Genomic DNA, 141,081 nt, shown 5'->3' with positions numbered 1-141,081 from the left:
GTATCTGGCACATATTTCCTGATGAATCTCACCCCCATCCCACTATTTCCTCAGGTTCGACCTTCACTCTGAGCACTCCCAGTGCCCCAGGCCCCTTGGTATTCACAGCCCTGAGTCCAGACTCTCTGCAGATGAGCTGGGAGCGACCCCGCCGGCCCAATGGGGACATTCTGGGTTACCTGGTGACCTGTGAGATGGCCCAAGGAGGTAGCCGCCCGTGGCCCAGGGGGCCCGATCCTTGGGGCCCTCAGTCTATGAGAAAAAAGAGAGGGACCCTAGGACGTGGGAATGGGGTTGGGAAAGTTAGAGAGGAGACACCTGCACCATGAAGGAGGTCCTGACTGCGCTCTTGACCCCTATCTCCCTTCAGGTCCGTCCACTACCTTCCAGGTAGAAGGTGACAGCCTGGAGAACCGGCTGACGGTGCCAGGTCTGAGTGAGAACATTCCTTACAAATTTAAGGTTCAGGCCAAGACAACACAGGGCTTTGGGCCAGAGCGTGAGGGCATCATCACCATCGAGTCCCAAGACGGAGGTAGGACAAGGGCGCTCCAGTTTTGCCTTTCTCTTCTCTCTGTGGAGTCCTGACCTCCTCACATCCCCGTGATGTCCCTGTCCCAGGTCCCTTTCCGAAGCTGGGCGGACGCCTGGGCCTTCAGCAGGAGCCGGCCCAGCACCAGTTTCCTAGAGAGTACAGCAGCATCACCACAACCCACTCCAGCATCACCAAACCCTTCTTAGCAGGTGAGCCGGGGGGAAGCCTGCAACAGCGCAGGGATGAAGGGAGCCCCAGCTCCAGAGAGCCTCCTCTAACAGACCCATCATGCTTATCCCCTGCAGATGGGCTGGCCTTGGAGACCCAGCACCTCGAAGCTGGGGGCTCCCTCACTCGGCGGCACGTGACCCAGGAATTTGTGAGTCGGACCCTGTCGTCGAGCTCTAGCGGAACCTTGACCAAGCAGGTGGAACGCCAGTTCTTCCAGACCTGAGCCCCTGGCGCCAGCTCAGACCAGCCCACCTTCCCCAACCACCTTTTTTCTTCCCCTAATTCAGTGTCTGTTGCTTCCTGGAAGGGGTGAGGGAATCCTCCCTCTGGGCCAGCCCATCGTGCCCCAGGGAGTGCAGACTCCTTGGGGGCTGGGGAGGGGAGGAGAATGAGCTAGTCATGCTATGCCAGGGGCCCGGCCTGTCCTCTAGCTGTAACCAAAGAGCTGGGGCAGGTCAGAGCATGCAGGAGGCCGCTCTTCTTTGTCTTGCCACTTAATAAATGTTTTTGCAACAACTGGCTCTTCCATCTTCATGCGTCCGGGCCCCCTGGGAGCAAAGGGGCCTCTCCTGTCCCTGAAGCTGCTTTCCTAACACACAACACTCAAAAGCTGCCACAACCTATTTGTGATTTAATGGCTTATACAGACGGCTTCCCCTGGCCACCGGCCGCCGCCATCCAAGGGAGCCTCAAGCACGAGGTGTCCAGCGAGTTCTCTCCACCATGACCTTTCACAAAGGCTGTACCTTGGCCCCATCGGCTGCTTTGGAGAGGTAGAAGGTGGCGGTCCCTTTGTAGTGTTCCTGTGGAAGAGAAGGGGCCTGAGCACAAGGCCCAGGGCCCCCTTGTCCCCGTGCCTCGGGATGGGGACTACTCACCTGAATGTGCTGCATGGTTCTGCTCGCCGCCTCTGCCTCCAGGAGGGTCACCGTACAGCCGCCGAAGCCGCCTCCAGTCATCCGACTGCCATAAACCCCAGGTACCGAGAGGGCCAGCGTCACCAACTGATTCAGCTCTGGGCAGCTCACCTCAAAGTCATCCCTGGACAAGGCACACGGTTCTGTGAGGTGTGGGGCAGCGGCCACAGGAGCCCAGGCTCGGGGAGCCCCCAGGCCTACCTAAGGGAGTTGTGGCTTTCTACCATGAGCTGCCCAAAGGCTTTGTAGTTACTAGAACTCAGAGCAGCTGCCGCCTCGGATGTGCGCCGGATCTCATTCACAACATGCCGGGCCCTTCGGTATTCCTCCTTGGTCAGCAGCTCCTTCCCAGCTAAGAAGAAACTGTTATCAGCAATGACATGCTAAGGGGAAGGCTGGGTACCCTGAGGGAGAAGAGTGTGGTCACAGAATAAAAAAGATAACCCAGCCTATGGCGGAGTGTTATCAGTCTGGAAGGTCTAAGAATTACCTTTTTTAAAATAAACCCCTGTCTTCTTTTGGAATCAGGACCTTGTATTGGTTCCAGAGCAGAAGAAGAGCAAGGGCTAGGCAATGGGGGTCAAGTGACTTGCCCGGGGTCACCCAGATGGGAAGTGTCTGAGGCCAGATTTAAGCTAGGACTCTAAGCCTAGAGAATTGCCTTTTTTTGATAGTAAGAGACAGTCAGGCAGGAGATAAACTGAAGATTGCTAGATAGTCCCTCTCCTTCCCTCCCTCCCTCTCTCCCACCCCTCCCATATCTATCTCTCCCCTTCCTCTAGCTCCCTCTCTTACACACACAATGTCCGGAGTGCTACTTATTGCCCCACTCATTTCCAAGACAGTATTCACCAGTCCCTTACCCTCTAGACTCTTCATGTCTAACTCCCGCAAGCTCTTCTTGCCCAGTGCCTTGGCGGCTGCTTCACACTGACGTCGCCGGACAGGGTACTCCGTGGAACCCAGTGAGTGTCGGACGTTGGAGTTGGTAATGAGCACAGCTAACCCTGGGTCTGACAGGGGCACAAGGCACGTCTCTAGGTTCCTGGGGAGAGAGAAGAACAAGGGTCCTCATCTCATGCCATTTAATGGGTGCCATCCACCCCCAGAGGCCCAGGAAGGAAAAGCCACCCTTATGATGCCCTTTCTGGGCTGGGTGAGAACACCAGCATGAGAAGGAGCAAGGAGACCAGGAATAGAGCAGAGAAGAGGAACAAAGTCCCTGACCTGCAATCAATGAGCAGTGCGTGGCCATTCTGCCCAAATAGTGCGATGATCTGGTCCATGATGCCACAGGGCACCCCTGCAAAGCTGTTCTCTGCCCGCTGACACACCTGGGCACGCACGGTTGCTGACCCTGAGTCTATGGTACATAGGGGGGGTGTAGTGGGAGGACTGGGGCAAGGAAGGAGGTTGCCCTTGGGGCCCTGTTTAGTGTTGGGCCAAGGTGGAAGGGTAGTGTAAAGGGTATAAGGGGAAGAGTTAGCCCCAAGGGGGTGGGGGCAAGGAAGGATTCCCAACCCAGAGCAGGGAGGATGGGGCCTGGACAAGTTACCTGGGCAAAGCTGCTGCAAGAAGGTATAAGTTGCCACTTCCAGGGACGCAGAACTGGACAGTCCACCCCCCAGAGGCACTGAGTTGGCCACCACTACATTGAAGCCTGGGATGGAACCAGTGGCTAGGAAAAAAATTAGGGAGCAGAGAAATGAGGTCCTGGGTCAAAGAGGTCAAAGGTGAGACCTACTTAAGTAGTAGTAGTGGCTGGCCTGTAAAAGGTCTGCTGTGGTCTACATCCCTAGAGATTAGAGGGACCTGGTATCTGGGAAGGTTGCCCCCACCCTGCCAAGATATCAATTCCTCCCAATCAATCATCTTATCCAGAACTTCCTGGAGAATATGGAAGTTGTCCAGGGGAACTCCTCTCCTCCTTCCTCCCAACCACATACCTGGATAATATTTTATCACCCCCTTTATATAGTTGGCCCAACATGGCATCCCAGGTTCCAAAGGCTGCTCTGCAGTGGGCACTGGGAACTCTACCCGCCTTGGCTCATCAGCATGCTCTGAGGTTGTTACAAGACAGATGAGGCCATCTGACCGTGGAATTCCTACTAGCACTGTTACCAGCTCCAGAGCCTGATGACAAAGGAAGAATATAAAGGTCTTACCCTGAGGTATCCATCAGGACCTTCTCCAACACATAAAAATGAGAAGAGGCAAGGACAGACAATCTCCAGAGGCCAGGCCTTGGGACTCCCCTTCCCTCCCAACTATTCTAGGTTCCCTGGACTCTGAAATGGGAGCCGATCTCTATAGCTACCTGGGTAGTGGGGGGGTCCCAGAAAAACTGTTAGCACAAACTGGCAGTGGGGGCTCTAACACCTCCCCACCCCCCTCCCCCATGGTCTTCAGGGATGAGGCCAACTACTACAATAAACACAGGTCTGGACTCTGCCCCATGAAGCTCCCAGCACCAAGTAGAGGAGAAGAGGTCACAGAGAGAACACAGCAGCAAAGGGGCCCAGAATTCTTAAATGGGAAAAGTAATCAAGAGATGGACTCTCTAACCCTGAACCTCCCCACCTACCTATTTAAACAGCAATGAGATAGCAGAATGACCTTGGATTGCAGAGATTTCCTAGGTTGTGCCATAACTACATCTGGGACTCAGATAAAAGTGAGGAAACATATATACTAGAAGCTCTCTCTGGTCCCTTTCAAACTTAATTTTTTTTTTACCTGTCCTTATTCAGGTAAGAGACAGAAGCCCCCAGAAAGGTTCTCTCAAGTCCCTTTGGGCTTTCAATTTTCATAGTTATAGAATAAACTATAACTATAGTAGTACATCTAGGGCGTCCGCCCAGCGGCAGAGGGGGTTTCACCCTACCCTCTCCGAAATGAGCCGCGGGATTTTGAAAACTGCTACCGGTTAAGACCTTGAGCAGGCAACCCAGTGGAATGCACCCGGGGCAGCCACGAACACCCTTTCTCCCAGCAGATTTCTATTTCCCCAGCGACTCTTCCTTCTTCCTTCCCACTAACAAGGGGAAAAGCCAAGACCGTAAACCCGCTCTACTACTTGCCCATCTGGCTTTCACCCTGCAACTCCAGGATGTAGGAGAAATTCACTCCTGCCACGCACAAGGAGCAAGAGTTCCCTTGCACGAAGAGTGCACGCATTCCCTCGCACGATGAACTCATTCCTTCGTACAAGGAGCAAGTGTTGCCCAGCGAAGGAGGGCTCTCCCTCGCACGAGGAGCGTTTTCCCTTGCTACAGTAAAACGGACGCGTCAGTTTCCCTTAAAAATCTTTAAGCGAGGGGCGGGGAGGTCTGTGAAGTTCTACCCTCCCAGCCCCGGGCTTCGGGTCCCTTACCATAGGCAGCACCAGGCCCTCGTTGTAGTCCGTGTGCTCCCCGATTAGGTTGACTCGGCCGGGCGCAGACACAGCCACTGTGGGATCGGACCCGAACTCCTTCTGGAAGACATTCCGAGCCTCCTTCAACAGCTCATCGATTTCTGGTACCCGGGAAGCAGACATAGCGCTTGCCGTCCGCCCTCCGCCAAGATCTAGAGTGAGGGTAGAGCCAAGGCCTCCCTAATCGTGCCAGTATATGCTGCGGGGCGGAGCTTCAAGTTGGCCGGTCTCAATCCAGCACGAGCCGGCCCAGCTCCGGACGTGTCAACCCCTCCGGAAATGTTCCAACGTCCGAACACTTCCAATATTGCACCAGGCAGGCGCCTCACGCTCCTCCCTCTAATCGAATTCCGCTTTGAGTCTCCCAGGGGGGCATCGGGCGGACGTGCGTGCGGTCGTGTGCGTGCATGCGCGCGTGGAACTGGGCTGCAGCGAAGCAGGATGGGCTCCTGCCATCGTAGCTTATATCTAGAACTAGAAGGGACCGTCTAGTCCAATTCCTTCACTTTACAGAGGAAGAAACTGAAGCCCAGAGAAGTTAAAGCCCGGAGCTTGCCGCCGAGGCTGCCTTTGCTAACGTTGGATGGCGGCGGAGGCGGGATTGTCTAGCGTCCTCTGCCGGGAGGTGGCTGGGTAAAGAAGCCAGCGACGGGCTGCATGAGTGAGAGGGAACTGATGCTGGACTCCCCGAAAGAAAGGCAGGAGAGTGGGCTTTGCTTCCCCGGGGACGTGCAAAATGCCCTTAACGAATAAAATCAATACAGTTAAAGATACGAAGGACAGTTGTCAATAGAGATGGGAGGCATCTCTAATAAGAGTCTGGATAGCCCTAATATACAGTGTTCCAAAAGCCTTCCCATATAATAAGTATATAAGATTCACTGTATGTCCGTTATATACAGAGGATCCCAAAAGCCTTCCTATACACTAACACAAATATAAAAGGTATGCTATCAGGAATAGGCTGTCCTAAAAGTCTCAGTGCAATTTTAAGCTTAAAACTTTATTTTTTAAAAATTAAAACTGTATATTAACACAAGTATAAAAGATGCAGTGCATAACAAAAGATGTGCTGCAAATCCCTAATATACAGGGTGGCCCAAAATGCTTAGTGCAATTTTAAACTCAAAGCTGCACTAAGACTTTTGGAATATTGTGTTTATATATGTATATGTATATATATGCATACATGTGTATATCTACATGTATCTATAAATATAAACACATACAGGTGTTTATATATAGATATATTGTTTTTATGAGTTATAGAAACTATATAGAAATATACAAGATAAATAGGAACAATATAGATAAAAATAGATATAGGTAACTGTATATAGGATCATACATTCCCATAAGTATGTATGGGAACTATATATAGGATATATTTAAGAATACAAAATCTCTCTATATGTGATATATTATTAACTATTATCAATATTAAATACAAAAACCAAGAGGGTCCCAGCCTTTAAGGAGCATTTTAATGGGAAAAATCTCACAAAGGGAGTGTGACCAGAGAGTGAACCTTGATCAAAAAGTTACAGTTATTGTTGGAATTGGATGCAGATCAAAGCATTGTTTTTCACTTTAATTTATGGAGGTTTGGGGGAGAGGGGTTGGTTTTCTATGAGTATTCTCCTATGACAATGATCAATATGGAAGTATGTTTTGCTTGATAATACATGTATCAAATTCCTTACCATCTCTGAGATGAGGTGACAATTTGGATCTTATTATTTTGGAAAACATATATTTAAAATTGCTATTATATATAATTGGGAAAATAAAATATTTTAATTAAAAATTAATTAATGTTTAAAACAAGCATACACCCAATAATTGTTTGAAGTCTCATATGGAGGTGGTTTGTGGTGCCCCAAAATGATCATAACAGTAACATCAAAAATCACTGTTCACAGGGGGCAGCTGGGTGGTTCAGTGGATTGAGAACCAGACCTAGAGATGGGAAGTCCTAGGTTCAAATTTGACCTCAGATACTTCCTAGCTGTGTGACCATGAGCAAGTCACTTGACCCCCACTGTCTAGCCCTTACCTCTCTTCTGCCTTGGAACCAATACACAGTATTGATTCTAAGACAGAAGGTAAGGGTTTAAAAAAAAAAATCACTGATCACAGATCACCAAAACAGATATAATAATAATGAAGTTAGAAATATTGTGAAAATCACCAAAATATGACATAGACACCATATGAGCACATACTGTTGGAAAAATAGAACCAATAGACTTGCTTGACGCAGGATTGCCCCAAACTTTCAACTTGTAAAAAAACAATTTCCATAAAGTACAATAAAGTAAAATGTGATTTTTTTTTAAAAAAAAAAGATACAGTTATGCTTCTCCATTGGTGTCAGTTCAATGTCCCTGAACAATCTGCAGGGATCTAAAAAACACTATCCACAAGCAGAAGATAAACTGTGGGAGTAAAAATACCGATGAAAAGCAACTGTTTGACTACAGGGGTGGAGGGGATATGACTGAGGAGAGACTCTAAACGAACACTCTAATGCAGATACCATCAACATGGAAATGGGTTCGAATCAAGGACACATGTGATACCCAGTGGAATCACGCGTCAGCTATGGGGGGTTGGGGGGGAGGAAAAGAAAATGATCTTTGTTTCCAATGAATAATGTTTGGAAATGACCAAATAAAACAGTGTTAAAAAAAAGTTACAGTTATACTAAATAGAGAAAAAGAGAAGTAGATTGAGTCACTCCATCCAGGAACAATGACAATGTTGATTTTTTTTCATTTTATTTTTATTTTCAGTTCCATGTTCTCTCTGCCTCTACTCCTTCCCACACCCATTGAGAAGATAAAAAATATAATATCCACTGTACATATGAAGTCATACAAAACATTAAAATAGTAGAGTTTTCATCATAGTTCATAGTTCCAGAACTGGGACTGGGAGGGAAGGAACAAGATTTATTAAGTTCCTACTATGTGCCAGGCAATGTGCTAAGTGCTTCACAGATAGCTCTATTAGAACAGGTATCTCTATTGAGCTACTTGGCTCAGTGGATTCAGAGCCAGGTCTAGAGACAGGAAGTCCTGGGTTCAAATCAGACCTCAGACACTTCCTAACTGGGTGACCCTGGGCAAGTCACTTAACCCCCATTGCATAGCCCTTACCACTCTTTTGCCTTGGAAACAATACACAGTATTGATTCTGAGATAGGAGATAAGAGTATTTTAATATGGGTCTGTCTACCGATCTATTGTCAACTGGGTTCTCTGCAAGTTTCAAGTTTGCCCCTAACCCTTGAGAATTCACCCTGAAGGAAGTACCAGGCACACATGTTTTGGACTGAACAATAGACCTTGAAGTGTTTGGTGACCCCAGCTTGGGTGGGATTAGTCGACAAAATCAAATGTGAAGTACCCTTATTTGTCTTAGTAGCTTTTCCCATAGTATTAAAGTCCTTTTCCCAAGAAGTCCGGCTCTAGGTTGGACCTTTTCCTTTTGTATTCATTGTAAACTGCTCCCGGATGCCCCAGCTGCTGGCCTCGTTGCCTCTCTAGGCAAGCTTGCTGTACCAAGTTCTCCAGAGGGCATAAAAGTCTGTTTGGAGAATGTCCTGGTGGGTTGCATTCTCCCAGAGATACTGTTCCCAGAGTCCCAGAGTCCCAATTTAAATGCTGGTCTTCTGATTCCAGAGCCAGTTCTTAATTGAGTGCACCACTCAGCTGTTGAAAAGAGGGGGAGGAAGTGAGGAGCAAACAGAAGAGAAAGAAGTAAAGTGAGGCATAGCTGGGACTTTTCTGAAATAAGCTGGGAGAGAGAGTCAAGAGAACTAGGTCCCAGGACAGTATATGGCCAGAAAATAGGGAGGTAATGGTGGAGTTGCTTGTCAGCTACATGAGTGGGGAGGGAGACAACATGAGTCATGTAACCCTGGAAAACTTATGTTTAAATTTGTCACTGGAATAAAACAAAGAAAATTTAAAAAAAGAAAATAGGGAAGTAAGAATTGACCAGATTCTCTGCCTTTCTCTGCAGCAAAAAACTAGCTTTTTTTGTTTTGTTTTGTTTTAAGCCCTTACCTTCTGTCTTTTGACTCCAAGGCAGGAGAGTGGTAAGGGCTAGGCAATGGAGGTCAAGTGACTTGCCCAGGGTCACACAGCTGGGAAGTGTCCGAGGTCAGATTTGAACCCAGGACCTCCTGTTTCTAGGCCTAGCTCTCAATCCACTGAGCCACCCAGCTCCCCCCCCTTTTTTTTAAAAGAAAATATTAGGTCTAGGGAGACCCTGCCCCAGGTCCTCAGACATATCCCCCAATAAGCTTTGGGGAAAATCTTTCCCCACCATAAGTGGCCAATAATGTAGAAAGGCTCTAAATGAACACAGTGTCAATTGGCTTTAGCTTCAGGTTCCTCTGCTTCCCTGCCAATGGAGCACCATCTCTCTTTCCCTGGGTACTAGATCCGGGCTTGCCCCGGCTCCCTCTGAGGGGTAGACCCTCTGAGAGTATCACCTGCTTTGAAATTTCTGTTGGGTGTAACTCATTCCAAAGGACTGATGCTACTCCTTGACAGAGAGGGAATGATTCAAGATAGAAAATAAGACACAACATTTTCATACATAGCCAGTGTGGGTGTTATTAATCTGGAAAAGCACAGAACCACCAAAGCAGTTACAAAGAACATGTCTTTAATCGGGACAATGCTTTCATGGCCACCACACAGTCATGCACCAACTTAGCAACACTCACTAAGCTAGGAAGAGAATATAGGAATTTTAGGGAATTTTTAGGGAATTTAGGAAAGGAAGGACAACCCAATGACTTACATGGAGGCTAGGGAAAGGGAATTCTAGGAGAGCCTGCCTAGATTTAATGAGAGAAATTTGGAAGACAAAAAGGGTACTTTAGATTTGACTATATCTGATAATCCTATCCAGGGCGAGATCTGTGATCTGTGGGTACTTGAAGGTTTACTGTTCAGCCTGGGTGATCCAGGAGTAGGTAAGAGTTTCCTAAAACAAGTTTGTCCGTATTTATTTTGCTAGTTTCTGCACATTTGAAAATAATTTCATTTCATTTCCCCCAATTACATATAAAAACAATTTCCAACATCTTATTTTTTCCAGTAATTTTTAATTTTTTTAGTTACATGCAGTAACAATTTCTGACAATTGTTTTTTTGACATTTTAGAATTCAGATTTTCTCCCTCCTTCCCCCTCCCCACTCTCCCTGAGGCAGTGATATAATCTGATATAAGTTATATCTGCATATCTGGTTATTTCTGGTAAGCAGTCTCATGGCTTTTACATAGATTATGCCTATTCCTTGAAAGCACTTGGTTTTCTTTCTCTTTTTTCTCTGTGAGGTAGAAGAGTTAGGGAAACAAGAAAAAAAGAGAAAGAAAAATAAGAGAGTTGTTGAGGCATCTTTTAAAAAATGAACAGAAATATACAAAAATACTGGTAGTGACTCTTTTGTGTTGGCAGACTGTAGTGATGCCTATCAGTTGGGGAATGACTAGGCAAATTATGGTTTATAGATGTGTAATGAAATACTAAAATGTTGTAAGAAATAAAGGGGGAACCACTAGAGGAACCTGGGAAGACTGTATGAAATGATACAGAGTGGAGTAAGCAGAACGGGGAGAACAATTTTTAAAAGGAGAAGTTTTAAATTCTAATCAATGCAATCATCAATTGTGATTCTAGAGTAAGAATGATGTCCACTACCTGGGACTAAATATGCAGAATGAAATACCTGTTCTTTGGGTTTAGACCTACATCAGAATTTTTTTTGTCTGTCTATGAGTATTTATCACAAGGGCTTTATTTAGTTTGGTTTTGGGGTGTTTTGTAATGAGAGGGGTATATGTGTTGGAAATAAATACTTGGCAATTTTTTTAAGGGTGTAATTTTTTTAAATGCTTGGAAAATAAGGAAGGTCAGAAAGAAGCACAGACATGCAGGACAGCTTTGAAAATTATCAATTGAATGTATGTGCTTAAAAAGAAAAGCAAACTATATAAAATAAAGGCTGGTAGTTTCATGTAGAATGACTTATTTTCTTTGATGATTGCCAAATTCATAATAAAGAATAAACAAAGATAAGAGCAAGTGACTCAGAACACAGTTTTGCCAGTATTTGCTTGAAGGGAGCCCAGTGGCTAGAGCACCAGGCCTAGAGTTGGGAGGACCTGGATTCAAATATAACCTCAGATACTTCCTATCTGTGTGACCCTGAGCAAGTCACTTAACTCCAATTGCCTAGTGCTTGCTGCTGTTCTGTCTCAGAACTGATACTAAGACAGAAGGTAAGGGTTATTAAATTTATTATTAAAATATATAGTAATATATTATAATAATATTAAATATATTATCAACGTGGAATCTAGAAACCCCCAATTTGTAGCCTAGTAAGATCCAATGAACCTAAGTTTTAGGACCAGCTTGTAACTTGGAGACCCCAAAGCTTGTCCTTGTTCCCTGTTCCTGTGAGAATCCACCCTGAAGGGAATCTCAGACAGCAGTTTCAAACTGAATAATGGACCCTAAAGTAAAGGATAATCCCAGTTAGGTGGGGCTAAGCAAATGCTAAGACAGTCTTCCCCATGGAATCAGAGACCCTTTCCCAAGAAGACCTACTCCTAGGCAGGGACCACCCTTTTAGTGTCCATTGTAAGTAGCCCCTTCTCTTACCCCCTAGCTTCTGGCTATGATTCCTTTCCCTAACTGGATTGGTTGTGAGAGGGGAGCTAGGTGTCCCTGTGAGCAGGGAGGTCAGGAAGACTCCTCTTCCTTAGGGGGCAGCTGGGTAGCTCAGTGGATTGAGAGCCAGGCCTAGAAATGGGAGGTCCTGGGTTCAAAAGTAGACTCAGACATTTCCTAGCTGTGTGACCCTGGGCAAGTCACTTAACCCTCATTGCTTAGTCCTTACCATACCACTCCTATGCCTTGGAAACCAATACACAGTATTGATTCTAAGATGGGAGGTTAGGGTTTTTTTTTTAAACATTATTTTATTTGATCATTTCCAAACATTATTCATTGGAAACAAAGATCATTTTCTTTTCCTCCCCCAGTCCCCCTCCCACCACCTCTCCCATAGCCAACGCACAATTCCATGGGATTTCACATGTGTTCTTGATTCAAACCCATTTCCATGTTGTTGGTATTTGCATTAGAGTGTTCATTTAGAGTCTCTCCTCAGTCATTTCCTCTCAGCCCCTGTAGTCAAGCACTTGCTTTTCTTCGGTGTTTTTACTCCCACAGTTTATCCTCTGCTTGTGGATAGTGTTTTTTAGATCCCTGCAAGTTGGAGGTAAGGGTTTTTAATGAATGAAGAAACAAAAAAATAAATAAATAAATAAATACCAGGAAGCTATATGGCTTAGTAGATAGAGATCCTGGTCCAGGGTTGGGAAGTCCTGGATTCAAATTTGACCTCAGATATTTCTTAACTGTGTGACACTGAGCAAGTCACTTAACTCCAGTTGCCTAGCCTTATAGCTCTTTTGCCTTGGAACTGATACTATTCATTCTAAGACAAAAAGTAAGGTTTTATTTTTATTTTTTTAAACCCTTGCCTTCTATCTTGGAGTCAATACTGTGTATTGGCTCCAAGGCAGAAGAGTGGTAAGGGCTAGGCAATGGGGGTTAAGTGACTTGCCCAGGGTCACACAGCTAGGAAGTGTCTGAGGTCAGATTTGAACCCAGGACCTCCCATCTCTAGGCCTGGCTCTCAATCCACTGAGCTACCCAGCTGTTCCCTGTAAGGTTTTTTTAAAGCATGGTGAGAATTTATTTTTCATATACTGTATTAATTACCCCATACTAGGGAGAATTACTGTGTATGCCTGTGACTGGAATCTGGGTTAGCGATACAACCTAATCTGATGTTTTTTGCATTTTTTTTTTGTCCTTGGGAATCCCAAGAAATATCTTCCTTTTGAACAAAATTTGGAATAGATGAAGGGGAGAAGTTTCCTTTTCCTGTGGATATGGCCTGCCTACCTACAAGGATGGTGAAGGGTGGATAGGTTGAGGGATCATCTCTTAATTAGTCATCACCAATTTGAGATGTTTTAGGATGGTCAAGAGAAAGGCTGAATAAGGAGCTCCTAAAAATCTATTAAGCATCCTGACCCAGCTTGAGTTGTCCCAATCCCAAGAGATCCATGGCGACCTTTATCACTTTATTGCTTACAATGGTGGCCTTGAGGGAGGCCAAACTGGCCAGCCTTGAAAATACAGGAAAACCTTAACAAGCTGGCTGGCCTTGGAAATTAGGAAGACCCCAATAAACATGCCAAAGCCCAGCTGCAGTAGCTACCAGATAAAGGCCAGGAAGACCCCAATAACATAAGATTGTCAAGGTCCCAAGAATAGTATGTAACCGATAAGGGCTGAGGGGAGCCAAGCATGCCGGCAACGTTCCAAGCATCGTATGTAGCAGATAAGGGGCTGGAAGAGGGGGCCATACATGCTGGAGAGGACTTAAGGCCCAGTCTCTCAGAAGCAACTTGGAACTCTAATGGCAGAAGTCCCCACTGAGGCGTATCAGTTGAATAAATGGCCTTTCCCTGCCTGTTTGCATTGCCCCCATGGTCTTCCATGGTGGTGGGTGAAATCCCGGACCTTAACAGCCTAACCAATGAACTTGATGTAATCTTACCCCAAAAATTGGTCTCCTGAGATAATATTAATTATAACATAGGAATTATTATCAGGTACATAGTCATTTACATGTTGTCTTTACCATTAAATTGGGAGGTCCTTGAGGAGGAGGACTGTCATTGTTTTTCTTTTTCTTTTTTTATATTCCCAGCCTGGTACATTATAAGCTTAATGAATACTTGTTGAGGGGGCAGCTGGGTGGCTCAGTAGATAGAGAGCCAGGCCTAGAGAGGGGAGGTCCTCGTTTCGAATCTGACCTCAGCCACTTCCTAGCTGTGTGACCCTGGGCTTTACCCCCATTGCCTAGCCCTAACCACTCTTCTGCCTTAGAATCAATACAGGTGGAAGGTAAGGGTTTTTAAAAAAAATAAATATTAAAAAAATATTTGTTGATTAACTATATGTATAATAAATAAAAAGAATAAAAAAGAAAAATGTTCATCAAAACTAATTAAGCTCAATGCTTTATATAGTGCCCTACACCCATAGTCCACTGCCTCTACAAAGAAAGGAGGGCGATCGGAAGGAAATAGTTCTTAGATACTATCATTTTACAAATGAAGAAGAAAGGTCAGAGGGGGAAAGTGCTTTTTACAATTCACTTACTTGGTGATTTTGGCCACATAGTAAGTAGCAGCTCCTGCAATGCCCTCTGACTCTACCAAACTCCATTACTTTTGCCAATAGTCAATGTTCCCCAACTGCCCAACAACATTGCATTCTCTTGTTGGGTCATTTCAGCCAAGTCATTCATCACTCCTCGTGACCTCTTTTGGGGTTTTCTTTTTCAGCTCATTTTACAGTTGAGGAACTCAGACAAGCGGAGTTAAGCAACCTGCCCAAGTGTGTCCCACAAGTCCTAAGTGTCTGAGACTGGATTTGAACTCTTGATGAGTCTTCCCAGTCTCAAACCCAGTGCTCTTGTCTACTTGCGCCACCTAGCTGCCTTTTTCCATTCCCCTACTCCAAGGACGTTCTACCTACCCAGGAAATAGATTTCAGCCACGTAGTTTGTGAGGGGATGAAGTTATAGGCTCTGGTCGCCAGATGGTGCTCCAGTTATCCATGAGTAACCAACCTCTCAACCAAGCTGGGTGTGGCTACTTCCAGCTGGCACCCAATTTCAACAGAGGTCCCCTGGTCTAATTCATGGAGCTGCTGCTGCCTCCTTGGACTCTTGGACTGGCTCCTTGTCCCTAAATATGTATACAAATATTGCAAAAAATCCTTTTCCTTCTCCTGCTTTCGGTTTCCTCCTTTGTAAAATGGGTAAGAACTAGTTCCCATGCATGGCCCTTCCTTCTTGGTGGAAGCAGAGGATTGTGGAACTCTGCATCTCATGCTGTTTGTTTTGTTTTGATGCACTTTTCTTTTTTGAATTTTCTATTTAAAAGTTTGGTCCTCTGGGAAAGGAGAAGGGGGTTGTATCGGGAAATACAGACCAATTCCCAAGAGTAAACAGTCAAACAATATGTATTGTTTTTCAAAAGAACTAAAAAATGACAAATGACCCCATGAAAGCTGGTCCCAAATCACTACAAATGAAAATAGCTCTGAGGTGTCACATGACTTCATGCCAACTGGCATGAATGAGAGATAATGGGGTGGAGGAGGCATATGGTAGCAGTTTTATCTAAGCCTGGGGTTGGACAAGGCAAGCTGAGGGTATACAGGCATCGAAAATCAATTTCCCAGAGAAGTCACCACTTCCTTTGGACACCGCTAGGTGGAGCCTGACCAAACCTTTCTCCAGTTTTCCTTTTCTAGACTGGACTTCCAGAGACTCATCTTTGTCTTTTCTTCCTGATGAAAACATTGAAGGGCATACCCAGCCCTACCCAAAGCCCATTTCTTTATCTTTTCTACACCGCGCCTGGAGCCCAGAGACCGAACCTCCCAGGAGCCTATCTTTCTCCCATTTCTAGATGTACAGTGTTCCTTGACCTTTGATTTCATTTGGACAGAATGTTTTAGTTTTTAAAGCTACTCCCACTGGCCTCATTCTTAAGTAACTTTGCCAAGGGGAGGGAATCTTATTTTAATCTTTGAACTTCCTCCTAATTTCTTGAACAGCTAGAGTAAGGGATTTTGTGGAAGTTTCTGTTCTATTGGGTTCACTGGCCTCAGTCTACACTACTGTGATGGGGCTGAAAGAGGTTTGAACTTAAGAGGATCCAAATTCTGCCTCTCACTACCTGTGTGATCCCGAAGAATGTCACTTTACCCTTCTTAGCCTCAGTTTCTCCATTTGTAAAATAAAGGGATTGAACTAACTAGCGTCTGGGATGCCTTCTATTTTTAAAATTATTTATTTTTTTCCCCAGATTATATATTGATCTAATTTTCTTTTTTTCTTAATTTTTAAACATTTGTCCTTGGTTCCATGATTCAGGTTGTCTCCCTCCTCTCTTCCCTCCCCCCTCCTGGAGCTGACAAGCGATTGCATTGGGTTATACATGTGTTATCACACAAAACCCATTTCCATATTATTCATTTTTGTGATAATCTTTTAAAAACAAAACCCCAAATCCTACACCCATACAAACAAGTGATAAATCATATGTTTTTCTTCTTTGTTTCTGAAATTCCCACAGTTCTTTCTCTTGATGTGGATAGCATTCTTTCTCTTTGGTTCCTTCCAACTCAAGATATGCTTCTGTGATCTCGTGACTCAGCTGTAACATTTTGTGATTCCTGCTTTCTTTCAAGTCCTATGGAGTCTTTTCTTTTCTTTTTTTTTTAAGTTAATTTATGTAGTCAATTTAGAACATTATTCCTTGGTTACAGGAATTATAATATTTCTGTCCCTCCCCTCCCCTCCCCCTTCCCACAGCTGACAAGCAATTTCATTGGGTATTACATGTGTATGGAGTCTTTTCTAGATGGGAAGGGGATGTGGTAGCCGATTCCAGAACTTATCCCCTGAACTTATTGGTTGTCATTTTTTTGGTGGTGTCTGACTTTTCATGAGCCCCATTTAGGATTCTCATAGCGAAGATACTGGAGTGGTTGACCATTTCCTTCTCCAGCTCATTTGAAAGGCAGGGAAACTGAGGCAAGCAGTGAAATGACTTGTCCAGAGTCACCCAGCTAGTAAGTGATTCAGGAACTGAGGAAGAGTACTCTTCCTGATTCTAGGTCCTGCACTCTATCCAGCTGCCCCAACAACTTTGGGAGATAGGGGTTATTATCTCCATTTCACTACCTGCACCACCTAGCTGCTCTACCTCATGGCCAGGTATTAGCTTCCTGGTTGGTCTTCCTGTCTCATGTCCCTTTTTAAAACAGTCTGTCTGTCAAGCAACCACCAAAATGATCTATCTAGAGCAGGAGTCCCCAAACTTTTTACCCAGGGGGCCAATTCACTGTCCCTCAGACCTTCGGAGGGCTGAACTATAAAAAAAAGCTATGAACAAATTGTATATGGCTGTCTGGGATAGCAGAGGCTGCAGCACTGGCTGTGATGGGCCTGTCACACTTGCACAGACCCATCACTGCCACCACTATACCGGGCAGCTGTATACACAGTGCGGAATCCCCTTCCTCAGTTCACCATGCTGATATCTTCCATTGTGCAGCCACATAATCCTTCGCATGGCACCTTGTTCTCCTTCAGCTACTCTCAGAACAAGGCACCACACAAAGGATTATGTCACCAGAAGTAGTACTATACGTAAGCGATGCTGAGCTTTGCGGCGTCCTGTGCTTCTTTCACTGACCACCAGTGAAAGAGATGAGATGCCCCTTCTGGAATTGTGGTGGGGGTTGGATAAATGGCCTCAGGGGGAATCATGTGGCCCCCAGGCCATAGTTTGGGGACCCCTGATGTAGAGTACATGAATGTCCATGTTACTCCCTTATGCAAGAAACTCTAGAGGTTCCTGGGTTTGTATCCCAAAGAGATAATAAGGAAAAAAGACTTGTACAAAAATATTTATAGCCACACTCTTTGTGGTGGCAAAAAATTGGAAAATGAGGGATATCCCCCAATTGGGGAATGGCTGAACAAATTGTGGTATGTGTTGGTGATGGAATACTATTGTGCTCAAAGGAATAATAAACTGGAGGAATTCCATGGGAACTGGAACAACCTCCAGGAATTGATGCAGAATGAAAGGAGCACAGCTAGGAAAACATTATACACAGAGACTGATCCACTGTGGTACAATCAAATGTCATGGATTTCTCTACTAGCAGCAATGCAATGATCCAGGACAATTCTGAGAGACTTATGAGAATGAACACTATCCACATCCAGAGAAAGAACTGTGGGAGCAGAAACACAGAAGAAAAACAACTTCTTGATCATATTGGTTGATGGTGATATGATTGGGGATGTAGACTCTAAATGATCACTTTACTGCAAATATTAATAATATGGAAATAGGTCTTGATCAATGACACATGTAAAACCCAGTGGATTTGCTCATTGGTTATGGCAGAGTGGTGAGAGAAGGTAAGGGAAAGAACATGATTAATGTAATCATGGAAAAATATTCTAAATTAATTAAATAAATTAATAAACTTAATTCAAGGTCCTAGGGATATTCCTGGGAGATATGGGTATCTTTTGTCTAATGTTGTAGGTGTAAGAGCTTAAAAATCTTAATAGGTAATGAAAAAATGCTTGTTGATTGACTCACTGACTGCCTAAAGCATATCATGCCTTGCAAAACCTCAATTTCTGGATCATTCTCTATTTGCTTCTTCTGTACTATTTTTTTTTATCACTAATTTACATGGAATTGAATTGTTTTTATTTGCAGTGATTTGAGATGTATTTTCATGTCGTAATTCTTTTGGAAATTGTTCCTACCAGGCCTGTAGATAGGAGGTCCTGGGTTCAAATGTGGATTCAGATACTTCCCAGCTGTGTGACCCTGGGCAAGTCACTTAACCCCCATTTGCCTAGCCCTTACCTCTCTTCTGCTTTAGAACCTATACACAATATTGATTCTAAGATGAAAGGTGAGGGTTTGGTTGTTTTAACTCTAAGAAGAGCAGTAAAGGCTAGACAATGGGGAGGAGGTAGTTAAATGATTTGCCCAGGGTCACACAGCTAGAAAGTGTCTGAGGTCATATTTGAACCCAGGACCTCTAGTCTCTGAGCCTGACTCTCAATCCACTTAGCCACCTAGCTGTCCCTGGAACTGAATTTTTTTAAAAACAAATATTAAGGGGGCATCTAGGTGACTCACTGGATAGAAAGGCAGGCCTAGAGATGGGAGGTTCTAGGTTTCAATCTGGCTTCAAGCACTTAGTTGTATGACCCTGAGCAAGTCATTTAACTGCCATTGCCTAGCCCTTACCTTACTCTTCTGCCTTGGAACCAGTACATAGTATTGTTTCTAAGACAGAAGGTAAGGGTTTTAAAAAACAAATGGTAAAAATGTCTTTATATGTAATTGGAAAAAATAAAATATTAAAAATTGCTTCTATCACTTGACTTTTGGAGATTGACTTCTTTTGTTTTTTTAAATCACTTGTTTCCCAATATATCTCTTCCCTTCCCTTCCTACAGTTTTACCACTAGTAACTAGTACCCCAGTTCTATCTAACCAATTAATATATGGCTTTTACAAAGAGATGTTTACTCAAAAAATATAGCAATAAGAGGCAGGTAGGTGGCTCAGGGGATAGAGCATCTGATCTGGAGCCAAGAGGACCTGGGTTCAAATCTATCCTCAATCACTTCCTAGCTGTGTGACCCTGGGCAAGTCACTTATTTCCATTTGCTTAGATCTTGCCCTTCTGTCTTAGATTTTGTTACTTACTAAGACAAAAAGTATGAGTCATAAAAAATAAGTATTAAAAAGAACATAGTATTAACAAAAAAATGCAAAGATCCCTTCCCCACCATCAACACCTTGGAGGAATACTCTACTCTCCTTTATACCATCAGAAAGTAGGCTGAGCTTAGGACAGCTTCTACTTAATATTGATCCCACCAAGTTCAGGTCAAATACAGTATCACTGCAGATAATTGTTGGTCTCATCTACCAGGCATAGGATTTTTACCCAATAATAAAAATGAGGCCATTTCTCTGAGAAAAAATAGCATTGTTTATTAATGGGGAACACAATTCCCATGAACAAAGAATGGATTCCTTTAACCAACCTCCTTCTGCCAAAAAAGATCTTACTTATAACGGGAATTGTGTCTTTCTTTCTTTTTTTTTAATTCATTTGGAATATTTTTCCATGGTTACAAGATTCATGTTCTTTCCCTCCCCTCTCCCAGAGCCAATAATCAATTCCACTGGGTTGGACAAATGTCATTGTTCAAAACCTATTTCCATATTATTCATATTTGTAATAGTGTTTTTCTAAAGCCAAAACCCCAGTCACACATCCATCAAACCACGTATGTGTCTTCTTTCTGACCTGCCTGGCAGCTCAACCTTAGGACCTCCCCTGACAGTCCCCATTGGTTGCTATTTCAATTGGGCTTAGAGACTTCAAGTCCTCCTTTATTACTTCCTCTCAAGAGAGCTGTGAACTTGCTGTGATCTTACTGGGAAAAGGAACACAAGCTTTCACCAGCCACCACTGTCACAATTCAATATTAATTTTCCACCTAAGATAGATGGTCCTGGGCCAGGTTCCAAAGGCAAATCCCCAATCCTGGGGGAACCAGGCTAAGCTGACTATAAATCCTAACACTAAATCTACCCCTAGACTCCCAAACTCCAACATGGTGTATTCTCTCAACTTTCTAAAACTCATATGGTCATAGCCTGATCAATCTCCTTCATCTAAATTTTTTTTAAAAACCATCTTACCTTCTATCTTAGAATGGATACAATTATAGTTCCAAGGTGGAAGAGTGGTGAGGACTAGGCCATGGGAGTTAAGCGTCCCTGGTCATCTAGCTAGGAAGTGTCTGAGGCAAGATTTGAACCCAGGTTCTCCCAACTCCAGACTTGGCTCTCTATCCACTGAATCACCTAGCTGCCCTTCCTTCACCTACATTATTTATTTATTTATTTATTTTTTGTTTAGAATTTTTTTCCACGGTTACAGGATTCATGATTTTTCCCTCCCCTCTTTCCTCCTCCCTCCCAAAGCTGACAAGCAGTTCCACTGGGTTATACGTGTATCATTGTTCAAAACTTATTTCCGTGTTATTCATTTTTGCAGTAGAACTTCACCTACATTTTTAAAAAGAACCAACACCAAGTTGGTAAAGAACAAAGTCCCGTATTCGCAAGGCCGGAGGGAGAGGGCCCAAGGCATTGTCTCTCAGTGGATGCCATCAGTGAAAGCATCCTATCAAGAGCAGAGGTCTGACCAGGAACCAAGAGAGATGGAGGCTGGCCATTTTTTTTTATGGTACCTCCATCCCCCAATTCCAATCCTCCCGCTGCACTTGATCAAAGAGGCTTCTGTCCTCCATGTGTCCTCCATGTAAATGGACTAGAACCAGTTATAAAATGTCTACGCATGCTCCAAAGTCTCTCTGAGACCCTTCAATTCTACCTCATCCTGATTCTCCTGGAAGTGGGCTCCCACAATGCTCTTCTACTTGGAGAACGGCATGAGCCAAGCATGCTTACCTGCTACAATTGTGCTCCTGAAGCCTGGGCTTATTAGCCGGTGCTGTTTCGGTTGTTTGCTCATTGTCTTCCCCTTGGTATGTGAGCTTTTCCTTGTATCACCAAAATGGCTAGCAGTGTCGTTTCATCCAACTCTTCTTGGACCTCATTTGGAGTTTTCTTGGCAAAGATACTGGAGGGGCTAGCCATTTCCTTCTCCTGCTCATTTGACGGATGAGGAAACTGAGGCAAACAGGGTTAAATGACTTGCCCAAGGTAACACAGCTAGTAAATGTCTGGAGTCAGATTCAACCTGAGGAAAATGAGTCTTTCTGATTCCAGGCCTGTGCCCCATAGCACATGCTTGGTGACTGAAGACATTCTAGAGCAGACCTGAGACAGATTGAGTGAATTTGGTCTCCAGATAGATTCACCTAGGACTCAGCTTTGGGCCTTTGAGCAAGGAGTATATAAAAATGCCTTTCTCTCCTTGTGGGCTGCATTTTTACTGAATATGTTTTTATTAAAGAATTACACATCTTAATTCTTTGGCTTCCAGGGTACCAAACTTACCAGATGTGGTAGTAAGTAGCAGAACTGGGACTCCACCTGAGATCCTCAAACTCCATATCCAATTATCTTTTCTTCCTTTTTTTTTTTAGTCTCTTGATATACATGTGTGTATCTTTTAAATTTAGAACATTTTTCCATGGTTACATGATTCATGACCCCCTCCTGGCACTGACAAGCAGTTCCACTGGGTTTTACATGTATCATTGTTCAAAACCTAATTCCATGTTATTCACATTCGCAGTAGAATGATCTTTTAACATCAAAACCCTAATTATATCCTCATTGAATCACGTGATTGATCCTATGTTTTTCTTCTGTGTTTCTATTCCCACAGTTCTTTCTCTGGATGTGGAGAGTGTTCTTTCTTATAAGTTCCAACAGTCTTTTCACAACATCTCACTGTTGTGGTACCAGTAAATAACATGTCTGCCTTCCTAGCGTTACTAGATGACCATCCACAAAAGGCCATGGAGTCTAGCCTCTTTAAGTACCTCATTCCTGCAAAATTAGTGCCTTCTTCCACGATTCCTGCCTTTTAGGTTTGCCTCTATCAATTGCCTTGGCAAGACTTTCATGAAGATGCTAACATGTCCCAATAGATAAGTGGCTGGTCAAAGGATAGGAGCAAATCATTTTCTAAAGAATTGCAAACTACAAATGATCAGAATGCAGATCAAATAACTCTGTGGTTTCATTTCACCCTGTGAAAATTGGCAAAGGTAAAAAAAAGATTTTTAAAAGTGGGAATAAGTTATATTAAAGGGGTTATTTGTGAATATAATGTGATGACTGGCACAAACCAGTAGGTGGGCAGGTAATAACCCCTAGGTTCACAGAGGGATTTTGCACGTCATAAGATCTTTTTCACAGAAAAAAAAATTAGCAAAGAATTAGAAATTAAGGGGGTGTCCTTCGATTGGGGAATGACTGAACAAATTATGGTAAATGATGGTGATGGAATACTATTGTGCTATAAGAAATGATGAGCAGGATGATTTCAGAAAGAGCTGCACAGACCTTCATGAACTGATGCAGTGAAAGGAGCAGAACCAGGAGAGCATTTGTACACAGTAACTGCAATATTGTAGAACTGATGAAGAAATTCAGTCTGAAGATTTGACCGTCACTGTCAGGCTGCCTGATGCAGCTCAAGGTCTAACTGTTATTCCAGACTGATTTGAGATGTTTGTTATTCACTCCCTGGCTCCAGCCAGTCAAGAACAGAGATAGAGAGAAGCTTCTGACAGCCTCCCCCTTTCCCTATTTGCTCCCTGTCCCGGACAGCCAGGTGCATTATGGGCCATGCCAAATCAAGAAAACAAGTGATGTTATGTACCCAATACTATATGATGCCTATACCACCAATGCTTGAGGCCCAGGGTGGGAGATGTGATCTCCCTCTGGGTATTCCTGTATTAAAGATCTTTTTTTCTTTCCTCATTCTGAGTGCCCTTTGAGTTTCCTGGGCCAGCCTGGTGATTTTCTATACTAGAAGGATGAAAAACTTAACTACTCTCAGCAATACAATGATCCAGGACAATTCTGAGGATCTTATGACAAAGAACACTTTCCACATCCAGAGAAAGAAGTATTGAAAAGTGGCAATGCAGAAATCAAAGCACATGATTTTTTACTTGTTTATTTGGTTTTATGTTTTGGGGTTTGGTTTTATAGGATTATTCACTTACAAAAATGAATAATGTGTGAACCTTAAAAATTCCCAGACTCTACTTCATAAGATTGAATTAAGACCATTCCCCATTTGGGCAGCGAACTCTACTTAGATCAGAAATGTGAGACCTCTACTCTACCAGTACTTAAGCCTGCTTTAGGGGAGAAAACTCCCTGCTGAACAAGGAAAAGTACTTAAACCCCTACAAAACACTCTCCACACAACTAAAACTAGACTTGAACAATTGGAAAAACATTCACTGCTCATGGATAGGACGAGCCAATATAATAAAAATGACCATCCTACCCAAACTTATTCATCTATTTAGTGCCATACCCATTGAACTACCAAAATATTTCTTTATTGATTTAGAAAAAACCATAACAAAATTCATTTGGAATAACAAAAGATCAAGGATATCCAGGGAAATAATGAAAAAAAAACACATATGATGGGGGCCTTGCAGTCCCAGAACTTAAACTATATTGCCAAGCAGCAGTCATCAAAACAATTTGGTACTGGCTAAGAAACAGAAAGGAAGATCAGTGGAATAGACTGGGGGAAAGCGACCTCAGCAAGACAGTATACGATAAACCCAAAGATCCCAGCTTTTGGGACAAAAATCCACTATTCGATAAAAACTGCTGGGAAAATTGGAAGACAGTGTGGGAGAGACTAGGAATAGATCAACACCTCACACCCTACACCAAGATAAATTCAAAATGGGTGAATGACTTAAACATAAAGAAGGAAACCATAAGTAAATTGGGTAAACACAGAATAGTCATGTCAGACCTTTGGGAGGGGAAAGGCTTTAAAACCAAGCAAGACATAGAAAAAATCACAAAATGTAAAATAAATAATTTCGACTACATCAAATTAAAAAGCTTTTGTACAAACAAAACCAATGTAACTAAAATCAGAAGGAAAACAACAAATTGGGAAAAAAATCTTCATAGAAACCTCTGACAAAGGTTTAATTACTCAAATTTATAAAGTGCTAAATCAATTGTACAAAAAAACAAGCCATTCTCCAATTGATAAATGGGCAAGGGACATGGATAGGCAGTTCTCAGATAAAGAAATCAAAACTATTAATAAGCACATGAAGAAGTGTTCTAAATCTCTTATAATCAGAGAGATGCAAATCAAAACAACTCTGAGGTATCACCTCACACCTAGCAGATTGGCTAACATAACAGCAAAGGAAAGTAATGAATGCTGGAGGGGATGTGGCAAAGTAGGGACATTAATTCATTGCTGGTGGAGTTGTGAACTGATCCAACCATTCTGGAGGGCAATTTGGAACTATGCCCAAAGGGCGACAAAAGAATATCTACCCTTTGACCCAGCCATAGCACTGCTGGGTCTGTACCCCAAAGAGATAATGGACACAAAGACTTGTACAAAAATATTCATAGCTGCGCTCTTTGTGGTGGCCCAAAACTGGAAAACGAGGGGATGCCCTTCAATTGGGGAATGGCTGAGCAAATTGTGGTATATGTTGGTGATGGAGTACTATTGTGCTAAAAGGAATAATAAAGTGGAGAAGTTCCATGGAGACTGGAACAACCTCCAGGAAGTGATGCAGAGCGAGAGGAGCAGAACCAGGAGAACATTGTACACAGAGACTAATACACTGTGGTATAATCGAACGTAATGGACTTCTCCATTAGTGGCGGTGTAATGTCCCTGAACAATCTGCAGGGATCTAGGAGAAAAAACACTATGCATAAGCAAAGGATAAACTATGGGAGTGGAAACACTGAGGAAAAGCAACTGCCTGACTACAGCGGTTGAGGGGACATGACAGAGGAGAGACTCTAAATGAAACTCTAATGCAAATATTGACAACATAGAAATGGATTCAAATCAAGAACACATGTGACACCCAGGGGACTTACGCGTCGGCTATGGGGGGTGGGGGAGGAAAAGAAAATGATCTATGTCTTTAATGAATAATGCTTGGAAATGATCAAATAAAATATTATTTAAAAAAAAAAGTACTTAAACCCATACTTAAGCCATGCCTATTTTTAGAATTAATACAAAGGGGTGCTAAGTACCTATAAAAGTCAGGCAACTTGTGAATTTACAAGGAACAAAGAGCTGAGAAACTTACTCAGAGCTTTCCTGGTGGGAATTACTCAAAAGTTCACACCTTCTTAGGTGTGAACTAAGAATGGTCTGTCCTTTGAAGAAAAAAGTCTACTGTGATTGGTAGATGGAAGGACTTAGGGGAGGTGACATAGGAGAAAATGCCCTTTAAAAGGAGACAAAAAGCTCTCTCTGAAAACAGTCCGCTAGGAAAGGCTGCCTTGAAGGGTCTCTCCGGGACATTTCAGATTGAGGATTGAGCTGGTGGAGTCAGCTGAGATGAAGCTGGCCTGGTGTCACTAGAATCCTTGCTTGGACAGATCTTGTGGTGAGTGATTAAGGACTGACTGATCTTTTCTCTTAGGGCTTAGGTCTGGGTTGGCTAGGGCTGGCCTGGGCTGGCCTATCCTTTTCTCATTATTCCCCTTTTTCTCTCTTTCTTTAATTCCTCATTGTATTATTAATTAAATTCTCTATAAAACCCAGTTAACTTGGGTATATTCATAATTGGGAATATTTCCCTGGTGACTACCTTATATTTGATTTAAAACAAGACACTGTAGTGAAAACATATTTTCTGCGGTCACAATTTACTCATCTACTCTTTTATCTACTACAATTTATATCTTCCACTATTTTAATCACTACAGTTTATGCCACAACTCTTTTAACTGCTACATATGGAAATATGTTTTACGTGATAATACATGCATAATCCAGATCAAATTGCTTACCATCTCTGAGGGGGTGAGGGAAAGGAAGGAAAGAGATGATTTGGATCTAATAACTTCAGAAAATGAATGTTGAAAAGTGTTAGATATAATTGGGAAAATAAAATATCTTTTTTAAAAAGAAGAAAAGGAAAGAAGAGGAGAGAAAAGGAAAGAAGAGAAGAGAAAAGGAAAGGAAAGGAAAGAAGAGAAAAGAAAAGGAAAGGAAAGAAGAGAAGAGAAAAGAAAAGAAAAGGAAAGAAGAGAAAAGAAAAGAAAAGGAGAGAAGAGGAAAGGAAAGGAAAGGAAAGAAAAGGAGAGAAGAGGAAAGAAAAGGAAAGAAGAGAAAAGAAAAGGAAAGGAAAGAAGAGAAGAGAAGAGAAAAGGAAAGGAAAGAAAAGAAAGGAAAAGAAAAGAAAAGGTCTCTGACCCACCTGGGTCTTCCCTGTTTCCCTCTACACTCTGTTTATAGTGTATTCCCTTCCAAATGCCATCCCACTCCCCACTCCCCTATGCTGGGTAGTAAGGAGATGGGCAATTATGACTTTGGGGCAAAACAAGAAGGCTACAGGATGTTAGAGGGGCTGGGGCCTTTGGAGAGCCAGCACTTAGAGGAATAAAGCAAGTAGAAAGGAAATATATTGTCCCTGTGGGGAGCAACCTGAAGTCCCTTAGTGCTCTGGTATGGAGTATTTCTTAGGAGAAGAAGTCCAAGACCTCTCTCATATAGGTCCCTCCCTAAGATGCTGGTGATAATCAATATAGACTTCTCCATAAAGCTACAAGAATCTTACTGAATGGCTGTCTGCTTCAGTTTCCTCAACTATAAAATGAGGATTATAATATCGCCTACCTCCCAGAGTGGTTGTGAGGACCAAATGAGTGCCTGGTGCTTAATAAATGTTTATTCTCCTCCTTCTGAGTAAATGCAGAAGGGACTATGGGGCACAGAGGTAGAGAAAGGGATGTGGAAGCACATTTGGCTCCCATCGTGCAAGGATGAGACCTCTTCCATTCACTTTATTGCCTCCATGAGAGCAGACAAATATGTGTCTGTGCAATTGACATGGGGTACTGAGTGGAGTGTTAGACCTGGAGTCAGGAAAACCTCACTTCAGATCCTGATTCAAATATTTACTAGATTTATGACCCTGGCCAAGTCACTTAACCTCAGTTTTCTCACCTGTAAAGTGAGGAAGTGGATTCAGTGGCCAATAAAATCCCTTCCAACTCCTTAATTCCTAGTTCACTCTGTTGCTAGATTGATTGATTTATTGATTGGGGGGGTCTACATGTTGTCTCTCAGATAGATCATAAACTCTTTAAAGGTAGAATTCTTTGTTTGGGTGGTCCTCCCATTGCCTAGTACAGTGTAAACACTTAATAAATGATTCTCTTGAAATGAATTTGTCAGTGCAAAATGAAAGTTGTAAATGATCCTTGATAATGATTGAGGTAATGACAGGTTCAGAAGCAGCCACATGTATATTCTGGAGGGTGAATGTGAATCAGAGATGCTTTTGTCCCTCTGAAGCATCTTGGAGAAGCACTAATATAGCCAGAATATGTCTTTTTTTTTTAAGATATTTTATTTTAACAATTACATATAATAACAATTTTCCACTTAAGTTTTCTGAAATTATAAGATCCAAATGATCTCCCTACCTTTCTTATCTCTCCCTTCCCTGAAATGGTAAGCAATTTATCTGGGTAAAACACATATTATCATGCAAAACCAGTTTCTATGTTGAGAATATTTATATTCTCAAAAAAAAATCAAAACCCCCAATTAAAAATCCAAATAAACTAAAATGAAAAATAGTATTCTTTGATGTTTATTCCGACTCCAACAGTTCTTTCTCTCAATGTGGAGAGCATTCTTTGTCATAAGTCCTTCAGAATTGTCCTGGATCATTGTATTGCTGCTAGTAGCAAAGTCTGTCATAGTTCACCATTCCATAATATTTCTGCTACTATGCACAATGTTCTCCTGGGTCTGCTTATTTCATTCTGCATCAGTTCACTTGGTCTTTCCAGCTCTTTCTGAAGTCATCTTGTCCATCATTTTTTACAGCTCAATAGTATTCCATCACCAGTCATTCCCCAATTGATGGACTTCCCCTCAATTCCCAAATCTTTGCCACCACAAAAAAGGCTGCTATAAATGTTTTTGTACAAATAGATCCTTTTCCCAGAATGTCTAAAGCCAGCATGACCCTTCCTGACTCACCAAACTCCTACTCTCTTACCCAGATCCAGAGACCTCTGTTGAATAAGAAGGGATTCTGATGATAGTCGAATGAACAAACAAACAAATAAATGAGTTGAAGGGTTTGGACAAATACTTTTGGATTTCTCTTCCTAAAATTCTGTGCTCAGGACAACTGTGTGAGGCAGACATTTAAATGTAGAACCATTTGAAAGTTAAGTGGTTGTATAGTGCTCTTATGTTTATAAATAAATTCCTCTATAATCAATGAATCAATAAGCATTGATTACATACTTACTAAGTACTAAGACACTGGGAGTACACAGATAAAAGTGGAACTCTGCCCTTAAGTAGTTTACACTTTGTCTGGGAGCTGACATATAGACCCCATCCCAATCAATCAATCAACAGAGTAAATTTGGGATTAGGGGATTTTCTTATAACTCATTATATATAATCTATAGTCATTAATCAATAGGAAAGGCACATAGGACTTTTGATCAATTGATGAAAGTCAGATGATGCCTTTAATGATGGAAGTGAGATCTTGTGATTGGCTAAGAAGACCAAGACAGGCCTTTTGGTCTACATGCAAAAAGTCAGTCAAGTCAATAAGTGTTTTTTTTTTAATCCTTTCCTCCTGTCTTAGAATCAATATTAAATATTGGTTCCAAGGCAGAAGAGTGGTAAGGATTAGGCAATGGGGGTTAAGTGACTTGCCCAGGGTCACACAACTAGGAAGTGTGTGAGGCCAGAGTTGAATGTAGGATCTCCCATCTCCAGACATGATGCTCTATATCCACTGTGCAACCTAGCTGTCCCTCAGACCTATGTTTTTTTTTTAAATTCATTTATTTAATTAATTAATTTAGAATATTTTTCCATGGTTATATGATTCATGTTCTCCCACCCCCCCTCCCATAGCCAATGCACAATTCCACTGGGTTTTACATGTGCCTTTGGTCAAAGCCTATTTCCATATTATTGATATTTGTACTAGGGTGATCATTTAGAGTCTACATCCCCAATCATATCCTCATTGAACCATGTGATGAAGCAGTTGTTTTTCTTCTGTGTTTCCACTCCTACAGTTCTTTCTCTGGATTTGGGTAGCGTTCTTTCTCATAAGTCCCTCCAAATCAAACCTTTTAAGAAAGTTTCTTACCTCTTACCTTTTTTTTTGTATTTACAAAGGGATGTTTGCTTTACAGCTATTTCAAGAATCAAAATATAAAAATTTTCTCCAATATGCCAGGAATTTTATCTCCCATATATCATCTCATTCTTATGTAGGGAAGAAAGAAAGGAGAAATTGGGCTCAAAATTTAGCTCAGTTCCTACACAGGACTCTAAGATTAGTTGCTATAGGATTAGTCCCAACAAGTTCATGTCCAAAGGGTGGCATCGTTGTTGGCTACATCCTTCCCATTGGAGTGGGAAGAGATTTGAGACAAGCAGACCCACTATCAGCTATTGCAGTGACCCCCTACTGGCTATTGCAATAGCATAAGCATGAAGTGATAAGCGTCTACACCAGAGTGGAGGCACTATCAGAGGAAAAGAAAGTATATTTCAGAGATGTTGCAAAGATGTCAACAAGGTTTAGCATCAGATTGGATACTGGAGACGTAGTAAGGAATCAAGGATAACAGGTTGGGAAGCTAGGGGACTGGAAGGAAAAATTAATTCAACAGTGCAATAATTTCACCAATGGGCCAGTCAATGGGTGGATGACTTATCAGCTTGGGAGTTTCTTGAAAAGGCACTTACCAGAGGGAAGGAGGAGCAGTAATACCAAAGAAAGGATTACACCCCTACTTCCTCCTTGTTCCCTTCAAAAACAAAACAAAACAATAACATCTGGTGGCAGCTGGGTGGCTGAGTGCATTGAGAGCCAGGCCTAGAAATGGGAGGTCCTGGATTCAAATCTGGCCTCAGGTCCTTCTTGGCTGCATGACCCTGGGAAAGTCACTTGACCCCTATTGCCTAGCCCTAACCAATCTTCTGCCTTGGAACCAACACACAGAATTGATTCTAAGGTGAAAGGTAAGGGTTTTTTAAAACAAACAAAAATAACCCACATTGATCTTGTTATTGGATAAAACAGACCAATAGGAGACAATGCACCCAGAGGAAAAGTCAAGGACAAAAACACATATCTGAGACTTAGACAGAATACAGAAAGATAATTACTTGAGAGAACAAGAACCTTCAGTAAGACCCGTCTTCGTCATGGCCACCATCATCATTGCTAGCATTTCTATATTGCTTTAAGGTTTGCAAAGCACTTTACAAATATTTCTTTTTATCCTCACAATAAGTAGAGACTAATTATCCCCATTTTACAAAGGAGGAAACTGAGGCAAGTGGAGGTTTAAGTGACTTTTCCAGGGTCACACAACTTGTAACTATCTGATGCTGGATTTGAACTCAAATTCCAGTGTTTTTTCCACTGCTCTGTTTGACACGTGGCAAAGAGAATGCTGGCTATGGTCTCTAGCTTAGAACCTGGCAGAAAGCTACAGCTAAGAGTAATTTTATTAGGATTCCACAATGGAAAAATGTCTACCAGTGCTTGGACTTGCAAAGTATTCCTTTGTTTCACGTGTCCCCTCTATGCCTGCCTCAGGACCTTTGTACTTTAAGTCTGAGCCTTCTCTCTCAGGGACCTTGTGTGAACAAGAGGAAAATGCACTCCTGATCTGGGGTGAATGTTTTTGCACCAACTGTTCTTCTACCATCTCAGTAAATACCCTTTCCAAAAATGGAATTGCTGTTTGCTGACAGGCTGGAGTTCACGTGAAAGCTACCGGTGGGGCTCCCAGCAGCTCAGCCCATCAGGGTTATCCTTAGACCTCAAGGGAAGAGCAGGAGCTGGGGAAGTGACCCCAGAGGGGGCATTACGCAAGGACATGCAAAATCAAAACAAGGTGGTTTGGGTTTGGGGGAAGCACTAGCAGCTGAGACAGAGTTTCATATGAGTAGGTGGCACTTGAGCCCAGCCTTGAGGGAACCGAGGGATTCTAAGATACTGAGGTGAGGAAAGGGGCAGCCAGTGCAAAGTTAGAAGAAGAGTATGTATAAGGAAAAGCAAGAATAATGCTAGGAAGGTAGGATGGGGCTAGCTTGGGAATAAGCTTAAATGCCAAACAAGCTTGGAAGTATCTTGAGGGGCTGGACCAATAGTGGGAAATGTACCCAATAAACATCAAGGAGGCTTATATTTTGTCTTAAGCATAATAGGGAGCCATTGGAGTTTAGTGAGTAAGGAAGTGACGTGGTCAGACCTATGCTTTAGGAAAATTATGATCACCGCACATTTATAACCTAGTGGGATTGCTTGTCAACTCCAAGAGTGGGGAGGAAAGGGGGGAGAGAGACAGCATGAATCATGAAACTTTGGAAAATGTGTGTAAATTTGTTATTGGGATAAAATGAAGATAAAATAAATTTTAAAAAAAAGGAAAATCACTATCCCGGATGAGTAGAGAATGAACTGGAGTGGGGACAGCCTGGAGACAAGGACACCAATTAGAAGGTTATTATAATATTACAAGAGGTAAAAAGAACCTAAATTAGGGTGGTGGTTATGTGAGTAGAGAGTTGTTGCTGAGTCATTTTTCAGCCATGTCCAACTCCTAGTGACCTCATTTAGGGTTTTCTTTTTTTTTTTTAGACTCCTACCTTCTGTCTTAGAATCCATATTAAGTTCCAGGGCAAAAGAGTGGTAAAGGCTTTTGGGGTTAAGTGACTTGCCCAGGGTCATACAACTTGGAAGTACCTGACACCAACTTCAAAACCAGGTCCTTCCAAGTCTAGGCCTTGTGCTCTATCCACTGTGATACTTTGCTACCTCTTCTAAATCACTATTGGTTCCAAGGCACAAGAGCTGTAAGAGCTAAGCCAGGGGTCCCCAAACGTTTTACACAGGGGGCCAGTTCACTGTCCCTCAGACCTTTGGAGGGCCAGACTATAAAAAAACTATGAACAAATCTGTATACAGCCATCTGGGATAGTGGAGGCTGCAGCGCTGCAGGCTGTGATGGGCCTGTCACACCTTGCACAGACCCATCACTGCCACCACTATACCGGGCAGCAGTATACACAGTGCGGAATCCCCTTCCTCAGTTCACCATGCTGATGTCTTCCATTGTGCAGCCACATAATCCTTTGCATGGCGCCTTGTTCTTGTTCAGTTACTCTCAGAACAAGGCGCCACGCAAAGGATTATGTCACCAGAAGTAGTACTGTACGTAAGTGATGCCATGCTTTGAGGCACCGTCACACACAGTACTCCAGGAGTATTCACTGACCCCCAATGAAAGAGGTGCCCCTTCTGGAAGTGCAGTAGAGGCAAGATAAATGGCTGGGGGGGGGGGACATGTAGTCCACAGCATGTAGTTTGGGGACCCCTAGGCTAATCAATGAGGATTAAGTGACTTGCCCAGGTCACAGTTAGGAAGTGTCTGAGGCCAGATTTGAACCCAGGTCCTCCTGACTCCAGGCCTGGCACTCTATCCACTGTGTTACCTAGTTACTCTAATTTGGGATTTTCTTGACAAAAATACTAAAATGATTTGGCACTTTCTTCTCCAGTTCATCTTTACAGTTAAGGAAACTGAGGCAAACAACATTAAATGACTTGTCTATGATCATACAGCTAGTGTCTGAATCCAGATATGAACTCTGGAAGATGAGTCTATCTCTATCCACTTTGCCACCTAGCTGATGTCAGATAATTTTAGGGTTGCAACTTTAAATCTAGATTTAAATGGTCACCAAATAAAATACCCAAGTCAGTCTGGAAACTTATGGTAATTTAATTAATATAGAGCAGTGGTTCTCAACCTTTCTGATGCTGTGACCCCACAATACAGTTCCTTATGTTGCAGTGACCCCAAACCAAAATATTATTTTGGTGGCTACTTCAAAACTGTAATTTTGCTACAGTTATGATTCGGAATGTAAATACCTGATATGCATTATGTATTCTCATTGCTACAAATTGGAAATAGGTTTTGATCAATGATACATGTAAAACCCTGTGGAATTGTGCATCAGCTACAGGAACGGGGTGGGAAGGAGGGGAGGGAAAGAACATGATTCATGTAAACATGAAAAAATACTCTAAATTAATTAAATAAAAAATTTCAATTTAAATCTGGTCACAGACTCTTCATAGCTGTATGACCCTGGGCAAGTCACTTAACATTTACCCATCTCTATAATGAGGGAAATAATAATAACCCTGACCTCATAGAGTTGTGAGAATAAAATGAGGCAATGCTTGAAAGCACTTTGGAAACCTTAAAGTGCTTCATTTTGTTGTTGTTTAGTTGTTTTCAGTTGTGTCCAACTGTTCATGACCCCATTTGAGATTTTCTTGGCAAAGATATTGAATTTGGTTTGCCATTTATTTTTCCAGCTCATTTTACAGAAAAGGAAACTGAGGCAAACAAGGTTAAGTGACTTGCCAAGGGCCACAAAGTCAGGAAGTATCTGAGGTCAGATTTGAACTCAGGAAGATGTCTTAAGGAAAAAAAAAATTTATAAATGCTAGCTATTATCAAGGTTGAAAACTTTGGTCTGAAGACCCCACCCACCACTTCCTATTAATAGGTTCTGGATGGGACAGTGTTCCACCCCTGGCTACCCTACCTGAACACACTATGGAAGAAGGTGCCCACCTTTAAACTCCATCAGGGCAAATAACAGTGTTAACTGAGGAGGAAGGTATCTTTATTTATTGGACCTTTATTGGAGTGAAATAGAACTGGAGATATTTCAGTAAATACAGCAATGCATCACGAGGGAGAGAGAACCACACTTCTGGATGTGGGACCCCTCTAGGACAAATGGCAGCCTAAGGTCATCATTTTGGGGCCCTGAAACCCGACTGTAGCACAAGGTGAGCAAAAGGAGCACAACTTCCTGGTTCTCCGCAGACTAGGGTTTGGGGAGAAAGGTTTGGCTTTCCCTAGAGGCTTGGGTTTCCTTTCTCCCTCTCCAGGCTTCTGTGTTTCCGGAAGTTTCTGGGCCAGACCAATGTCAAGTAAGTAAAAGGAGACAGAGGAGAGGGCATGACTGACAATGCCCAAGAGTTTGCATAGTACCCCTGGTCTCTAGTATGGAAGCAGGATTCTGTATCGGGTTATCACACTTATCTTTCAAAAACACTGGCTGCCCCAGGTGAGGCTGATTCTCTAATTTCTCCTCTCTTCTTTCTTTCTCCTTCCCTCTGTCCTCTTCTTTCCTAACTCCCTCACCTCCTATTCTTGATTCTCTTTGTTCAGTTGATTCATGTCCAACACTTCCTCTCCATTTGGGATTTTCTTGGCAAGGATAATAAATGGTTTATTTCTTTCTCCAGTTCATTTTTTTTAAACCCTTACCTTGTGTCTTAGGATCAATACTGTCTATTAGTTCGAAGGTAGAAGGCAGTAAAGGGCTAAGCAATGGGATCAAGTGACTTGCCCAGGGTCACAGTTAGGAAATGTATGGGGTCAAATTCAATCTCAGGATCTCCTGGTCCCTAGGCCTGGCTCTCAATTCACTGAGCCACCTAGCTGCCCCTTTTAGCTCATTTTACAGATGAGGTAACAGGCCAATAGGGTTTAGTGACTTGTCCAGGGTCACACAAATCTGTCTGAAGTCATATTTGAACTCAGGAAGAGTTTTCATGACTTCAAGCTTGGCATTCTAGCCACTGAACTACCTAAGCTGCCCCTCTTCTTCATCACTTTCCATCCTTTCTCTTTTTTCTATTTCTATTCCTCTTCTCTTCCCATCCCTCTTTTTGCAACCTTCTTCCCAATCCCTTTACTTCAACTTTCCTTAGTTGACCTCTCAGCCCATGTCAATGGGAAAGGTACCTGAGAACAGGCACCTCTCTGAGGGATCCTAGACTCATTTACTATGGAACTCGATATGCTAAATGCAGGCTATAAACTACCTTCCTAGAACAGAGGCCACTCTTGTTCCCCGTGGCTCTACAGCCTGTTCCAAATAACAATGTAGGAAAGGGCAAATGTGGTAGAGTGTCAGCATGAAGCAGACATTTGGTATGAATTTCCCCTGCCATGGCGCAGAGCAGGGCTACAGCATCCTGAGTGAACTGGTAACACTTCTCAGAAGGAAAGCATTCCATTTGGCAGAATGTGGATGATCCAGGCAAAACCCTGCAGCAAATGTTTTCATTCTGTTTACTGGAAGGTATTCTTTCTGAAGTGAATATGCTCACTTGATCTCTCAGGGGACTTGGCAAGTTGTCCAGTGTGGACCAACTAGGAGTTGCCTTAATTCATTCCCAGACTGAGCAGTTCCCCACGGAGTGCAAAAGCCCATGCTTTCCAGTAGCACCCTAGTTAAGGTGGCCGCTCTCAATGTAGTACATATGCGACGCAAAGCTTTGGCCAGCAATGGACATGGGGAAATATTGGTATGGGGATTCTTTTGCCCGTTTGAGTGCACAGTAGGAATTCAGTACCTACTAGTTATAGAACCAAAGGGGTGTGTGGTAGGCCAGGTTCATGATAGTGGGACCGTGTCCTTTAAAGCTTAACTGGTGTTGGAAAATGGGAGTACAAAAACCCTTTCTGATCAAAATTGGGATAACGAAATCTCAGAAATGTATTTTTCAAGACGGTATATTTGGCGTAACATTTCCCAAAGTGTTCTGGATGTGAAAACAGGGATTCTATGGGGAAAATTTGATATGAAATTATGTAAAATAGCAATTAAATGCCTTGCCAAAGCACTTCCAACTGGCCCAGCAACTAACGTATGCTAAGCCCATAACCCCGACTCCTTTGACTGGCACTTATGGATTCTGTTGGGTCCAAACGTTCCTATGGGCAAATAACTTTGGTAAATACGGCCATGGTGGAATTTTTGCCTGAAAACCTGGATACTTGGGTTCACACTTCATCACCGTTTGGTTCCCTGAATGAGTTTGAGTCTAAACCAGATGTCCTCTTTTAAGGTGATTTGAGGATAAAAGATATAAAAGCTATTCTAAAGAAATCTTCCACCAAATTACCAAGTTGTTTAAAATAAGAATCTTTGAAGATAACAGATCAAGTAACTCTTCTAAATTGGGAAGTCCTGTGCTGTTTATAAAGATTGGGAAGGGAGATAAACTGAGATTGTGCTAATAGAAAGGCTACACAAAAAAATACAGCATTTTCAAAATGAAACCTTTATACTTCTGTAGTTTAGTAGGAAAGAGTGCTGTAGAAAATATCTTGTCCAGAACATTAAGTCCCACATTCCTCTTACACAGGCTCAAAGGTTGCTGAAGCAGATTTGTTCACTTAACAAAGTCTTCCCATAGGATAATAGCAAAGTGTCATCATAAGAGAATGCTGAGGGTAAAATCCTGACTTTTGTGGCCTATGGTTTTTATTCTTCTATAATTTCAGCTCTAGATGCATCAATTGTGAATTTTCTGCAATATATTTTCAATTCCACTGCTTGTGCCTCACCTTAACCCAGAGAAGTTTCTAATTATTTTAATAACTGTCCCCTAACAATTGAGGGAGTTAAAAGAACTGTGGGGATATAATATAGACTCTAAGCCATCACCCTAATGCAAATATTAATATGGAAATAGGTCTTGATCAATGACAAGAGTAAAATCCAGTGAAATTGTCTGTTTGGCTACAGGAGGGAGATGGGGGGAAACATGAATCATGTAACCATGGGAAAATAAAATTGTTCCTTACATATTTCTTAAATTCCAATTTCCATTACCCTTCCGGCAGCTAGATGGCAAAATGGATAGTTAGAGCCTAGTAAGATAAGAGTTCAAAAATATTGTGATACTTACTAGCTGTGTGACCCTGGGCAAATCTCATTTGTCAGTTTCCTCAACTATAAAAGGATTATAAAATACCTGCCACCTTTCAAGATTGTAATGAGAATCAAATGAGATACTTGTAAAGTTTAGTGTAGCAAAGCATCAATTATAGTTGGCACAAGTGCTTGTTTCTTTCCTTGTCTAGAAATTAATGGTCAACTTACAGATAGCAATTTTTGTATTCCTTAGCCTCGCCTTACCCAAATTAACGCCACACTGTCATGAATAAAGTATAAAATAAAGTATAAAACTGATTTACAGATTTCATAGAATTTAAGAAGCTTGGTTACTTAAGTAGGTATCGAATTTGAGCCTAACTGAAAATGTCTTGTTTAAGTAGTTGCTGATAGCAAGAATGGGCTTGAGGATACATTGGGACAAGAATTAAGAGAAAACAACAACAAAAAAAATAGCTCCAATATAACGAACTGTTCCATTTTAACTCAGGCATTATCCTTTTGTTTTACCTTTAGTATATTAATCCATTTACAATAAGATGAAAAACATTTGAACATTGCACAATTCAGTGTTAATGTGAATGAAGTATGTGGAAAAAAATTATCAAGATCTGTTGGGAGATCAAGTTCCATCCTCTGAATCTAATTTGATAAGACTAAAAAGAATGTTCACTCTTTAAAGTTATTAAAAACAAAAGCTTCAGTTTGACTTTGTAACCATAAAAAACCTCTGACAAATCGGTGCAGATGAAAAACTTAAAAGGTGAAATACCGTGTGCCTTGCACCTAGGAAAAAACCAATCCCCATTTAAAAATCTAGTTTAAATTAGCAAATGTGTTAAAATTTCTGAACAGGCTCAAAAATCTTTAATCCTTCTATTGGTAGCTTGTCTCCAATATAATACAGGAAAACCATCAAACATATGCAGAAAATTAAAGTCCAGTCATGGCACACTTTAAAACAGAAAAGATCTATCACTTTGATAGATACCTTTGCACATACTGCCAACTCCTTTTAAAACATTTCCAATTTGTCTTAAAAAGTCATCTCCAAATCACCTCAATGGACTCTTTTAATACAGCCCATTAACAAACAGTACATTCAAAAATAGAAAACTCAACTAAATCAAATCTAGGATTTATGAAAATTTGATTGATATGGGGAATTCAGCCAAGTAAGTTCCCCTTCACCAAGGCAGATAGATGTTCTATAATTTAGCCTTGAAAATTGCCTGTGGCACTAAGTCAAATGACTTGCCTAGGGTCTCCTCCCTGTCAGTGGTGGGACTTAATCCAGGAGAGAAGCCTACTCTCCATCAACCCTACTGGGGTTGGAATTAAGTTTTTATACAACATCAAATTTAGTTTTTTGACACCAGTTGGGATAAACGATAAACAAGTTTATTTGTAAATTATTTTAGTCAACATACATAATTGACCTAAAAACTTCAATAGAAGGATAAAGTTTAAAACCACTTTCAAGTTCCTCTAAGTGATTTTTTTCTTAGATGGTCATACCAGATGGACTCTAAACCCCACAACCATCGAAATATTTCCATGAAAAGTTTGAAAATGTATTGCCCTCCCCATCCCCAGGCAAGTTACTCTAAGGGTTTTATAATACACACTTCACCCGGCGGATCATTTTCTATCTCCTCTATCCCTTGCATCCAAATCTAGCAAACTTAACTGATTCAGTTTTCCTTTGGTTAAAAGGAAAGAAACCAAATTAAGACCAACCATATATCACTATTAACAACTGCTCTAGATAAGACAATCTGCCAAGTATCAGGGAGAGGATGCTGGTGGAAAAGTTTGTAGTTTAAAAAGAGCCCTTATAAATAAAATCCTAGGTTACTGTTTTGCACTATTCAGCTAGAAGGTTGCTTAACATGTGGTAGAATGAGGACTTATGCAAGGTACAATGCTGAGTAGAATCATACTACTCTGATGTACAAGAACAAGTGAAGTTTAGCTAGGAGAAAGCCAACTAGACTTTTAATTACATCTCAATGACAAGACTCCCCACAGGTGAATGTAAAACATTTAATTTAAAAACGTTGACACTACAATATATAAAATAGCTATTATAAATGCACATAGTGTATTCTATAGCTGCCAGGTTTATGGTTTTTTTTTCTTTTTTTTTTAGGAAACTGTAAGTTACACTGTGGTTAAGACTTGTATATTATCACCCTCTGAAAAGCCCACATTCTATCACAGTGATGTATGGTCAGACTTAACAGCCCCAATTGTTAAACACTTGGATCAAGTCATAACCAGTTTTATTGCAAAAGGACCCTGTACACATTTATATCAATTCTAGTACCTTACGAATTTAGCTACCCAACAAGTCATTAACATACAGAAACATGCATCATGAGAAGCAAGAAATATCACCCATCCCTTCTGCATATTAGCAACTTGTCACTCCTGAGCAACAATGCTCACTCACATCACTGAGGTCTGTGAACAGTCACTTTTCGCATTCATCCTGAGTGAAAGATGGAATGACGTAAGTACAAATGCAACATATTATAAACAATTTCTTACAAAAAAGGTCACAAATTAAAACCAAAGTATTTTACAGAATTTACTACAAAACACCATAAAACTGCCTTCACTTAAGCTCTTTCTCCCCGTATCCTGCGAGCCAACTGGATGTCTTTGGGCATGATAGTGACTCTCTTGGCATGGATGGCACACAGATTAGTATCTTCAAAGAGACCCACCAAATATGCTTCACTAGCCTCCTGTTAAAAACAAAAACACACCACACTATTAGACTCCTTTTAAATCAAATAAATGTTACCCTTCTCCCCTGCTATTCCCCCTCTCATATCAAAAGGTTTGTTTGGTTTTTACCTGAAGGGCTCCAATAGCTGCACTCTGGAACCTCAAGTCTGTTTTGAAGTCCTGGGCAATCTCCCTGACCAACCGCTGGAAAGGAAGTTTCCTGATCAAAAGCTCTGTTGACTTCTGGTAACGGCGAATCTCACGAAGGGCCACAGTACCAGGCCTGGAAGGGGAAAAAAAAAACCCAAACCCAAGTTCAAATTCGTTCCAATAACTATCAAAAGTTGTGCGTTTTAAAATTCGAATAAAGGCACAATTACCCCATTACTCTTCTCCTAGGAGCCGCCACTCCCGCCCGCCGCCGCCCCCGCCACTCTCCCCCACCTCCCATAGTGACTAAACCTAATTTCAAAGAAAGCAAAACAGAAACAAAAACAACTCGTACCGGTAACGGTGAGGCTTCTTGACCCCACCAGTAGAGGGGGCGCTTTTCCTGGCAGCCTTTGTAGCCAGCTGTTTGCGTGGAGCTTTCCCACCAGTGGACTTACGAGCAGTCTGCTTTGTACGGGCCATCTTGTCTTACCTAAAGAGAAACAAAGTCTCGACTTTACGACCTCGAAAAAAGCCGACGTCTCATTTTCTCTCCCTCCCCTAAAGAGGCTGGCCCTGAGGCTCTCGGGGGCCTCCTCGATGATCTCCCGACATCTCAGGCGGATGGCAGCAGATGGCCGGGCGGGGGCCCGTCGCCGCCTTTTCCTCCTCCCCCTCCCCCAATGACTCAGGCTGCCAGCAGAGGCGGCCTCCCCTGGAGGGCGGGGAGGAGTCACTTCCCCTCCTCGACAGGCGGAGGCCCGGCTGCCCGCGACAACTCGATGCCGGGGCCTCGGAACCACCGGCCGGGAGAAAAAACCGAAGCGCGATGCTGAGAGAAAAGAAGCCGGGAGGATCAAGCCGCTTATTCCGCGATGTCCCAAGACAACCGCCGAACCAATCTGCCCAGCGCTGGCCACTCTGACAAACTGCGGCAATCGGAGGCGCCAGAGGCCGCGATCAATACTTAAACCCAGGAAGAAGCGGACACCCACCGAACGAACAGTCGATATTTCCTCCACTGGATTCACTGCTGATGCCGCTGCTTCTATCCGCTCGGCGTTGCCGTTGACACCGCCTCGCTCCGAGTAACTAAAGTCCGGGAACACTCCCGCTCCGCTCAACGACCAAACCGCTCTGCGCTCGACACCTCCCCTCGACACCTGGTTTTTTATACCCACGCCTCACGCTGCGTCTCTGCGTCATAGGCATCTTATTTGCATACACCTACGACTCTTTCCATTGGCCAGCGCGTTCGCCGACGCGCTGACATCCCCCGACACAAAGGCCGTGCTCTAGCCCTGCTTTCGGATTGGTGAAAATATAGGCCATTGATTGGCTGTTAAAGTAGCATGGTGATTGGATGCTTGGGGAGAAGAAAGGACGAATCAGAATTTTTCCTCACCTAGCCACTCTGATTGGCCAAAATAGAGCTATGTTTGGATCCTTCCCTTTGTTGCAAAGCTCTACAATAGAAAGTCAATGCAAATGAATTGTATTTGTGGCCGAGACTCTTCTCGGCGAGGGCCTAAGCGTATTTACCTTGAGCTAATGTACTGTAGGCTTCTCAGTGCATTTGCAGAAGAGACTCGCCAAATGACTAAACCCAACCGTTGCTTTAAAAAATCAACACACAAATGTGGCTTGGTGTAAAATTACATTTGTATATGGGAATGTTTCCTCCGTTGAAAAAATGGATTTCACAAATGGTGGCAGATTCTAGTTACAGAGTGGGATAAATGTTACTGAATATTCTGTACACAGATAGTCATTTATAACCAAACATGAGGTGGGAAGAGGGGGACAAAAAAGAAACAGTGGCAATTGGTGACACTGGCAAATGGGTTACTTTGTATAGCTTATTTTTAGAGCAATGGCTGTCAAAATGAGATTTTAGTAAAAAAATGAAAGGAGATTCATATTTCCTCAATTATGTCATAGTTGAATACAAGGCCAGAGGGGGTGGGGGAATCATCATATAGTACATGAGTGTCCATGTGGAGTTGAATGAAAGATAGCTAAGCCAACCAGATAAGGACCCGGGTGTTTGTTTATTGTTACTTCCTGTCAGTGACTACTGAGGAAACCCGAAAACACACCTCACCCAACCTGCTTTGTCTCTGCCTTCCTTACCAGAGCCTCAGAGATGAGGTTCTCCCCTCTAGCCTCCAGCCCCGGACTTGAACCTCAGGGGTCAAGGACCAGTTCCTCCCACACCAGGTCTTCCCAGACTCCCATGAGTACAATTAGAATTGAACATCTCTGCAGATGATTCCTCTTTCTATATATTCAGTCCTAGTCTCTCTTCTGAGCTCCAGTCTTGCCTTACCTTTTGGGCATCTCAAAAACTCACCCTGTCTGAAGCAGACCCCATTCTTTTTTTACTCCCAAACTGTAAACTTTCCCAATTACAATCCAAGTTGCCATTATTCTCCCAGCCATGCCGGCTGGCAACAGTAGTGCTATCTTGGACTCCTCACTCAGCACCATCTCATATATCCAATCTGTTGCCAAGTCTAGTTATTTCTACCTTCACAACATCTCTTGTATATCTTCTTCTTTCCCCTCACCTAGATATCCTCTTAGAACAAGCTCCTCATCCTCTTGCCTAGACCTCTATTGTCGTCGTTCAGTTGTGTCCTACTCTATGTTGTCCATGAGGTCTTCTTGCCAGATACTGGAGTTTGCTGTTTCCTTTTCCAGTGGGTCTCCATTTTCCAGAAGAGAAACTGAGGCAAAAAGGTGTTAAGTGACATTAGTCACATAGCTAGTTTCTGAGGTCGTGAACTCAGATCTTCCTGACTTTGAGCCCTGTACTCTAGCCTCTGCATTGCCCAGCTACCCTCCCCCCCCCCCAGACCTCACCCAACCTACCTTGTCTCTGCCTTTCAGTACCTGAGCCTAAGAGATGAGGTTCTCTCCTCCAGGATCCATTCCAGGACTTGAACCTCAGGTACCAGGTTACTAGTTGTAGTTCCTCCAACACCAGGTCTTGTAATTAAACCCCTTAACTCAGGTCTCTCCTCATTTCAATTCATCCTCCAAATAAATGCTTGTTGTAAAAAGTCTGACCATGTTGCCTCCCTACTCAATAAACTCCAGTGGTTCTAGGTTCAAATAAAAAGTCCTCTGTTGTTTAAAATTATCCACAAAGATTTAGCAATTCTGATCAAGTACAACGATAAACCACAAATCCAGAGGAGTCTTGTTATAAAATGCTATCTACCTCCAGATAAAGAACTGAGAGAATCAATATGCAGATTGAAACATATTTTTTCCTTCAATTTTTTTCTCCAAGAATATGGCTAATGCAGAAATATGTTTTGCATTATGTATTTGTAAAATGGATATTGTAGTTCTTGATTTCTCAGTAGGAGTGGGAGGGGTGAAAAGAAGGTGAGAATGTGAAATTGAAAATAAAAATAAAACTTGACTTTTTTAAAAAGCTATTTATAAGACCCCTTTCTATCTTTCAAATCTCTTTACACTTTACTCTCCCCTCCACCACCACTCCCAAGTATATCCTACTGGCATATTTCTCTAATATCTATCTCCAATCTTATGTCTTTGAGCTGGATGATCCCCATGCCTTGATGGTAGATTTAGCCTTTCTTATGTGAATTTTAGAACTAATCCACCCTACTCAAACCATACTTTAGAAGATTTGATTTAGCTATTTTCTGATTTGTAACAATGAAGATACTTGGTCTAACAGAATCAGGTCTTGGGAACTCCACATTGCTCCACCCTACTTAGTTTAACAAGTTCAGGAATGTCTGCACCCATATTCAAGGATTAAGTATCTAAGAAGATGGCCTTCAACAGATATGTACAGAAACAGCTGACAGACCCCTGGGCTGTCCTAAGTCAAGCTAAGCTATCATTGGTACAGATGAGACACAGGAAAGTGACGTAAAACCATCTATATAGGGCATATCACTTCCTCTCTTCACCTTCTTTCCCCGGAGAGGCGGCTCTGGCTGGCAGCGTGCTAAGCATTCTGACATCTTGGCGTGGTGGCAGCTATTTGTCTTGGTTTTGGTGGTGAGTTTGCCCTTGAGCTGATTCAGGTTCAGGCATCTTGGCTGAGCCCTCTCGGAGTTCTCCAAAATTTACCTTGCTAGAGCCTCTGGTCTTCCTCCTGGCACAAGCCAGGCAGGAGGAATCCTACACCCTTTCCTTCTTCCTTCTTCTTAATTTCTTTCCACTATATTAATTAAATCACCATAAATTTCCAGCTGACTTGGGTTTTTTTTTTAGTTGGGATATCCATGGTGACCAATAATTAATATAGTTAGGTCACAATGCTAAAATTATCCTTTACACTTAGATTCCCAGGTACTACTTACTAAGTACAGTACTTTGCACTTGTTAAGCTAAAAGTAATAAATGTTTGTTGACTGACCAATGGATTTTTGAAGCTTATGATAAGATTCAGACAGTTAGAGGACCTCATTTACTAGAATGGAATGGCCATAGGAGATAGTCTCAATCTCTCTTCTTCCTTAGTACCTCCTTAGTACTATACTTGAAAATTCCCTAGTTATTGAGAAATGACATAAACTCTTAGCCATTCACAGCAGTCTTAAGCGTGAGAGCCCCAGTCAAATAATGCCATATCCCCAACCTATGGCTAGCAAATTACTTCATTCTTTCCCAAACCCAGTGACACTAAATCTCTTTTGTTGTTGTTGTTCAGTGTCCAATTCTTTGTGACCCCTTTTGGGATTTTCTTGGCACAGATAACTAGAATGGTTTACCATTTCCTTTGCCAGTTCACTTTATGGATGAGGAAACTGAGGCAAGCAGAGTTAAGTGACTTGCCCAGGGTCATGCAGCTAATAAGTGTCTAAGGCCAGATTTGAACTAAAAAATTCTTTCTGATTCCAGGCCTGGCACTCTATTCACTGGTCCACCTAGCTGCTAAATCTCTGGGTACTGCATAAGTGAAAACAATCCTTCTCCCTGTCACCACTTGCCATTTTCTCATCCCCATTTGCCTCAGCCTTGCTGCTCTAATGTTTCAATCCAATACTTCCATTGTGCTCTATGGAACCCCCATTCCATTATTAACAAACTTCCTTTCATCTTAAACTTCTTCTCATACTCCTTTTATCTTCTGACATGCATTAAAACTTGGCTCCCCCCCCCCCCCAAAAAAAAGATACTGCATTTTCTGGCCTTCTTTTCTAGGACCAGAAACTGACATCTTCCTTCATGACCATAGAGCATCACTTCAGGAGGAATACTAGTCATAGAATCATTAGAGCTAGAACAGTTGTCAAAGGTCATCAGATCCAGCCCCCTCGTTTTATAGACATGGAAACTGAAATTTAAAGATGTTAAGGTTACCTGACTAGCCCAAGTTCACATAGCTAGAAAGTATCAGTGGTGGGATTTGAGTCCAGGTCTTCTTGACTCCAAGTTCAGTACTCTTTCCATTGTTATACTTGCCTCTCATCTTCTACTCTTCTGTTGTACTTCTCTGGACTTCCAACTTGTACTTTCAGTTCAGGGGTCCCTGAGGAATGACTATTCTATATTGAAGATAATTCCTAAAACCATAGCTCAGGAACCACCTTCGCCCCAACCCCAACTCCTCTTAACTGAGCTCACTGCCAGAGTAGGACCAACTTCTTTTTTTTTTACTTCCACAGTCCAAGCAAAATAAAATCCTATATCAGCCATGTTAAAAAATGTGTTTCATTCTATATAACTTCTCCATCACTTCTCTGTAATGGAGTCGGTGGCATTCTTCATTATTGGTACCAAGGAATCAGAGTTAATTAGTGGGTTGATCTTCAGTTTTTCATAATGTTGTAGTATAAATTGTTCCTGTTCTGCTCACTTCAGTCAGTATTAGTCCATACCTAGGTTTTCCTGAAGCCATTACCCTTCATTACTTCTTACAGCATAATGTATTCCATTATATTCATATTCCATAATTTGTTTAACTAATTCCTCCAATTGTGGGACAACTAGGTGGCACAATGGATAAAGCTTTGAACCTGGAGACAGGAGGACTTGAATTCAAATTTGGCCTAAGACACTTCCTAGCTGTGCAACCTTGGACAAGTCATTTAGCCCTATTTGCCTCAGCTTCTTTCTCAATAAAATGAGCCAGAGAATGAAATGGCAAATCATTCCAGTGTCTTTGCTAAGAAAACTCCATGATCACATAGCTAGAAAGTATCAGTGACCCCATTTGAGGTCAGAAAGGGGCAGACACAACTGAAAAACTACTGACTTCTCCAATTGATGAGTACTCTGATTAGCTTCCAATTCTTTGTCACTAGGAAAAGAGCTATAAATATTTTCTGTATATCGGAGACCTTTGTCCTCTTTCTCTGATCTCCTTTGCTTTTTAATATAGACCCAAGAGCTGATACTCTTAGCTAATCACTAGAAGTTCTTTGGTGTCAAACACATTCATGGTCATGTCCATCAGGTTGATTGGAGAACATCTACACACTTTGTAATCAGGCTATAGGAAAAGTCTTTAACACCTCCTTTACCCTCTCCAAGAATACTTCACACTCTTTCTTGCTGTAGTCTCTTAGCAACCATTCCTCTTTTGATGAGTGAGCTCTGTACAGATGTCACCCTATCCAGATCCCCGAGTACAATAATTCCTCGGGTTATTGTCTCTCCTTTCTCAAGGAGTTCAGTATCCAGTTCAGCCTTCCTCTCCAAACCAATCCTGGCAGCCATGCTAGAGGATGCTAACATACTCTATTCTCAGATTTACAGTTCATTCATTTCTTTAACACCCTAATCGAAACACCTTTGAGAGTCCACTTTGGTCAGCCCCCAAGTTGTTCTGCTCTTATTTTCAAGGATTCTGAAATATCTCTCTATGCATCCGTAACTTCCTGCTCTGCAAGCTCTTCTGCTGCCTGGTTTCTCCTAAACCTATTCTTCATCCTCCATGCCTCAATATTCTCCCAGGCCATAGCCTTGCCTCTGGCTTCATTTTTCTCCTTTCCAACCCTCTAGTTCAGCAGCTACACTTTCTGCTCCTCTCTCTTTGAGGCTCATGTTTTGTCACACCCTAACCCTGGATCAACCTCTGCTTCTATGTAGACACTTACTTTCAGGACACAGATGCATTCTGGCTAGGACACTTCCCACTGAGGATGTAGCCTGCCTCCCAGCCACTTTTGCAGAGGGGGAGGGGAGAGATGTTTTAGCCTCCAAATAGAGGGAATGTCAGTAGACTTCAAAAGGAGGCAACTTCTGCTCTCCTTCTTTTCTGAATGTGGGGCTTGACTCTAACAGCTTCCCCTTGGGCTTTCTTTGATGGGGTTGGGGAGGATTTCTTCACTTCCTCTCCCTGGCAGCTCTAGCCCCAAGAGTATGTGGTTGTCTAGGCCAGCTGAAGACCAGCTTTCAAGGCCTTAGCAGCTTCTTCTTTTATTGTATTTTTTTCCTGAGCACAAGTGACTCACTGACTATACATACAGTGACCTTGAACGATGGCCCTTTCTAGCCTGATGGATCTCTCAGAAGTCTGGAAGGGGAAGAGGTAGAGGAAATGCTCATGGTAGTTACTACAACTCTTCAAAGAAGAAAAGATGGCTATTACCAGGATGATGGGCCCAATTATCCCCTAGCCAGAATCAGAGACAAATGAGAAAAAGTCTGATCCTGCCTCCTTCAGAATTCTTCAGGCTCTGCCTAGGTATTGTGGATCTATATAACTCCTGGTAGAAGAAAATACTCCAGTTCTGGTCATCAGGTCTGTTTCCTGTTACAAGTTGTTTCCCCCAGAAAGTAGCTTTTTTAATGAAATGGGAGTCTTTTTTTTATCTTCGTATACCCAATGTCTACCATAATGCTTAGCACATTAGACAATATGTCCTTAAATGCTTATTAACAAATGAAGAAGAAAAAAAGTTAGTGATCCTTCCCTGTGTCTAAATAAATATCTTGAACGAATTATGATATGTCCTTAAGAATGAGGCTTATGGTACAAAATGTAGAAATGTGATTAACAGTTATTTCCCTACAGGCAGCCAGTAAATGAAACTGAAACATAGAACCACTGAATGTTCTAATCTATAGTTCTTGTTCTGGGGCTTCCCAGTGCCAAATAAAAATATTGAAATAAATGGGATAATGAGTAAAATCAAGTATGAACTAGTATTAAGGTAGAGTTATGGTACAGTCATAGGAATATTTCAGTCTTTACTTTGACACATAAAAAGTCTTATAACAATGTGGTAGAAACATATTGCTGCCATTATCAGTTTCTCCCTTTGTAATGTCCATTCTCCTCTGCTCTTTGAAGCTTACTTACACATATATTTTATAATACATGTTTAATTACTAAAGACCCTCAAACAATATACCTGGAACTGTCATGTAATAGTGATAGGGACTGAACTTGGGATTTCATTAATAAGAAGAGCTCCAAGATGAGGAACCTTCCCCAGCCAACTCTGGTGAGAACCTTCTTTGCATATTACATGGTCTTAAAGTTTGCCTAGAGTACTGAGAGATAGGTTAATTGACTTGTCAAGGATCATAAAGCCAATATGGGTCAGAGGCAGGCCTTGAACTCCTATATTCCTGGCTCCAAAGCCAGTTCTCTATCTATTACACTATTACACTGCCCCCTACTATGTAATAAAAATCAGTGTTGTCATAAACAAAGCTTCAGTTTCAAAACAACTGTGGACATTTCTCCTTTATCCACAGCCAGACCTATAGAGGAGGAAAAGCTTATTTGCTTAGTTTCAGTGTTTATATAAGACAAGATAGATCTTGGTTTTGTATGTGTGAGATTCTTTGGTAAAACACTTTGGGATAAAATTGGAGAAATACCTTGGCAATCCCTTTTCATGTGGATAAGAAACTGGTGTTGGACTGGACTTTTTGAGTTAAAGGTCTCTTTTGTGTCTAAGGCTTCTTTTAGATGATTTAATTATGCTGTTATCCTCATACCTTTAATGGTAAAAAAAATCTCCAGTCATTTCCCCTCTTCCTCCCTACCTCCATTTTTGCTAGTCACTAGAAAGGAATGAACAAATTCTGAGACCAATTAAAAAATAATTATTACCAGGTATTGTATATAAAGGAAATAATTTGAGGCAGAGTACCACCCTTATCAATACAGTAACAATCAATCATTCAGTTTTTTAAAAATATATTCTTAAAAGGAGAAAAACAAGAGAAGATGAATAGGAAATGAGGCAGGTAACTGATGTGATTATACTTCTTGGCAGAAAGGTGATAGACTAGAGGTGTAGAATGAGATATAGTTTCAGAAATGTTCAGTGTATAAATTTGTTTTGCTTGATCCCACTATTTTGTTACAAGGGAGATTCTATTTGGAGGAGAGGATAGGAAACTGATGGAAAGTTGGGGATATTGAGAATGATGCAACAAAAAGGAAAGGAAGATTAATAAAATTAACAGAATGCATAGAAGAGAACCCGAGGAAATTCAGAATGGTATACAAATAAGCTGGGTGCTTTTGTTATAGTGTTAAATTTAACATGCACTTTAAAAAATAAAATATACTCAACCAAGTATGTTTTTAATATACACTTTTAAGAAAATCAGACTCCATAATGGAAGTTCAATTTCTTTTTTTCTGTTCTTTGAATACTGAGATATTCAAGTTTCTTGATGAGTGCTAAATTCATAATAAAAAAGAAAAAAAATAATGAAAATATCTAGAAAATATCAATTCCAATAGATTCATTTAAACAGCTTTGGCAATGTATAATATGTAGTCAATCTTATTTCATATCGAATAGAATGGTCTCCTGCTATTCCTTCTGCCAACAAAACGACTAGATTAGGAACTTTGGACCACTACATAGACAAATTAAATTTAGATTTGGAAGGGCCTTTCCTAGTTCAATCAATCTCTCATCTTTATAGGTAAAGTAATATAAATACTGTGGGTTTAAAAATAATGGAAGTAAAGATTCAAGTTAAATCTTGTTCTTGGGGCAGCTGGATAGCTGAGAGTCAGGCCTAGAGATGGATATACAAAAATAAAAAGAGGTTCAAATCTGATCTCAGACACTTCCTGGCTGTGTGACCCTGGGCAAGTCACTTAAACCCCATTGCCCAGCCCTTACCATTCTTCTGTCTTAGAATCAATATTGATTCTAAGACATGAGAGAAGAGTTGTGTAAACAAAAATATACTGTTCTTTTGGAATATACCATTCTCAAATGGTCTAGTTAGTAGTAAATAAGGTAATGATGCAAAATGTCAAAGTTTCTCAATTGTGCAGGCAAGTGGTTTGGCTTCTGTTCTGCTTTGGGTACCTTCAGTAAAAAGTAATATAAAGCCTATGGATTTAGGTTGGGTTAGAAGCAAAAGCATGCATCATTTAAGACACTACCAATTTTTTGTTTCCAAAAACTTATGAAGGATATTTCTTCCCTTAATGACAATCATTATATATTCAATGTAAAAAACCTAAATGTAGAACACATCTAATAAAAAAAAAGGCAAAAATAAGCTTTTCAGTACTCAATAAGAGTACAATTGTAAAATCTTCAAGATGGAAAACAAGTTAGGTGTCAATTATTAAAAACTATCTGTAATACTTTTTTAAGATCATAAATAGGCTTAATCTGGGCATAAATCATAACAAAATTAAGAACTTCAAGCCTTCTCTTTATTAAAGATATTTTAGTAATCAGCAAGAGTCATAAAGAGAATCATAAAGACTAGCCTGAAGGAAGAATACGTTTCTTTTGGCTCCTACTCTACTGGAGTCATTTTGGGTAAGCCAGGTGAAGAAAGGAGGGGTAATCATGCCTTTATAAGACTGATGTTGAAACATGCCTTCCTCTTCTCAGCAGAGATGATGAACAAGCAAGGAATGAGGTATATACATTTTCAGATCTCATCACTTGTTACAACGGAGAAAGCTCTATGAAGAGAATCAGGGTAAAGCAACAAGGCTTTAAAAAAAAAAAGGTATCAATGAAACATTAAGGTGAAAAAAGCTTAAATGAAACAACTATTCAGAAGAGACTTCGGACCAAGATGGTACTTTACAGATGACTAATGTTTTCAGGACAATGGTGGAGGATAGAAAGAAAAAAAATACTTTTTATTTAATCATGTACAGTACAATATTAAATGCCACAATTTCATCCCTTCAATTCTCTGCCTAGTCTCTATTACACGTAGAGTGCTCAGGAATATAGGGGATCTATTACATTGTCCTTTCCCAGGTATTTTCAGTTATGACCACGCTTTGAGGCTGTTCTGTTTCGGGAGGTCTCTGGTTCTGATGGAAGAGTTCTCTCTAGAGCTTCAAACGCACAAGCAGGAATACGAGACCAGTCTGGACTACAGTCCCCAGAACCCACCATGGGCACCTCAGCATCCGGGGCAGTCGCCGCACGGAATCCCTGGGAGTTGTGGTCCTTTTCTTCGTTGGCAATCCCCATTCGCGCTAGGATTAGGCAGGAGTAACCAACCACAACTCCCAGCAGCCCGTCTAGCTTCACGGGGGTGCTTCACGTTCTCATGGCGCTACGCAGGCGCACTAGGTTCTCGGCGCGGACCGCGCAGACTGAATAATAAAAGGGGAGCGGCGAAGAGGGAGGAAGACAGGACCATGTCGAAGGGCCCCGGGCCTGGCGGCTCCGCGGCTTCCTCGGCGCCCCCGGCCGCCACCGCCCAGGTGCTGCAGGCGCAGCCCGAGAAACCGCAGCACTACACGTACGTAGAGCCCCCCCGCCGCGCGCGCACGCTTGACGTCAGCGGCTAGCGTGAGTCACGCGCGCAGGGAGAGCGCGAGGCGGCCTCTACCCAACCCTCCTCTTCTCCTTCTCCCCCCCTCCCCCTCATCCTCTGGCCGGGCCTAGACCGGTTCCAACCTGATGGGGCCAGTCCCAACCGCCTCCAACTGCCACCAACCGCCAGCCGGGCCAGAGGGCGGGAAAGTTGGGTGCAGTCCCCGCGGGGTTGGCCGAGTGCGGGATGCGGTGACACACATATAACTTGAACTTGGCCTGGCCATCGAAGCCTAATCGGCCTCAAGCCCTGCATCCGCCCTCCCCCAATCCTGGGTCTCGATTTATGTGCAAAACGACACCCAGAGGTGCGCTGAGGGTGCCGTGGTCCTTAGCAGCCAGTGAGCCCCTTAGAAGTGGTCAGGAGAGCCTAGGTCTAGCTGCATGTGGCATGCCCTGGCCCCGTCAGCAAGTGGTATATTTGCATAAGCAAACAAACCCTCGTGGACCAGCTCCCCCACTCCTCCTCCAGTTCACAGTGACACAAAGTGGGGCCTTTAGATGGCACCCACACTCACGTGAAGCACAAACAGGTCGCTCACAACAGGGAACCCAAAACACAGTATTTCTCTGGCTACTACCACCACAGCATGAGCTGCCAAGACACTGGGGGCCATCCCAAGCATCTAGGGATCCCATACTGTGACATCTACACTGAAGTGGCAATGCACTTAGATAGTGTGAAAGATGGGAAACCTCAGGGAAGGAGTGTTGGGAAAGAAAGGTCAGAATTCTAGAAGCGTCCAGGAAGATTTAGTGTCAAGTAAAGGATGTTCTACATTTTTCCCCAACCCTAAGTTTGTGGTGGTTGTCCCAAAGCCATCCATCCCTGACCTGAGTTTTGCCTATTTAAGTGGAGTATCCAAAACTGGACTCTAGGCTTGCTGGAAATTCTGGTGCCTTTGGAACTGAGCCTTCAGCTGCAGAGCAGGGGCATGCTGCAGAATAAGGGCAGGAAGCAAGCACCTTTTGGAATGACAGGAATCAAATTGTAGGCAGGAGGGACTCTTGACTCATGCCTGAATTCCAGAGATGAGGCCTGTTGGAAATATGTCTCAGGGACCAAGGGAAACTGTTAGGCCCTGTGTTGATTTCTTTGTTGGGAAATTCTGTGCTTTGGTCTGAAGCTCTTGATGGCGTTTTGATTACAGGGCCAGACTTGTGTTAAATTGGAGCCATTGTGAATATGAGCCCTGCCACCTTTGTTTACCCTCTCTTTCTAACTGGAGGCCTGTCTTTATCATCTTTGATTCTCTCCAGTGGGAGTGGTAGTGGCTTTACCTTTGATGATTCCAGAAAATAGTACTCAAATGAGCGATAACCAGCAATCTTACTAGATTTTTTTGCTTTGGAAACATGCAAAATGCATACCATTAGAACTTTTGAAAATGATCTATGGTTGCTTGGATTTAGTTTTGCAATGGAATCCCCAGAAAATATTCTGGGAAGTTTGAGGGATCACAATCTTTGTTTCTCATATTGAAATTGGAGTGTTTTATGACCCTTTTGTTATTAACAAGACTTCTAAAATCATTAGGGAAGAGAGTTGCTTTTGGAGTTATCTACCGAAACAAGTAATCAACTGTTATAAATCACTCTAAGTGTAAATACATGAGTGCCCTGAATTGCTGCTCATGACTAATTGGATCAGTTTGTCTTTTTGCTGTTTATTTTAAAGCCTGTGTGTCCAAATCAGTAATTGAAAGCAGATGATCAATTGTCTTTGAAAACAGAGCATCCTGTGCTTTGGTGGTATGTCCTTAAGTCAACCAGAGAAGATAGGACAGACCATCCCTGGTTAGTATTTGGAAGTCATGGATGCATTTATCCCAGTGATTGTTTGCAAAAGTCTACCTTCAGAAATCAGAGGAGTGAACTCAGAAGGTGTGATAATTTTCAAGTCCAGATTTAGATTTTCAATCCTTACCTTCCCTGTCCTGTGAAACTGGGAATGGGAAAACATCATCATTTGTGGGTGTCTGTGTAATGTGTGAGGGGAAAGAGAAAACTAAGAATGTCAGAAGTTTTGATGTACATACAGCATTTACATTTCAAACTGGAGATGGCTTTTACTTCTTTCCTCATATCACGGATTTCAGATTCGTTTCCTTTGAAGTGATGCAATCCTCTCTTTTGGTCTGGGGTAAGGAAGAGCTTACTATAAAATTAGCTCTTACTCTTCCAAAGTGTAGAGAACACCAATGACATGTATCCAAAGAAGCAAAATTGTCTAAGGTTGATTTTTTTTCCTTGCTGCTGGAGTTTGTCCATTTTGGGGCTTATGGTATAAGCTCTTTTCATAAACTTAGCTAAATAGGTTCAATTACAACCAGATAGTTTGGAGAATATTGGCTTTCTTTGTTTTTAATAAGAATTCATTCCTGTTTTTGAGGAAGTTTTTTATGTAACATCTACACATAACTCATAAAGTTGGGGAAATAGTTCATAAAAGAATAAATCATTAGAGTTATCTCTGAAATTTTTCAATGTTCAACTTTAAGTACTTTTCTCAGTGTTCATTAATTTTCAAGAACAACAACAACAACAACAATAATACTCTTTCACAATCAGGAACTGTGGCCCCACCACCTAATTTGCTAGGTTGGTTATAAAGTTGGTCTTTTTATTGGGCAAGTGCAGACAGGTCTATAAAACAGTTTCAGCTCATTCAAAACATCCATATTCTGGTGGCACGATATATTAGAGGATTGGAGTATGAGTAAGATGAAAATGTGAAAGTAGTTGAAATTTTTTTTATTTTGATATTGTAATTGCTTTGTGGTAGTTGTTGTTTTTTAATTTGGAAGGCCATAAAAGGTAGCCCTTTTGAAATATATAAGTTTCTGGCCTTTTTATGTATCATCTTGGCATTCAAAAGTGGTAAAAACTACTTCACGATGTGTTATTTCATGTATTTTTAATGCAGAGTGCATTTCATTTTTATAAGGTCTAGCCCAAGTTAGACTGATTGTGCTCTTGAATTGCAGAGGAAAATGAAATCTAGTTCAATGTGATTTTTGGCTATTAGATATATTTTCATATGGGACCCAGAAAAAATGATTTCAACAGTTTCATCTAGTCAGACTCCCATTTTTATTAAACAATGTCACCTAGGTACTTTTTAATGAGGATAGTGTAGCAATAATTCTGTAGATGGATGCTTTGAATCAGATTTGCTGGCATGTGTACATTACATTTATGTCATGAACTCTGCTTAATTGCATCTGATCATGTTTCAGAAAATTCAGTTTTCTTGGGAAATATATTTTAAAATATTATTGCAAGCTACAGCAGTATTCAAAGTTCATCCTCTGATGAACAACTTGCTGCATACTGAATAACTTGTCATCTTAGAACCAATACTTAACCACCTCAGTGATGATGAGTCAAGTTGCTAATAAAGAATTATGGAGGTCAGTCACTGGTTTGAAAGCAACTTCTTTCCATGATATAAATTAAAAATTCAGTGTGATCTTTAGGCAGGTACCCACAGTCCTTATTAATAGGAGTTAAATGCCCACATTGAGGAAAAATAGGCTCTTAAGAATAGTACTTATCTGCTATAATCTAAATTAATGATTAAAGTCAAGATTTGCTTAATGGTTAAGTTTTTTTGTTTTAATCCAGCTATGTTAGATACTAAAGAAGGCTTCCCCACAATCCATATGCATCTGCTTTGACTGATGGTTTCTATCAACCTTCAAAAGACTGTGACTTATTGGTGAGGGCAGCTGGACAACTCTCAGAACAACTTAGAGAAATCCACCATGGGCACACTCTATAAAGGAGCTCCTTCTCTGGAAAGTAGCGCCCCAGATAAGTGCACAAAAGCAAGACACCCTCGTGGACCTACTTCCTCCCGCTTTCAACACCCTGATGCCTGAAGGTGAGGTCTCCTTCCTGTGTGTCTTAGAAGCCATGAGCACACTTTGAGAATTAAAGCTGTAGGGAGAGCGTGGGTGAGCCACAGTTGCAGTCTTTCTGTCTAGCTAGGGTCTTAGGTAAAGATTGCTTTTCTTGTCAGGAGAGAGCCTAGATCTGATGATGGTTAATGTAAGGATATATTTGAAGATACATAAAACTCTGAACTATGGACTAGTCCAAAGATGAGTCATTTCCCTGAACAGATCATTTGTCTTTTGAAATTGTAGCCTTACATAGTTACAGACAATTCTTTAAAATTTTTTCCTTTTAAGACATTGAGTTAATTTTGTGTATGTAGTAACCATCAGGTAAAGATTGATCTCTGCCCAAATATTATGGGTTCAGCCCCCATGTGGGCCGTTTAGCTTTGCCACTATTACAGAAGATACCTCTAACCCCCAGCCAGTCATTTTTAAAGTATCTGCCCTTGGTTTTAGGATAAACGAGGGAAAATCTGAACATTCTATTGGTGGTTTAGTAGCATCTTTATATCAGAACAACAAATACTAGTAGCTCATTTGTGTCCTTTCTCCACCTTTAGTCCTTTTGCCAACAGCCCCCACCCTTTCCTAGAAAAACACTTCCCTTGTTTTGTGTGTGATGTTCTAGGGTTATATAAAATGTCCATTTATAACAAGACCAAGAACAGCAGATGTGTATTTGAAATCTAAATTGTCTCTGGTCCTTTCTCTTAAGAGAGAGAAATCTGGTCTTTTCCCCTATGTTTTTTGGAAAATGAATCATGCTTACTTGCTTGGGTTGGAGGGGGGAGTTTGCACTCCTATTGAATACTCAGCAGACTCCATTTTTCAATTGTTTTTTAAAGACACATTTGGGTACTTCATTAAGGATGTGTATTATTTGTTTAAGATGAAGTCAGTGGCTATAGTATTTTAAGTTAAAAAAAAGCTAATCAGAACCATTGAATAACTGTCTCTAAACTTCCTCAATTTCACCCCTTTTTTCTTTGCCAGTTTATAGAGTTTGACAGCAGTGTCAAGAGCTGATGAGGAGGAGAAGATGGAAAGGAGTCTAGCATCTTAAAAATCTCATAGCATTCTCTGTAATGTGACCCTTTTCCAGTTGGTGTCTCGATTTATTTAAGAGATAAAGAAGATACTGAGGCCTGTGAGACCTGTCATCAAGTCAGATCTGAGCTCACTGAAATGTTTTCCTTCCTTCTTTGCTTCCCTTCCCTTGTTCTTCATCTTAGTTTGGATTACTTTATAAAAACAAAAACCAGTTATTTTCATTAGTAGCTTAAATGACTCATATGATCAGCATAAATTGTTAAAAAATGATTCTTAAAGAGTGGAAGCCAAGGGGGGTGGGGAAGGATCATGTTTATATCTTGCTATTGGCTTATATCAGCAGGCTTAAGGAGAGATGGTTAGATAGGATGAGTTTGATAGACTCCTTTGGTATAATTTAATGATTTGAGGGTTTTGTAAAGCTTTTTCTAAATCTGGCTAAAAATACATTTACTTTTATTACCACCAGGTGCTAACAAGTGCCAGGTGTGGTATCTGTTACTTAACAACTTTCAGTATTTCAGGATTGGTGTGAACCAGGTACACAGAGATGATGTAAACAAGACTAAATATTTATATGTTTAGACAAAAGTAAATTACGTATTTGTAAGCTAATAATGCTTAGTAATTAGCATGTGAATTGAATATTAAATGCTCAGTCAAGCATATTATGCAAAATAATACTTAAAATGTTTCTAATCTCATCCACAAGAAAAGATCTTTTAGTGTACAGGGATACTTAATTCTAGCCTGTCCTAATCAGAACTCCAGAGAGCCTCCAGAATGGCACTGATGCTCACCAACCACTCTTTGCTTTTCAGTTTGTAATTGAGAGTTTATTAACGTAAGTAGGGTAATCTTTTTCTTTTTCATCTATAATCAGGCTCTAACCCAGAACTGTCCAATCTCTAATTTTGTTGTAATTACCTTTATACCTTTCTCCCTTGAAACTTGTCTTCTGAGCAACCTCAGAGTATTATTGTTATTGGAATGTCACACCAAAACAATTCCTTAGGCTAATGTTCCCCATTAAGTGAATTCCTTAGAAGTATAGTCCCTCAAAAACTGTCATATTCAAGTTGGAGCTATTTCCTTTGTTTATGTGCACACTTATATTAACTGGCCTTGTAATTCCCTTTCTCCCCATAGTGTCGATCAGATTTGCTAACTATATTTGAGAAGATGGAAACAGATTTTAAGTTACTGGGACAAATATATCTTTTCCTTTAACAAAAGCATATTAAATTTATGTAACAAAGTATCTAACATAATGAAATATACACAAAATTGGAATTTTGTCATGTCTCACATGGGCTGAAATAGTTCTGGCAAACCAGTTTTTCCTTAGAGATTTCAGAAAAAGAAAACAGCTCATCAGTTTGAATCAAGTTGCTAATGATTTGTAAGTTTGAGGTGAATAGATAAACAATTTTCATACTCTTGATATGTTCTCCATTGTCACAGATGTTGTAAAATCCTACTGTCAATAAGGTACTACAATAAAAAGTGGATTTAGCTTTAGGAACTGCCAATTGGTGTGTGCATTTCACTACTCCTCTAGTCTTAGGGTCAGAGCAGCCCATGGGTGTCATTTGGCTATGCTAATATTAAGTTTATGAAGTACCCAAGAAAGGAGAAGGACCACCTGCCTATGTCTCCCTCTCTGGGTCAGTTTGCTTACTTAGGGTGGCAGAACAGCTATTCTTTGAATTCCCAGAGCAGTTTTTATGCTTCTAAGAAAGCTCTCTCTGGTCCAAAACACATGCTATATTCCATCTTCAAATCTCATGCTCAAAGAATGCTCTTAAGATCATCTATGCCAATAAATTCACTAGATACACACTAGACCAAATAACCCTGAGTCCATCTTGGCTCCTGATCAAGCAAGCTGACCTCTGGGCTCTATCTAGTCTGGGCTCTGCCACTAATTAGCTATGCATCTTGAAACAAGCCATTTCACCTCTTGGGGTTTAAGAGTCAGACTATATGATATCTAAGGTCCTTTCCAGTTCTAATGTTATATTTATTGTCCTAAGTCTCTACAGCCTATTATAAGGCATCAAATTAGAATGGTTTACCTAAATAATATGTCTCCCTTCTTGGCTCAGAGATCCTTTCACTGGAATACTTATTTGCCACTGTTTAGCATTCTAAATTGAATTAGTGAGTTAAGAATTGGTTCTTGGCTCATTTTAGTGGATCATAAATTATTTTCTCTATATGTACACACATATATATGTGAACTTATAAAGTATATACATGGATTGTGAATCTAGTACTGATAGCTAGAGAAAATTAGGGGAATGTTCTTTCTTAGTTACTCAAAAGTGAGGAATAATTTCCAGCATCTTTGTTCCCAGCCACCATCTTCTTTCTTTTTATTGGTTCTTTAAAAATAATTAATTAGTTACATTAAAGTTCCCAGGTATTTCCCTTCCTCCTATGCCTTCCTACTCTAAAGAAGGCATCATTTGACAAAAAGTAACAAAAATCCTATTATTATATCAGTAGATTCAACAATATTTTGAGACAAAAGGCTATTTAGCCATAATGCAAAGACAGTAAGAATAGTGAATTCTGATTTTGAGTTCATGTGTTGTGTTTTTTTTTCCCCAGGGTATTTTCAGAAGTAAACATTTCAGAGTTATTGGATATTAAGGGGTCCATGAGAATACTTTGGTTTCCTAAGTTATTTTCAGGAGGGGATTTCGATGTAGAAAGAAGGATCATTGAATAAAATGAATATTCAATAATAAACATTCTGGGCTATGAATAATGCCAATATACTATCTTCTATTAATAATAGTTATCTACTTGCTTTCTTTCCTTTGTTACTAATTACAGGATCATGTCATCACAAATTCAATAAAGAATATTTGCAAATAGGGCCATCTCTTAAGATTCTGGTTTAATCATAGAGTACATACTTTAATAAAGAAATCCAGCTTTTATAAGAATAATACTAATAAGGCTGGATAATTGTTTAATAGGGACAAGTGTTTTGCAGATTATTTTATCTCATCCCATATACTTGTGCTTTCCATTTGGAGTCTTGCTTCTTTCAAAACACTTATATAATACTATAAGCAGTAACCTCTGGCCAGCTGTGACAAAAGCAATTTTCCAGCTACTCTGGAAAATAAGGATGTGCTTTCTCATATCTAATTGGTTGCTCTGATGGTTTCATTCTCTGTCCATGTTCCTGGTTATGAATTCTTTAGTTATTGATGGGTTTCAGAAAATGGTAAATGTAAATGCAAGTCCCTCTCAAACTTTCCTTTTACATTTGAGCTCCACATATTACTTTTTTGCTTTGCATGCTAGAGTTCACCAGGCCAAACTGACCTCCCAGTAGTCCTTCTTGTGTTATGCCAGCTCTACAAAGACCACATACTTGTCTCTGATAGTTGACTCTTAAAAAAATCACTTCACATTTCACCACTATTACAATTATTGATATATCTTTAAAACTTTTTAAAGGGTGCTTTGCTTTAGATATGATCATTGACAACTTTATGATTGTCAAAGTATTGCAAAAGGATTTGCTGGTGTATTTAAGAATTGTACTTAATTTTCATATTTGTAAGGTGAGATACCTCTCTTTGTCTTTAAAGGACAAGGTTATTTTTTAGCAACACTTCTAGGATAAGCTCCCTGTTAAGTTTTCAGCAATACACCTAAATTATTTTTGGAATGAGCCCAAACAGAGGAAAGGATGTAGTGCACCTAATGATCTTACATATAGCTCTAGGAGTAATTACTAAGGAGAAGCAAAACCAGAGAGAAATGGTACTTTTTGTTGGCTTCCCATTGTGGATACCAAAGCTGAAGCAGTTGCACCTCAATATTAAATAGGACATATAAAGGTGGGAATAGATAATGACAGTTAGGCATGCAATTTAATTATTTTTTATTTGAAAAATTTTATTTAATTCATTTAGAATATTTTTCCATGGTTATAAAATTCATGTTCTTTCCCTCTTCTCCCCCCACCCCCTCCCATAGCTGATGTACAATTCCACTGGGTTCTGGGTTCTACATGTGAATTAGGTACAGTTAGAAGAATTACTTTAATCACTATGAAAGTAGCACTTAGAAAGAAAAATTTCAGTTAAAAATTTTTTACTAAAGGACAATGTGTGTGTGTGTGTGTGTGTGTGTGTTATTTATGTGCACCCCTGGAGAAAATTAACATTAAAAAACTTTACTCCTTTTTCTATTAGGTCAGTAGTTTACATCACTGATTATAAAGGACTTTAAACTTTAGGAGGCAAATTAAACTGAAAAAAACCCTAAGTATCTACTATATGTTTGAGCTCTCAAGATAGCTGGCTGTTTCCGCACTTATAAACAAATTTAATTGAACAAATTTTGAGTCCCTCATAGAGTATTCTCCTAGATGCTGGAGATAAAAAGTTTAGATAAGAAATATTTCTTGCCTTCACAGAGTATAAAGTTGGCAACAGTTAACTCTAAGTCACAATATTCCATTATAATTATTAGGAAGATGGAAAGCATTATGTAAGGTCTGAGGGAAAGGTGTCACTGAGCAGTGGGATCAGGGACAGCTGTAGGAGTGACTTTTGGGTTGAATTGTAAAGTATGGATTTAATAGGTATAGTGAAGAAGGATGTTCCCAGACATTAAAACAGTAAGTAAAGACAGTGTCTGGAAAATACAGGGTGTTAGGAGCCTAGAATAGTCTCTTTTGTTTGAGATGTGCCATAGGGCAGTGGTCTCCAAAGTAGGAGTATCCTTTGGAGTGGCTAAAGAGACACAGAGAGTGGTTCTGGTGTCCCTCCTGCCCTTGTTAACGCCTGCTTTGGCCTATGCTGGATAGTCACATAATGTCTTCCTAGTCCAAGACCCTCCCCACCTACCAGCTATGCTGGACTGTATTGAAGAGTCTTTATTAAGCAGATAGGTGGCAGTTTTCCCCAGCCACCTTGGCCCTTTCCTCTGCTTGTTGGATAGTTTGAACCAAAAAGATGTTTTTATCAGTATCATTCTCCCTCGGGCTATGATCTTTTCTTTTCTTTTTTTTTTAAACCCTTACCTTCCGTCTTGGAGTCAATACTGTGTATTGGCTCCAAGGCAGAAGAGTGGTAAGGGTAGGCAATGGGGGTCAAGTGACTTGCCCAGGGTCACACAGCTGGGAAGTGTCTGAGGCCAGATTTGAACCTAGGACCTCCCGTCTCTAGGGCTAGCTCTCAATTCACTGAGCTACCCAGCTGCCCCCTATGATCTTTTCTTGTACCTGTATAAGTTGTACAATTTTAAGTACAGTTATACTAGTAGTATATACTGATGTATAATTGCATTGTTTTCAATGTTTTGTGTTTCTGAGAAAACTCCCAGGCAATTTTTCCTTGACTCCCACCATGCCTGTCCAAAGCTCTTTTCCCTCTTCTGTTTAGTTCCACAACTCCGTTGTCCCAGGAGAACAAGAGAGACTGGAGCTATTTGGGGAAAAGCTGCAGCAAGGAGAACCCAGGGGAGCAGCCACAGCAGCTTTTGAGAGGCAGCAAATAATGCTGCCTGTAAGCTTGGGACTCAAGTAGCCAAACACAAAATGCTCAGGTCTGCAGCTTCACTAACTCCCTTCCCCTTCCTCCATCCCAATGGAGAGCACAGAAACAAATGAAGAGAACCATCCACTCACTGGATGGTTCTGGACCCACTTGGGCATCTTGATATCTTGCCTTGCCAGTGCCTCTTTCTCCTCCTTGGAAAAGCTGCATTCTGTCTGGATCTAGGATCTGACCTCCACAGACTGTCCCCTCCTTAACTCCTTAATGTAGAAAATGGAAATTTATTAGCCAATTTTCAACAGAAACCTTTGCATATTTGGTTACATTGCTCTCACTAAGAAATGTTTTATTTTTTAGTGAGAGCAAAAAAGGTTTTTGTACCGTTAATAAAATGAAAGTTTTTAAAGGTTTCATCTATCTCATCTTTTACAATTTCTAATTTTCCATATATTTTCTAATGTACAAAATAGTAAAACAGTAGTATATGTATATAATTTATAAATATACATATATGGGTTCATACTCAAATGTTTTCTTTTTACCATTGGGATATGTGATCCAAAAAGTTTGGAGACCAATGCTCTAGAGCACATATAGAGAGAAACAGTGAAGCCTGAAAAGGTAGAGATGCCAGTTTGGGGAGGATTTTGAATGCCAGAAATCAAATTTTATTCAGAAGTAATAGGGAAGCATTGAAGGTTTTTCAGTAGAATTATATGACTAGATCTATGCACAAAGACGGAGAGATAGGGGAACAGGTGAGCATACACTAACATCTACCCTACAACTTACAGTCCTTTTCTAACAAGCTATTATTGTTCAAACTTTTAAAATTCCTCTACTCTTCAGCAAATGCCCATTTTCCTGTACCCCAGACCCCAAGTGCAACCACATAGGATTCTGGCACAGCTAGCAAAATAGAGATTTGAGGATCTTTTTCATCCCTAAGACTATGATTCTGTAATTTAAAGGCTAATTGACAGCATAAATACAACCCAATCATCACGGTTAATTAACACTATATTAATGAACTAGGCGACTCCCTTGATTTAACTTGCATTTGAGTGTCATTCAAGTTACCCCATTGGTGCATATTAGAAAGGAAAACCCAACACTTCATACCTATTGAGATCTCTTTGGAATGATGATTATTAACTTGGAAATATCTGACTTTCAATTTGAAGCTAGATTTAGGGGAAGCCAGATGTGGAAAAAGTGGAAAACAAGTGAACAATTTTGGGCTGAAAGGTGTGGAAAACTGCTTTGTTTTGGCTTGAAAGTTAGCTATTGGCAGAAAAGCACTATTTCTCTTCCCACCATAATGTTCTCATTAGTAATAATTTGGATCTACACCTTGCTCTCTCACCTTGTCTATCTTTTCCCACCTCTTTTGAGTGGAAGTCTTTCCCACATTGGCCATCAGTCATGTTGTACTCCAGCCTTGCCATGTCAGTAAGGGTTTGTCAACATAATACTACTGTATTAAAACTCTGGGTCACAGTGGCCTTTGCTGGGGAGCATTGATATTCCCCAGAAATAATCATGTATGGAGGACTGGGGAGAGGGAAAAGGAAGACTGCCTTCCAGAGGTGGTTTCCAGGTCTCTCTCTGCTCTAATAATTTTTTTTTTTGCAGTTGTTTGAATTAGTAAATGGATATCATCTATGTCTTCTCAAGACCAGGGGTTTAGGGCCTTTGGAATAGAAAATTTGGAGTTGAAAAAAATTAGGGCCTTTGGAATAGAAACATTATTGAATACTTAATGTCTTTTGTTGAAATCCACCTTGGGGGTTTGCTGCAGTTCCTGTAAAGATTTGTTTTCTAAAGTGGATTTTAGTGTTTCCCAGTAGAGAATTTCATGTTGATATCTTAAAATAAACAGCCACCCCTGGTTGATAAAGAAATTGATTATCCAGAATGAATTATCAAGGCCTTTTCCTTCTCTGTTTGGGGGTGGGGGTGGGGGAGAGATTCCCTTTATGCATCCCCCACCCCCATATACATGCACAAAATCAACTGGGAGAGAGAGGAAAGAAAGCAACCCAGCTAATTTATTTCCTAAAGTCCTTAGTGAAAGGTGTATTTGTAGTTTTAAATTAAAATTTTCTCTCTGAATAGAGATAGAAAAGATTTGGCAATCTTGTATCTCTTGGTCTGGAGGAGACATCTGGAACTTCTCTGAATATCCCAATTGAATTCAACAAATATTCATTTAACCCTGTTATGTGCAAGATACTGCTAGACTCTAGGGATACAAAGACAAAACAATTTGTGCCCTTGGGTTATAGGAGATTTACATAAATAAGAATTATACTGGGTATTTGATGAAGGAGAAAAACATTGAATAAATGGGAAGGGGATCGTGGAAGCAGAAGGGGAGGTAGCAGCTGAACTAAACCTGGAAAACAAGATTCTGAGAGGCAGAGGTGAGGAGGGAGTATATTACAGCTATATGAAGACATACCTGGAGATAGGATTAGGAGTGGATCATTAGTCCAATTTGGCTGGAGTTCTTGAAGGGCAATAGATGTATGAAATAAAATTATAGAAGTATGTAAAAGTTAAATTGTGGAGAGCCTTAAGTCTTGAGCTGAGGTGTATTTTATCTTAGAGGCAATGGTAAACCATAAAAAAGTCTTTGACCAAGGGAGCAGCTGGATCAGATTGTTGTATAGGCAGATTAGAAAAGAGAGAGCCTAGCAGCTGGGAGTCTACTTTGAAGTTTATTGCAATAGTCTAGGCTGATGGGGATTTGAAGTGTGTGGTCTAAGACCTCTGAATGAAAAGAAGGGGAAAGATTCAAGAGATGGTTCAGAGGTAGAGTAGACTAGATTTGGCAACTGTTAAAGCTTGGAAAAATAAAGGCGAGGGGGCAACTGGGTAGCTCAGTGGATTGAGAGTCAGGCCCAGAGATGGGAGGTCCTGGATTCAAATCTAGATTGAGATACTTCCTACCTGTGTGACCCCCGGGCAAATCACTTAACCCCCATTGCCTAGCCCTTACCATTCTTCTGCCTTAGAACCAATGCCCAGTATTGATTCTAAGACAGAAGGTAAAATTTTTAAAAATAAATAAATTAAATAATATAAAATAAAGGCAAGGAGATGGCATAGTGGATTGAGAGCCAGGCCTAGAGGTGCAAGATCCTAGATTCCAATATGGTCTCAGAATCTTCCTAGCTGTGTGATACTGGGCAAGTTACCTAACCCCCATTGCCTAACCCTTACCTCTGACTAGAGAAACAAAAAAGCTTTCTGTCTTGGAACCGATATTGATTCTAAGATGAAAGGAAAGCACTTTAAAAAATAACTTTTTTTAAAAAGGAGAAAGAGCTTGTACATTGGGGTGACCAGGAAGATAGGGTTGTCCTTAACTGAAATAAAGAAGTTTGGAGTAAAGTGGACTTCAAAAATGGATCAGTACTGTTTTGGAATTTTTGAATATGAGATATGCTGACAGGTCAACTAGGAGATGTCCAGTAGACAATTGATAAGTACTTCAGAAGTCTGGTTATATAGAATTAGGGGACTGATAAGGAGCAGTCAAATAGATAGAGAACCAGAAGAAAACAGGGTCAAGAAAGTGAAGATAGGAGAGAGGCTTCAGGAGGATTGGGTTTCACCAGTGCTGTAAGCTACAGAAAGGGTAGTGAGACTGGAGAGTGTGAAAAAACCATTGAATAGAGTAGTTCAAGAAATTTAATTCATTTAAATTTATCTAGCATGTTAGATACTATGCTAGGCAATTAAAGTACAAAGATAAACCAAGGAGTCCCTGCCCTCAAGGAACTTAAATTCTATTAGAATATGTCCACTAGTTAGGATATTAGAGAAGGGATTCCTATTTAGATCCAGGTTGGACTACTATGTAATGTGTGAAGGGCTTTTTCAGATACATTTCAGAGGTAGACTAGGACACCAGAGTCATAAGACTGGGGTTATGTGATCAGGCAAATTTTTTAATGTCTATAAGCCTCGTCTGTAAAATTGGTCTAATTTTAATTACTTATCTCAGATTTGTTATTAGGATTAAAATGAAAATATATTGATATTCTATAAATATAAACTATTGAAGTATAATGTACTGTAGATGATAGGAGTAATAGTTGAAGTATCCTTTGAAAAATTAACTGAGTTGTTTTTAGAGTGTTGCATTTATGGGGAATTTAATTAAAAGGTTTATTAAAATCATAGGAATTAAAGAAGAAAGGAATCATATCTTATTATGGCATGGAAGTGACCCTCAAAGGCTATGCCAACAGAAGACAAATGTTGACTGGCTTTTCCTCCTTCCTGGAGAAGGAACAATTTCAACATACTTTCTCCCCCTTTTTTAAAACATTTAATTTTTTTCCAACTATCAAAAATCTATTTTCTTTCTCTCCTTTCTTCTGTTCCACCTTCACATGAGGGGAGAGAGAACAAAGTAAAATCCTTGTAACAAATATACATAGTTGAGCAAAACAAATTTATGCATTGGCCATTTCCAAAAAATATATATTTGTCTGCATCCTGAGTCTGTCACCTCTTTGGGTAGTATGTTTCATCATGGATCCTCTGGAATCATGGTTGGTCTTTGTGTTGATTATAGTTCTTTCAAAATTGTTGGTCTTAATTGTCTTTTTGTTACAGAAATTGCTCTTTTGGTTCTGCTCACTTCACTTTCTTGTAGCATAATAGCATGAAAATAACATATTTATATACCATAATTTGTCAGCCATTTCACAATAGATGGGTAACCCCTCAGTTTTCAGTTCTTTGCCTCCACAAATGTACAATATAGGCCATTTTCCTCTTTATTTGACTGCTTTGGGAAGTGCATTGGACCAACAGGTATACACAATTCAGCAAACTTTTCTGATTTAAATCCACATTTTGAAACTTTAAAAAACAAGTGGCAAATAAAGTGGCGGTAGTCAGCAAAGATGATCATTTTCTAGGTGTAGAGCTGTGAAAAGGAGGAGGAAATTTAGCATAATATTCAATTCAGCTCAGTTCAACAGCATTTATTGAGTCCCTACTGTATGCCAAGCACTGGGGATGAAAAGAAAAAATGGAATACTCTTTGCTCTCAAGGAGTTTAATTTTGGGATAAAAGCAGTATTTGCACAGATATATACAGAGTAAATTCAAATGCTATTTGAAGTAAATAATTTCAGGGGTAGGGTTGGGGAGAATACTTGGGAAGGTCCAGAAAGGTGGTGGCACCTAACCTGTGATTTGAAAAGAAAGAAATGGTTAAGGAAAAAGTGCATTCCAGGCATTGGGGACTAGCCTGTGAAAATTCACCAGAAATGGAATATCGTATAAAGAGATTGGCAAGAATTTGGCTGGAATGTAGAGTTTACAAAGGCAAGTAATATAATATTAGTTTGGAAAGATAGGTTAGAGTCAGATTGTGAATTCCAAAAAGAGGAGTTTTATATTTAGTCTCTAGATAAAAAAGACCCATTGGAGTAACTTGAGCAAGGGAGTGACATGGTCACAATTGCACTTTAGGAATATAAATTTTGCAGCCCTGTAATACAGACAATGATTTGGAGAAAGGTTGAGACCAAAGTTGGGGAGACCAACTTAGAGACTTCCAATAGTCCTAGAGAGAAGTGATGAAGGCTTGAGCTAAGGCAGTGGCTATTTGAGTGGAGAAGAGGTTATGGATATATATGAAAGCTGTTTGGAACTAGAATAAATAGAACTTGTCAACTATTATACAGAGGATGAGTAGGAGAGTTTAAGAGTCAAGAATGATTCTTAGAGCCTGCAAAGATAGTGTTGTCAACACAGAAGTTAGGAAAAGGCAGAGAAGATAATGAGTTAGAGATACCCATATGACATCTAGGTGGAATGTTTAGCAGGTGGTTGGTGATGTGGGATTACAGATCAGAAGAGAGTTTGATATCATCTGTATAGAGATGATATGGAAACCATGGGGCCTGGTATGTGTGTGTGTGGTAAAGAGAAAGGTAGGAACAGGTTCAAAACACCTCTAGGCATGGCAAGGGTGGGACATGAGCTGTGATCCAGCCACAGAAACTGAAGAGGAGTGATCAGATAGGTAGGAAGCAGAAATATGTTTAGTAGTAGGGTCACTATCCACACTACCAAACACTTGCAGAATGGTCAAGAAGAGTGAGGCCTGAGAAAAGGCCATCGTATTTAACATTTGAGATTATTGGTGATCCTGAGAGAAGTTTTTGTTGAATAGAGGATTGGAATCCAAATTGCTAGGGTTTGAGAAGTGGACTATGGTGGAGGGAGGCAGGATAAAAAGAGAGGAAGGAAGAGTACAAGAGATACTGCCCGGGTAGAATCAACAGTAAGCAGCTGATTGGATGGGAGGGATGATGAAGATAGAAAAATCAAAGACTGAGATTTTGAACCTGGAATCCTGAGTGAGAGGAAGAGTATGTTATTAATAGTAGTAATGAAGTTGGGAGACAGGACAGGTTTTAGAAGGAAGCTTTAATTGAGTTTTGAACATAATTTAATTTGAGATTCAAGTGGGATATCCAGTTTACTAAGCAAGGATTGGTTGGAGGATGCATAGCATGGAGATAAGAAAGCAGTTAGGAATCTAGGAATGGAATTCTGGTCAGAATATGTATATATTTGGGAATCATCTGCATGTAGGTGATAGTTGAAGCCTTGGGAGCAGATGAAATTTGGTCCTGGAGATGTATGTTAATGAGAGGTCAATCAAAAAGGAGGAGAAACGAGATAAAAGCATCTGTAAAATGAAAGAATGAGAGTATGAAAATGGAGGGTATAGTCAGTGGTATCATATGTTATAGAAGGACTGAGAAAAGACTTCAGAATTTATTCATTAAGACTTTGGGAAGATTAGTTCAGTAGAATGATAGGGGAACTACTTTACAAAGAGTAGTGAAGAAATGGAGACACTGAGTATTGTCATGATTAAAATAGTGGGAGTTATAAACTGTGGCAGATAAAAGAGTGTTGGGCTTAAATTGTGACTGCAGAAATATGGTTTCAAGACAGTGTCTTGTTTTAAATAAAAATATAAGGTGGTTGCCAGGGAAAAATTCCCAAATATGAAATATACCCAAGTCAACTGGGTTTTATAGAGATTTTAATTAATACAAATGAGGAATTAAAGAGAGAGAGAGAGAGAGAGAGAGAGAGAGAGAGAGAGAGAGAGAGAGAGAGAGAGAGAGAGAGAGAGAGAGAAAGGAATAATGAGAAAAAAGGCTAGGCCAGCCTTAAGAGAGAGAGAGATCAGTCAGTCTTCAATCCACTCACCACAAGATTTGTCCCAAGCAAAATTCTAGCGTTCAGAGAGACACCAGTTCAGCTTTGCCATCTCCAGAGAGAGATTCTCCTGACAGTCCCCGAGAGAGTCCTCAGAGGGAGTTCCAGCAAGATTCCCCTGCTCTCAGCTTCTGATCTCCTTTTAAAGGGAATTTTCTCCTATGTCACCTCCCCTAAGTTCTCACATCTACCAATCACAGTAGACGTTTTCCAAAGGACAGACCATTCTTAATTCACACCTAAGTAGGCTTAAACTTTTGATTAAGTTCACACCTGAAAAAAACCTCTGAGTAAGGTCTCACCTCTTTGCTCCTTGTAAATTCACAAGTTGCCTGACCTTTATAGGTACTTAGCACCCTTTTGTATTAGATCTAAAAATAGGCACAGCTTAAGAACTTTTGCCTTACTATAAGTATGGGTTTAAGTATTTTTCATTGTTCAGCAAGGAGTTTCTTCCCCTAAAGCATGCTTAAGTAGGGGTGGAGTAGAGGTCTCATATTCCTGATCTAAGTCCCTTCATTTGTTTAAATGAGGAATGGTCTTAAACAAATCTTATGAAGTAGGGTTTTTTAAGGTTCACAGTATAGATGACGAAAATTCATCAGTATAGAGAAGAGATTTAGCTAGAGGGATTAACAGGGTCAGAGGAGGCATCTTTAAGGTTGAGTAGAGCTGAATATTTTTGTAGGTACAGGGGAAGGAATCAGAGAGGGAAAGACTGAAGATAGGGGAGGTAGGACAGAATTATTGATAGAATAAGATCCCAGATGATGAGAAAAAGATTGGGAGGGTGGGCACAAGTGGAGGGATTAGTCTCAGTGAGAGGCTAGGCTACCTCATGCTCAAGATTAGAAGAAAAATGAGAGGATCTAGGAGAACAGAGAATTTTTAAGGTGTGGATGAGGGGAGGACAGGAATGGTCTCAGGCCCTTATGTAAGGAGATCCGGTTTCCTGCTAGGCAGAGAGATAGGATGAGGGATTGGAGTTCCAGGGGATCATTTCAGTATCTAGGAGCTGGCAATGGAATAGTCTTCTCAGTGCTTTCACTGCTTTACAAGAACAAGAATCACTGATTGTAGTAGCATATTCAATTCTACCCATGTGCAACTCAGAACCTATGATTCATCTGGGTGGAGAACTCCCAGTGTGGAAACTTTTTCCAGTGATGCAGATGGGCAACTGGTCTTCAAGAGTTGCTGATGGTGGGACAGTGAGGTAGCACAGTGGATAGAGTGCCAGGTCTGATGTTGGGAGGACCTGGATTGAAATCTGACTTTGGACACTTCTTAGCTGTGTGACCCTGGGCAAATCACTTAACCCCAGTTGCCTAGTTTTGTTCTTTTTAATCTTAATATTGATCCTAAAACAGAAGGTTAAAAAAAAAAAAGAATTGCTGATGGGGTTAAATGACTTGTGCCCAAGTCTTCTGACAGTAAGGCTAATCCTCTGTCAGTGACATTGAGCTGCTTCTCACCTTCTGCATAGGAGACACTTCATAAATGTGGCTTAAATGGAATTTGCTCTAGAATTTCAGATATATATAATATATATTTCTGACTTCTTTGTATCAGGGTCTGATCCTTATAGAGCCTAGCCCTAAGGAAGCACAGTTTAATGGCACACAGGATAGGAACAGATATGCTGAAAACACCTCAGATAAGTCATTTTTCTCTGCCTCAATTTCCTCAACTGTAAAATGAGGAGTTTGAACTCAGTGGACTTCATTTTCCTTACAGCTATGACAAACGCAAGAGTATATAGTAAAAAAAAGTTTGATTCTAGAAAATATTTCAGTCTTGTGCAGTTTGTGTAGCTTCTTTAAGTACCAAGTTATTTAAGGCCAGACGTAGATATTCCTGAAACTAGTATTCATTGTCTCCAACCTTGGCATTTAATTCCTCATTCACAAAACTTGACCCATATCTTCCTCTTGGTACTTGTAGGATGAAGAATTTAAAAAATGCTTTCTAGTAAGAAAGTCATGAAACACAGTTTTGGAAAGATACTAACAAGCTAGAGTTCATTCAGAAGGAAGCAACCAGGTTGATCAGGTTCCTTGAAAGTATCCTAAGTGAATATTAGTTGGATGAATTAAAGATTTTTAGTCTAGAAAAGACTTGAGTGAGAGAAACTTGAATATTTGAAAGTTGGTACCTAGAAGATAGGCTGGACTTGCTCTATTTGGCCCCAGAGGACAATATGAAGAGAAAGATATTTAAGCTAGATGTAAAGAAGAAATTAATAATTAGGACTGATCAAAAATGAAATGGGCTTTTCCAGGAGATGACTTCATTGTAGCAGGGTCTGGTTGGATTAGGTGACCTCCAGAATTTGTTCCAACTCTGACATTTGATTGTGATTTTATGATGTCAAAAAGTCCCAAGCTTCAAACTTGGGGGGTCTTGCCACATTGGACCCTGATAGACCCCATTAGGGGCTGATTTCCAGCTTCATCTTGAGGCCCTATGGTAATCAAAATAAAGAGGGCATAGTTGTTTTATTCCACTTCATCTTCTGAAGCTGACTTTCATGTTCCTGAAGGTCTCTTTTCCCATAAAGCTGATGAGAAGAGAGTCAATGGCATGGAAAGTACAGTGGAAGGAGCTATGAAGTAGAAAACAACAGAGATGGAATCTAGTCCCAGATCTTCCCTTAACCACCAGTAGGATCCTGGGCACATGGGCTTCAGTTTCCTTATCCATAAAGAGAAGGGGTTAGACCTGGTGATCTCTAAGCTCTCCAGCAGCAAGAAGACTCGATGTTCCATGAAACCTTTCTCTCCCTGGGGCTTTCAGGAGAATCTAATGTTCTCCTAAGTCTTGGAAAGGAGAAAGGAAACAAGAGCTTTTGACAGTTATCTTCATTAAAAGCTTTTCCCATACTCTATTAAACAATATATGGCACTGTGCTAAGAGAATTCTTCTAGGAAGCCTTTCCCTCTAGAGCTCAGTAGAAGCCCTGCTGATGACACATTGCAAGCTATACGGTCAGCAAAGTAAAGGCACTAAACATTGACAGACTAGAAGATGTTTGAGGAAGAGTGTGGGAGAAGATAACATCAGAGAGCGAGTGTGTCATCTCTAGGGTGAGGAGCTGAGACAGGAGCAAGCTGCAATGCTTCCTCATTTAGCTGGAGCAATGGGAAGTGGGGCATGTGTCCAGATGAAATGTGGGAGGAGACCAAAAAAAAAAGGCTAGTGGAGAGTGTTGGGAACATCCAGGCATCTAGACAGGTGTGCATGAGATGGAGGCCAGCGGGAAGGTAAGCAGTCAGACATGAGGCTTTCCTCCTACAGGCCCCTTCCTGGATAATTACCTGTTTTTTATATCTCTTCAGGGAGTTAGGGAGTCCTGCCAGGAAAGTCTGTAATTAACAGCAGTTAGCAGCCCAAAGGATGAGCATAGACTCTGTGGTCACACAGCTCCACATAGTCTTTGTGGAGACCAGAAACAGTTTCCCCTTCAGAAGGCCTTGATTGTGTTTTCCTTTGCCTAAAAAAGTCAAGAGCAGATCTAAGCATCCTTTCTTCCAGTCCTAGGGTCCCAGGAGCTGATACTAGGACTGAAAGAAGGGCGGGGGTTGATAGAAGCCTTTGAAATAAGCAGAGTTAAGCATCTCAAAGGACCATATTCAGGCATTATCTTAACATGCTCATAAATTGATCTTTGAAACATTAATGAGGCCAAGCAGCTCACCCTCACTCTCCGTTCAGATGCAGGGAAATCAGGTAAGAGTCTACCTCTTTCACTCCATAGAAATTCTTGGATGCCAGGCTTAGAATCCAGGGCTCCTGGGCTCTTGGCTCCTAGGCCCTTTTGTAATCCTAATATCCTTTTGGACCCTAGAATTCATTTCTCTAGGTGAGATATTAGCAGCTTTAAATCACCCCTTTGCTACTTCATGTCAGGGAAGATTGATAGTCAGGGTCATGGGCCTACTCAAAGTCAGTTTAGCAGATCTGCATCTGCTGCTGGGAATGCTAACCCTTGGCTCCTGGGACAGCAAAGGGAGAAAGCATCATCAGGAAGACCTGAGTTCATCTTGCCTCAGATACTTACAGTTGTGTGTCCCTGGGCAAGTCGCTTACCTTCTTACTCAGCCTATTCCATCATGTGTAAAACAGGGAGAACGAATCTACCTCAAAGGGTTATTGTGAGAATCAAATGAGATATGTATAAAGCACTTTGCAAAATCTTTAATCACTGTGTTATTGTTACTATAATTATTATTCTCCTTTGACCTGAACAGAGGATATATTCTGTGTTCCTCCTGTCTCAGGGCCTAGAGATTCTGGCTAGAAGTCTGAGACAAAGGTCTGGACAGGTCTCCAGTCCCTTCTTGTGTCCCAGCAGGGCTGAAGCCAGAGGTTGAAAACGTCCAGGAGTTTGATGCTTGATTTCTAAATGTAAAGTGGAGCTTAACTCGGGGACAGAAAGACAGGGCGTAAGAGGCTAAAACCTGTGGGTCTCCATCCCCAAAACTCTCTTCCCTTCCCCCACCTCTTGTATGCCCTTTCTCTAGGTACCTAAAGGAATTTCGCACAGAACAGTGTCCACTCTTTGTGCAACACAAATGTACCCAGCACCGGCCCTACACCTGCTTCCACTGGCACTTTGTTAACCAGCGTCGTCGTAGGTCCATCCGCCGCCGAGATGGCACCTTCAACTATAGCCCTGACATCTATTGTACCAAATATGATGAAACCACAGGCCTCTGCCCAGAGGGAGATGAGTAAGTGCCCTGTACAACTTTGGGAAATGGCTCACAGAGGAGACAAATTTTAACTAGGGATCTCATGTTCAGATGTTCTCAAAGCCATCCAGGCATATCCTTGTTGATAGCAGGCCAAAGGAAAGCTCATGGGAGTATTGCTGCTGCTTCCTACTGGGAAAAGTGCCCACAGTGCAGGTTACTTCACAGGGCCCTGGGCACATGTCCTATTTCTTTGGCTCCCCTTCCCCCAGTATGTTTCTAGAATCTTGCCATAGCCCCTACGCCAAGGTAGTAGACCTGCTGAACCAGATAAACTCAATGAGACCTGCTGAGCAGTCTGAAAGGCATCATCATCATCATCATCACCATCATTCCAAAGCAATTATTGCAGTTTTGATGGTGTGTGTGGTAAGGGACTGGGGGCCATAGAAGAGACACATTTTACTCCTGCCGCCAGAAAACTTAAATTTGGAAACTGACACTAATTCAGATAGTCATGTAAAGAACAAAACAGATGGTCTAATAGAAACCACGAACCAGCATAAAATTAGGCAAGAACTTTGTTGTACTCCCTTTCTATCTTTTGATTTTCAATTCTTTTGCAAAACTCAGGAAGCAAGGCAGCAATATCATCAAGTAAGGGAATGGAAAATGCTGATTTGTGAGAAAGAGCCCTGGGCTGAGGAAGTCCTAGATGTTAGTCTAATTTCTACCACATTCTGTTGTGGAATCATAGGGGAAAAAACACTAGGCTAAAGGGACTGGTAGAGATAGATCAGAGGCTGGTAAAAGTAGGTGACAGCTTTTCCTTGGTTTTCAGGTGCCCATTCCTACACAGAACCACAGGAGACACTGAGCGACGGTACCACCTACGCTACTACAAAACTGGAATCTGCATCCATGAGACCGATTCTAAAGGAAATTGCACCAAAAACGGCCTGCATTGCGCCTTTGCTCATGGGCCTCATGACCTCCGCTCTCCTGTCTATGACATCAGGTGGGCTAGGCACAGGTCCAGCTGAATTGGGCAAGGAGAGGTGGGCAGGGAGGAAGGGACTGTGGAAGGAGCTGGGTACCTTCCTGCAGTGGAGGGCAAGGAAGAGTTAGAAGGAGGAAGGTAGACCTCATCTAGTATTCCTCTGTGGTGACCACATTCTCATCTGTCTTTGCAACATCACATGCTCAACACACCTCTGTGTTCTCTTCCAAGGGAGCTCCAGGCCATGGAGGCCTTGCAGAACGGTCAGACTGCGTCTGAGGGGAGTATCGAGGGTCAGTCAGCTGTGGCCGCCAGCCATGCCATGATAGAGAAAATCCTCAGTGAGGAGCCGCGGTGGCAAGGTGAGAGCCTGAGGAGCCACAGTGTGGCTGTGTCTCTCCATGGCCAGATGGTCCCCTCCCTCCCTCCCTAGTGTGAACTTTTCCCCAGTGCATGACCTGTCCACAGCCCTTTCTGAAACATTTCCCGCCTCCTCCCCTCTCTGCCAGGGCACACCCCTTTCCATTGTTAAAGATACTTGGGACACACCTCCAGGGACCCTGCATCTCAGTTGGTCTGATGACTGCATTCTGACAAACACATCTGGCCGTGTCCAGCTGCCATAGTTACAGATGTTTACATGTTCTCTTGTGTGTTTCCTTGTGTCTTGTCTCCTTCTTTAAGATCTGAACTCCTCAAAGGCAGGAGCTGTGTTCCCTCACCAGGGTGGCCTGACTTCAGAGGACAGTGAGACATTTGTCCAGGGGCCTGCCCTTCTCACATGAATCCCAGGGAGTAGGAGCCCCAGCAGGCCAGTCTCCTGGGGACCGGCTAGGCCTCTAGGGAAGCTGTCCCGCCCTTTGCACCTATTGCAGCTATTAGTATGAGACTCTTGCCCCAGTCCCTGTGGTTGACCGAGCCCCGCCCTCTGTTCCTTTGCAGACACAACCTATGTCTTAGGGAATTACAAGACTGAGCAGTGCAAGAAGCCTCCTCGGCTCTGTCGCCAGGGATACGCCTGCCCGTACTACCATAACAGCAAAGACAGACGGCGGAGCCCCAGGAAACATAAATACAGGTCTCACCATCTAGGGAGAAGCCCAGCAGGGGTTGGCTAAGCTGAGCTGTGAGACTGCAGCTGTCTCTTCTGTGGGAGGGTGGGGGCCTTGGGGAGCGCCAAGTCGAGGGCAGACCATCAGGGACCAAGTGCAGGAGGAATGACTATGGGGAAAGGCTACCAATAACCGGGAGACCTCTTTGGGGAGGAACTTTCAGCTAGACAGACCACAAGAGGTCAAGGCTGGGGTTGGACGCAGAAGGCAAGATATCTTTGGGGAAAGTGGTGGTAGGGCATGGGGGCCATGACTACAGAATACAGACTGCCCTGAGGGAAATGGCTCAACTACAGGAATAGTGCAAGTACCATCTTTATCTGTACCTAGGACCTCCATGGGCCTCCTTTACTGTCTCTTCTAGACTTCTCTACCTTCCTAGGCCCAGAGTACAATTAACCTGGAGAACATTTCCTATCTCTTTGCAATTAACTTTATCTTTCTTGGTGATGGTGTTACCATGTGTCACCAAAATGAGGGATTCTGTTTTCAAAGGCTTATTTTCCTGTTGTCTGATTTTTAAAGTCACTCTAAAGGAAACCATCCCTGATAGGAAGGGATCAGTAGTAGCAACTTTCTCTAGTTTTCCCTATCAGGAATTTTCACCTTTATATCAATTCCAACCTCCCTTCTTTCTGATCTCGCCTTGGTTATCCTGATCCAAGTATGAATAAACTCTCTTTTCACTTTAGTTTCACCAAACCACAGTTGGGATTTTTTGAAAGGAACATTATTCCTTTGTGACTGGGTAACAGTAAATACAGGTTGGCCACAGATTGTCTTAACTGGTATAGTTTATAGACTAGGTCCTATTCCTATTTCTCCCATCATGAACTGAGGAATCCTGATCAAAGAAGATACTTCTCTGTTTGGTCCCAGAGATTCTGTCTCTGAACTTCAGGCCAACTTGCACTAAACACGAAGTTACCATCTGTCCTGGAATTCATATCTCATGTCTAGCCTGTTTCCTTTTGTCTGGGCCAGTTCATCTGAAGGATATTTATTCACTAGCCAGCTGTTCTAATCTGGGATGAATTTCAAAATCTTGTCCTTGCTCTCTTCATAGTAGAATGGCCTCCTTGAGGGGGCACCCTCATTCTTGGAGCCTGTTCATATGATTTATTTCAGTGCTTAAGCCCTTATGGGTCAACCCCACCTCTACTATCTTCTCTAATTCCTTGATCCTTTGTATAATTGAGGACACTCCCACACCTTGAGCTCCATTGTTGGACCCGTCTTTTTTGCACTTAAATGACTAACTGCCTCTTTTCCCAGCTTTTCTCTGCTGATTTGCTCAGTAATTCTGCAGCAGTGTTCTTCCCGAAAGCATTTTGTGATTTTTCAATATCCAAATTTTCTTAAGCATACAATAAGAATAACACACATTTTCCACCAATAACAAGAGCAAAAAGGTAGTTCTGACACTCATACATAGTTATTTTCAGGCACAAAGTCTGTGGGCTATGGTTCCTTTGCATGACTCCTTTTAAAGGTGAGGCAAAGGGGCCAAACTGTGGGTGAGTTTCTTAGGCATCATACCCTTTCCTCTTTGTTACCACTGCTCACATGAACACATGCATGTATACACACATCACACACACACACATACCCCACCTCCCCCCCAAAGAGAGGCCCTTTGACCTTTCTGTTTCCTTCTCATTGACCCAGGTCCTCCCCTTGCCCAAGTGTGAAACATGGAGATGAGTGGGGTGACCCCGGCAAATGTGAAAATGGAGATGCCTGTCAGTATTGTCACACTCGAACAGAGCAGCAATTTCATCCAGAGGTATGAGGGCAACACATCTTCCTCCCTTTCCCCTGCCCAAGGCCATCCTCTCTGGTTAAGGGAGGGTTCTGTGGGATCTCAATGTCCCTCAAGCTATATCTCTCTCCCAGAGTTAAAGGCACCAAGTTCATCCTGGTTTTCATCATCATCATAATTAGAATTCCAAAATCTTTAATGCACTTTTGATGGTATATGACAAGGGCCTGGGTACCATACAGAGAGACTGCTCCTGCCTTTACATTCTGAGCCTGACATACTGACTCGGGTAGGCAGATTAATAAAGGGCCTTTAGAGAGTAGAATATAAATTATGAACCAACATAAAATTAGGCAGCAAAAGATATGCACTTCACAGGGAAGGGCATTTTGGCATGGGCTGGAGTTTCCATGATTTTTTTCTCAGACTTGAATTATCCAGAAGGATTATCTGTCCTGAACAAATGACTAACTAAATTCATTTCAACCATTTATTTGATCTGTGTAGAAAAAGTAGTTATCCTTCTGTATAAGATAGGTAAAAGTGTACTGGATAATCTCCACTCAATTGGATACAGAATTCACTGGGTCCCATGGGAGCTATAATGAATGGATAGGATAGGTGTTTCCTGGGCAGAGTTATAAAAGGTCACGGGCTCCTTTCTGTTCTTTTCTTACCAGTGCCCTCCCCAAAGACCTAGATATGAAATTTGCCTTTCAACAAAGCTGAGAAGGATAAAGGATAGTTAATGCTTTGTGTTACAGAACTGGAATTTTAAGAAAAATGTGACTTGCTGAAGTCATGGGCTGGATTTGATTAGATACAATTTAATAAGGGTAAATGTACAGCCATATACTGGAGCTCAAATTTGGGGAAGGCCTGGCCAAACAAAAGTTCATATGAAAGAGGCCTATAGGATTCAGTGACTCACAAACTTGATATGAGCACTGACATTGACAGCCAGAAAAGTGATTATAGTCTTAGCCTTAACGAATAAAAGGGTCACATCCAGCTCAAAGTTGTGGTCTCTATAGTCAGACACATCTAGAATATTGTGTTTGGTCCTGGGTAGCATATTTTAGGAGGGACATTGACAGGTTGCCCAGAGAAAGTGGTCATATTGGTGAAGAGATTTAGAAACCACCATTATAGAATTTGAGTATCTTGTAATGGGACTAAAGGAACAGGCCTGAAGTAGAGAAGGATGGACTTTTAGCCTTGAGCAACAAGGAGGGGAGCATGGTAACTACCTTCAGATATTTAGAGGATAGAGATATTTTGCTTGGGTCCAGAGGGCAAAACTAGTTGGGGTTTTTAGAGGAACAGACTTAGGTCTGATATTAGGAAGTATACTAGTATTGTCTAAAGTATACCAGAACTGTCTAAAAGGTCAGTAGCCTATTCTGTGGGCTAAAGAGTTCCCTGGGATCCATGATCCATGACCCCTTGTCACGAATACTACTATAGGTTCTAGCTGGAATCCATTATCTCTGAGGTCCTTCCTGACTACAAAATGTGATGATTTGGCTTCCTACCTTAGAGGAGTTTGTTCCATCAGAATGATTGAGCCAAGGCCAAGTTTTGGGAATAGACAGGTTAGCAGCCATTCTGTCACTAAATCCAGAAGAGGAACCAAGGAGCCAGTCTTTTGGACCAACCTTTTCCGAGGAGACCCCCACTCCCAAAGCATGCTGCCCTGAGTAGAGTGTTTCAGATAGTGAGGATGATATCATCTGGGCTGCTTCTTTCCTAAACTGTATTTATAAGAAGTGGAGGTTGTAATATTTGGTGGTAGAGGCCTTTAGGAGGTACAAGCAGAGATGGAAGGGATAAGGTTGAGGGAAGAGAAAGACAGTGATGCCCAAGTTTAGTGAGGCAAGGTTTGCCCAGAAGGATTGTCCCCTGGCCTAATTCCTTTCTCTGAGAGACAAGAGTGGGCAGAATATGTGACCTGTCTCCTCCCTCCTCCATCCACTGTTTCTCTCTCTGTGTCTCTGTCTCTTTCTGTCTCTCTCTCCCCTCTACCCCAGAACCCCTAACTGCTTCCATTTTGCCTTTTTCTAGATCTACAAGTCCACCAAGTGTAATGACATGCAGCAGTCAGGCAGCTGTCCCCGAGGTCCTTTCTGCGCCTTCGCCCATGTTGAACGTATGCCAGAGCCATGTTTCTCCTGACTTGTTAGCCATTGGTGGTTAGGGTGGTTTCCCCCCTCCAAAGAAGGTTTTACATCCTGACCATGCAAAGCCATTGGACCACTGTCCTGGGGCTTGGCCTGCCGATTCTACCCCAACTGGAGAAATTTAAGCAATTGGAAACTTCTCCAGGATCCAGGCTTCCTTCTCTGTCAGAGCCAAGAGCATGGTAAAGGGCAGTTCTATAAGGAGAAGGGAAAACTCCACAGAGACTAACTCTCCCCAACTGTCCAGCTCTAAGTGTGAGGATTGGGTAGGAATGTATTCCTCTGGTCACAGATTGAGGTTCTATCATCCTTAGGGGTGATCTCATCCCACTGTGGAGGGCCTCTGGGTGTGTAGGGAGGTCTGGGTAACAATTCTGTCCTTCATGTCTCTTACAGAGCCCCCCCTTGGTGATGACTTTCAGTCTTCTTCAGCCGTACCCAGTCCCACGCAGACTGGCACCGTGATGTACATGCCATCAGCAGCAGGGGATTCGGTGCCTGTGAGCCCCTCCAGCCCTCATGCCCCAGACCTTAGCAATGTATGTACCATGGCCCTGAATAGGCTTAGTGGAGGGATTGGGGTCAGGGAGAGCAGAAGGGATACTGGAGCCCCATGGCAATTAAAAAATAGAACTAAAATTTCACCTTCCCTAGAGGGGCCTAAAGGGGAGAGAGGAGAAAGGATGGAAGAGGCTTTGCTATGATATACACTTAACCAGATGCTATTGGCAGCTACTCCTACCCCCAAGCCAGTGTGCTTTTATTTTGATGAGATGGTTCATTCCACTGCACCCGAGTGATGACACAAAGCTTTTTTGGTAAAGCCAACAAGTCTCCACTAAGAATCCTTGCCACTCATCCCTTAGTAAACAGAGCCAGAGCCTTCAAAATGGGGCAAGAAAAGGAAATAGTCTATCATTCCACCCTAGATGGGCAGAAGGTCTGTGATGTGGAAACCTGAGGAAGGCATAGGCTGTGTCCTGCCAGTGAGGGGGCAAGAGCTCTGGGCAGAGGAAGAACCTACCCAACCGAATAGCCTCAAATACCCATATGGCTCCCTCTACCTAAGCAGGGATCCCTTGCCCTAGAGTCATGGTCATGCCCATCTGACCTTTTCCCTTACCCTTCTCATCTTTTCTCCACAGATTCTTTGTAGGAACAGCAGCCTGGGTAGTCCGTCTAACCTCTGTGGCTCTCCCCCGGGCACTATCCGGAAGCCACAGAACCTAGAAGGTATCAGCTTCCCTGGGGAAACAAATCCAGCACCTGGTAGCTACAAGAAGGCACCTGGCTTTGAGAGGGAGGACCAAGTTGGAGCTGAATATCTGAAAAGCTTCAAATGCCAGGTAAGGATTGGTGGAGCAGAAGGACAAAACCTGATAACTACAGAAGGAATTGCTGTCTCTCAACCAGAGGAAAATGACTGGCCATTAGAGCTGTTGTTAATTAATTAATTTTTGGTTTTTTTTATAACCCTATCAATTCTAAGACAGAAGGTATGGGTTTTAAAAAGGGATAGTTTGTTGTTAACTTTGAAGAATAGAAAAAACTAATCATTTAGATTTTTTAAATTTTACAAATTTACATTTATACTGAACAGAACAATAAAAAAAGACTTTCCACATAGAGAGGCACATAGATAAATACCAAAATAGAATTAAATCGGGCCTGTATGAGACCAAATGAGGGGTAAACAAATTCCAACTGGTGGAAGCAGGGAAAGGTGCAAAGAGGAGGTAGCATCTGAGCTGAATCTTGAAGAATAGGTAGGATGTCTGAAGGCACATATTTTGGGGTAGAGGGAGGGATTAAGGAGAGGGTGTCTTCCAAACAGGAAACATAATGAGCAAAAAAGCAAAGAATAGAGACTGGAAAGCGTGGGAAGGTATTGGGGTTCTAGGAATAATTCAGTTTGGCAGAAGTCTAGATTACTTGAAAGGTAGTAGCATCAAGCTATTCTGAAGGGTCTTCAATGTCAGAATATGGCATGTGGTATTTGATAGGCGCAATTGAGGGTTTTTGAGAAGTGACATGATACAATTAAAACCTATGAGCCAAGAATATGAGTCTAGCATCGTTAGGTCATGGAAGAAGGCCTGTCAGAAAGCTAATGGAACTGATGGAATTGAGTTCATATGGCAGCTTAAGTGCTGGAACAAAGTTTACCCTTTAGCCTTATTTATTAGCAGGCTTCTCTTTGCATTTATTGAATGACTTCTGGTTTAGTCAGGGTTAGATGAGTTTAGGTAATATAAAGTTCCTGCCCTCATGGAATTTCCATTCTATTAATAACATATCACATTGCTAATTATAAGTACACAAAACCTAGGCCTGAATAATAGTTAAATTGAACAGCTATCTGAGCTTAGGAAGAATCCTATCCTGTTCCCTCTGTCAAGAATGATTAAATCCAGAGAGGAGGGGTAAATGTTCAATTTCAAACATTATTCATTGAATACAAAAATCATTGTCTTTTCCTCCCTCCCCTCCCGCCATCCCTCCCCTAGCTGACGATAGCTGACACGCAATTCCACTGGGTATCATATGTGTCCTTGTTCTGAACCCATTTCCATGTTGTTGGTATTTGCGCTAGGATGTTCATTTAGAGTCTCCATCTCCAATCATGTCTCCTTGGCCCCTGTAGTCAAGCAGTTGCCTTTCTTCGGTGTTTTTGTTCCCACAGTTTGTCCTCTGCTTGTGGATAGTGTTTTTCTCCTAGATCCCTGCAGGTTGTTCAGGATCACTGCATTGACACTAATGGAGAAGTCCATTACCTTCGATTGTACCACAGTGTACCAGTCTCTGTGTACAATGTTCTCCTGGCTCTGCTCCTTTCTCTCTGCATCACTTCCTGGAGGTTGTTCCAGTCTCCATGGAATTCCTCTACTTTATTATTCCTTTTAGCACAATAGTATTCCATCACCAACATATACTACAATTTGCTCAGCCATTCCCCAATTGAAGGGCCCCCCAGGAGGGGTAAATGTTGATGAAAAGATGGAGTAGGATATGGTCACTAACCTTTGGCCATTGGTACATTTATGTAGTTTACAAAACACTTTCACACCTGTGATCTCATTTGATTCCCAAAAGCCATGAGGTCAGTAAGGAAGATATTGTCATTTAATTTTTAAAAATAAGTATTTTAAGGAGCAGCTAGGTGGCTTAGTGGATAGAGAGCCAGACCTGGAGATAGTAGGTTCTGGGTTCAACTGTGGCCTCAGACACTTCTTAACTGTGTGACCCTGGGCAAGTCACATAACCCCAATTGCCTAGTCCTTTCATCTCTTCTGCCTTGAACTAATACTTAGAATGGATTCTAAGACAAAAGGGTAAAGGTGTTGTGTTTTGTTCTTTTTAAGGTCGTTTTTTTTTTGTTAATTTTGAACAATAGAAAAACCAATCAAATTTATATTTATAATGAACATAACAAACAAAAAAGGCCTTTCACTTATAGATGACAAAATATCTGTTTCTCCCTCCTATATCCCCTTTGTAACAGTTAAAATTTAGGGGAGATGGGGAGACTGAGGCAGGTAGAAATTAGTTTCTCTCTGCAAGGAGTATTATATTTTTTAGAGGTTTATTAAAGGCTAAAGATTAAAGAATATACAAGTAAGAAACACGTGCCTAGGCCAGAGGCCTAGACAAAATAACCTCACATCACGCAAGAGACCTCCTGCTCCAAAACGGAAGTCCAAAAAAAGCCAAACCCCTCAAAAGCCTTTGAATCAGCTTAAATACCTTCTCGATCTCGGCCCAGGTGAGATTACAAGGCATTCTGGGGAAGTGGAGCAAAGGCTTGTGGGGATTGTAGTCCTGTATTCGAGTCTATTTTTTACATTCCCTCGTGTGATCATTTTGGAAAAATTAATTTTTCCCCAAAAGGATCATAAAAACATAATAAACTTAAAAGATTACAATAGTGTGAGGATAAGAGAAAAAAGAATAAAACCAATAATTGCTGAACACATTGACAAAAAGCCATTAGGGGGCAGTCCCCTTTGGCATAAAAGTATACATACAAATAAATGTTCAATCAACCACACCCAAAGTTCAATTTTGTGCAACTTGTGGTCTGGAGGCTTCTTCATGGTGGCTTCTCCAACAGTTCAGTTCTGGATTCAGAGAGGAAGCATCTTCTTTACCTAAAATTCTTCTCAAAAGGAATTTAAACTTTGCAATTTAAATAATGATTTTTTTTACACCTTTTAATGTAATATCCTTATTTTAGACTAAGGGGACCTGAGACTCCTAGAAGTGGCTTTCCCAAGAATCACCAGGGTAATATGATCAGTATTAGTTAGAAAGGGTTCTGGGTATGTTAAAGTTCAGGGCACATTCCCACGAACAAAGCATTTGTCTATTAATTTTGCTCATTATCTTTGCTATTGCTTTTCTCTTCCCAACAGGCCAAAATAAAGCCACACTCTTTGGAACATAGGAGTCAGGAGCAGCCTCTGCTGCAACCTAAACAGGTAATACACTCTTTGAGCCATGTGTTTTTCCCAGCAGATGGACAGTAGAGAATGAAAAATGAGGAAGTGGGGTCAAGGGCAGAAGTTAACTTCTGTTATGGGACTCAAAGACCCAAGTTTAGTTGAAAGAGTGGGAAGAAGAGGTCATTGTGTCATGGATGACTAGGGTCCAAGGCCTCTTCACCCTCCAGACTGATGCTCAACACATTGGGAGGAGCCTGTCTAGGGTCTGAGAAGCAGCCAGAGGACAATGGAATTCCCTTTCCTCAATCTTCTGACTGTAGAGCTGTGTGTACCACCTATCTTCAGGCTTCTCTTCACTTCCTTCCTCTCTCCTTGCAGGACATACTGGGCATCCTCCCAGTGGGCAGCCCCCTGACCTCCAGCATCTCTTCTAGTATCACTTCCAGCTTGGCAGCTACCCCCCCCAGTCCCGCAGGCCCCAGCAGCGTCCCTGGCATGAATGCAAATGCCCTGCCCTTCTACCCTACTAGTGACACAGTGGAATCGGTCATAGGTAATACTGTCTTTTCTAGGACCATGGCTAGGGTGGAGGTGGGGACTGGATTAGATAGCATCTTGGCTTCTGAGAACTGCTGCCTGCCCAGCTTAGTGCTTACCCCTTACCCTGGACCAAGACAGAGACCTAGCTACTTGTACTGTACTCTTATTGTCATTATTATTGTTTGTCCAGATCTGGGATTTCATCTTCAATGTGGAAACTCACCACCAATAGACATCGATAATTCATCTGTAATTTATAGTCTTAGAGAGATTAAATGGCTCAGCCATTGTTAGGTTGCAAGTAGGGGTCAGAGACAGAACTTGAATTTGGCCATCCTGACTTCAAGGCTGGCCTCTTCCCAGCACTACAGACTGCCTTGAAAAAGTTATTATTGAAATAAGAATGATAGTGGATCTTTCCATAATTCCTGTAAGGGTTACACAGCACTTTCCTCACAGTAGTCTAAGGCAGCAGGGAGTACAGCTGTCACCCTGAGTTTGCAGGCAGTTTCTCCTAAAAGACCCCCAAGGTTGAGCTCTTTGTTTTCCTGACTTGGCCCTCCAGGAGTTAAAAGGGAAATGCGATAGAGGATAAAGATCAGGCAGTAGAGAGCCCCTAGAATCCTAGCTTGGAGGTCAGCATCCAGGACCAGAGATGTCAGGGCTCAGGATGGCTAGCCTCCCAACAGATGGCAGGGGGACAACATGCGATCTGAGTCACTCTGCCCAACAGAATCTGCTCTTGATGACCTGGACCTGAATGAATTTGGAGTAGCTGCCCTGGAAAAGTCATTCGACAACAGCACAGTGCCTCACCCAGGTGGCATCATGATTGGTACTTGGGGAATAAATATCTCTTCAAGGGGCAAGGGACATCTTGGCATCAGGCCACTAAGTATGCACTGACTGCCAAAGAGAAGGGATGAGCTTTGGAGTATGGCTGGACCTCCCCACAGGGCAGTGGGGCATGTGCCCAGGAGCTAGGGAGGATACACGTGGCATGTGCCCCTTTCAGTCGGTCACAGTGGAGCAATGACTTGAGCCTGACATTCTTCCCGATTGCCCCATCTCCAGGAATGTGCCCAAGCCTGCTCTAGGGAGATTTGTCCCATCTTAACTTAAGCTGTCTTTTAGCTCTTAAGGTCACCTATCATTGAACTCTGTTGGGCCCTGGCCCTTCCACTCAGAGCTGGGGGAAGGAAGACAGCATCTCTCTACAGGCCCTCCTTTCTCAGGGTGTCCTTTCTTGGCTCTCTGCCTAGGAATGCCTTAACATATCGGGTACCCCTCTGAGAGAGGATGTGGCCATGTTTCCTCCTGGAAGCCCCCCAGCTTCAAGCAGGTCCAGGGTGGGATAAGGCAACTCCTTTTTTTTCCTTAATGCCCTCCCTTCCTCTCTCCCTGGCCTCTCTTACAGGTGGCAGTTTGTTACAGAGCTCTGCCCCTGTGAACATCCCTGGTTCCCTAGGCAGCTCGGCTTCCTTTCATTCTGCCTCTCCATCACCTCCCGTCAGCCTTTCCTCACACTTCCTCCAGCAGCCCCAGAGCCACCTGAGCCAATCAGAAAACACTTTCCTGGGGACGTCAGCATCACATGGATCATTAGGTAAGAGGATAGGGAACAACTCCAGGCTGGGCCCTGCAGAAGGCCCATAAATAAGGCTCGAGTTTTCTGCTTAGAACAGCCACACTACTATGGGCCCTCTCCTCTGTGGGTTTTTAGTTTAAGACAAAGCCTGTGGTGAGTAATCATCACTGAATGAGGTAAGACCGTATGTCTATTACCTGGGCACCCAAGTGTAGAAAGGCTCGTTGCTCAGTTGGCTACAGGATGATAAATGTTTCAGCCCTGGCAGTCCTGGTGGAAGGACTACCCACATGGATGAAACTAAAGTCAACGTCTATACACGGCTATCTCTCTGCCTACCTCTCTAGATGCAGATGGGTATGCCTGATTATCCTTCTGCTCAAGTGGAAAGATTCAGAATCATTCCCAGCCAGCTAACCAACCTTCATACTCGGATGTCAGCCAAACGCACATTCTGGGCTTCAGAGGAGCCCAGCATCACCACACAGCTCACTGTGTCCAGAGACATTAGAGACACTAAGAGCCAGTGCCTGCCCTCAGGGTGCTAGAGTGCAGAAGAAGAGACACACTCAGAAGGGTAATGAAGAACACCAGGCAGCCTGTGCCCAGGGCCCTAGAAGTGGCCCCGACAAAAGAAGGGCCCCGGAGGGAGAACACATTTGAACAAGGATTGGTCTTGCTCATGTGGGTTCTCTGAATCTGGGCAGGGACCTTCTGGCCCATCTGCAGAGAGTTCTATACAAGCACACAAGTGTCAGCAGAAGGAAGTAGAGGGAAATTACTAGAATTATGGATTTGAAAAGAGTGAAGCTGGGGAGGAAGGTTGAAAATGTGCTAAATTCCTTACTGCTCTGGCAATAGTGCACCTATAGAAGAAGCAAAACCAAAACCAAACAAAATCCAGCTCCTTCCCTCCTGGTACATGCATTCTGCTCAATAACAGCCCCTGTGGCCAAGGTCTGGCATCTCCTGCAGGAGCAGAGTCACTCTGTGTACTGGGGAGGGGCCGACTTCTTACATGGGCACGTTTTGTGGCCCCATGAAATTGGCAGCTCCCTGAGCAGACTGAGCATTCCCAAGGAGTGAGAATCACATCTCCCTCATCCAAGGGGGAACTAGCTGTCCCAGGAATCCTGTCCTTTCCCTGTACCCTCACGGAAGTAACCTGGAAGGCCAGAACTAAACCCTTCAGGAGGGAATCTACTCCCCAATGGTGGAGATTTTGTTTCCCCTTAGTTTAAATCTTCCCAAGAGTAGGAACTCAATTTCTCCTGTTAGAGTGGGGTGGGCATCACCCATAAGTCAGGGAGGCCCTTGAGGATAGAGACTGTATCTAATTTCTGAATCCCACCAGAGTTCAGTAAAGGCTGCATGAAGGAGTTGTTCAGTCAGTGCTCCTGACTACTGGTCAGACCTGCAGATTGAGACCCTCACACCAAAAAGCTTAGTAGTGCCCCCAGAGGCCTAGCTGATAGGCTGGTGGGAGAGAGCTGCCCTTATTTAAGACACCTTCTCCCCATAAAGCAGGTTTAAATGGAATGAACAGCAGTATCTGGGAGCACTTCGCCTCTGGGAATTTCTCCCCAGGCACATCGCCAGCATTTTTGTCAGGACCAGGGGCTGCTGAGCTGGCCAGACTCCGACAAGAGCTGGATGAGGCCAATGGCACCATCAAGCAGTGGGAGGAGTCATGGAAGCAGGCCAAGCAGGTATGGGAATGAAACTGAGCCCCAGGAGGTCCAGGTCCCATTCCCCCTACCCCTACCCCCATCTCTTGACTCGGGGCCTCTGGGTCCCAGACATTGAACCCCTTTCCTGTTCCCATGGTGCAGGGAGTTGGACTACATCACTAAAGCCCTTTCTAGGTCTGATTATGGCTCTCAGTCTTCTGACCACATGCCATCCAGAGGTGCCAACTAGCAAGGAGTTCAGTTTCTGTCAGTGTAGCCCGAAGCTTCACTCTGCCATGAGTAGCATTAGGGCTTCCTCCTCTTAATCAGAAATGGAAAGTATAGCTTCTGAATAAATAATTTACTACTGAATGTACATTGGGGAGAGGGAAGGTTGACCCTTCAGTTTTGGTGATACCCAATGGTGTGGATTCTGTTCTGAACTCCACAGGCCTGTGATGCGTGGAAGAAAGAGGCAGAGGAGGCCAGTGAACGGGCTAGTGCTGCTGGCATGGAGTGTGAGCTGGCCCGGGAGCAGCGAGATGCCCTAGAAATGCAGGTGAAGAAACTTCAGGAAGAGCTGGAACGACTTCACACTGGGCAGGACCCCCAGACCCTTTGCTCCTTCTCCGACCTAGAGGCCCTCTCCCTCTCCACCTTGTATTCCCTCCAGAAGCAGCTCAGGGCCAACCTGGAGAGAGTAGAAAAGGTAGGTGGGTCCCTGGGGCAGGGTAGGGGGCAAGAGACAGGTGATGTGGGGGAGAGGGGTGGTGGCAAGGCTTCCCTGGGACCTCAGGGGAACTTTCATGGCTGATACCTCCTGGGAGTGAAGCCACAGGCCTTGGAAACCTTGCCTGGCAGCCTGGCAGTTACGTACCTGTCTGGCTTGGGCGGAGTATCTCTTACCTTATCAGATGGCCTCTGTCTGCCCAGCAGGCTGCCAAAGGCTTGCAATACTACACCACTGGGCAGACCATCACGTCCAGTAGAATTTTGATGATTATTGCAAGGGGACAGTCAGAGAAGGTCAGAGCAGGACAGAATAAATGACTCTTATTTACCCAAGGCTTTAAGACTTACGAGTGCTTTTCTCACAACTCTGTAAGTATTATTATCCTCACTTTACAGATGGGGAAACTGAGGCAAAAAGATTCTTCCATGCCCAAGGTCACCCAGCTCATAAATGTCACAGCCAGGATTTGAACCTATGTCTCTTGATTCCCAGTGCTTGTTCACACTGACATTTAGATAGCCCTTTTAAGATTGTCAAAGCCAATATATATATATATATATATATACACACATATATATATATACACTCCTTTATTTCTTACAACAACTGTATGATTCGTAGTAATTGGCTGCCTCTGTACCCCCTTATTCTAGTCTGTTCCACCCCAGAAAAGCACGTTTCTTCCCCTATAGGCTTATAATGAAGCACCAATTCTGGGAGAGAACCCACCCTCGCCTCATCCCTGGGATTCCATACCCAGAAAAGGGAATACATCCTATCAGTCTTCAAGAGCTTTTGGACCCACCTGACCTAGACACTGCCCAGGGTCCTCCTCAGGGCTCAGGGTCCCTAAGGGACCTAATAACTTGGAGCCTAGGCTCATTCTCCTCTAGTCCCGTTCTAGGTCCTCCCAGGAGGGTCTGGGCCAGGCCAGGCTCCTCAGATCAACTCTCTTCCATGTGAGTAACTAGGCTGGACCCTTCACCAGAGAGAAGCTCAGCATTATTGGGGTCTCCTAGTAAAAAAGGGGGGGCAAGAACAAGTCATGTAAAGCGTCTTGTCTGTACCTCTGAAAATCCTTTTGAAAGCCAGAGTATTGGGCAGAAGCCTAGGGAATCAGGCCTCTCACTCCTGCGTAGCTCTCCCAAGCTTGCCCCACTGGGGGTGGTGAGCGGGTGCCCCTTCCCTCCTCATTCATTCCTTCTGCATGCATCGATTGGTGCGCACTGGGCCCTGTGCGGTCCTGGGGCATACAAAGACCAGAAGGGCATCCTCTTGCCCTCCAAGAGCTTACCTTCTAAAGGAGAGAAAGAAAGCACCAACACTTTGGTCCCCATCTGGAACGGGCGGCTCTCTGGGAAAAGACCGCCCTAGTCTAAGCGACGGCTCCCAAACCTCATTTTTGTCCTTGGAGGGAGGACCGATGTCTGCATGGGTTAGTGGCCAGGATGGTAGGCCTCTGGGTGGAGAGTGCTGGGACCAAATCCTGCCTTATAGTACAGGACTCGCCTCACAGGACTGTCAACACTAAAATGATTCTGTGTAAGTAAAGCAAGTTGTGAATCTTGAAGCACTCTGTGGTGAGCATTAGTGCTGCAGCAGGACCAGGCACTTAGTGGGGAGCCGTGGGGAGCGGGCCACCCTTCCTGTGGTCCTCTGTGAACACTGGCTCTTCTCTGCCCTCAGGTGGTGTTCCAGATGCAGTCACCTGCAAAGTGTCTCAAGTGTCAAGAGCAGCATCGGGTGGTGCTCCAGTGCCAACACACCGTGCTGTGCGAGCTGTGTGCAGAGGACAGCGAGTGCCCCGTCTGCAACCCGAGCTGTGCCCGCCCTCCCCTCCAGTCGTGACCCACCGGGCCGGATCACGGCACCTAGAACTTTTTAAAGTACATATATATATGTGTGTGTGACTGTGTGTGTATGTACATATACACACACAGACACACACACAGACACACACACACATATATATGTGTGTCTGCGTGTGTGCGATGGCAGATGTATGAAGGGTGTTTGTGTGTATATCTGTATATAGATATAGACACACACTTAAAACAGAGCTGAGTTACCAAGCACTTTTAAAAAATATTTTGCAGCCTCTACCCTGCCCACTCCCCTCCTTTCCCTGCTTCAGAAACAAATCTGTCCCCCATCCCTCAAGCCCCTGTGGCAGAGTCTCTTTATGTCTCTTTTTTAAATTTAGCAAATAACTTTTTAAAAATCTATTGGAACAGAAAACAGATGGGGAAATTGAGGGAGGGGGCTCTTCCTTGCAGGAATGAGGTCTGGGCCGCTGGGGAAGCAGAGACCCAGCGAGGCGGTCCTGTCCCTTTTCCTGCCCCCTCCCATCGCCTCCTTTAAGAAGCCTTTGGAAGCCAGAGGTGCTTCTGAATGGTTGGGGGGATGAGGGGATGGCGACCACCCAGAAAACCTACCCTACAGCATATTGTATTTTTTAAAATCAAATTTGCATTAGAATCAGCTGAAGAGCTGGCTGGCCCTGGGCAGTGGAGAGCTGGTCTTCCGGCCCTGGATGGGTTGCCCATTTCCCTGCCTTCCGATCTGATCCGGGAGGCGTCTCAGTATTCCCTTGTGGTGGCAAAAGGTTAAGCAAAGTTTGCCTTTTTCCAAATGTTAGATGTAAAGGTGGGGCGAGAGGAAAGAGCCTGCTGCCCTGAATGGGTCCTTCCCTACATGCCAGTGAAGGCTTAGGGCTGGAGAAGGGTCAGTGGTGCTGTCTTTTGCAATCTCCCCTCCTCGCTCCCACCTTTCTTGGGGCTCCTCCCAGCCCAGGGCCCTCCATTGTCCCAAGTCGTTCTAATCCATGAACAGTGGGGGATGCCCACGGCCACCAGTAATGCAGTAACCGGGAGTCGAGGACCCCTGAACCAACATGGCCCCCTTCCAGACTCTGACGAGTGTCCGGGGGACACGTGTAGGAGTGCATGTGTGAACACCTACACTCACGCCCACGTGGAAAGGGCCCGTGTGCATGTGGTGTGGGCAGGGTGGCAGCAGACTTGGGCTGGGCCACGGTTCAGGCCCCAGCTCTGCGTTTCTTGCATTCTGGTGGCATGGGGTGGTTTGGGGACTGGCCCAGGAAACTTGTCCCCAAGGTTGCTACCCAGGCCGGTACTAATCTTTCTGTGCCCCCTGGCTTTGCCCTCCGTTGCCCCCTCATAGGCTCCACCCTCCTCCCAGGCCTCTGGCAGCTACTTGGGGAAAACCCTGAACTGGAGGAGGGTGAAGCGCCCTTTGGGGGCACGGGGTGAGGGCCCAGGGCAGAGGAGCACGAAGCCTCAGTGCTGGGCCTTCCCAGCCAGGAAGGGGGTGAAGATGCATTCCCAGGTGCTTTTCAAGTGCAGCTGTTTTTCAGTCACTGTTTTCAGTGAGGATGTGCGTGTGTGCATGTATGTGTGTGCGTATGTGTGTGCGTGTGTGCGTCTAATGTATATTATTGTCTTAGCTTCCATTTTAAAAATTCTTTTGTACAGAGAGATACTGGGGCTTGGGGGGGTGTTGAAGATGGTGACCCTGGCACAGTCACTGGGTGTCTGTACCATGTAGTGGGGCTGGAGGGAGAGACCTGGGCCAAGCCTGGGGCGCTGCTCTCCCTCTTCAAGCCCTCATGGGCTCAACAAGAAAAGGGCTTTTGATGAAATAGGTGAAATTTTTCTCTTTTTTAAAAAGATACTGAAACAAACAAACAAAAAAAAAACCCTCCCAGCCATTGGAAATAAAGTATGAAATTGAAGTTTGTAGTGAATTCAGATGTGGGGAAATGGGTCCTCTGTGGGGCTTCAGGCCATGCTGGAGTGGTGGTGGGTGGGACTAGCTGGGCATCGGTACCACCAGGGCCTCCCTCCTCAGGCTTGCCAGGGTGCTCAGTGAGCCTTTGCTCCTTGTCATAGAAAGTTCTCCCTAAGCTTCCGAGAGCCCTTAGCACCAATGCTGGGTCCAGGGGGAGCTCCGAGTGCAGCCTCCTGCTCTGCAAACCAGTCTGGAAGCCCCAAGGAGGCAGCCTCCCCAAGGAAAGGGGCCCTCAACACTCAGCATTTATTCCTGGGCACAGTTACCTTCACTCTTCACCAGTACCCCTAAGATAGCCCTTTTTAGGGTTCTGTATCAAAAGGCTGCACTTTGTAGACTGTTGACTTGGTAGAAGAGGATGACACAGAATCATTTTCTGGGGGCCTGAAGACTTGGGAAAAATCTAAAAAAAAGTGTTTGTTGGCATAAAGACGTTGCTGTCTTGAGATTTAGGGCTCAAGAGGAGAACTGTTCCCCAGAGGGACAGAGGCAGGTGGTACAAGAAGGTTGTCCTCAGTCCTCTGCCCACAGGCTGACTATATAGGAGCAGCACAACCTGGGAGGATGATGGGGTGCAGAAAAGGGAGCTGGGAGGTGGTTGGGGCATTGCTGAGACCTCCCAATCTTAGGATGCCCCTGGTATCCCTTTCCCAAACTTCCAGATTCCCTCCTCCCTCCCCCAACACAGATTACAATGACCGCAGGACAAGTCACTGAACAGCTGCTGATCCCCATTGGCTTTGCCTCTTCCTAACTCTATTGCCCAAATTAATCCCTGTGAGTCCCTGCCTTCTGGCAAGCCAGGCTCTGGCCGTAGGATTATGCTCCAAAAAAGTTCTGGGACGTTTGCTAGGGACTTCCATCAAAGCAGAACTCTCACCAGCTGAGGAGGCAGCAGCTCCCCATGTCTCACAATTTAACACGGGTGCCTTCAAGGATGGGCTTGAATCATCTACTCAGGAAAGAAGCAAAAGGGCCCAAGACCAAGGTTCAGGCTCATCCGGGGGACCCTCAGAGTCTTGTTCTCAGCCACTCTATTCCTGGGAGGGAGGAGGGGGAACATTCCCCTAACCCCAAGAGCGTCCTGAGCCAACTGGCCAATAGGAAGAGGATCGGAGATGGCAGAAACCGCCCTAAGGTCTACCAAAGGTCGCCTTCGGTGAAGTGGCTAGTCCCTGACGTGGCCGACCCCTGCTTCAGCTCTGAGCCGCACACGTCCAGAAGTTCAGCATGGCTACACCTAGATACACCTTCAAGACTCAATAATCCAGGCTAGGCTAAAAGGACTCTCCCACGTGTCATGCGGTTCTATCCGGAGGGCCAGCGTGGGCCCCCCTTCCGGTGACCATGGCCCTACCTTGGATAGTCTGAGGCCCGGCTCAGCCAAGAGACAGCCAGCTGGGCAACACGGCCCTCCTCTGCTTGGTCTTCCTGGTTCCCCTCAGCTTCCCCCAGAGACAGAAACACGTGCTCAACCTGTGTCTGGTGATGACCAAATCAAGCCCAAGCCCTAAGCACAGTCTGCAGCTAGAGAGCCCGGGGCCCCACCTGCCCCAGAGCCTAAGCCGGCGTTTCTGTTAAGTGGCCTGGGGAATATTTTTTCTCCTCAGCCGGCGGGGAGGAATAGCTTTGCAGTGAACTCGGAGGAGGGGAGGAGGGTGGCCAGCCCAGGCCCTTGTGGAGCCACAGGGGACCCACTTCAGAGAACACGATGGGTTTTCTAGAACAGCTCATTTTTATTGTTCCACTAAGAAAGAAAACACTGCTGGAGTAGAAAAGGAGGCAGCTCTAACTCCAAAGCTGATGGCCCACCAGTCCGCTCCCGCGTTCCTGTGACTCTTCTGATTCCAGCTCTAGGGCTCAGGAACTCTCGCGAGACTAGTGCTCCCCGGGAAGCTCGTCCCCAGCAGACAGAGTCCTGGCCACTCACTGAGCCAAGAAACGAGGCTCTGGTCCCAGCTGTCTTCTCCCTGCTCTGCTGCCTGGGCTTAGTCCCAGGTGTGTCATCAAAGCAGCATTCTGCTCCCCCCAATGGTCAATCTCCCGAATCCACTGGGCTCAGGAAGCAAAGGTCCAGGGGATTCGAGACCCATAAGGAATCTGTCTCCCATATGTCAGGGCCTGAGCAATTGGGAGGAATCTCACACCCTGGACTCACCGTGGAATTTTCACTTTGCCTCTGCCATTTACTATGAACAAGTCGCCTCTTTTTGTGGACCTCCATTTCCTTCTCTATCAAATGAAAGAGTTGGGTTTGATGGTCCCCAAGGTTTCTTCTAGCTTCTAGGTATTCCGTGACTTTTATTTTTATTTTTCTTAAACCCTTACCTTCCATCTTGGAGTCAATACTGTGTATTGGCTCCAAGGCAGCAGAGTGGTAAGGGCTAGGCAATGGGGGTCAAGTGACTTGCCCAGGGTCACCCAGCTGGGAAGTGTCTGAGGCCAGATTTGAACCTAGGACCTCCTGTCTCTAGGCCTGGCTCTCAATCCACTGAGTTATCCAGCTGCCCCCTTCCATGACTTTTAGATTTAAGTTCAACTAGAATATTTTTTTTCTGTGAGAAGGAAGGAGGCAGCATCTAGTATAACTCTTGTCTTTCCCCTCCCGGTTTCCACCCCAAAGTGTTTCCCTGGTTTGGAAGAAATTCTTTGAGCTGTTGTTCCCCGTTCCCCGTAGGGACTCCAGAGGAACAAACCAGGATGTGGACGCATATATACCCTGTGCGGTCCTTCCCACCGAGGACTTCAGGATTGTACCATTTTGAACCCTTAAAGCGTCAGTGTCGGCCTCTAGTCACTCAGGAGCTAAAGGGTGCTGGGCTGGACAGGTTGGGAGCATCTGTTGGGGTGGGAGATGAAGGGAAGCTCCCAGACCTAACAGCCCTCGGACCCGCGCAGATCCCGTCCACCACTACTGCCCCAAACGCTCAGCCTGTTTGGCTCGCTGCCTTCGGAGTTTAACAAAAGCCTGAGCTTCCCGATCACTCTTCCTGATGTCCAGCAGCTGCAGGATGGGGTCCCCTGGGAAGGAAGATGGGAGAGTGGGAGGAATGACACTCCCCGTTCTTATTTCTTGCCAGGGCCGGGCTCAAGGCAGCACAAAGACCCTCCCACCTCCTTGGGGCCTTCCTCTCCCCCCTCTCCCCCAGCGGATAGCGTACCATTAGAGGCAGGGTAGGTGAGCGGCAAGCGCGTCTGAGGCACCTGGCCAGGCTGGTTGTCCCCAGAGAGCTGGAGGACGGCGCTGAGTGGAAGGAAGGCCTCTCCCTCCAAGTCGTCCTTCCCGAGCGTGTCATGGTCCAGCACAGTGAGCAAGAGGCAGTTCCCTTCCTTCTGGCATGACTCTGGAGACACCAGGCTGAGGACCGGCCACGGGTGAGTGAGCCCTTAGACCCTCCTTCCTCCCGCCAGGACGGGGGCTCAGTCCTTCCTTGCCAATGAAGCCCAAGGCCTGCACAGGGGCCTGGGGGGGGGGGCGCCTGGGACGTTTGTCATGGGATCCACAGCACACAGATTCCTGATCTCAGGGAATTCCAGGTAGGAGATTTGGGACTATAGACTTCCCTCAGGCAAGTTCTCTCCCCCTGGGGCCCTGGGGAGAGAGCGCTGCCGATTTCACCAGCAGCGGAGGGATCCCCAAGCCGCCCGGGACCTGGACAGTGACTTGGGCCCAGGGAAGGATGGGGAGGCTAGAGAGCTCATCTAAGCCTGGGGAGGGAGATGGAATCCCAAAGCCCGGGTGGGAGGCCAGATGGGCTCAGGTAGGGCTGTGACTCACAACTCAAAGGCCTCATCAAACAGGGGGTGCAGTTCCTTTTTGAACTTCTGCGTCTCCCGAGGGGCAACCTCTGTAAACTCGTGCCGTGGCTCCAGGGTCAGCTGGACAAAGGGATCACTGGTGCCTGGTGGAGGGAAACGGGATGGGAGAGGATCACCTCTGCCCTCTCCCCTCGCCTGGCCCAGCACCAACACAGTCCCCCCACTCCCAACCGTCTCCCCATTTAGCTGGGGTGCTCCTGCCTTTCCCCAGGGACCCTGAAGAGTTGTCCAAAGCCGGTCACCCCAAACTTATTGTGCCCTCTTGGCTTGCCCGGGTGGCCGAAACTCGGCACCCTCCGGGGAGGAGAAGCCTGTCTCGAGCCAAAAATAAAACACCCCACTGTTGTGTGGCTGCTCCCTATGTTTCCTGTGCCTGGACTGACCGTCTTCCCTCCTCCTCTTCTTCACTTAGTGAAGATCTGTACATCCTTGAAAGCTGAATTCAAAGGTCACCTCCTAGGAGAAGCTTTCTCTGATTTTCAGTTTTTATCCTCAGATTCCACATAGCACTTCCCTTAAACCCTGTTTGCTGCAATTCCTCAACTGTAAAATGAGATGCAAGGAAATGGCACACCACTCCAGTAGCTTTGCCAAGAAAACCCCACATGGGGTCACAAAGAGGAGGACACCACTGAGAAACGCCTGAACCACCACCCCAATGCAATTCTAAAACAGCGTGTATTCCAGTGAACTGTGGTTGGTTTTCCTACAATGCCTCTTCCTGTGGTAAAGATGATTCCGGCGGTCCTTGAAGGCTCTGCCAATGGCAGCCAGAAAGGTGTACATCCACACTAAAAAGTTTTCAAGTCTAGGTGTGCTAATGGACCATATTCTTGCCATCCAAGGACCCTCTGAGCTAAATTCAGAAAGATGGATCATGAGTGGCTGCAGGGGGGTGGTCTGTTGTTTTTTTGGAGCCACAGCAATTCTAGAAAAGGGTTAGAAAGGTTGGAATCCACATTAGTGGAAGGGATCATAGGATCATGGAATTGGGCTGGCTGGTCTACCTCATCTCTGGAAAGGAATCCACAGTAAGATACATCTGATAAGAGGTCAGAGTATCTGCTTGAAGGCCTCCAATGAGGGGGTTCCCCCTCTAGACAGCTCCAATTGTTAGGGACTTTTTCTTGATATCAAGCATGAATTCCCCTTCTTGCATTGCTCCTAGTTCTGCCTTCTGGGGCCAAAAGGAATACCCCTTCCCTAGGACCACTCTTCAAATACTTGGAAACAAGGCTATCATAGCCTCTCCTCATCCCCTCCTGTTGTTCAATCCTTTCCGTTAAGGCTAACTCTTGAAGACCCAAGTTAGGGTTTTCTTGGAAGATAGTGGAGTGGTTTGTGTTGTCTTTTCCAACTCATTTTACAGATGAGGAAACTGAGGCAAAGTTAAGTGACTTGTCCAGGATCACACAGCTAGTAAGTATTTAAGACCAGATTTGCCATTTCCTTCTCCAGTTCATTTTATATATGAGGAAACTGAAGCAAATAGGCTTCCAATGGTTACAAGAATCATGTTCTTTCCCTCTCCTCTCCCCCCCTCCCACCCTGTAGCCAGTGCGCAATTCCACTGGGTTTTACTTGTGTTGATCAAGACCCATTTCCCTATTATTGATATTTGCACTAGAGTGATCCCTTAGAGTTTATATCCTCAAGCCCATGTGATCAAGAAGTTGTTTTTCTTCTGTGTTTCTACTCTCATAGTTCTTTCTCTGGATGTGGATAGTGTTCTTTCTCATAAATCCCTCCAAATCTTTCCTTCTTTCTTTAACCTACCCTAAGTCTTCTCCTTTCTTTTCTCTCTCTCTCTCTCTCTCTCTCTCTCTCTCTCTCTCTCTCTCTCTCTCTCTCTCTCTCTCTCTCTCTCTCTCTCTCTCTCTTTCTTTCTCTCAATTTCTCTTTTTTTCTCTCTTCCTTCTCTCTCTCTTTTCTTTTGTTTCCTTCCTTCTTTCCTTTCTTTTTTCCTTATTTCTTTTTCTCTTTCCCTTTCTCTCTTTTTTCTTTCTTTCTCTCAATTTCTCTCTTTCTCTCTTTCTTTCTTTCTTTCTTTCTTTCTTTCTTTCTTTCTTTCTTTCTTTCTTTCTTTCTTTCTTTCTTTCTTTCTTTCTTTCTTTCTTTCTTTCTTTCTTTCTTTCTTTCTTTCTTTCTTTCTTTCTTTCTTTCTTCCTTCCTTCCTTCCTTCCTTCCTTCCTTCCTTCCTTCCTTCCTTCCTTCCTTCCTTCCTTCCTTCCTTCCTTTCTTTCTTTCTTTCTTCCCTTACCCTCCATCTTAGAATCAATGCCATGTATTGATTCCAAAGGAGAAGAGCAGTAAGGGCTAGGTAATGAGGGTTAAGTGACTTGCCCAGCGTCACACAGCCTGAACATGTCTGAGGCCAGATTTGAACCTAGGATCTCCTATCTCTAGGTCTGACTCTCCGTCCACTGAGATACCCAGCTGCCCCATTCTCTTCTCCTTTAAATAATCCTTATAAGTCATTGTCTCAAGGCCCTTCACAAGTCTGGTTGTTATTTTCTGGACTGTTGTTGTCTCTTCATGACCCCATGAACCATCCTGTCTGGGAACTTTTCTCGGCAGAGATACTGAACTGGTTGCCATTTTTCTTCTTCAGTGGATTAAGGATTAAGAGGTTCAGTGACTTGCCCAGGGTCACACTACTAGCAAGTATCTAAAGCCACATTTGAACTCAGGTCTTACTGACTCTAGGCCTAGTACTCTATCCAGAGCTACCTAGCTGCCTCCATCCTCTGGTTACCTTCTGGCTTGTTAAGAACCTTGTTAAACAATGTTATTCAGAAACAGACATAGAATTCTGGATGTGAGCGAACCAAACAGGCTACAGAAAGATATCACCTCTCATTCTTAGAAGCCATGCCTCTTTTAACCTAACCTGAAATTACCTTGAATTTTTTAGTGACTGAATCATACTAGTGACTGAGCATTTTGGACAAGATTGAACTAATCAAAGTTCATTCATTTCAGTCATATCTGACTCTTTATGACCCCATTTGGGGTTTTCTTGGCAAAGATACTTGGAACGGTTTACCATTTCCCTCTCCAGCTTGTTTTACAGATGAGGAAACTGAGGCAAACAGGGTCAAATGACTTCTCCAGGGTCACATAGTGACTGAGGCTGGATTTGAACTCCGAAAGATGAGGCTTCCTGATTTCCAGTCCAACACTCTCTCCTCTGTGCCATCTTTCTAATCAAGGACCTAAGTTCAAATTTTGCCTTAACCACTTACTATTTCTGTGACCTTGGGCATATAGCTTAACCTCTCTGGGTCCCAGTTTCCTCATATGTAAAATGAGGAGGTTGGACTTTAAGGAGAGGAAATGTTCTCATAGTCCTCTCTACCTCCCGTAAGTCCTTTCCAGCTGGGAATCCATGACTCTCTGATCCACTCTGTCCTTAGGAAGTTGATTTTTTAAAAATCTAAAGGGTAAGGTTTTTGCATTTACCCTTATTGAATGTATTTTTCTGATAGAATCTCCATTTTTTTAAAAGCTCCAATGGAATATGTCCATTTAAATTCTTTAAAATTAATTTTTAAATTCTAAATTCTAGAATTAAATTTTAGAATTTAGATTTTAGAATCTTAGTTAAATTTAGAATTAAATTTAAATTAAATTTTCACATTAAAATTTTAAATTCAGTTTAAAAATTTTTTTGTTTTTTATAAACAATATAAACTCTTGTTTATATATCACAGCTGTTCTTGGACATAGCCCTCCGTGGTCAATTCTATTTAAATCCTCCCTTAGATTCAAACAAAACCAAACCAAAACCAACTGATATGGGGAGCACATAAGGCGCTGTGCACACTCCCCTCTACGGTGGAGGAGACATGTATAAATTGATTTTTCTGATGGAATCTCCATGCTGATGAAACAATGGTTCTTGATGTAAAGAGGCGGATTTTATCTTATGTCTTCCCACTAGACCAAAGACTCTGCGGGGTTAGGGACCGTGTCTTATCTAGATTGAGCATCTTCTCCAGTGACTAGGACACATGCAGCAAGTACTTCGTACATCTTTATCATGATGATTTGCCAGGTCCAAGGGAACACCCTGTCCCACCGTGCCTGGCTTTGGCTCCTACTCACCGTTGGAGTCCAGGGGGAGCAGGTTGGAGGCGCTGAGCACCTCGATGCGGAGCTTCTGTTCGGAGAGTCGGTAGGAGGCCTTGATGGTGATGGCCCCAAACTCCTCTGAAGAGGTGTCCGCCTTGGGGAGGAAAGAGTCGTGAGTGGCATCAGCAGGGGAGAGAACAAGGCGTGGGGTAGGGAAGATGGGCCGTTCCAGGGGCTCAGCCTGGGCTATGGCAGTGTATGGTCAGCCAGAAAGCTCTCAGGCTCAAAAAGGAGGGGAAAACCTGCTCCCACAGGTGGTAGGAAGTGCCAGGAGCTTGGCTAACTAAGGCTGTGTATTTTTTTTTCTTTTTAACCCTTACCTTCCATCTTAGAATCAAGGCTGTGTATTGGCTCCAAGACAGAAGAGCAGTAAGGGCTAAGCAATGGAGGCTAAGTGACTTGCCCAGGGTCACCCAGCTGGGAAGTATCTGAGGCCAGATTTGAACCCAGGACCTCCTGTCTCTAGGCCTGGCTCTCCATTCACTGAGCCACCCAGCTGTCCCCAGAGTAATCTGTTAAAAACTAAAACTCCAAATCATGTGATATATATTTTAAAGTAGAACTGTATCTAGTGCTTGCAGAGGGGCAGCTGGGTGGCTCAGTGGACAGAGCCAGGCCTAGTGGGAGGTCCTAGGTTCAAATGTGACCTCAGACACTTCCTAGCTGTGTGTCCCTGGATGAGTCACTTGATCCCCATTGCCTAACCCTGACCACTCTTTTGCCTTGGAACCAATACAGTATTGATTCTAAGATGGAAGGTGAGAGTTAAAAAAATATTACAGATGGGAAAGCTATTCTTCCTGGTCAGTCATTCCTGTTCCCAAAGGGCCTCTTTCCACACACTGTGAGGTTGAAGCAGGCAAAAAGAATCCGCCTCACCTGCTGCTGGATGCGGTTGCTAAAATATCTTTGAATGAGTTCCTGACTGGAAGATGCCTGCAGTTCCAGCTTCCTCTGCAGATCCTGGAGGTGAGAACAGATCATGAAATGAAGAGTTTTAAAGGGCTGTCACACCTGCCCAAGGACCGGAGGCCGAGAAGCCGCCTGTTGGATGGCCCTTGCCAGAGAGAAGCAGAGGAGAGTTGGGTCAAGAAGACACCTCTTCCTGAGTCCAAATCTGGCTCCAGACCCCTCCGAGCTGGGTGGCCCTGGGCAAGCCACTTAGCCCTGTTTGCTCCAGTTTCCTCATCTATCAAATGAGCCGGAGAAGGAAATGGCCCACCACTGTGGTGTCTTTGCTGAGAAAACCCCAAATGGGGTCACGAAGAGTCAGACATGAACAATTGAATAAGCACAAGAGAATCCGAGGCTGCCGGGCAAATGGAGGGGATGCAGTCAGGAGGCATAATCAGGCAGGAGGCTACGGTCAGATGGGGGCCGCAGGAAGAGGGACCAACCCAGACATGGGGCACCATCAGAGACATCGTCCCAGGCTCTCCCTGCCCCTCCAGGCCCTTACCTGTAACAAAGGGATGTGAAGGGCTTCCGGGGACAGGCCGCAACCCTCAGCATAAAAGCAGAACTCTAGGTTCTAGGCATGGAGACAAGCACCATTAATCTCTGCAAAACCCCCTCCTCCCCGTCAGCCCTCTGCCCTTTCCCTGGTCCCTCGTACCTGCAGGGCTGTCTTCAGCTTGAGGGAGGTCACAGGGGAACTCCGCTGGGCGGCCGCGGTTTGGGTGAGCACACTGAGGGTGTGAGTCCAGAGCAGCGACAGAAGACTGCATGCCCAGAGGAGACCCAGAGTCAGGCACGGCCCAAACCACTCTGTTTTTCTCCAAAACTATTTGTCTTCCCCATTTCCCTGATTCCGCTAAGGGCACCGCCATTTTTTTCAGCCAGCCAAGGACTTAGCTTTGGAGTAGTTTTCATCTCTCTTCTCCCTCATCCCTCCCTCGCATCCCAGCAGCCTCCAAGGACCATCTTATCTCTCATAGGACATCCCTCTCCATTCCCATTGTTCCCACCCTCATGCAGGTCTACCCACGGCCTCTCTGAGTATTATAATATCTACCCACCCCTCCATCCCTTCTACATAGAGGTACATAATTAATATTCCTCAAGCACAGGTTTCAGAATATATCATTCTACCATTTGGCATTTAAAGCCCTCCACATTTTGGTTCTTTCCTTCCTTTTTTTCCCTTTCCTTCCTTCCTTCCTTCCTTCCTTCCTTCCTTCCTTCCTTCCTTCCTTCCTTCCTTCCTTCCTTCCTTCCTTCCTTCCTTCCTTCCTTCCTTCCTTCCTTCCTTCCTTTCTTCCTTTTTTTCTTCTCTCTTTCTCTTTCCTTCTTTCTCTCTTTCCTTCTCTTTTTCTCTTTCCTTCTTTCTCTCTCACTTTCTCTCCTTCTTTCTCTTCCTTCCTTCCTTCCTTCCTTCCTTCCTTCCTTCCTTCCTTCCTTCATCCCTCCCTCCTTCCTCTCTCTCTCTCTCTTTCTTTCTTTCTTCCTCTCTCTCTCTCTCTCTCTCTTTCTTTCTTTCTTTCTTTCTTTCTTTCTTTCTTTCTTTCTTTCTTTCTTTCTTTCTTCCTTCCTTCCTTCCTTCCTTCCTTCCTTCCTTTCTTCCTTCCTTCCTTCCTTCCTTCCTTTCTTCCTTCCTTCCTTCCTTCCTTTCTTCCTTTCTTTCTTTCTTCCTTTCTTCCTTTCTCCCTTTCTCCCTTTCTCCCTTACCTTCCATCTTAAAATCAATGCCATGTATTGGTTCTAACACAGAACAGCAGTAAGGGCTAAGCAATAGGGATTAAGTGACCTGTGCAGGGTCACACAGCTAGGAAGTGTCTGAGGTCAGATTTGAATCCAGTATCTCCCATCCCTGGGTCTGACTCAATCCGCGAAGCCACCTAGCTAGCTGCCCCTATCTTTTCTTCTTAAAAACAAAACAAAACAAAAAGCCAAATAAACCCTTCTACCCTTTGTCTTAGAATCAATACTAAGTATTTGTTCTAAAGCAAGAAAGGCTAGACAATGGAAGTTAAGTGACTTGGTCAGGGTTAAATAGGTTGGAAATGTCCTGGGCCAAATTTGAACCCAGGATCACTTGTCTTCAGACCACTTAGCTGCCCCTCCTGCCTGTCTTTCCAGGCTTTCTACACATTACTCTCCTTCACAGATTCAACCAAATTAGGCCACTTGTATGTAAGAGTTCATTTCCTTCAGTTCCTTTGAACACTGACTTGCTGGAATGGAACCAATTGGAACCTTGGAACCAATACACAGTATTAATTCTAAGGCAGAAGGTAGGGGTTTAAAAATAAAAAATAAACACTAGAAAAATAACAGTACAATAGACTAATAATAAAATCAGATAAACTGAAAATGAGGTGACTGGAAAGACCCCCAAATCATTTAAATAACGATAGGATGGAGATTCCTGACTTGGCAGCAATAAATATAAAAACATACACGCATCAAAAGTTCCATACAAGCCCAGACAGTGAGCTGGCAGCTAAAACAAAACAAAACAAACTCGGGCCCTCTTAAGCTACGCAAATAGAGCCATAGCATCCAGACGCACGAGTTCCGTGGTTCTCTGCCTGGACAGCTGCAGGCAGTGGTGGGGCACAGCCCATTTTAGGAAGGATAGCGACCCCCTGGAGCCCATGAAAGGCCTCCCAGGACAGGCCAAGTTTAACCTGGAGAGAGTCAGACTTGGGAGGGGAGACATCTTCAGGCATCTGAAGCTGTCATTTCAGAGAGGGAGGAGACCTGCTCTGGGTTGCCAGGGGCATTCTGGGACGTCTCCAAACCTGTTAAAATTTTCCTGCACCAAGTTCCTGTTCATATAATGAAGCTCTGACTCTAAGAACCTCATCAGAGGTAGGATAGCCTAGGGGAAAAAAAGATTTAAAAAAATTAGAGGAAGACATTTGTTTCCCTGACAAAATCTACCCTCTTGTCTCACCTACCAGCCCAGCCTGGTCCTGAATCCCAGAACTACAGAAGATCAGCTAAACACAGGATCTTGGGGAATCCAACTCTTTCATTTGACAGAGAGGAAGACTGAGGCCCAGAAAGAGAAAAGGATTTATCCATGGGTCAATGATTGGAGGTATCCCTGCCCCAGTCACCCATGTAAAGTTATTGAGCATAATAGGTTTGGCATCAGAAAAAAACGAATTTTGGGGGCAGCTGGGTGGCTCAGTGGATTGAGAGCCAGGCCTGAGATAGGAGGTCCTAGGTTCAAATCTGGCCTCAGATACTTCCTAGCTGTATGACCCTGGGCAAGTCACTTAACCCCATGGCCTATCCCTACCACTCTTCTGCCTTGCAACCAATACACAGTTTTAATTCCAACATGGAAGGTAAGAGTTTAAAAAAACAAAACAAAACTGAATTTCAATCTGGTTTCTGGTACTAGGAGGCCTTGGGTAAGTTATTTAAACCTTGATGGTCATTATATGAACAAACTTCCAAATAAATCATTAACAAAAAAGCCAAAGGAAATTAAGCAAATAAGTGATCAAGAAATCATTATAGGGAGCCGTCAGTGGATTAAGAGCCAGACCCAGAGATGGAAGGTCCTGGGTTCAAATTACTTGTAAAATGAAGAAGGGGTGGATAGGATCTCTAGGGTCCCCTCTAGTTTTCAATCCTCTGATTCTCTAAAACTCTCCAATCTAATAAAGACTCTAATGGGTGCTCCCACCACCCAGCACACAAAGGGCTCACTCACGTCTTCAGGTACAGCAGATTCACTCACAATCCTCTGGATGTGCCTAGAAATGCCAGCCTCCAGCTGTCAGCCACAGAGAGATCAGGAAGTCAGTGATGGAACAAGACATAGGTGGGTCAGAGTCATTGGCTGAGATCCAGATAGGTCAGGGACATGAGGAGGCATCGAGGACGCCAAATCAAGTTGAGGATGACGGGCAAAATGAGATTAAGAGCAAAGGAAGTGGGGCAGCTGGGTGATTCAGTGGCTAGAGTGCCAAGTGTAGAGACAGGAGGTCCTGGGTTCAGAACCTGGCCTTGGACACTTCCTAGCTGGACCCTAATTTCTTTGCCCTCTTCTGGCTCAAACCAATACTTCGGTTAATTCCAAGCTGGAAGGGAAAAGTTAAAACAAAGAAACCAAAAAGGCAAAGGAACGTTCAAAGGGACCTCATCAGGAGGAGGCGCTGGGTACCTGCTCAGCCAGGGTCCGAACACCGCTGCGGATCTCGTGGTCCAGACCAGCCAGGGCACCCTGGAGCTGGGCGTGTAGTGTGTGCTGCAGCTGTTCGGGCTCTAAGACGGCCCCTGCCCACTGCTCTAGGTCCTGCCACGACAGTTGGGTTGGGAGCCGCAGGACCACCAGCCGAAGCTGCTCCATGTCGTTCACCACCACGCACAGCTGGAGCAAAGTCTTGCCTCAGTTGGTTGCGAGGCACTGATTGTCACCCCCTGCCTTATCCCTGTCCCTGTGGTATTGCTCAGGAATAAAGGGATCCTGCAAGCCAGACGTCCCCCCCGCTGGTGTCCTCTCCATCCTCTGACTCCCCTGTATCCGCCCTGTCTCAAATCCAGGCTCTCACCATATTAGCTGCCTGTGCCTGGTCCTGGTTGACAGAGAGTTCCTTGGCTCGAGCCTTGATTAGGCTACAGTACACCAGAGCCAGCTTGCAGGTATCCTGGGGTTGGACGGTGGCCATTGGGGAAGAGAAAGAGAATAAATAAACATGGCACTCTCAGGGGGAGCTGAAGGAGGGAGGGATTCCAAGGGACCCAAGACTCTGGAGTAGGATGAGGATGCTTGAGACAATGAGCAGGGATGGAAGGTCCGGAGGAGGAGAAGAACCTCTGAAGATGGACTCAGAAAGGGAAGGAATTGGGGAGAATACTCAATGAGGGAAATGTAGACAAGATGGATAGAGAGCCAGACCAAGGGATGGGAGGTCCTGGGTTCAAATCTAGTTTTAGATACTTCCTAGCTGGGTGACCCTGGGCAAGTCAACTTAACCCCAATTGCCTAGCCCTTACTACTCTTCTGCCCTGGAACCAAGACATAATATTGATTCTAAGACAAAAGGTAAAGTTAAGAAGGAGGAGGAAGAGGAGAAGGAGAAGGAGGAGGAGAAGGAGGAGGAAGAAAGGAAGGAAGGAAGGAAGGAAGGAAGGAAGGAAGGAAGGAAGGAAGGAAGGAAGGAAGGAAGGAAGGAAGGAAGGAAGGAAGGAAGGAAGGAAGGAAGGAAGGAAGGAAAGAAGGAAGGAAGGAAGGAAGGAAGAACAGATGGGCATGTCAGGAATATTTTAATATCAGAGGGAGTGGGAAGACGGTTAGATGGTTTCAGGTCCTCCTGCACCACATACCTCAACAAACTTGACTGTGATCATGAAGGCAACCTCAGGGTCAGGCCAAGCCAGCTGTCGGGCAGTGTGGCTAATCTGGGCAAAGCATGTGGACAGATCCACAGCAGATGTGCTGTGTTTGATCAGCTCACCCAGAGGGACCAGCTTGGGGAAGAAGAAGGGAAGAGATGAGATGGGGTAGGATAATGGATGAAGCATTAGACTTATAAGAGATGGGGAGTGGCCTCAGTCACTTCCTAGCCAGGTGACCCTGGGCAAGTAATTTAATCCCTGATAACTCTTCTGCCTTGGTACCACTACTTGTATCAGTTCTAAAGCAGAAGGTAAGGGTTTATTATTAAATAAATGTAATTTTTAAAAAGTCAGGGAGAGCAAGGACCTGTTTGTACAAAAATATTTATAGCTGTGCTTTGTGGTGGCAAAAAATTGGAAAATGAGGTGATGCCCTTCAACTGGGGAATGGCTAAACAAATTGTGGTATATGTTGGTGATGGAATATTATTGTGCTGAAAGGAATAATAAAGTGGAGGAATTCCATGGAGACTGGAACAACCTCCAGGAAGTGATGCAGAGCGAAAAGAGCAGAACCAGGAAAACATTGTACACAGAGACTAATACACCGTGGTGCAATCAAATGTAATGGACTTCTCTACTAGCAGCAGTGCAATGATCCAGGACAATTCAGAGGGACTTATGAGAAAGAACACTCTCTACATCCAGAGATAATTGTGGGAGCAGAAACACAGAAGAAAAAATATGATTTATCACTTGTTTATATGGGTATGTGATTTAGGGTTTTGGTCTTAAAGGATTCTTCTTTTACAAAAATGAACATGGAAATGGGTTCAGGTGATCATGTATATAACCCAGTAGAATTGCTTATCAACTCTGGGAGTGGGGAAGGATGAGGGGAGGGAGAAAACATGAATCATGGAACCATGGAAAATGTTTAATAAAATAAAATAATAAAATAAAAAGACTCAGGGAGACCTGGGTTAAAATTCCTCTCCAGATAACTAGATGTAGGTTCCTCAGTTAGATGTCTCCAAAGCTCATTCCCCCTATCTGTAAAATGGGCATAAAAGCACCTACCTCAAAGGGTTATTGTGAAGATCAAATGAAATAATCTGTTTAAAGTATCTTGTAGGGGGCAGCTAGGTGGCTCAGTAGTTAGAGAACAGGTCCAGAGATGGGAGGTCCTGGGTTCAAATTTGACCTCAGACCCCATTCCCTAGTTCTACTGCCTTGGAACTGATACTTAATATTGATTCTAAAACAAAAGGTAAGGATTTTTTTTAAAAAGTATCTTGTAAACCTTAAAGTACCACATAAATATGAATTGGCATTATTATTAATATAGTCTAAGGAGAGATATCTCAGTTGACTCCAAATTTACCATGGGGGACATTTGTTGGAGAAATGAGAATCGAATCTAAAAGTTCCTCTCTGTTGGCCACAGGGGATAAGCATTTAGGCTCTCCCCAGAGGACCCAGGGGAGTCAGGATAGGCAGAGTCTCTCGGTGACCTTTCCCCACTCTCAGACCCTACCTGGTCCATCTGCACCGCCCGCTGTAACCGAGCCAGGGCCACGCTATAGGTCTTCAGCAACCAGGCAGGGATGGCTGGGAGGAACCATTTGTGGAAGCCATCCAGATCCAGGCTCCTGTCCCTGGGGAAAGCATCAGGTGAGTGCAGGTCCCAAGGAGAAGGACTACCCTGGGCAGCTGGGTGGGTGCTTTAGTGTCCTTCTTCTGCCCGCCTCCCTTTGACTATCTCTAGACAGCTGCTATCCCAGGGTAACCTCTTCTAAGTTCATTCCATCCTCTATGTCCCCTCTTCCCACTCAGCACAGGCACCTCTCAGGAGGAGGAGGGACCAGCTGATAGAGCTCCTTGAGGCTAAGATAAAGCTGGAATAAGCTCTCCCCCATCTCTGGGGACACGACACTACCCACCGCCGCCAGGTGCTCCTCTACCCGCTGGGCCACCTGCAAAGAGAAAGACCTGTGGGTCAGGAGTGCCCGAGCTGGGGGCAGTGCCCTGGTACAGGATCGAGAGGCAGCAATAACAGGTGGTATTCCAGGGTGGTAGTTCTCTCTCTAGCCCCTGGAAGCTAGTTGGCGCAGTGGACAGAGTGCTGGGTCTAGAATCAGGAAGATTTGAGTTCAAATTTAGCCTCAGATTTTCTAGCTGTGGCATGTGCTCTCCTTAGGGGGGAAATCAGCTTGATGTCCTCCTTCCCCCAGCTCGGTCTAGTGAAAGTCTCCTTTATGCTAGAGCCTTATGTAGGGGTGTCTGAATTTGTTTCTTTATTTCTTGCTCAAAGGATCCTAGAGGGGGCAGCTGGGTGGCTCAGTGGATGGAGAGCCAGGCCTAGAGACGGGAGGTCCTAGTTTCAACTCTGGCCTCAGACACTTCCTAGCTGTGTGACCCTGGGTAAATCACTTGACCCCCACTGCCTCTAGCTCTTACTGCTCTTCTGCCTTGGAACCAATATACAGTATTGATTCTAAGACAGAAGATAAGGATTAAAAAAAAAAGGATCCTAGATTCAGATCATGAGCAAGTTAATTAACCTCTGCCTCAGTTTCCTCAACTACAAAATGGGGATAATAATGGCAACTATTTCCCAAGGTTGTGAGGATCAAATGAGATATTTGTAAAATTCTCAGCATGGTGCCAGGAATATATTTTAATAAGTGCTTCCCCTTCTCTAGATACCAGGAAGGGAAAAGAGAGAAAGGAAGAAGGCGCTCACAAGCTTCTGCAGCTCCAAGAAGGCCATGGAGAAAAGATCAATCTTCAGTGTACTAGGGAGAAGAGATTAGAGGGAGAAGGTTAGGTCGGGTATACTTCTCTAATATTCTTTCCATTGCCCCAAGTCTGCCTTCTAAGATTGATTTTTGCTACTTCCCCCAAACTTGGGTTCTCCTCAGAGCCATAACTAGCAATTTAGGTGCATGGGCAAGTTTTGCAAAATATGTGGGAGTAAGGAAGGAAAAGGAGAGAGCAGTCAGAAATTCATTCTCAAATCAGTTTTTAAAGACAAATCATGGTGGGTGAGGTGGGGAGAGGGTGGAATTGGATTCCAGGACACTGCCCTATTTGGGGTGAGAAGAGATGGAAACCTCAGGGCATTGGTCTCCATTAAGAGCCTCTGCCAGGAAGTTTTAGGGTGGATAGGGCTGACATGGGATATGGAGGGAAGGAACAGTTAGGCCAGCAGGAGGCTTAACTCCCTTGGAGTGAGGCTGCTGGAGCAGGGCCATAGACCAAGCTTCAGAGCCCTGGATCATATCCCTGCAAGCTCTAGATCCCTAGCCTCAAAACTCAGGCTGGACCTCCGGGTTTCTAGCTTCCATTGCTCAGCTCCCAGGCTAGGCCCCCTTCCTCTAGCTCCCAATTCCCCCTGCTCCCAGTCTGTGGAAGGCTGACTTTCCTCCCTTCCCTTCTCTTATCTCGGATCCCCCAAAGTTTGGTCCCCCCCAGCCCTGCTCTCTCAGCCCGCCCCCCCCCCCCCCAGGTCCCTTCCTGGTCTTGTCTCTCACTTGCTGAAGATTTTGTTCCAGGTTCTCTGACACTGCTGCAGATCCCCAGTGACATCTAGAACCAGGCTCAGCACGGCCTTACCCATTTCTTGCATGTCCTAGAAGGGAGCAGGAGTTGAGAGAAAGCGAATGAGCAGAACAAGACTAGGAAAAAGAGGGGAACCTCTTTACTCCAATCCGTTCCTCCCACACTTCCAACCCCATGCCCTGCCTTTCACCTGGACCATGGGCTGATGGTGCTGCTGCTTCAGATGGAACCACTCGAGGGTACCTGTCTGGGGGGGGGATAGACTCATCCGTATCTGTCCCGAGGGCAGGAGAAACCAGACCCCGGAACCCGGCAGAGAAAGGAGCTGAATCGCTACGATAGGCTGGGAAGATTGGGAGCTGGAAGGAGGGCCCCAGAACCCCTTGGGCCACCCAAATCAGAACATGGACGGTGGTCAGTGACTACACAGCCATCATTGAAGCCATCGGGGCAGGAGGAAGGCTAAGAGACTTACCCGTAGCACCTCAGCCACCAGAGAAGACAAAGGAGCCCCATCCGGGCACAGCTCCCCAAATGCCTTCATCTTACACATCTGTATCAGGACCCTGCAGGTGGGAAGGAGAAAGGCCAACATGCCCATCCAGCCCCCTGGGCCCCTCCCTGGCTCCTAGGCCGGACCTCTAGCACAGCGATTGTGCTTTCTCCCCAGTTTAGCAGCCCCCCAATCTCACTCATTCTCCTTTTCCATCCGTCACCTCTCTCCACCTCCCAAGAAGACTCCCTTTGCCCATTCCGAAGCTAGGGACATAACTGGGCCTTGGAGGATGGAAGTAAGAACAAAGGAGGAGGCATCGTACCGGAGGAGGGACTGCAGGCGAGCCGGGGAGCCGGAGGCTGACAGGGGAAATATAGACCGGAATCTCCGGATCAAGGAGAGTCCGTAGGTCAGTAAGGAGTTGAAAGAGACAGCCAGTTCTTCCCGCTATAGAGGGGGCAAAAGAGAATGCACGGGAATGCAGGAGACACCAGCATATGATAGAACAATTTGGGGGGGGCTCAAACACTTCTTTTTCCATGTGACTATAAAGGGATCTTGTCTGTCGTTTTTTGTTTTGGGGGGGATCTTGTCTGTTGTTTGTTTTTTTTTTTAACCCTTACCTTCCATCTTAGAATCAATACTATGTATCGGTTCCAAAGCAGGAGTTTTTTTTTTTTTAGTTTATTTATTTATTTAATTAATTTTGAATATTTTCCCATGGTTACAAGATCCATGTTCTTTCTCTCCCCTCCTCCTTCCCCCCTCCCAGAGCCAATGAGCAATTCCACTGGGGGTAACATGAGTCCTTGGTCAAGGCCCATTTCCATATTATTCATAATTGCACTAGGGTGATCGTTTAGACTGGACATCCCCAATCCTATCTCCATCGAACCCTCTTCCAAAGCAGAAGAGTTTTAAGGGCTGGGCAGTGGGTTGAGCCACCGAGCTGCCCTTTTACTCTTCCTTCCTCCCCTCTCACCTACCTGCTCTGGGTTCAGCCTCCCCTGTATCCACTGATACTCGATGGCAGTGATGGGGTGTAGTAAGCAGCTCCCCGGGAACTCCAGGCTCTGGTAGAGTCGGCTATAGGCCAGCCACTGCCTACGTTGGGTATGGACAGCATCCGCCTGGCATGAGACTGGGCACCGATGCTCAGGTACGCTAGCCTGCCGTCTGCCCCAGATCCCCACCCGGCCCCCAAAGCTCCAGGCATAGGTACAGAGGGACAACGCCTTCCTCTCGGCTTCTAGGACGGGGATTCCTGGACTTCAGTGGCGCTGGGGAGTGGTCCGGGAATACTCACGCCATAGACTGGTGAAATTCAGAGAGGTCTTTCTGTGTGGCGTGGAGGAAGAGAATGGTGGAGGCCTGGGGGCTCAGCTCCCCGTCCCAGGAAGTGCTACCAGCCTGTAAAGTAAGAAGGAAGGAGCTTTTCATGTAGGTAGATTTGCACCCCACTCTGAGGCTGCTCGGGGGATGTTTGTGAGGCTCAGACTTCTTCCTTTCTGCCTTGGCTTCCTGGACTGCTCCTCTGCCCCCTGGCACCTCCCTGCTCCCTTGCACGGGTACCTGGTGCTGGGTGACCTCATGAGAGACCAGCTGCTGCAGGAGGTGGCGATGCACAGTGTAGCTGGGATGGGTACGGCTGGCAGTGGTGGCTCTCTGCAACAGAGTGTAAGCTGTGAGTATCTGACGGGAGGATTGGCACTTCCCCCCAACCCCTTGCCCCTAGGCAATAGGCGAGTCACCAGAGAGAGAAAGTCCAGAGTCCCAATGACCTCTGAATCCATTGTGTTATGAATAAAAAGGGATTTAGTCATAGTTATAAGTATTTATTACCCTACAGCAAGATAAACTCAGAATGGGTGAATGACTTGAATATTAAGAAGGAAACTATAAGTAAATTAGGTGAACACAGAATAGTATATGTGTCAGATCTATGGGAAAGGAAAGATTTTAAGACCAAGCAAGAATTAGAAAAAATTACCAAATGCAAAATAAGTAATTTTGATTACATTAAATTAAAAAGGTTTTATACAAACAAAATCAATGCAACCAAAATTAGAAGGGAAGCAACAAATTGGGAAAAAATCTTTATAACAGAGTTATGTGTTCATTAATAAAAAGAGAAAGAGAAGAGAGACGGTATTTATATATTTCTCACCCTTCTGTCCCACTTACTCGCTTATGAATGAGCAGAAATTGCAGGTGGCACTGCCCTCGATCTGGATATGTCTCTGTTCGTGGTTCCAGTGGGTACCACTGATCCTCCCGGCACCGTAGGTCCTTGCAAGGCCCCACAGATGGATATGAAGAAACGTAAATGGATAAATGACCCATTAGGAATTTTGGCATACAGAGGAAATTCTGTTGGGGTGGGGGGTGGGGGGAGACGGAGCTGTAGCAGGCAGGAAATATGACAATGGGGGTAGATGGGCTCCAGAAAGCGAGTGGCTCTGGAATGACTGAGTGGGTAACTGACTTAGAGAAGGGGATTACATCTGTGGATATCAGAGCTCTAGGGCAAAACCCCAGCAGTCCCAACCAAGTCATGAGGATATATGGACAACTGTAACTACAGCCAGATATATGGCGCACAGGCTCTGGGATACTGAGATGAGCGTGAAGCATAAGAGGTGTCCCGGCACGGATCCCTGGTGCCACCTTTGTGGAACTGGTGACACGGATGGGAATACAGAGTGACATTACCCCGGAAATGTGACTGGTCTCCGAGCCTCTCGAGGAAGCGGAGTGATTGGTGCCCTGGTGCCCACTAGCCACCCCCTCCATTCTGGGATGGTAGCAGCATCGTCTCCCCCCTTCAGGCTAGCCCTGGACCACTCAGACTTTTACATCCCCTTCCTCCGCTCCCTGCATCTCTTTCCCCATTTTCATCCTTACCTGCAGCTTCAGGACCACATTCCCCAAGAAGTCATCCTGTCCCTTGTCCTTTCGTGCCTCCTTAAAGATCCTGATTCAGAGAGGAGAGGCCCAGTGAGGAAGCGGCTGGGCAGGCTACGCCAAGAAGGCCCCAATGGGAGTGGGGCGGCATTCAGGCTGGGCCACTTCAAAGGTCCTTCCACTGAGCCTGGTGCCAGGCTCGGGGTGGCCAGACCCTCCAGAGGGACCTCTGCTCCCGTTCCCTATGCCGATGCGCCTCGGTTTTGTTCCCCTCTCACATACCATGGGGTCCTTACCTCCGAAGGCCATGCAGATCTGTCAGCTCCCCCAATTTCTGTCTCACAGACTCCACTTGGTCTGCATCCCTGATGGGGAGAGAGACATCAGAGACTCAGTGGCTTTGGAGCTGGGAAAGAAAGACTTCAGCTGTGTTGGGATGAGGGGTGCGGGACAGAGAGGCCCCTCTTGTAAAAGCTTCATGTCTTTATTTTTTTTATTTTATTTTTAACCCTTACCTTCCATCTTGGAATCAATACTGTATATTGGCTCCAAGGCAGAAGAGTGGTAAGGGCTAGGCAATGGGGGTCAAGTGACTTGCCCAGGGTCACACAGCTGGGAAGTGTCTGAGGCCATATTTGAACCCAGGACCTCCCATCTCTAGGCCTGGCTCTCAACCCACTGAGCTACCCAATTGCTCCCATATTTTATTTTATTTTTGAAGTGGCTGGTATTTTTTTAATTAGAAAATTTTTATTTAATTAATTAATTTAGAATATTTTTTCCCATGGTTACATGCTTCTTCATGTCTTTATTTGCTCGGACCATGAAACTCCGAGGCACAGACACAATGCTGACTCAGACAGGATCCAGAAAAACCCCAATGCGTAAGACCAGCCGTTTGCATATAAAGATTAAAGTTTAGGGGGCAGCTGGGTAGCTCAGTGAATGGAGAGCCAGGCCTAGAGATGGGAGGTTCTGAGTTCATATATGGTCTCAGACGCTTCCTAGTTGGGTGACCCTGGGCAAGTCCCATTGCCTGGCCCTTACTGCTCTTCTGCCTTAGAACCAATACACAGTATTGATTCTAAGGTGGAGGAAAGGGTTTTAAAAAAAAGAATAAAGTTTAGAGTTAGAGATAAAGCCTTTCCCTTGAATTTAAAAGCAACCTTACAAAGGGGTAGATAGATAGCTTAGTGGATAGAGAGCCAGGCCTGGAGACGGGAGGCCTGGGTTCAAAGGTGGCCTCAGACACTTTCTAGCTGTGTGACCCTGGGCAAGTCACTTATCCCCAATGGCCCAGCTCTTCCCACTCTTTTGCCTTGGAACCCATACTTAGTATTGATTCTAAGACAGAAGGTAAGAGTTATTAAAAAACAAATAAAAAACAAATAAAAAACCAACAACTTCACAAGAACAAAATGGAGAAGACGTGCTTAAACAATAGTCCTTGTGAAAAAAGGCCTGGGGACTCTAGAGGCTCACGGGTTCAATAGGAGTTAACATATTGAAGCCCCCAAACTAAGAGGATCTTAGCCCGCACTGAGAAGGCAGTGTCCATGACCAGAGAAGTCATAGTTGCAGGGCACTCTGCCCTGAGGCAGCTAGGTGGTACAGAAGACTCCTTTCCCAGAGTTTAATTCTGACCTCCCACGTTTACTAGCTGTGTGGCCCTGGGCAAGTCACTTAACCCTCTTTTGCTTCAGTTTCCTCAACTGTAAAATGAACTGGAGAAGGAAATGACAAAGCACTCTAGTCTCTTTGCCAAGAAAACCCCAAATGGTAGAAGAGTCCGTCACTACTGAACAACAACAAAAAGTGGAATGGACAGACCGGTGGGAATGAGTTTTCTCTTTCATAAAAGAATCCTTAATTAGGCAGTAAACATTTATTAAATGCTTACTGTGATCTAGGCAGTAAACATTTATTAAACGCCTACTATGACCCAGCCCTGTACTCAGTACAGAAAGAAAATTAAAAGACAGTCTTTGCCCTGAAAGAGCTCCCAGTTTGAGGAGGAAAACAACTTCCAATAATTATGCACAAACAGGATATATGCAGGATAAATTGGTAACAGTCAACAAAGGGAAGACACTCAATTTAAGGGGAAATCAGGAAAGGCTTCTTGTAGAAAGTGGGATTTTTAGCTGGGTCTTGAAGGAGGCCCGGAAAGCCTGGCAACAAAGAAAAGGAGGGAGAACATGCTGGGCATGGAGGACAGCCAGGGAAAATGCCCAAAGTCGGGAAATAGATTTTCTTGTGTGAGAAAAAAGTGGGTCAGTGTCACTGGAATGAAGAGGAGTATGTGGGAGGGCGGAAGGTGCAACAATCCTGGGAGGGGTAGGAGGAGGTTAGGAAGGGCCTTGAACACAAAACAGGAATTTTTTTAAATGGCGAGATGCTGATTTGTCAGTCATGTTATGGAAGGAATTCTCAGCCAGATATGACGCAGACTAAATGACCCTGGGCAGTTAGGTGGTATTCTGGGCCAGGAGTCGGGAAGATGAGTTCAAATCGGATTTCAGACACTGCCTGTGTGACCCTGGGCAAATCACTTAACCTGTTTGCCTCAGTTTCCTCATCTGTAAAATGAGCTGGAGAAGGAAATGGCAAACCACTCTAGTCATTCCTCGAAGAAACCTCCAGACGAAGTCATGAAGAGTCAGCCAGGACTGACACAAAAGATGACCTGTGAGGTTCCTTCCAGATCTGAGATCTAGCCACAATATTTTGTAGTAGCTCCACCTTTGCCACCTACACCCTCCTGTCATGGGAACGCAGCTGTTGTCAGCCCTCTCATACGTACCACATGTCCAAATGGAAATTGGCGCTGCTTATATCCTCAAATTCCCTGTGAGACAGAGGGTGAAATTGAAGGGGAGATGGGGTGAGAGATCATTCTGCCGCTCCGATTTCTAGCTCTCTTCTAGTTCATACCCTTCTTTTCGGGGGGAGGATTGCTTTCTTGCCCATTCCCCAAAGCCCATTCCTCTTCCCACTGTAATTCCTTCCCTTCCTCTAAAATTGAGGTTCAAGCCAACTTCCTTCTTAGACTAACTCCACCTCTTCTCCAGCCTGCTTGACTTTCTGCTCAAAGAGATCTGAGGCCAGCTAGTCCAGTGGGCAGCGGAGCTCACAAGACTCCTGTGTGCATCATCCCTAGCAATCCAGGCTGCTTGAAGAGCTCCAGGGAGGGCTGACTCACTACCTATTGAGATCTCCTCCTCCTCTTTGGGAGAAAGCAATCAGGAAGTTTTTCCTCACACAGAATCGAAAGCGACTTCCACAACTTCTATTCATGGAACCTGAATAAGAACCCCCACCCTCACCTTGGCCATCTTAAGACACTTGGTATCAGTGTTGCTATGTTTTAATTATTATTGCCCAGTAGCTCAGTGGATGGAGAGCCAGGTCCTGGGTTCAAATTTGACCTCAGACACTTCCTAGCTGTGTGACCCTGGGCAAGTCACTTAACCCTCAATACATAGTATTGATTCTAAGGTAAGGGTTTAAAAAAAAATTATTGCCCATGTAAGACTGTGAGCTTCTTGAGGGCTGGGATTATACTTTTCCTTTGCCTTGAATTGAACATTCCATATGGTGCTCTCGGACTCTTGCAGAAAGACTAGCTCGGTGGAATATATAAAGGATGACTGTAGTACAGCCTCAGGCTACAGTCGTCTCCCCCAGTAAACAGTAAGGGCTGGGGAGAAATGTGCCCTCCCAATAGGGTGATCTGGGAGCGAGAGGAGAGGAACGGCACTTACAGGAAGAACGTTTCATCCCACACGGGGCTGAGGGTCTGGCTGATGACCTGAGTCCGGTGGGTCTGGTCCTCGGGGATTGTGTTCTTCACAACGGCCTTCTGCCGCCGCCGATGTGACCCTGAGCTGTCCTCCGTCGTGCCCACCCCCTGCTCGATGATGCCCAACAGGCAATAGGGGTCACTGTACCCTAATATCAGGTAAGGAGAGGGAGGAAGGAAATGAGAAGGGAGGAGAAGTGAAGCTCAGCCCTTCCTCACCCCTAATTTAGAGTCACAGAGTTTTGGCCTGAGGAAGGACATTTGGTCTCTTCGCCTCTTCCTGAGGGTGGTGGAGAGGAATCCAAGAGGGCCAAAAAGAATCGAGAGGTGTTTGCCTCAGTTTCCTCATCTGTAAAATGAGCTGGAGAAGGAGCTGCAGACCACCCCAGAAGAGCGAGGACCTAGTCACTGGTAAGGAGAAGCAGAGGGGTTTGGTCCTGCAGGCTATTTTGGGAGAGGGGCTTGGACTGAATTCCCTTCCTTCCCATTTGGAGAGGACCCTCAACCTCGAAGAAGGGAATGTGGAAGGACCCCAACTTCCCCACTCACCACTGACATCCTTTCCAAGAATGCCTTTGGCCTGCTTTACAGTCACCTTCAAGCAAAACAAGGGCTTCTGGAAGGGAGAGGTGGGAGAGCGCAGGCACTGAGACCAGGAAATACCTGGACCCCGGATCCCCCCAGGCCTCCCTTGTACCCCTTGCCTCCCTTACCTCAAGATCTTGAACTTTTTGGAGGAGCTGTTGATGTATCTCGGGCTTCATGTGGAAGGCCTGGGGAGTCAGAGGGAAGGTGGGACTTGCCCCCAAAGCCAGTGGAGGGTGGGGGGGCCAGTGGAGAGAAGGAGGAGGCAAGTGGGGGCAGGGCATTAGTCATGAGGGAATTGGGAGTCCAGGAGGAAGAAGGGCCTTGAGCCTGTATCAGTTAGAGCGACACGATGTACAAGTTCCAAGGCCGGGAGGGGGAAGGGACAGCGGCGATGGAGGCAGAAGCTGGGAGAGAAGGAAGGACAATGGGCCCAATGTCTCACCTCCTGTAGGTAGCTCAGCAGCTCCGCAGCTTCTGCTACATGTTTCGGCTCGGGTCGGCCTACCCGGTGCAGGACGGTATAGAGAGCTTCCTCATAGAGAAGGGCCTGCTGTAAGGACCAAGGAAGTCTAGTTCAGATACTCCTCAGCTGGCTCAGGGCCCTGGCTCCCCCTACTATGATTCCTGGGGTCCCCCATCCAACGGATCCAGAACATTGCTCCAACTTAGCCTGCCACTGACCCATCCCGAGTTCCAGCTCCCTCACACGGTTGCCCAGAGCACGGCCGGGGCACCCACTAGGCAAGCAAAGGGGTTCAGGAAGTCAGAGCCGAGCACCCAAACTGGACTTTCCCCTAGTTCTACCAGTCCCTCCCCCTCCCCCCAGCTCTAGAAGGGGCTCCCCTCCTTCCTCTGCCACCCTGGCTCTTACCTCCTCTGGGGAGAAGTGATGAGATGGGGTTTCCATCTAGGGAAGAAGGACAAGAAGACCCACCATGTGAGCTCTGTGCCAGGGCCCGAGCTAGGCAGCCAGGACTGGACAAGACCCACCCGGGGCTGTCCGAAGGATGTCAGCACCTCCCCTCTACCCTGACAAGTGGTTGGTCCAGGGCACAACCCGCCAGGCAGCGGCTGTGAGAACCTTTCCCAGAAGGGCGCGGGAGGTCCTAGTGCTACTCATCCGCCAACGCCAACGGGTCTGCTGACTTTCCTGCCTCCCCCTCCCTGACTGACACCATCTCCTCTCCTCCCAGGAAGGAGCCAGCCGCCCAGGCCAGGGGACAGGAGTGGGGCTACCTCTTCTTCAGTCTGGCCATGGCTGAGGCCTTCAGGAGGCTCTCTGCAAGGGTCCATTGGGCTCCCCTCGACACACGCTAGATATGGCCTGCTTACTGCTGTCCTGTTCCCCTTTTTCCACCCCGCCCCCTCCCCACCAGCCTCCCCCAAAGGAAACCGCACCACTTATCTAACCTCAAGTACTCCCCTATGAACCAACGGAAGTGCGAGGCCTCCTTCTGAGCCCAGCGTGAGCCCCAGGAGCTGTCAGAGCTCAGTGAGGAGGAGGCTGGGGACAGATACCCTGGGAGGCCCTGGGCGTCTTCTCCAGGGCTCTGCCCGCTTTTACGAGCTGGCTGGGGAGAGGGTTGGAGTGTCTGATGATGACTCAAGTTTTGCTTGGTCCAGCTACCAGTTAGAGGGATGCAGGTCCTAGGCCAGGCACTGGAGAACGCATGAGCAGAGTCTGGTTCCAACGATGCCCTTCTCTACCAACCTTCCTCACTAAGGAGACCCCAGACCCACCTTCTTTTTTCCTTTTTAAACCCTCGCCTTCCATCTTAGAATAAATACTGTGTATTGGCTCCAAGGCAGAAGAGTGGTCAGGGCTAGGCAGTTGGGGTTAAGTGACTTGCCCAGGGTCCCACAGCTGGGAAGTGTCTGAGGTCAGACTTGAACCCAGGACTTCCTGTCTCTAGGCCTGGCTCTCCATCCACCGAGCCACCCAGCTGCCCCCTCTCAGATCCACCTTCTCACCCCTTTATCTTGCACCTCATCCTGGGCCCATGGGGTAGAGATTTGAAGTGGCACATGTGGGCCCCACCTCCCCCCCAAAACCGCTTCCCGTCACAGTTTTTCCTACCTCTTGGTCAGTTTGAGGCAGGGTTTCCTGCAGGCCTTTGGCCCTCTGGCGTCTTATCTTGATGGCCTGCCTTAAGAGAGGAAGACGCCGTAAGGGTTGAGGCCGGGGTGTTGTCATGGTGGCTGGCTCTTCTCTTGCCCTCTGTCTGATAGGGGAGACCGGCCAGTAACACTGGGTTGTGCAAAACTGCTCAGGGTACGGCAGCCCCAGTGAGGTAAGGCTGGATGTGTTGGGTGAGAGGGAGGTGGGGAGAAGAGGAAGAGAAGAAAGGAAGTCAAAGGGCCTTCCTGGGTTTCGACACTCAGAGGGCCGGGCCGGCCCCCAGGTACCTTTCTTCTTCTCCCTTTTGGGATCCCTCCCTCTGGACAGTCTCTCCCCTTCTAAGAGTCAGAGGCCGGGCCTCCCAGGAGGTGCACCGACTGCTGCCAGGCCCTTGGAGAGGCTCTAGCCCCGCTGCCCTCTAGTGTAGGTGTCTGGCTGCCTGCTGAACCCCAGAATTCACCTACAGGTCCAGGGAGGAAGGTCTAGAGAGGAGCAGCAACCCTGCGGCCTCTAGGCGTTCTCCTGGGAGCTAGCTCTGAGCAGCCTCAGAAGCCTCCTCTATCTGGCCACAGTAGCCAAGTCTCCCCGCGTGCAAGGCATACCTGGAAGGTTTAGACCAGGCCGGGCTGGAAAGTTGGCATTCCACTGAGGTGACAAACCTGCCTCCACCCAGAAAAGCAGGAGAGATAGCTTCTTTGTTCTTAACCCTGGCCCCACCCAGAGCCTACTTTCTCCCTTCAGATGTCCTCAGGAGTGTGGCCAACTTTGGCCTCCCCAGGTTTTTCTGAAGCCATCCTGCTCGTCATTTCTTAGAGCACAAGTTCTCCATCACAGCCCCAAGCCCCTGGTTTCGTCAGTCCCCAAAGGGTGGATATTCCTTAATGCAGTCATAGTTTCTATAGACATGGCTTCTTTTCCTTTTTCTTTGATCTCTTTGGGATGCAGACTGGGAGGGATATTGCTGGGCCAAATTGTCCTCCAGAATGGATGGACCAGTTCACAACTCCACTGTCAACGCGGGTGTCCCAATTTTGCCACATCCCATCCAGCATTTGTATGTTGATTTGTTCAAATCTGCACTTTATAATCAATTATCCTTCTAACTCCGGCATAGCTTCCAAAATAATTCACTGTTTTATTCCTTGTCTTACTTCTCTGATCCTTTTTCCTTTTTTTCCTTTTAAAATAAGCCTTAGCTTCTGTCTTGGAAACTATACTGAGTATCGATTCCAAGGCTTGCCCAGGGTCACACAGCTAGGAAGAGAAGGAATTCTTTGATAAAAAAAAAATCTATAAAACTATATCTTATTTCTACTTTTTAGTTCTTTCTCTGGAGGTGGGAATTCCTGATTCATTCTTCAAATATTCTCTTGAACTGTAATTAATGTTCTCTTGGTTCTGCTTGTTTTACTCTTCATAATTTCATGTAGGTCTGTCCATGTTTTTCCAAAATTAACCTGCTCATTATCAATTCATGGGCATCCTTTCAATCTCCAGTTCTTTCTCATCACCAAGAAAGCTGCCATAAATATTTTAGAACATATAGGTTCTTTTCTTTTTTTCCCTGATCACCTTGGGAAATAAACCTAATAATGGTATTGCTTAGGCAAAAGGTATACAGAGGGGACAGCTGGGTAGCTCAGTGAATTGAGAGCCAGGCCTAGAGATGGGAGGTCCTGGGTTCAAATCTGGCCTCAGACACTTCCCAACTGGGTGACCCTGGGCAAGTCACTTAACCCCCATTGCCTAGCTCTTACCGCTCTTCTGCCTTGGAACCAATACACAGTATTAATTCCAAGATGGAAGGTAAGGGTTTAAAAAAAAAAAAAGATTTTTAATACTCTGAGCATAATTCCTGATTGTTCTCCAAAATGATTGAATTGGTTCCCAGTTCCACTAACAATGAATTAAGTGTCCCCATTCCCCCCATCTCATCTAACATTTGTCCTTTGGCTGAGTTGTTTTGATTTGCATTTCTTGGAGAGATTGTTAATGGTGATGGTGGCAAAGGGAAAGTCTGAAAGTGGCAATGGGGAGCAAGGAGCATCCTAGCTCCTTTCTGGCTCCGAGGGTCAGGGGCTATGGATGAACCAGCAGGCAGCCTTGGAAAACAGAAATGAGGTGTCTTTAGCACAGGGGTCCCCAAACTTTTTACACAGGCCGTTCACTGTCCCTCAGACCTTTGGAGGGCCAGACTATAAAAAAACTGAACAAATCTGTATACAGCTGTCTGGGATAGCAGAGGCTGCAGCACTGGCTGTGATGGGCCTGTCACACTTGCACAGACCCATCACTGCCACCACAGGGTACTGCAGCAGTATACACTGTGCGGAATCTCCTCCCCCAGATTGCCATGCAGCACCTCGTTCTTGTTCAGTTACTCTCAGAACAAGGCACCAAGCAAAGGATGGTCACTGGAAGCAGTACTGTATGGAGCGATACCATACTTTGTGGCACCGCCACAAACAGTGCTCCTCTCACTGACCACCAATGAAAGGGGTGCTCCTTGCAGAAGTATGGTGGGGCCAGATAAATGGCCTCAAGGGGCTGTAGTTTGGGGACCCCTGCTTTAGTCGAATGATAGGCCTCTTTATAGACCACTGTACAAATCCCCTTATTAGACTTCTAATTCAAACTGGGAAGGGGATGCAGCCCTCCAAATGGCCACCCATAAGATAATGGAAGTTTTACTGAGCCCAGGACAAAGGGAAAGGTAGTCCAAGTCTGTATGCTCTTCAGCACCACCCCAACTCCAAATGTCAGCATGGGTAGCACACTTTAGCACCCCTGAATTAATTCTAACTCCAAAGCCCAGGACTTTCTGAATGACCTGTGCTAAAAAAAGGAAGGAATTAAGTGTATGAGACTTACACTTACACTTCACAGGGCTGAGCAGTCTTCAGAGAGCCAGATACTAAGATGGGACTGCAGTGATCTGGTGAACTGGACATGTTAACAGCCCAGGGGCCTCATGGTCCTGCTATACCGACTCTATAACTAAAGAACTCTGGGGAAGGGCTGAAGGGTTGTAGAATTTAATTCTACTCAGGGGTTCAAGATACATCAAGATGAACAAAGCCACTGGCTGCTTTCTTTTCTAGCCTAAACCCTACACCCAACAGCATTCAACCTCTTCCTATTGACAGCTCTCAGCCCATGACTAGACTGTGAAAGGGAGAAAGGGAGGGCAGCTGGGTGTCTCAGTAGCTAAAAAGCAAGGCCTAGAGACAGGAGGTTCTAGGTTCAGATCTGGCCTCAGATACTTCTCAATTGTGTGACCCTGGGCAAGTCACTTAACTCCCATTGCCTATCTTTTAGTGCTCTTCTGCCTTAGAATCGATACTAATTCTAAGACAGAAGGGAAGGATTTAAAAAAAAAAAGGTGGGGGGGAGGAGAAGCTTGGAGGCTAGAAACCAACATGCAGCATTCTCACAATTCTTCAGTTCTTGCCCTGGCCGATTCCTGTACAGGGCAGTTTCTAAGTTGTGACATCTGGAGATCAAAACCTAGAGGCCAACCATGGAGCAACAGATGGGATGGCGAGAGCACTTCTCACACAGGACCACTGTAAATCTTTTAATTTCTCAGACTTGTGAATGTTAAAAATTTCCCCATCGGGGAATTCTCAATTGGAACAATTCCCTACTGGAAACATTCCACATTTGGATGTGAGAACTCGCCAGGATCAGAAATGGGAGGACCTCTGCTCCACCCTTACTTGGGACTGCTTTGGGGGAGAGAACTCCTTGCTAAACAATGAAAGTACTTTAACCCATACTTATAATGAGGCAAAAAGTTCTTTAAGCCATGCCTATTTTTAAAATGAATACAATGGGGTGCTAAGTACCTATTAAAGGTCAGGCAACTTGTAAACTTGCCAGGAGCAAAGAGGTGAAAACTTATTCAGTTTTTCTGGTTCAAATTTACTAAAGGGATTAGTCGACCCAGCAGTGTTTTTTCTGGTACAAACTTACTAAAGGGATTAGTCTACCCAGCAATGTTTTTAGAATGGGTTGTCCTTTGGAAACCGTCTACTATGATTGGAAGATGGAAGAACTTAGGGGAGGTGACATAGGAGAAAACCCCCTATATAAGAAAAAGCAGAATCTCTTATGAGAGAATCCTTTTGGAGAAAGCTCTTATGAGGACTGCTTGAGATCTCTTGAGGAGAGGCTTTTGGAAGGAGATTCTTTTGGAGATCACTTGAGAGGAGCTCTTGGAGGAATTCTCTAAGGAGGTCTCTCAAGGGAGGCTGACTCTGGCTGGAACTCCCTCTGGGGAGACTTTGTCCCTCTGAATCCCTTACTTGGACAAATCTTATGGTGAGTGATAAAAGACTGACTGACTGATCTCTCTCTTAAGACTCAGGTCTAGGCCATGTTGGCTTAAGGCCCTTCATACTTATACTTTCTCTCTCTCTCTCTCTTTCTTTGATTACTCATTGTATTGTTAATTAAAATCTCTATAAAACCCAGTTGACTTGGGTATATTCATAATTGGGAATATATTTCCTGGCGACCACCTTATATTTGATTTAAAAACCAAGACACTGTAGTGAAACATATTTTCTGCGGTCAAATTTACTCACCCACTCTTATATCTATCACAATTTATATCTCCAACTATTTTAAATATAACAGTTTATGGCTTCACCAATTTTAATTATAACACCACTCACCCATACCCAACCCAGCCCCCCTGGAACCTCATACAAGGCTTTGCAGGCAAAGGTCAGGATCCTTGCTCAGGCATTACACACACAAGGAGACAGGAAGGTCAAGCTACTTCATCTTTACTACATCATAGTTTTGGCAAACAAATCAAGGTGCAAGAGGGTTTATTTCACATTAATATATTAACTGGATTTTTGTTCAAATAAATAGAGAGTTCTCTTTAAATAAAGATCTTCTCACACTCTGGCCAGTAAGAGAAAATCAAAGGAAGTTAGTGCATCCAGGGGAGAGTCACCAATCAGGTGCATGAAGCTTAAAGAGATGAGAACTGAATTGGGACTAACAACAGATACTTTTTACTCAGGACTAAACCAGGCCCCAAGTACACCTGATTTCCGCCTAGCGAGGAGCCCTAAGGAGGGTGGGAAAGGTTGTGCAATCTTTAGCTCTGAGCCTAGGCAGCTCACAGAGCACAGGAGGGATCCTCAAGACCCTCTAAAAACATGAGTTAGGAATATAAGGGAGCAAAGCCAAGCAATCATTTATATGTTTTCTCTCCAGCTGAGCAGTCTTCCCTTTACTCTCCTCCCTCCCCTCCCCCTTCCCCCCTGGGTATCCACCCTGGGTATCCCAGGCTCACAATCAAAACCCACAACAAAGTGGTGGGGCTATAAAAAAACCAGGGAAATCTGAACAGGTGTGATACCCCAAAGGGAGAGGAATGGAAAAGATGGGGCTCTTGAGGGCAAGCCACTATCCAATCTTGTATCACACTGGAAACTTGGACTAGGCTTTATAGCTGGAGAATGGTGATGGAATGTGGATAGGAACTGGAAGGGGACCTTTAGGCCATGAGTTCAAACCAACTTCCCAGGGCTGGGAGAAAGATAATTCTGCTGATCTGAGCTGAGAGGAGCCATAAGTATAGTCCAAAATGAATGAAAAAATAAACAAAATAAGAGTTCTGGGGAGAAGCTGAGAAGCTGGACAGGAACCATCCCTCCTTTATGGGATGCTGTGTTAATGCAATAGGAGTAAATTGGAAATGGCGACTCCAGTGGAAAGTCCCATTGACGAAGGTGGAGGAGAGGTATCAGTGTCTCTAGGCCAGCTGGAACTCTCCCAGGCTACTCCCTTTCTCTCCATATTTGTTACTGCTAACTACACACGGACCTAGAAGGAAAGGCCAGGTCTGACAAAAGCCTCCCCACCAAATCCAAACTCAGCTCTGGGGGAATAAGGGACCAGGTGAGTGATGAGGAGACTGTAGGTGCATCTACTGGGTCTTCTTGTCCTCTGGGGGGTAGTATGGAGGTGGTGGGGGCTGGTCCTAAAGAGAAGAGAAAAAGAAATGGGATCAACTCCAAGAGGCCAGGAGAAACTTCCAAATGATTTCCTTCCCCTAACCCTTACACAGTGATTTCCAGTGGGAGGTTTACCTGACTACTCTCCAAACTACCCTAGCGTACTCACCGTGGGCATGTAGACATTATGGGGATTGACAGGATTATAGTAGGCGCTGGCAGCAGCTTCTGCAGCTTTTGCTTCAGCTACAAAACAAAACAAAACAAAAAAAACCATGTCTCAAGCATGACTGGGTTATTTCCCCCTCTTTTCTCCAAAGGAAGGATCTCCTAAAAGAGTAGGCTCAGGAATCCTTCTAGCTTCACTAATTCTAATCTGGAAGCAGCTGCTTGTTGTCTTTCCCACCCCAACCAGCTTCAACTGACTCAAGGCAGCTGGACTTGGAGACATTAGGAATTATTGGACAGAAGTATACAAGCGTCCACTGGTTCTCTAGAGTTGCAATCAAGCACAGGAATTGGAAGAAGGATTTGTCTGGTTTTACTTTCAGTCAGGTTCCTAGCCACTCTCTAGGGTTCTCCAGAGATGACTGGAAGGTAGACCCTCTACTGAGTGACAATATCCCAACACTGCTGGCATGTCTGAACTGCTTCTTGCCCACAATGGTCCCTTACCTGCAGGAGTAGATGGTACATCAGGACCACCTGCAACAGGTGGCTCCATGGGCCCAGGATATGGAGGTGGTGGGGGCTGCATGTACCCTATAGCTCCATCCATCATAGGAGGTCCTGGATAAAATTCTGCTCAACAAGACAACACAAAGCGCCAAATAACTATCCTGGACAGATGGGTCTCTGTGGTACCACTTACCACTGAGTCACACCATTCAATTGTCATGTCAGGACACCCACATACACTTGAAGTTTCTCTGTTAAGCCTTAACAAATTTCAAATTTACACACACACACACACACACACACACACACACACACACACACACACACACGGAAGTAAACCAGACTCACCAGGTGGAGGTGGAGCATAGGGATAGCTTGGAGGGTTTGGGTACATTCCATTGGCGGCTGGCATGGGAAAAGCATAGGCTCCATTGGGCATGTAAGAGTATCCGTAAGCTCCATTAGGGACTTCGCCTCTGGAAGCTGTAGTCACAAAATAAGAAGCCTTATTCAGTCAGGAGGCAATGAAGAGGAGAGGCAGATCAGGGCCCAGATGAAGGGAGATGTCATCCTAAGAACTTATCATTCTTGATCAATTACTTTCTTTAGCTTCTTTTAGATTGTAATTCAGAGCTCCTATTTCCTAAGTTTGAGATTCTGAGATCCCACCCAGCCCAGGGTGCTCAGCCAATCATAAAACAAACAAACAAACAAACAAAAACCTGTCTTGGTACCCAGCTTTTACAGTACCTTGGGAGGCGACCTGTAGCATTCTCTGTCCAAACTCAATGGCACCTCCTGCTGCAAAGGTCAATTTGTAAACAGCTGATCCTTCCCAGCCACCTGGAAAAAGAAAAAGGGTGAAAATTTTGAACAAATAACCAGCTGGAAAAAGAAAGCTAGACTATATGTGGAGAGATGGCTATTTGTCCTCTCTGGGACCCTATCCAACTTCCCTGGAGTTCTGCAGGGAAAGGTTTGGCTCAGCTATGCAATCTGATTAGTACTTGCCTCTTCCTCCCTGCCAAGGCTGCACTTGGACTTTGGTTGCATTTATAATCAGAACAAAGACCTTCTTCTGCACCAGCAGAGCCCCAGGTGCTAGGATCCTTACCTAGGTACCTACCTATGCCCTCACAGATGGGAGATACATAATCATTAGGTGGAGTGGAAGGGATGGACAAGACCCAACCACTGACACGGCACTCTTTTGGACTCAAGAGGAAAGGAAAGAGTCTTACTTTGGGTTTAAGCCTCAAAAAAGCCAATAATAACAGCGACTCCATGAAGTCAAGAATATTCAGGTAAGGGGGCAGCTGGGTAGCTCAGTAGATTGAGAACCAGGCCTAGGGAGGCCAGGGGGGTCCTAGGTTCAAATCTGGCCTCAGATACTTCCCAGCTATGTGACCTTGGGCAAGTCACTTAACCCCCACTGCCTAGCCCTTACCACTCTTCTGCCTTGGAACCAAAACACAGTGAAGATTCCAAGATGGAAGGTAAAAGTTTAAAAAAAAAAAGAATCTTCAGGTAAAGGGCAAAGCTGTCAATATTAATATATTCTACAGGCCAAAAGAGACCAAATTTTTTGGAAAAGAGTGGAAAGTTTTGCAAAATGCAACTGCTGCCCTGGCCTCTCCACCTACTCTTCCCACTTGCTAGACAAAGGGAACCTGAGTGAAGGCTATAAGGTGCCCTGAGGGTTTACCACAGGCTCCTGTGTGGCAGGACATGCTAAGGGAAGGAAGACCAATTCACACAGTTCTCTAGTGTCAGCAGTGGGAGACCCTTACAGCCTTCTCCCTTATAAGACTTCTCTGTACATCCAAAAAGAGCTCCTCTTTGCTATGCAGCCTAAAACACTAAGTCCCTCTCCTAAGAGTCCAATGTGTTTAAAGAGTCTTTTCCCAGCTGAAATCTAAAAAAGATGAACTCCAGGAACAGATGGAAAAAATTTTGTTTTCATTTGCATGAAAAGACCCAAGCTGTCATTTAAAATTCTAACATTTTATAGCTCCTAGCAAACAAATATCCTTCTCTAGCCTATGGACTGCTAACTGATCAGCTAACTTCCCATGTTTTGATAGGAGAATTAAATATAGTATTAGAAAATGCTCCCCAGGATAAGAAAAGGAAGATAGGAAGGAAGGATCCAATACTGAAGCAAGATAAATGTCCCTAAAGAAGTAGTCAATTGCAACCTTTTTGCAAGACTTCTTTTCCTGGTATCCTTGTTCATGCTCTATGCCACTCTCACATACCTCCTGCTTCTGCCTTCACTGTTCCCCTGATGTAATTTGCACCAAACACAGGCTGCTTGATCTCATAGTCCTTCATTAGGTAAAATGGCATCATGAATGACTGCATGGAATCTCTCCCCTTGGACAGAAAAATAACCTGTGGGAACAAACAATGGATGGCATCACTAGAGAAAACCTAAGGCTGTTTTACTGAGATTTCCCAGTTTTCCTAGGTTTTTGGTTGTTCAGCAAATGTGCCCCCCATTTCAAAGGGGCCTCCATCGGACTATTCTACCATACTAGAGGAACCAAACAGTGCATCTACTATATTACCTACCATAAGACCTTTTGGGGTATATGTGTGCAGGACAAAGAATTATTCTCTGAGAAAACTACATTTGTTTTTGTTGTTTTTTAAGAAAACCTTAAATACTTTCTGTCTTAGTATCAATTCTAAGACAGAATTGCTGCAAGGGCTAGGCAATCAGGGTGGTTAAGTGACTTCCCCAGGGTCACACAGCTGGGAAGTATCTGAGGCCAGATTTTAACCCAGGTCCTCCCAACTCTAGGCCTAGTACTCTATCCACTATACTACCTAGCTGACCCTTCACAAGAATTTCTTAGATATTTACTACAAGGCAGACATGGTACTAAGTAACAAGGATTCAAAACCAGAAATGCAAAAGTCCCTGTTTTCAAGGAGCTCACACTCTGCAGCAGAACATGTAAGTATACATATATATGACCATATAAACAAACATACACAAAATACAGGAGTTAAGGTTAAATTTAGGGGTTGAGACTGAATATAATAATTATCGGTCACCAAGGATTTTATTTATAAAATCCTAAATGAAACACCCAAGTCAGAATGGAGTTTATGGTGATTTAATTACAACAGGAGGAAGAAATTAAGAGAGGGAGAGAGGAAAGAGAGGGAGAGAAGGAAAGGAGTTAGCTCAACTGCTCCGGCTCAGGCTGAGCTGGAGGCAGGAGTTCAAAGATTTGGCCTGGGAGCCAAAGGGAAAGGGGAGTCAGTCCTTATCACTCACCCATGTGACCAATGAAGGAAAGCTGTCTGAGGGGCTCCTCCAAGCTCAAGTTCCAGGACAGAACAGGCATCTAGCCCTCTCCACAGGAAATGACGAGAACTCCAAAGGCAGTTCTCTCCATCACTTCCTGCGTCTCACATGTGCCAATGGTGGCTCAAGCTTGGCTTAGGACAGCCCAGGGGGACAGTCAGTTGTTTCTGATTTGTCATTAGCTAGCACATGCCCATGTAGTGTGGGTGTGGGTGTGCACATTCCTGGGTGCTAGACCAAGGGAGATGGAGAAAATCTAAAAATCACAATCCCCCCTGATGATGATTGGGGGGACTAGTCTCCCCAATTGATCACTAAACATAAACATCCTGCACCCCAAAAATTCCTAACTACTGGTATATACAAAATTTTACCTTCTTCTTCTTTTTTTTTTAAACCCTTCCCTTCCATCTTGGAGTCAATACTGTGTATTGGCTCCAAGGCAGAAGAGTGGTAAGGGCTAGGCAATGGGGGTCAAGTGACTTGCCCAGGGTCACACAGCTGGGGAGTGTCTGAGGCCAGATTGGAACCTAGGACCTCCCATCTCTAGGCCTAACTCTCAATCCACTGAGCCACCCAGCTGCCCCCTAAAATTTTACCTTCTAAGAGGAGAACTACAATAGTTAGAGATAAGGGGGAAATAGAAGAGAGAGAGAGACAGCAAAACCGATGTTTTGCTGGGTGCATTAACAAAAGCCAATTAGGGGCAGTCCCCTTTGGCATAAGAGTGTACATTGAAAATAAATGTTCAATCAACCTTCAGTTCAATCAACCACACCCCAAGGTTCATTCTGGAACTTCCTGTAGTGTAAGGGCTTAGGTATCTATCTGCAAACAGTTCATTCTCTGGTGTTAGCAAGCTTCTTCTCTGAAGATCTTTCTCGAACAAAATTTTTAAATCTTGGATTTTATGAATAACCCCCCCCTCCCCCCCGAAGAAGGTGCTGAAAAACACCCAGTTCAGCTCAGGATGCAAGGTTTAGTTATGGGGGTGTGTGAGTCAATTTTAAAAACAAAAACAAAAACAAAAGAAAGAAAAAATAATGAAAGAAAAACCCTTTTAATTTATATATATACACACACATATATATATTTAAGAATAATTCAAAACCAGTATCAAAATATTGAAAATCTATGTATACAAAATTCAAATCTCCATTTTACACAGGTAAAGAAATTAATTAGGTGAATATATGCAAGGTATCCAGCTTCAAACAGGATGTGACTGAGTTTTGAAGGAATTGAGGAGGAAGGGCATGCCAGGCTTAGGGGACAGCTTCTGAAAGGCCCAGAGACAGGAGATGGAAGGTCATAGATATGTAAGATGAAAGACAGGCTGTAATATGTGAGCAACAGCAAGCAGGACAGTTTGGCTCAAACAGAGTATGTAAAAGTGAATAACATATAATAAGGAAAGTTATGCTGGATTCAGGCTGTGTCAAAGAGGAAAGTTTGCATTTGATCATAAAGGCAAAAGAGAGCAATTCTTGACCAGGGAATGAAATAGTCAGATCTGTGCTTCAAGAATATCACTTTGGTAGCACCTTTGGGGCCATGGATTGAAGTGAGAAGTTTTAGGCAAGAAAGCCAATTATACATGAAACAACAGAGTAACATATAGGGGCCTCTGGAACCATAATAGACTAGATATAAATACAAGACAATATAAATCAGATACCTTTTGAAAAGTATAAATTAATATACATTTTGGGTTATGATGATGCTGTGGCACCTAAGTGGTTGGAAAACAGCATGGGATGGGTATAGAGAAAGATTTCTTGGAAAGGTTGACATAAACCTTGAAAGTCAAAGACTGGTGAAAAGGGGAAAAATATGGGCTGCTTAAGTGCCAAGATGAACTTCCCAATTGCCTGAAAGTGAGGCAAAATATTCCAATTTCTCAATTGGCTCCCTGTCACATTACTCTGGGACACCCATGCAAATCACCTGAGAGATCCAAGATTTTAGAAATATGTCGATAATCCCTCTGTCCTATCATCTTGATCTATCATCTTGACTGAAATTCAAGATGGTGATTCTGACCTACAGAAACATGGCTGGTCTATATGAAATCTTCTACTCTGCTAAGCTACTGACATTAAGTTGAACACAATGGAGGTAGCTGGTGACTCAGTGGATAGAGAGGCAGGCCTAGAGATGAGAGGTCCTGGGTTCAAATATAGTCTCAGGCATTTCCCTGTGACCCTGGAAAGTCACTTAAGCCCAATTACCTAGCCCATACCACTCTTTTGACTTGGAACCAACTAAAATGGAAGGTAAGGATTAAAAAAAAAAAGATGAACACACAATGTCCTTTCCAAGAGACAATACAAATATGCCTCTTGGGCAACTAAAGCGAAGGAGTCTTTCCAAGGGAAAACCTTTTGTTTTCTTTGGGGCTAATGAAGCCCTAGTTTTTCAAGCCTTGGGGAAGAAAGGAAGCCCCATTTTTGCTATCTATTTCTCACTCTAAAAACTCTTGACCACTCTTCTGCCTTAGAACCAATACACAGTATTAGAAGATGGAAGGTAAGGGTTTAAAAAAAAAAGGCAGTGCAGGCCTATTTTCCTACATAGAGCATGTGTTACTATCACATTCAGCATTTTGTACATTGTGTAGCTTCAGATTGACAGCTGTTTTTGGCAAAATCAAAGTAAAAAATAATTAGCTTGCTCTAGGTCTTTGTCAATCCAGTAGCTCTAGCCACCTGTATACAAATAGAAGGTGGCAGTATTGGAGTTTGTAGAAACTTAGTTAGCAGCTGTCAGGTTAGCTGCTTGGAGACACGGTAAATTCCCAGTCCTGAAGCTTGTGGCAAAGAAACACCATGGAGATGAGAAAATAAGTCATTACTGTTTCAAAGGTCTTCCAAATCACTGATCTATGTCAGTGTTGCTAGAAACCTGAGTCATTCTCCTAAAATGTCAGGCCTCAAAATGACAGATAAGAACTCCAAGACTTACTCTGTAAGGAGTTAAATAGAGGCTGCCTTTCTTGGTTCCTTTGAAGGGATCTGTCATATGATCCATGTCACTGAAGGAGAGCTCCACATGATCATAGGTCATTAGAATGCTACAATGAGAAGAAAGAAAAAAGTTATGATAAGGTAGTTTAGAAATGTGGCTTGATGTGTGGATAAAAAGCTGTATAATTCCCACAGTCCCTCATATTCCTCCTCTCTTCCTGTTTCTACTCCCTACCCTTTCAACAAGCTGTGGTCTGCAGAATCCCCAAAACACTGAAATTGGCTCTATTTGGAGCAGAGAAAGAAAAAATGCAATTTCCAAGATTAAATGTTGATGTCATCAAATAACTCTTCCTCTCCCCGACCGTCACCTTCAAAGACAAGCTAGATGGCAACTTGTTGTGTTTATTATAACATTCATGTTATGAATAAGGATTAGATTAGTGCCCAGAGGGCAAATTCAAGTAGTCAGAGAGCTGAGGGAGGAAGAACTAGCTTTGGGCGGCTGGACAGAAGGGTGGGGCATGCAAAAAATGTCCCCAGGCATTGGGAGGAGGAGGAACACAGGAGCTCCCAGAGTAGCTCTACAAGCTTGTGCCAACACTGGACTAGATGATCCACAAAGTCTTTTCCAATTTTGTAATTCTATGAAATACCTAGTTGCAGCTATATGCACTTAAAGAAAATATAAAACAGGGGCAGCTAGGTGGCTTAGAAAGTAGAGCCAGACCTGAAATCCAGAGGTCTTGGGTTCAAATCTTCCTGGCTATGTGACCCTGGGCAAGTCACTTAACCTCAATTACCTAGTCTTTACAACACTTCTGCCTTGGAACAGATATGTAGTATGGTTTCTAAGAGAGAAGGTAAAGATTTTAGAAATAAAAAGAAAATGTAAAACAGATGAATTATGAAATGATGACTAAAAAGGACTCACTACAGAGTTCCTTTAAGTAATAAAAGCACAAAGGAGGTACACATTCTAAAAATTCTAAATTCACTTTATGGATCAATTTTGTGAAATGAATTTATGTAAAGCAAAGCGCATCCTTATTTAACAGTCCCAGAGAATTTAGAAGTGTGGGAGGCACAGCTAGAGATAATCCTTGCCCCAGAAACTCCCACTGAGAAACAATGAAAAATAGTCACAAGGGATGATACTGAATAAAGACAACAGTGTTTCCTTCTTCCAAAGAACCTGTTTAGACACAAAAAGGTCACAAACCAAAGTGCATCAAGGGTATCTCCAATAACAAAACAAAAATGAACATTTGCAGTGGTTGGGTTTGTCTTCTTCCTAATCCAATCAGTTAATCTCTGGAACAAGCATTTATTAAGCCTGAGCTAAATGCTGGGTATATAAAGACAAAACTGAAAATTTTCTTTGACCTCAAGGTACATGTACATATTGGTTTACAAAATAACTAATTATGAGATAATCTGAACACTAACCGATAAGGGAAGGGACAATCAGGAAGAGCTTCATATATGATTGAAATTTTGAGAGGAACAAGTGATTCTAAGAGAAATTCTAGAAATGGGAGATAGGCTGTGCATAGGTGGAGAGTATCTGTTAGAAATATCAAGGTCACTACTGGTGGCAGCTGAGTGGCTCAGAGGATTAAGAGCCAGGCCTAGAGATGAAAGGTCCTTGTTCAAATGTGGCCTCAGACACTTCCTAACTGTGTGACCCTGGGAAAGTAATTTAACCCCCATTGCCTAGTCCTTACCACTCTTCTGCCTTGGGACCAACACATAGTATTGATTCCAAGACAGAAGGTAAGGGTTTTTATAAATTTTAAAAAAAGAAGGCCACTGCCAACACCTTTCCATTTGAAGGAAGGTGGGTGGAACAGAAAAGGAAACAAACACTATTGGGGAAAATAGGTAATTACTAGAAACAGAATGGACCTGCCAGGTATTGTGTAGGGAAAAAAGTGAAGAGGTCATACTTTTGAGGTCTAAGTTCTTACTTGGGCAAATTTGTTTCTGGGGGTCCTGGTCCCAAAGAATTTTTCTTCTTAAATGGCATAGTGGTCTTTCTAACTTTGTGGGGACCCTGAAGTTAAGACTAGTAGTGTAACATTTTTGAGTGGTAGCATCCTTTCCTATGTTTACAGTAGACAAGGGAGTGGGGGACTCTGAACGAGGAAAGTTTGATTTTGGGGGCAGGGATCATTGTGATAATTTACTGAATGCCCCCTCCCCCCTCTACACAAGATAGAAGTTAATTTATTGAGCATTCACACAGTGAATGCAGGGGGTAGGATCTTTTATCTCTACCTAGCAATATTAAAATTTTGTGGAGTTTAGAGCAGAAGGCATTAAAAAGAAAAGCACAACAGGAGGGTGGGTAGGGAATCCAGAGGACAGAGATTTTGGCTCTTCCTATCTTACATTATATTCTGAACACAGAACCTAGGGTTGATGACTCTGGCAGTGGCTTGGCTTGGGAAGGAGAGAAAGCTGCTTATCCATATACACGATGGTGCATAAGAACATGTGGACCAGGAATCAGGAGATCCAGAGTTCTAGTCGTGGTTGCACATGCTAACTCAGTTGTTCAACCTTAGGGCAAATCAGTTTCCCATTTCTGGACTTCATAACCCTTCCTCTAAAAATGTGAGAGCTGGACCAGATGAACCCTAACGTCGCTCTCTGCTCAAACGTCATTCTCCTTTGGCCTCATTAACCAGGCCTTGGAGGTAAGGGAGAGGGAGGGTGGCTGAGATGAGTACGCAGGAAGGGGTTAACGAAGATTCCAGCGGGGCGAGAAATGTCCAATCCTAAAATTGGACATCTGCGAGGCTCCAAGAAACAGCTCATTTTTCTACCCAGATCTCCTTAGGAGTTACCCCCCGCCCCTCAACTGGATGCTGTCCTTGGTCCCTAATCCTTTCCTACCTGCCCGTACTCAGTATGCAATCAGTTCCCTCCACCTCCCCCCAGCTGTGGCGGTCCTAGATTCCTGAGGAGGACTAGGAGGTTCCCTGCCCTCTTCCCCCTCCCCTCTACGGGCCGTTACTCCCCTCTCTCCTCCCGGACGTTTCTTTTCCTTCCTCCTCAGTTCACACCTCCTTCGACAACTCACTCCCCCCGCCACCTGACCCTCCCCCGTCTCTGCGAATCCCCGACGGATCCCTCCGCGCTCACTTCTCTGTATTGTTGACAATCACTCCGCTCTCCGAGTGGTTCCTGTTGAGCGCCATGGTCAGGCCACCCAGCTCCTGAACCCCCACTCCGGAGCCTCCGAGATTAGTGCGCCTGCGCTCCGCACCCCGCCCCGCGTGTCGTCGTTCGGAATAACGTCCAGCCAATCATGGTGTGTATGTGGTGGGAACAACCACCTGATCCTCGAGTCACGTGAGCGTGCTCTCCTCTCTTTTCCCTCCCCTCCCCCTTTCTTCCGCCTTCTCTTGCTTTCCTCCACCCCCACTCTTCCTCTCTTGCAGGTCTGCATCACAAACAAGTCCAAAGACTACAAGCCCCGGCATACAGTGCTCTGGTAGTACCCTGCCCTTAAGAAGTTGATGAACTTCCGGAGCACTAGATGGTGACATACACCCAGTTGATGGTTCTATTGTGACGGATAGAAGGAAGTTGGAATGTTGAGCTTGAAGAAAAGACTCCAGGAAAGGAGACAACTCAGTCCTCTGGTCAAAAATATGAAATGGTCCCCTGTTTCTTCTTGGTCAGAGATTTAAAAAAAATTTTTTTTTATATCATCAGACTTTCAAAGATTATTCCTTTCCCTCTTAGGTATTTAACCCATATAACAAATGAAGAAAAAGATATGACAAACCAAACAAACAAGCAAGCAAAATCTATACATCAAAAAAGTCAGAAAATATATATGTAGTGTATCACACTTGGTGACTACATCCCTGCAAAAGAGCAGAAGTGGGGTAAGGGGGAAGGTAAACCAGAAATTCTCTTAAATATTTTGTGACAGTGACAGAATGAAGCCCATGGAGTCCTCAGAAGAATGATTTTAAAAGCATGAAATAGAATACGTAGGATTACAAAAGAAAATATTGAAATGCATATATCAAAACTTAAAAAAAAAAATTGCAGACTCCAGGTTGAGAATCCTTTCTCTAGAATCAAACACTAGCTCATCAAACTTTTGTGTTTAAATCATATAGGAATGGTCCCCTGATCCTCTCTTTTGAGTAGATTAAATATTATTTCCTTTTGTGAAAGCAGTGGTTCCTAATAAAGAATGTTCCAAAGGTCTTAGAACAGCTTTACGATTTATTAGCCATTAGAGGCAACTAGGTAGCACACAATGAATAGAGAGCCAGGCCTGGAGTTGGGAGGACCTGGGTGCAAATGTACTTTCTATACGAGCCACTTAAATCCCAATTGCCTAGCCTTTGTTGTTCCTCTGTCTTAAAAAACGATACTAAGACAGAAGGTAAGGTTTTTTTTTTTAATCTTTAATAGTTATTTATAGTAATAAAGAGATTTCCCCTTTTTCCTCAATAAATTCAACCATCTGCTGCCTTTGGTCCTATATACATGCTTCTGAATGAATTCTGAAAAAATCCTGAAGCTATGTTGACTGAGCTTAATAAAAAGAAATCATTACTAACTGGGCTCTCACTGCTTTTACCTGTCCTTAATTAACTTGTGTAGATAGAATCCCCTCCCCTCCCCCCAGCTCATCCCACCTCAATTCCATGAACACTCCAAACAGAGGTCATAGGTGAAGAGCCCTAGGAACATGAACCGGAAAGTTACGGGTAAAGGTGTGGCATGAGAGAGTCACTCCTCTCTATTCCCTGGGAAGCTGTGGTGGAGCATCAGGGCTGAGAGAGACATCCATGTAGAGGACCACATGGTCAGGGTTAGGTTAGATTAAGCTTAAATTTCTATACATCTGCTTTCTCTCTTTCAAGTTAGCATGGTCATTGTACCCCCAGAGACTCGGGCAAACTATTATAAGAGAAATTCCTTTGTGACTCCTAACCCAAACCATCTGATAACTCCTATAAGACCCTGAGAGGATTATCCTCCTTGTATTGTCCTTTAGATTTAAGATGGAGAGAAAGAGATACACCTCCAGGTTACATCTCAATTCCATCGGGCTGTATCTCAGACATCCATCTGTCCCCTAAACTATGAGAGTCACCCCTTATGTCTCCAGGCAGACCCAGTCTGATGACCAAACCCCCCATAGAATGCCTGAGTGTTTACCACTCTAGAGTCACCATGACACAGCATCACGTCTACACTGTTGTAAAGAGTATAAAATCCCCAGAATTGATGTTGTCTGCAGGACAACTTTTCTATACATGCTGTCTTTCCAAGGAACAGCTCCCCATCTTGCTGTTCCACCTTGCTATCCTCCTGGCCATTCTCAATATTACTTTCTAAATTAATAAATTTCTTTTTTTTATTTTAAAACTAAGTTTTGGAGTCTTGCATTCTTGCAAAAGGTATCCTTCCCAAACCTGAGGGTTCAACTTTAGTGCCCCCCAACAAAGTGATTCTCTATGGAAGTTAAGAACCTGGAGTTATTAATTTAAATATAATAAATTCATTGTGCCACTAGCCACAATAGCTCTTTCAAACTTTTTCATCCCTACTCAAATTGTTCATGGCTATTTCACACCCCATGACTTTGTCTAGAACCTATCTTCATATTTACTGAAAAATTGAGACCACTCACTGAGAGCTCTTTTGTGTCCTCATCTCAAGTCACCCAATACCTTCTGCCATTATCTCCTCCTTTTACCCCTGTCTCACACAAAGAGGTGGACCATTTCCTTGCCATGCCCTGGGGATTCCCTTCCATCTCATCTTCTTCATCATCTTTACTCTCACTTATCTTCAATATCTCCTTGTCTAGAACCTACAAACATACCCATATCTCCTCAGCCTCAAAAACTCTCACTTGACCCATTCATCCTCATAGCTATCATCCCATATCTCTTCTTTCTTTAGTGGTTAAATTCCTTGAGAAGTCCATCGACAAAAGAACCTCCACTTCCTTTCTCCACACTTTCTTTTTAACTCTCTTCATTATGGCTTATGATCTCAGTGAACTAAAATTGCTCTCTCCAAAGTTACTAAAGATTTTTTCATTGCCAAATCTAACGATTTTTTTTTCAGTCCTTATCTTGGACTTCTCTGAAGCTTTTGACACCTATGTTCACCCTCTTCTTGATGCCTTCTCTTCATATTTCTTTGATACTACTCTGGTTTATCTCTTACCCCTCTACTTCTTCTCAGTCTTTGTTGCATCTTCATCCAAGTCATGCCTGATAAATGTGGGGTTATTTCCTGGGTCACCTTCACTTTTCCTTCAGTGCTATCCTTGATGATCTCATTAAATTCCATAACTTCAATGAACATCCCTATGCTGATGATTCTCAGATCTATTTACCTGCTCTAATCAGTCTCCTGACTTCTATATTCATGTCTCCAACTGCCCATTAGACATCTCAAACTGAATGTCCTATAGACATCATAAACTCAATGTGTACAAAAATAAACTTGTTATTTTTCCCCAAAAAACTGTCCCTTGCCCTGCACTTTCCTTTTATTGTCAAGGACACTGTTATTCTCCCAGGCACCCATGCTCAAAACCTATGTGGCATTCTTTGCTCCTTACTCTCTTTCATCCTCATATCCAACATACTGCCAAAGGCTTCTAGATAAGGAGATATTGAAGATAAGTAAGAGTAACTTTACCTTTATATAATATCTCTTGAATATACTTCTATGTTTCCTTTGATGATGCCACCACCCTGGTGCAGACATTCATCACTTCATGCCTAACTATTTCAATAGACTGCTTGGTTGGTCTCCCTGCCTTATCTCTCCCCATTTTAGTCCATCCTCTCTTATCTGTCAAACTGGTCTCCTAAAGAGAAGATTTGACCAGGCTATTCCTCCTATTCAATAAACTCCAGTGGTTTCTTGTCACCTTCAGATTCAAATATAAAATCCTCTATTTGGAAAATCCCTTCACAACTTGGCCTTCTCTACCTTTCCACTTTTTATTTATTTTTTAAAATAATCTTTACCTTCTGTCTTAGAATACATACTGTCAACATGGAATCTAGGAACCCCAAACTTGTGACCTAGTGG

At 43.9% G+C, this 141,081-nt stretch overlaps 6 protein-coding genes and 1 long non-coding RNA gene across 17 annotated transcripts in view; 3 read left to right on the top strand and 4 right to left on the bottom strand.

Annotated features, from left to right (window-relative positions):
- The window catches only part of ITGB4 (integrin subunit beta 4), a 50,845-nt gene extending 49,563 nt beyond the window's left edge, over positions 1-1,282 (top strand). For all 6 annotated transcript variants that reach the window (XM_056817130.1, XM_007482639.2, XM_056817133.1 and 3 more), the window contains 4 exons: positions 55-207; positions 371-535; positions 622-744; positions 841-1,282. In XM_056817130.1, coding sequence (XP_056673108.1) covers positions 55-207; positions 371-535; positions 622-744; positions 841-989 — 590 coding nt within the window. In that variant the 3' untranslated portion in view covers positions 990-1,282. The remainder of the gene's footprint in view (positions 1-54; positions 208-370; positions 536-621; positions 745-840) is intronic.
- A 95-nt stretch (positions 1,283-1,377) lies between these two features.
- On the bottom strand, positions 1,378-5,695 carry GALK1 (galactokinase 1). The gene is made up of 8 exons (XM_001377548.4): positions 5,060-5,695; positions 3,630-3,819; positions 3,239-3,361; positions 2,911-3,046; positions 2,547-2,728; positions 1,885-2,035; positions 1,645-1,807; positions 1,378-1,569 (listed from the first exon to the last, which is right to left on the bottom strand). The coding sequence occupies exons 1-8, from the start codon at positions 5,222-5,224 to the stop codon at positions 1,498-1,500; spliced, it is 1,182 nt and encodes a 393-aa protein (XP_001377585.1). The 5' UTR covers positions 5,225-5,695; the 3' UTR covers positions 1,378-1,497.
- Positions 5,696-38,755: 33,060 nt separating this feature from the next.
- LOC100022653 (histone H3.3A) lies at positions 38,756-41,445 on the bottom strand. The gene is made up of 4 exons (XM_016430653.2): positions 41,258-41,445; positions 40,618-40,755; positions 40,242-40,395; positions 38,756-40,129 (listed from the first exon to the last, which is right to left on the bottom strand). The coding sequence occupies exons 2-4, from the start codon at positions 40,743-40,745 to the stop codon at positions 40,001-40,003; spliced, it is 411 nt and encodes a 136-aa protein (XP_016286139.1). The 5' UTR covers positions 40,746-40,755; positions 41,258-41,445; the 3' UTR covers positions 38,756-40,000.
- A 9,878-nt stretch (positions 41,446-51,323) lies between these two features.
- On the top strand, positions 51,324-93,266 carry UNK (unk zinc finger). 4 transcript variants are annotated; one of them, XM_056817129.1, is made up of 16 exons: positions 51,324-51,962; positions 74,315-74,524; positions 75,327-75,503; positions 75,717-75,847; positions 76,428-76,563; positions 78,266-78,383; positions 80,424-80,508; positions 80,936-81,078; positions 81,685-81,885; positions 84,952-85,017; positions 85,360-85,534; positions 86,255-86,341; positions 86,939-87,127; positions 88,637-88,818; positions 89,231-89,488; positions 91,199-93,266. In XM_056817129.1, the coding sequence occupies exons 1-16, from the start codon at positions 51,529-51,531 to the stop codon at positions 91,358-91,360; spliced, it is 2,754 nt and encodes a 917-aa protein (XP_056673107.1). In that variant the 5' UTR covers positions 51,324-51,528; the 3' UTR covers positions 91,361-93,266. The 4 variants fall into 4 exon arrangements, with proteins under 4 accessions (XP_056673107.1, XP_056673106.1, XP_056673105.1 ...); XM_056817128.1 differs by having other exon boundaries at positions 88,634-88,818; XM_056817127.1 differs by having other exon boundaries at positions 86,255-86,356.
- On the top strand, positions 51,995-59,876 carry LOC103106887 (uncharacterized). Its single transcript, XR_462190.3, has 3 exons — positions 51,995-52,344; positions 55,664-55,922; positions 56,935-59,876. It is a non-coding gene; the product is annotated as an uncharacterized LOC103106887 (long non-coding RNA).
- A 1,772-nt stretch (positions 93,267-95,038) lies between the features above and the next one.
- UNC13D (unc-13 homolog D) lies at positions 95,039-121,245 on the bottom strand. 3 transcript variants are annotated; one of them, XM_056817125.1, is made up of 32 exons: positions 121,004-121,245; positions 119,798-119,833; positions 119,369-119,476; positions 119,052-119,111; positions 118,888-118,954; positions 118,301-118,487; positions 117,340-117,384; positions 114,833-114,901; positions 114,537-114,606; positions 113,817-113,921; positions 113,205-113,297; positions 112,939-113,042; positions 112,619-112,736; positions 111,955-112,079; positions 111,612-111,702; positions 111,327-111,383; positions 111,109-111,206; positions 110,319-110,370; positions 109,418-109,548; positions 109,110-109,230; positions 107,561-107,704; positions 106,786-106,881; positions 106,398-106,604; positions 105,945-106,007; positions 105,019-105,098; positions 102,891-102,996; positions 102,735-102,806; positions 102,155-102,238; positions 101,249-101,369; positions 97,101-97,224; positions 96,484-96,680; positions 95,039-96,343 (listed from the first exon to the last, which is right to left on the bottom strand). In XM_056817125.1, exons 1-32 carry the CDS (start codon positions 121,118-121,120, stop codon positions 96,234-96,236), a joined length of 3,258 nt encoding a protein of 1,085 aa, XP_056673103.1. In that variant the 5' UTR covers positions 121,121-121,245; the 3' UTR covers positions 95,039-96,233. The 3 variants fall into 3 exon arrangements, with proteins under 3 accessions (XP_056673103.1, XP_016286138.2, XP_007482696.2); XM_016430652.2 differs by lacking the exon at positions 121,004-121,245 and adding an exon at positions 120,337-120,444; XM_007482634.3 differs by lacking the exon at positions 121,004-121,245 and adding an exon at positions 120,163-120,265.
- Positions 121,246-125,822: 4,577 nt separating this feature from the next.
- Positions 125,823-137,296, bottom strand: WBP2 (WW domain binding protein 2). Its single transcript, XM_001369292.5, has 8 exons — positions 137,137-137,296; positions 133,985-134,093; positions 129,960-130,095; positions 128,452-128,544; positions 128,050-128,184; positions 127,699-127,824; positions 127,193-127,269; positions 125,823-127,049 (listed from the first exon to the last, which is right to left on the bottom strand). The coding sequence occupies exons 1-8, from the start codon at positions 137,190-137,192 to the stop codon at positions 126,996-126,998; spliced, it is 786 nt and encodes a 261-aa protein (XP_001369329.1). The 5' UTR covers positions 137,193-137,296; the 3' UTR covers positions 125,823-126,995.
- Positions 137,297-141,081: the final 3,785 nt, after the last annotated feature.

The sequence above is a fragment of the Monodelphis domestica genome, chromosome 2 (genome assembly GCF_027887165.1).
Source record: "Monodelphis domestica isolate mMonDom1 chromosome 2, mMonDom1.pri, whole genome shotgun sequence".
NCBI lineage: Eukaryota > Metazoa > Chordata > Mammalia > Didelphimorphia > Didelphidae > Monodelphis > Monodelphis domestica.
This window is presented reverse-complemented; position numbering and strand designations above follow the sequence as displayed.

Coding starts and splice junctions, on each gene's coding strand:
- UNC13D (XM_056817125.1), bottom strand. CDS start 121,120: ATGACAACACCCCGGCCTCAACCCTTACGGCGTCTTCCTCTCTTAAGG. Junction 107,705..109,109: donor GGGCGGTGCAGATGGACCAG/GTAGGGTCTGAG, acceptor TTCTTCCCCAAG/CTGGTCCCTCTGGGTGAGCT. Junction 106,882..107,560: donor TCACAGTCAAGTTTGTTGAG/GTATGTGGTGCA, acceptor GTCCAACCCCAG/GATACCTGCAAGCTGGCTCT.
- WBP2 (XM_001369292.5), bottom strand. CDS start 137,192: ATGGCGCTCAACAGGAACCACTCGGAGAGCGGAGTGATTGTCAACAAT. Junction 127,825..128,049: donor CTATGCTCCACCTCCACCTG/GTGAGTCTGGTT, acceptor CTTGTTGAGCAG/AATTTTATCCAGGACCTCCT. Junction 127,050..127,192: donor ATAATGTCTACATGCCCACG/GTGAGTACGCTA, acceptor TCTTCTCTTTAG/GACCAGCCCCCACCACCTCC.
- LOC100022653 (XM_016430653.2), bottom strand. CDS start 40,745: ATGGCCCGTACAAAGCAGACTGCTCGTAAGTCCACTGGTGGGAAAGCT. Junction 40,396..40,617: donor AAGAAGCCTCACCGTTACCG/GTACGAGTTGTT, acceptor TTCCCCTTCCAG/GCCTGGTACTGTGGCCCTTC. Junction 40,130..40,241: donor CAGCTATTGGAGCCCTTCAG/GTAAAAACCAAA, acceptor TGTTTTTAACAG/GAGGCTAGTGAAGCATATTT.
- GALK1 (XM_001377548.4), bottom strand. CDS start 5,224: ATGTCTGCTTCCCGGGTACCAGAAATCGATGAGCTGTTGAAGGAGGCT. Junction 3,362..3,629: donor GGTGATAAAATATTATCCAG/GTATGTGGTTGG, acceptor TTTTTTTCCTAG/CCACTGGTTCCATCCCAGGC. Junction 2,036..2,546: donor AGACATGAAGAGTCTAGAGG/GTAAGGGACTGG, acceptor GTTTCTTCTTAG/CTGGGAAGGAGCTGCTGACC.
- UNK (XM_056817126.1), top strand. CDS start 51,529: ATGGAAGAGTTCTCTCTAGAGCTTCAAACGCACAAGCAGGAATACGAG. Junction 86,357..86,938: donor CCCAGGTGGCATCATGATTG/GTACTTGGGGAA, acceptor CCTCTCTTACAG/GTGGCAGTTTGTTACAGAGC. Junction 88,819..89,230: donor CATGGAAGCAGGCCAAGCAG/GTATGGGAATGA, acceptor TGAACTCCACAG/GCCTGTGATGCGTGGAAGAA.